The 128,052-nt window shown below is 42.7% G+C and overlaps 6 protein-coding genes and 2 long non-coding RNA genes across 9 annotated transcripts; 5 read left to right on the top strand and 3 right to left on the bottom strand.

The window, feature by feature from the left end:
• Nucleotides 1-506: 506 nt before the first annotated feature.
• Nucleotides 507-17,881, bottom strand: LOC106610156 (uncharacterized). The gene is made up of 6 exons (XM_045723214.2): nt 17,467-17,881; nt 16,951-17,081; nt 16,658-16,822; nt 14,337-14,489; nt 2,390-2,501; nt 507-1,675 (listed from the first exon to the last, which is right to left on the bottom strand). The coding sequence occupies exons 1-6, from the start codon at nt 17,753-17,755 to the stop codon at nt 810-812; spliced, it is 1,716 nt and encodes a 571-aa protein (XP_045579170.2). The 5' UTR covers nt 17,756-17,881; the 3' UTR covers nt 507-809.
• On the top strand, nt 17,557-22,468 carry LOC123744280 (uncharacterized). The gene is made up of 2 exons (XR_006770861.2): nt 17,557-17,838; nt 20,356-22,468. It is a non-coding gene; the product is annotated as an uncharacterized LOC123744280 (long non-coding RNA).
• Nucleotides 22,469-26,255: 3,787 nt separating this feature from the next.
• LOC123744263 (uncharacterized) lies at nt 26,256-39,382 on the top strand. The gene is made up of 6 exons (XM_045723177.2): nt 26,256-26,779; nt 30,646-30,776; nt 30,979-31,152; nt 35,905-36,066; nt 36,357-36,468; nt 36,668-39,382. The coding sequence occupies exons 1-6, from the start codon at nt 26,491-26,493 to the stop codon at nt 37,519-37,521; spliced, it is 1,722 nt and encodes a 573-aa protein (XP_045579133.2). The 5' UTR covers nt 26,256-26,490; the 3' UTR covers nt 37,522-39,382.
• Nucleotides 39,383-42,896: 3,514 nt separating this feature from the next.
• LOC106610073 (uncharacterized) lies at nt 42,897-54,670 on the top strand. Of its 2 annotated transcripts, XM_014209214.3 has the most exons (7): nt 43,034-43,567; nt 43,987-44,117; nt 44,317-44,496; nt 49,319-49,468; nt 49,918-50,029; nt 50,684-50,811; nt 52,234-54,670. In XM_014209214.3, exons 1-7 carry the CDS (start codon nt 43,285-43,287, stop codon nt 53,161-53,163), a joined length of 1,914 nt encoding a protein of 637 aa, XP_014064689.2. In that variant the 5' UTR covers nt 43,034-43,284; the 3' UTR covers nt 53,164-54,670. The 2 variants fall into 2 exon arrangements, with proteins under 2 accessions (XP_014064690.2, XP_014064689.2); XM_014209215.3 differs by lacking the exon at nt 52,234-54,670 and having other exon boundaries at nt 42,897-43,567; nt 50,684-52,020.
• Nucleotides 54,671-54,797: 127 nt separating this feature from the next.
• LOC145850143 (uncharacterized) lies at nt 54,798-62,246 on the top strand. Its single transcript, XM_014209216.3, has 3 exons — nt 54,798-55,516; nt 56,599-56,723; nt 60,655-62,246. Exons 1-3 carry the CDS (start codon nt 55,258-55,260, stop codon nt 61,951-61,953), a joined length of 1,683 nt encoding a protein of 560 aa, XP_014064691.1. The 5' UTR covers nt 54,798-55,257; the 3' UTR covers nt 61,954-62,246.
• Nucleotides 62,247-74,142: 11,896 nt separating this feature from the next.
• LOC106610155 (uncharacterized) lies at nt 74,143-78,744 on the bottom strand. Its single transcript, XR_001329857.3, has 2 exons — nt 78,291-78,744; nt 74,143-78,195 (listed from the first exon to the last, which is right to left on the bottom strand). It is a non-coding gene; the product is annotated as an uncharacterized LOC106610155 (long non-coding RNA).
• Nucleotides 78,745-79,025: 281 nt separating this feature from the next.
• Nucleotides 79,026-106,999, top strand: LOC123744265 (uncharacterized). Its single transcript, XM_082978190.1, has 7 exons — nt 79,026-80,178; nt 82,605-82,735; nt 86,381-86,572; nt 93,450-93,599; nt 93,992-94,103; nt 94,337-94,464; nt 97,254-106,999. The coding sequence occupies exons 1-7, from the start codon at nt 79,896-79,898 to the stop codon at nt 98,193-98,195; spliced, it is 1,938 nt and encodes a 645-aa protein (XP_082834316.1). The 5' UTR covers nt 79,026-79,895; the 3' UTR covers nt 98,196-106,999.
• Nucleotides 107,000-108,980: 1,981 nt separating this feature from the next.
• Nucleotides 108,981-116,125, bottom strand: LOC145881473 (uncharacterized). The gene is made up of 5 exons (XM_082978192.1): nt 115,490-116,125; nt 115,030-115,157; nt 114,759-114,851; nt 110,402-110,513; nt 108,981-110,173 (listed from the first exon to the last, which is right to left on the bottom strand). The coding sequence occupies exons 1-5, from the start codon at nt 115,764-115,766 to the stop codon at nt 109,206-109,208; spliced, it is 1,578 nt and encodes a 525-aa protein (XP_082834318.1). The 5' UTR covers nt 115,767-116,125; the 3' UTR covers nt 108,981-109,205.
• Between the last annotated feature and the right edge of the window lie 11,927 nt (nt 116,126-128,052).

A 128,052-nucleotide genomic window follows, 5' to 3' on the forward strand; every position in this document is an offset into this window, starting at 1 on the left:
TTTATGTTGTAACTTGTTTGTGTTGCAGTGGTTTTGTACATGAGTTGTTGTATTTTGCTACTATCAACACTGAAAGCACCTAGCAATGTATTGGGGATGTGAGACAGGATATGTGTTTTACCTTTCTTCATGCTCCTGTGTAGAACAACTTGTCAGGTGGTGCATTGGAGACTGATGTGTTCCTGTCCTGTCTTTTCATAATACTATTGCAGGTATGGTTCTATTGTCTAAGAATTAAGATTATACATTCTTTGTATTAAGGACTGGTTATTATTTTATACTATACATTATGGCTTTATGTATGAGTGTGATTGTGAGAGTCTGAGAAAACACTGAGAGAGAAAGAACAACTTGTCAGGTGGTGCATTGGAGACTGATGTGTTCCTGTCCTGTCTTTTCATAATACTATTGCAGATCGACATAAAAGCCTAAAAGACAGCCGTGGTGTCGCTCTTCATTTCTTGGTTCTCCTGTGGTGCATAAGAAACCCGCTACATAAACATGACTTAAGGCACTCATTTATAAAACATCAGATAAAACAACATGACAGGTTGTCACTCTTCATCAGTGAAGCATTTTTACAGACACCATCACACCAACCATCACTATATCATCTACTCTGCCTCATCATACTCATTCTTTCCTCAGTTCACATCATCCAGTTCCACACTACATATAAAAACAACATAATTAACTACATTACATGTCACTATACTCTATACATGGGCCGTGTGCATTTTCTGCTGGTGTATCCTGAGGCAGCTCCTCTCTGAGAACCTCTTCCCGCAGTGCATACAGGCAAATGGCCTCTATCCTGTGTGGACCTTCAGGTGCATCTTCAGCTGGTGCTGGCGGGAGAACCTCTTCTCACACTGGGTACAGCTGTAGGGTTTTTCCCCTGTATGGACTCTCTGGTGCCTATTCAGGCTGGACGATTGAGAAAAACTGGCCCGGCACAGATGGCAGCCGAACGGTTTCTCCCCCGTGTGCATCCTCTGGTGGATCTCCACCTGTTTGGGGAAACTGAAGGCTTTCCCACAGAACGAACACTGGAAGCGCTTCTCTTTGGCACTGCCACCTTTACTCATTCCATCTCTACTACTGTCATTTGTCAATGGGCTTGTGTAGCCATTTAATGTTGAGGCACTGGCATTGTCTGAGGTCTGGTTTAACATAAGGAGAGTGTGAGGAGGATGAAGGCCAGGGAGTGTCTGTGTTGTCGCAGGGTCCATGTTCCAGTTGATAGATCCTATAGAAGGCAGGCTGAAGGCAGCACCTGTTAGGGGGGTAACCTGAGGTGCCATCAGTCTCTCTGAATCACAACTATAGGAGCAGGACGGAGCATCGCTAGCCGAGTCTGTGTCTGTTCTCATACGGACACCTCCCCGTCCCTGCAGACCAAATCTACGCCTCATCCTGGTTTCATCCAGTCTCTTGCCATGAAGACAAAGTTCGGTTGTGGTTTTGTGTTCGACTGTCTGTTTCTGGTTGCGGTTAACAGTGTTGTTCCCCAGCCCAGAGTTGAGGTCGCTGTCCCATCCACTGACCTCCACTATCTCGCCTCTGGTCCTGGCCTGGTTAGTGATATCGTCCTGCAGGCCCTTGGTTGCAACAGTCTGGGTCTGGGAATCCAAGATGGCCCCCCAGTCTCCTCTGTTATCCTCCAACCAATCACCTGCAGGAGGTTAGAAAATAGACTTTACAAACAAGGCAGAGAACTCTACATATGGAGTTTTTTGAGTCAATTAAATCATCAAGTTTATACATTGTTTGTTGTAAACATACACTGAGTATACAAAACATTAAGAACACCTGCTCTTTTCATGACAGATTGGCCAAGTGAATCCAGGTGAAAGCTATGATTCCTTATTGATGTCACTTGTTAAATCCACTTCAATCATTGTAACTGAAGGGGAGGAGACAGGTTAATTAAGGATTTTTAAACCTTGAGACAATTGAGACATGACTTGTGTATGTGTGCCATTCAGAGGGTGAATGGGCAAGACAACAAATTCAAGTGCCTTTTGAAGGAGATATGGTAGTAGGTGCCAGGCGCAACGCTACTGTTTTTTTTCCCACTCTCAACAGTTTCCCGTCTGTATCAACAATGGTCCACCACCCAAAGGACATCCAGCCAACTTGACACAACTATGGGAAGCATTGGAGTCAACATGGGCCAGCATCCTTGTGGAACGATTTCGACACCTTGTGGAGTCCATACCCTGACGAATTGTGGCAGTTCTGAGGGCAAAAGTGTGGGGGAGGGGGGGGATGCAACTCATTATTAGGAAGGTGTTCCTAATGTTTGGTATACTCAGTTTTATTGATTTAATTTTATGTAGATGCATCACTATATCTATTATGTTCTGTATATGTATGTCTCTCTTACCTTGCTCCCCCATCTTTAGTCCACTCAGCAGATCAATGCTCTCTGGTTCATCTTCTATTGTCTCCTCTTTGACCAGCAGCAGATCAGGCTTCCCATCCTCCATGTCTACCGACTGTAAGAGATACAGAGTGAGAGGATGTTGGATCAAGAAATCTGATATGAGCACCCTTCTATGGAGCATCTTCTGATTGGGCAATGAGGGATTGCTATGAGTACCATGCAAACATGTTAGGTGATTTGAAATGATGCAAACATGTTAGGTGATTTGCTTACTTGACACTCTTTAAAAGGATAGTTTGGGATTTTGGGAATTAAGCCCTTATCTACTCCCCCAGAGTCAGATTAACTGCTGTATACCATTATTATGTCTCTGCATCCAGTATGCAGGCAGTTACAGATAATTTGGAGAGCCCATGCTAACTAGCTTAGCACAAAGAATGGAGGTATTCGGGTACACCTAGTATGCTAGCTGTACCCAAATACTCCCAGTGTTTACGCTGAGCTAGTTAGCACTGGCTTGAAAAGTTACCTCGAACTTCCTACATACAGTGACGTAAAATGGTTTCCACAACTTCATCGGTCTCTGGGGAATAAGATAAAGAGCTTAATTGCCAAAATCCCAAACAAACCCTTTAATGGTTTAATAATTCAAAGTCATGGTCCCAGACTTAAAGGTCCAATGCACCCGTTTTTATCTCAATATAAAATCATTTCTGGGTAACAATTAACCTGTTGGGGCTACAGGTTAGCAATGAACCCCGAGTCGGGATTGCTAACAAGGCTGGAAATTCAAAACATCAAAAATCTAATAATTTCAATTTCTCAAACAATCAACTATTTTACACAATTTAAAAGATAAACATCTCCTTAATCTAACCACATTGTTCGATTTTCAAAGAGGCTTTACGGCAAAAGCATAAAGTTAGATTATGTTAGGACAGTACATAGCCACAAAAGTACAAACATCCATTTTCAATTCAAGGTCAGGCGTCACCAAAAGCAGAAACCAGCTAGAATTATGCACTAACCTTTGTCAATCTCCATCAGATGACACTCCTAGGACATTATGTTATACAATACATGCATTTTTTGTTCCATCAAGTTCATATTTATATCCAAAAACAGCATTTTACAGTAGCGTGAAATTCAGATTTTTTTCTTCTCTGAAATGCTTCCGGTGAACATAACAAAATTACTATTCGAAAACATTGGTAAATTATAATATTGTCATTCAAAGAATAATATATTATCATCTCGTAATTGCTACCGAATGGCCAGATCTCAAAATAACTTTACTGGGAAATCACATTTTGCAATAAACAGGGTGCTATGCTAAGAACAATAAGCTATGCTATACAGTTAGCATCATCTAATATCGATAATAACATTGTAAATATCCCCTTACCTTTGATTATCTCCATCAGAAGGCACTGCCAGGAATCCCAGGTCCGGAACAAATGTTGTTTCTTTTGACAAAGTTCATAATTTATGTCCAAATAACACCAAGTAGTTAGCGTTCATTATGCTCCCACAAAACGTGGTGGGGGGTTGTAAAATCACGCCGAAAAGCAAAAAAAAACCTAGTAAATAATCTATTTACGTTCGTTCAAACATGTCAAACGTTGTTTAGCATTCATCTTTTGGTCCATGTTTAACGTTAAGTACCTTACTGTGATTGATTTAAATTAAATAGCTTCTTGGCAAAGAGCAATTTTTCAAGCAAGAATTTAGCTAGGACTGTCTGGGCGTGGTCTGATTGGGGAGGGGAAAATGAAAACTAGCTGTTACTGGTAGAGAGCTTTGGAACGCTATTTCTTATTGGTCTATTAAAGGGATACTTTGGTATTTGGGAATTTCCTACTTAGCCAGAGTCAGACGAACTCATGGATACCATTTATATGTCTCTGCGTGCAATTTGAAGGAAGTTGAAGGTAGCATATTGTTAGCTTAGAGCAATTGCTGGAAATCTATGAAATCAGCTCCTCTCAAAAGCAGGAAAATAGACCTTCTGACTTCTCCAAAGCTGGGGTGGTTGGTAATTTATAGTCTTACATAGTAATCAGTATTTATAAATTTGTTAAAATTAATGATAATCGTAAGCAATGAGATTCTATCAACTTCCTGATTTTACGGACTACTTTGGGTTCTGCCTGCGCTCTCTTCCTGTGAGACTTGGTGTCGTTTTGAAAACAAAAACTCCCGGGAGGCAGCCAGCTGTTGTGTACTCTCGTAGCTAAAGTAGCTAACTTGCTTATTGGCAAGTCATCATAACATTAGATAAATAATGTTGGACTTGGAGGTAGAAGAAGAAGACAATTTTTATTCAGAGACATGTTTATTCGAGCCAGAATTTACTGAGGAAGAACATGCGCAGTTGGACGCTGAGCGAGCACAGAGGGAGGCTGAATCAGCGGAGCCGGTAGACCAGGGGTTCCCAAATTGTTTCACTCGGGGTCCCACATTCCAGCTTTGGGGAACATCCCGCATATGCGCCACGTCTATTTCTATGGGCACAAGCACTGTTCATGACAAACTGTTCACACCCTCTTGTTGGTGGAGATAATTGTAACAAAATTAGCTTTAAAACTGCAACATTTTCTTTGCACCTCATGACAAAATGTGTAGAATTGCAGGAAATAAGCTTTAAACCTGCAAAATTCTCTCCACATCTCTATACTTTCCTTTATTTTCTTTGCATATCACATGAATTCATCCCTGAAAAATAAATAAACAATAATGTTACATATATGGGAGGACTGCAACAAAATTTCAAAAACAAGAAACAAATAAATAGGTAATTGGTAATTGATAGTATGAATAATGATACATTTGCAGCAGTTCAGTTTCTCATTGTTTACATGATTTGTATGAATGATATTTTATTGATTGGTATAATGATTTGGTATCAATACACGTTTGGTATAAATTACATAGTATAAACGACATACATTTCCCCCTGTTTTTGTTCACTCTAAGACAGTAGCTTCAAAGCCCAGCATCATCTGATTTACATCTCCAACATTTGCTGACAGTTGTCATTTTTGCTTTGTTCATTTTACACGGAGTTCAGTAAGTTCTGTTGACTATATTATGCTAAACTATGTGTTTTAGAATGTCTTTACATTCTAAAACAGTGTTGACACCTTTTTCCATTACATTATTTTCTATTTTATAATCTTCACCCTATTTTTCCCTTAAGGGAAGGTGTAGTCCCCTTGTTTTTTCATTTAATAATTTGTACACCCTCCATGCCAGGTGGTTTATGGAATGGACATCCTTTATGAAACTTTCCAATTCGTTCAAATTATGTTTAAATGTATTTGTTTTATCTGCCCGGCTTGACTGCCTGTGCTCAACATATGTGGGAACTCCTTCAAGACTGTTGGAAAAGCATTCCTCATGAAGCTGGTTGAGAGAATGCCAAGAGTGTGCAAAGCTGTCATCAAGGCAAAGAGTTGCTACTTTGAAGGTAACTCTGGGTCTTCTATTCATGTGGCGGTCCTCATGAGAGCCAGTTTCATCATAGCGCTGGATGGTTTTTGCGACTGCACTTGAAGAAACTTTCAAAGTTCTTGAAATTTTCAGCATTGACTGACCTTCATGTCTTAAATTAATGATGGACTGTCAATTCGCTTTGCTTATTTGAGCTGTTCTTGCCATAATATGGACTTGGTCTTTTACCAAATAGGGCTATCTTCTGTATACCACCCCTACCTTGCCACAACAAAACTGATTGGCTCAAATGCATTAAGGAAAGATATTCCACAAATTAACTTTTAACAAGGTACACCTGTTAATTGAAATGCATTCCAGGTGACTACCTCATGAAGCTGGTTGAGAGAATGCCAAGAGCGTGCAAAGCTGTCATCAAGGCAAAGGGTGGCTACTTTGAAGAATCTCAAATCTAAAATATATTTTGATTTGTTTAACACTTTTTTGGTTACTACATGATTCCATATGTTTATTTCATAGTTCTGATGTCTTCACTATTATTCTACAATGTAGAAAACAGTACAAAAATAAAGGAAAACCCTGGAATGAGTAGGTGTGTCCAAACTTGTGACTGATAATTTAATTGATCTTCTTAAAGAAGGATTGTGGTAGATTGAGAAGCAGCATGCTTAGTTTGTAATTGATTGTTGGAGCCACTGTAATGTGTATTATTTAAATTCTTGCTCAGAACATTAAAAAAAGGGAGGACCATCTCACAAAGTCTGCTTTCAAGGAATTCAAAATAGCTTCCAAGTTCTTTTCAAGCATGAACTTATTATTTGAATATAAGGAAAATACCAAGATAATTCAGACCTTGGTGCCCAAGCTAAATTGTCGATCATTTATCGGAGTACCTCTGACTTTTTCTGAAGCCAGCAATCGCTGTATATTCATTGACCAAATTGAGTAGCCCGTAATTGACGTTTCAGGATTCCTAACAAACAACATGTCATCTGTGTACATTGCCAGTTGATGCTCATGATTTTCCACCACAATACCTTCAATATCACTTTGTCGTCTAATGGCTTCTGCTAATGTTTCTAACGCTAAAACAAAGAGCAAGGGAGACATTGGACATCCCTACCTTGTGCCCCTCTCCAACATAAAGGAGATATACAATTTGTTATAACTGCTGCTCTAGGACTATTGTATATAATGCAGACCCATCTTATAAACAAAGAATCAAACCCAAATCTTTCCATTGTATAGAAAAAATGTTGAGCTATATCTTTTTCAAATGAAACCAACCTGGTCAGTTGAAATCAAAGAGTGAATAACTTTCCAAAGTCTGTTTGCTAATAGTTTAGAAAGTATCTTGAAATCAACATTCAGTAAAGCGATTGGTCTATAGTTAGAGCATTGAGACAGGTCTTTCCACCCTTTAGGAATGAGCGTGATAACTGCAGTAGTTCTATTCACTGTACCATGATCCCAAAAATGATTATACAGTCTAAGCACTATTGGTGAAAGTATAGTTACAAACCGCTTCTAAAATTCTGAGGTATAACCATCACTTCCTGGTGCCTTTGATTTCGGTAGCTCTAAAATGCTACCCCTCAAAACAACCTTCAAGGCTTCCCAAACAAAAATAAAATCACAGTTAACTTGTCATTAATTTCCATGAAATATTTTTTTGCTCTACAAATAAAAGGTACAAAATCATGTTGACAAAAGTGAAGGGTTAAATCGCCATTTGTACATCTTGCGTGGGCTTAACTAGGGCTGTGGCAGTCACGAAATTTCCTCAGCTGGTGATTGTCAACCAAATAACTGTCGGTCTCACGGTAATTGACAGTTAATTAACAAACATATTTAGCATCTCCTGGCTTCCACACATAGCCTACAAGCCACTGATGCAGACCTTTGGAACATCTACATTTAAAAACGTTGAATAAATCAATTTAATATAGCCTACACCTTCCCAATAAATCCATTATTTATTTTAGACAGGTCTAAAGAAGCACGATATAAAGAAAATGTAGTCTATTTCAGAAGAACAGAATAGCATACTCTGAGTTGTCCTTATGTTAGGTCCTGATCTGGCTATGCCAAATGGCTGTAGGCTACACTAGTTCATTTAGCAGACAATATTTTCTTAGAATTCCGTGGCATTATTTTATAGTATGAAGAATACAACTGAACAAAGATGAATAAAATAGAAAGGATATTTTCTCCAAACGATTTGAGGGAGTGCGCACATGTGGCTATTCTGTGTTGAGAGGTTAACAAAGAAATAGGTATTCCAATATGCTTAATTTAGAGTTATTAATGTAACTTTAGTTGTTATACAAACGTTGGGCTATATGTTTAGATTTTTAATACATTGTAAGGCTGCATGATGCGACAAATGATCATTTGAAAAAAGCTTGGAAGGCATGAGCTCTGCTTAGTTTTTTGTGCAGGCTGTACACACTACATCAGTCACTCATTCACAATTTGATAAGCACTTGATAATGCCTAGAATTTCACGGCGGCATCCCCTTTGTGTGGCCAGTGGCCGTAGTGTGCTTCTCCCTGAGTACTGCGCGCTCCATCACGTGATCAGGCCTTTCTCACAGGCTACAAGAGAAGACAGACTCATTGGGGAAGCATCTGCGCGTGTCCTTATCCAATTCCGAGGTGCATATTGAAGATATGTGACCGACCGGCTGAAATAGGTCTTATGTACCAAAATTTGAAATTGTATTTTTTACTTTGGATAAAAGTAGAGACTCAGTGCTACAAAATGGTATATCATACACTACTGCTGAGGAACAATGGGAAAGTAATTTTGCTTTGAAAGTTGATAAACTTGTAAACTCACTTTTGAGAAAATGGCCTTTGAATGTTTTGGTACTACTATTGGAGAGCCCTTCTTTGTTTACACCCATTCAGCATCGTTCACACGCTCTTAAGCTTTAAGGTTTGATCCGAGCGTTCTGTACTAACTTGCTAGCAACTTCCAGACATCTAAGTGAGAGAGAACAGCTCACTGAAAACTACTCGCCCTAGCAGAGCTGGTTAGGCTTTTATGTTATCCAGAGTGTTGGTGACTGCAACTGTGCTGTCAGATTGTCTGATGTAAATTCAGAGCGTTTCGCATTCAGAGCCCACACTGGACACTCTGGCTGATGAGTAGGGTTGATCTGAACGTTCTGGCCTCACAATGGCAATCAAGCACCCAAGCTAACTGGCTAACATTGGCTAGCTTGCTAGCTACTTCCAGACACATAATGAGAGAACACCCCAATCTGACCATTTTACTCGCCCTAGCAGAGCTGGTTAGGCTGTTTTCATGTTATCCAGAGCGTTGGTGACTAACTGTGCTGCTGGCAACAATTTAATTACGCTTTTTTTGCCGACGTTTCCTGACACCGGCCATATTCATGGGTGTTGAGTGTTCGTAAATTCATCCGTAATTCTGCGCTCTGGCACACTAAGACGATAGTCTTTTGTTAAGACATGTAGCTAGCTAGCTAAACAATGACCCATAATCCCAACTCATGATGTTACTACCCTGCATGAATCTGCAGGTAGCTAACTAACCAGGTTAAATGTTAGCTAAATAACTTTAGGCTATAACTAGTGGCTCTGAGATACGAATTATAACATCATACACATAACGTAAGTTAGCGAGCCAGCCAGCTAATGTTAGCTAGCTAACAGTACACTAACTTGAAATGAAAAGACTATGTCAAAATTAGAAACGTGTCATATCTGAAAATGTAGCTAGCTAGACTATCTTACCCGTGGTCTGAAATCGGAGTAGATAGCCAGAGCGAATTTACCAGTTAATCAAATCAAATCAAAGTTTATTTGTCACGTGCGCCGAATACAACAGGTGTAGACCTTACAGTAAAATGCTTACTTACAGGCTCTAACCAACAGTGCAATTAAAAAAAGGTATTAGGTGAATAATAGGTAAGTAAAGAAATAAAAACAACAGTAAAAGACAGTAAAGAATAACAGTAGCCGTAGGTAGTACATCTATCAACAGTTGCTGCAGTGACATTCTATTGAAATGGATACTTGCATAGTAGAGTATTTTGTTAAGACATGTAGCTAGCTAGCTAAACAATGAACCATAATCCCAACTCATAATCCCAACTCATGAACCTGGCTGGTTAGCTACCTGCATGAATCTGCAGGTAGCTAACCAACCAGGTTCAATGTTAGCTAGCTAACATTAGGCTATAACTATTCAAGCAAATGTGTCTGAGATATGAAGAATAAGATCATACACGTAACGTTAGCTTGCTAACAGTACACTTTAACTTGAAATGAAACCACTTTCTGTCAAAATTAGAAATGTGTAATATCTGAAAATGTAGCTAGCTAGACTATTTTACTCGTATACATCATGATTGGACGCGTTTCCTGTCGGATGCCATGGTTGCCCTTAGTTTGAAGATGTAATCCGGAGACAGGTGTTTTCTCCATCTCCTTCGCTATCATACTCAAATTTCACTGATTTCAAAATTCGGTCTCCAGAAAGTGGAGAGCATACACATAACGTTAGCTAGCAAGCCAGCCATCTGCTGTTAGCTAGCTAACAGTACACTTTAACTTGACATTAGGTTTATGCAGTTTTACTACGGGATATATTTAAAAAAAGCCACGTTAGACATGATTACCTAGACATACTGACCAGCTCAAATAGACATACAGCATGCTGTATGGCAGACCAATCCAAACTCATCTCGTTGCATGTCCAGCCTACTCATTATCTTAGCCAATCATGGCTACCGGGAAGGTTGTTGGCTAAACCAACTAGGCTCTAATTTAACAATTTTATTTGTATTTACAGACGGCATAATTTGTTATTAAGGCACATGAAAGTTCACATGTTAGAGAAGGCATTTCTGCCAAAAAACGCATTTTGATTTAAAAAAAGTTTACATTCAAACGGCTCTCCTGTGAAGTAGTGACTCACAACATACGCCTAGTTTCCTGAAATATTGGAAGAACTGTCCACAATATGAGTAGGCCTAACGAACAACAAAAGCACTAGTCAATCTACTATCCCCCATAGTACAAAAGTTGGCCTATTCTATTCTGTGCGAGAAATAAATATTCCAAACATAGTCTGGGACAGTTGTGGGATTTGATAGGTCTCAAATTAATACAACCACTAGCATCAACAAAAACTTTTTTACACAATGTGGCTGATGCAACAGATCAGAACGTTTAGCTTAAAATGTTGATAAACTATTAGGTTATTTCTTCACATTATAAGTGCTGCAATGTGCACATGGTAGTAGGCTGTAAGCGTGCATGTTCCATTAGCGGAAAAAAACATTAGCAAAAGTGAGCGCAAATGCAATTATGCATGGAATACTGTTATTATAAAGGTGCATTTTTATGGTGAAAATTATCATCCCCAAACTTGAAACTCAGGCGTTGGTTATGTATGCCAGTTAGGCTCTACACCCCTTGTAAAGCGGATTAATGTGCTTAATTTTAAGAAGTTATTTGGCCACTTTTTAGTTGTGATACAAACCTTATTAAAACATATAGGCCTATGGGCTAGGCTACATGAGGTGTGTGACTATAATTCGAAAAAGTTGCTAAAAAATCCATTGTTTCTTATGCTAAGGCTTCATTCACAAGTGATCATATATCATTCACAAGTGATAGGCTAATATTGTCACTCATCAGACTATTCTTAATTTAATCTTGTCTTTACATATACTAAATAATATATCTGTGAAATTTGTGTTGATTTAGAATGGACCATTATCATGCACCTGTATCGAAACAGGGTCAGCGGGGAAAAATACATGTCATCTATGCACTTAAATAGCGAACGGAGGACGCTTTCCCCCGTGGTTTATTTTCATGCCAGCCAGGTAGGCTATACTTCTGTTGTAAATATAAGCAATGTGCTTAATATTAGGAAAGTTGAGAAATAGATATAGTAGGCCTAGCCTATATAAAACTGATCCTCCTATTTTCAGTAGAGGCCCTCACTCTGTTTTCTCACGCAATTGCATAGCCTTTTGAAATGTTGCACAACATGAGCTCATGGGCTCTCATGAAGTGTTTGATTAGATTTTCGATTACATTTGCATTGATTTCAGTGTGATTAGAGGGACAATAGAGTGCTGAGTACCAGGAAGTTAGCAAGTTTGGCAGGCTACTAATGATCATCAGCAGCATCAGAGCTTGGATTACCATGACTAAAAGGTCACATGGAATTTGACTGCCTTCATGACTCGTGACTGCTGGTGTGGCGGTAATACGGTCACCGTAACAGTTCTAGGCTTACCTCTATTTCTACAACCAACTTTACCTGACTGTGATCAGATAATAATGTTATCTATTGTCACTGATTGTAAGTTGGACCGAAAAACTAGTCTAGTCTGGAGTAGACCTTGTGGACTGGAGAGTAAAATGTATACTGTCTACTGGATGGATTATTCGCCAGATGTCTACAAGCCCATTGTTATTGATCATATCTAATAGTAATGTTATAGATTTTGTAGCTGGAAAGTCTTTCTTACTTGATCTGTCCTCCACATTCAATATTTGATTAAAATCCACTTCAATAATACATGGTATTTCAGGGAAATTGTATAGTCGACACTGAATATCAGAAAAAAAGCAAAGGCATATCCTCATTATTTTTATTTATTTTATTTAACCTTTATTTAACTAGACAAGTCAGTTAAAAACAAATTCTTATTTACATTGACGGCCTACCCCGGCCAAATCCTAACCTGGACGACGCTGGGCCAATTGAGTGCCGCCCTATGGGACTCCCAATCACGGCCCGTTGTGATACAGTCCAGGGTCTGTAGTGATGCCTCTAGCGCTGAGATGCAATGTCTTAGACCGCTACGCCACTCAGGAGACCATAAATATTCACAATAAGCACTTCTGCATTGCACAATATAACATGTTGGAAAATAAACCAACCGTTGAGCTCAACATACCGAGACTTTATCTTGTGCTTAATAGTATTCAAAAACTGATTTAGACCAGGATGAGAGAGAACAATGTAATGTGTTGAAATGTGGTGTGTTTTGTTGTTGGTAGAGTGTGGTGTGTTGTAAAGAAATAATAATTTAAAAAAAGAGAGGCTTTTCTCTGAGTAGAAATGCTGATCGAGGATCACAAAACCTTCTTAAGAAGAAATGTTTTCTTATAACCTCTACAGATTTGGTGGGATCCACGCGGGACGTTTGAGCTAACGTAGGCTAATGTGATTAGCATGAGGTTGTAAGTAACAAGAACATTTCCCAGGACATAGACATATCTGATATTGGCAGAAAGCTTAAATTCTTGTTAATCTAACTGCACTGCCCAATTTACGGTAGCTATTACAGTGAAAGAATACCATGCTATTGTTTGAGGAAAGTGCACAGTTATGAACTTGAAAATGTATTAATAAACCAATTAGGCACATTTGGGCAGTCTTGATACAACATTTTGAACAGATATGCAATGGTTCATTGGATCAGACTAAAACTTTGCACATACACTGCTGCCGTCTAGTGGCCAAAACCTAAATTGTGCCTGGGCTGGAATAATACATTATGGCCTTTGTCTTGCATTTCAAAGATGACGGTACAAATAAAATACAAAAAAAGCATGTTTTTTTTCTTTGTATTATCTTTTACCAGATCTAATGTGTTATATTCTGCTACATTAATTTAACATTTCCACAAACTTCAAAGTGTTTACTTTCAAATGGTATCAAGAATATGCATATCCTGGCTTCAGGTCCTGAGCTATAGGCAGTTAGATTTGGGAATGTCATTTTTGGCAAAAATTGAAAAAAAGGGGCGGATCCTTAAGTTAACTGCCATTTTTTCCTTAACTATAGACTAAAGAAGACAGTCAAGCAAAGTTTCTATTCCTCAAAAAGGTTATTGGAAATGTTTTTGCGCTATTTCTTATGTTTCTCCTAAGAAGAAATTAGATTCTTGAAAATAAACTTATTGGAAACGTTATTAATTCCAAGATAGCTAAACCCTTATCTTAAACTCAGGGCAGTGAGAGAAAAAGCTAATGAAAGCAATTGAACATGTTTAATTCACTCACAAACTTCATCGGAAAGTTTCAGTATTGAATATTTAAACCCAAGAGATCACCCATGTTTTGGTGATCTCAGTACAAAATATGCTAACATGTTTGCCACTAAAACGGTTGCCTAGCAACAAACATCTTAAGAGGATTCCTAAGAAGATATTTGAGAAGCTCGTCAGAACATCGTGAATTCTAAGATATTGTTGAGGAATTGCACTTACTATCTTATGAACTTTAATTATTTTTTCTTATTAAGATAGTTCTTAAGTTTTTGCGTAAGTGTTTTGTGAATCTGGGCCTAGGTCCCCACCTGTCTATATATTAATATTCATTTTATGATCTAAAAGGCACAACTGATCTTAGATCAGCACTCCTACTCTAAGAGGTTTTGTGGATAGGGGCCCTTACCTAATACCATTCAGGCAGTAGTTCACAGTGGACTAACCTCAGTGAGACTGTGTGTGGTCCTATGCTGCTCAGCTGGTTCCTCTGTGGGTTCAGGAGGTGGTTTAGTCTGGTTGTCCTCCATGACCATGGTCCCCTCAGGGTTCCCCAGACCCTCCTCCTTCACCAGCAGCACCTCTGGACTCTCCTCCTCCTGGAAGAGACAGGTGATACAGATTACACAGACATACACTCCCTCAGGTACATACACACAGATAATAAACACACTTTCAACATGGAGTGTTTACCCATCCCAACGTTGTTTGAGTCCTATACTGTAGAATGACTTCATTGTTTTTAAACCCATCTTCTTGAACTGCACTGTTGGTTAAGGGCTTATAAGTATGCATTTCACAGTAAAGTCTGCAACTGTTGTATTCGGTACACGTGACAAATAAAGTTTGCTTTGAAATACGTTGAGGGTAAATATGATAAGCTATGATTAGTCATAAGGCATCATCAGACAAACCTGACTAAACTCTTTTGACGTGTATAGTAAGTGTCTGTTAGGTATTGGTTGTCCCTAATTAACACAGCCACACAATAAGAATTGGCTATATCGTAAACATTAATGTAAACCAAAATGTGCTTTTTGGTTTTATTTTAAGATTAGGGTTAGGCATAAGGTATATCAGTGTAGTTAAAATTAGATTTTAAACCTAAACTTAAGAAGATACATTCTAGAAATAGGCAGGGTTTAGTCATAATAATGACTTTGTTAACTGGTGACTAACTTGGCTATGAAGCGCTGTAGTGTGTATGCAGAATAGAGTGAAAAGATGTGATGAAGGGAGTCTCAATGAAAGTCTTAGAATAAAAAGTCCCATTTTCTGTTTATTAAACATAAACAAGTTTTAAATACACCATATGAAAACCACACATACACACAACAAAAATCTGCATGAACTAGATGAACTGCATTCATTTTCTCATTACAAGTGTCTTAGGAAAAACATTAAGTAGTTGAATAAAAGTACTAAAACAGGCATTTGTGAACATTATATAGGCTACACAGTACAAACACAACATCTAACAGACTTTTTAGGCTGAAATATGCCATATATAAACACACAATGTCTGGACACAATATTCTACACTGAAATCTATTACTCTCGTTATCTTTATGCTGACAACAATGAAAATTAATCTGTCTTTAATGAAGAGTTTGATCTAAACGTCAGAAGCTATCGAGTGGAATGGTTACTTTCTATGCTATTGAGTGGAATGGTTTTTCTGCTGGTGTATCCTGAGGTAGCTCCTCTCTGAGAACCTCTTCCTGCAGTGCGTACAGGCGAATGGCCTCTCTTCCGTGTGAACCTTCAGGTGCATCTTCAGCTGGTGCTGGCGGGAAAACCTCTTCTCACAGTGGGGACAACTGAATGGTTTCTCCCCTGTGTGGACCCTCTGGTGCCTCTTCAGGTCACCAGCCTGAGCAAAGCGCATTTGACACTGGGTACAGCTGAAGGGTTTCACCCCTGTGTGGACCCTCTGGTGTCTCTTCAGGTTGCCAGCCTCGGCAAAGCACATGTGACACTGGGTACAGCTGAAGGGTTTCTCTCCTGTGTGGACCCTCTGATGAATCTCCACCTTCTGGGGGCAGCTGAAACCTTTGTTACAGAACATGCAGAGGAACCGTTTCTCTTTACTATTGCCAGATGTGGCCCCCCCTCCCTGAGCCTGGGCTATAGCCCTGTCATTTGAGTTCAATGTCTGATCGAAAAGAACGCTGCCATGTGAATCAAAAAGTGCCTTCGACGTGAATACCGCATCGTGATCCCTGAACGAGTGTAAAGGAGAGTGGGTAACGACATTTCGATTTGTCTCTAAGCTTCCCCTGTAATCAAAGAAATCTCTGTTCTGTGAGTGTCCATCTTCTAAGTGACTATCTGCATTCCATGTGGGAGGAGCGTCACCCTCCACTTTCACAGTCACCTCATCTACGACTCTAACCTCCCCTTTCTTATCTAGGCACCCTTCAGAGTATACACTACTACTGTACCGGTTCCAGTCCCCTCTAGAGAGATCAGTCTGTGTCTCTAAACCCAAGGATATGTTGCCAGGGTCCATCGCTGTAGTGTAAGAACAAGATGGATCATCACCACCAGTGTCTAATGCGTCACCATCACCATCTCCACGGGAATTAACTGTCCCCTGGCTCTGGTGAAATGATGCCAGAAAGTATTCTGAGCCGGGAACAGGAGGACAGCCCAGTCTCTCTGGGTCTGATCTGTGGTCAGATCCTGCATGTAAGAGCCTTTGTGTTACATTTAAAGTCTCGGTGTCTGTCTCTGACTTGAGGACGGCGTTCAGCGTTCCACTGACCTCCGTGATCCTGCGTCGGGTCCTGGCCTTTGGCACAGCGGCGAGTTCCTCACTGGCTACAGAGGGCGACACTCCAGCCGCTGCTTTAGTCTGGTGCCGTGGGTCCTTCTCTCGTTCAATCCTCTCCAGCTTGACCCCAGGACCTATTGCATTTTCATCTGCAGACTGACACAAGAAAATGAGTGGTTATTGTTGTTGGGATGTGAGCAAATGAATAGCTGAGGGAAGCCTTTCTGAAATAAACGGGCCACATTTGATGTACTGTAATTTTTATGTAATACTATGACACTAACCTCTATCACAATAACATGCTGGGTTGAGGTTCCACTCCCCTCATCAACAGTGATTGGTTGGTCATCTCTCAATGTATTGTGTTCCGCTGGTTTCACAGAGCTCCTGTAGCCTCCAGTGAGATGTCCTTCACCTGAGAGTGATTGGGAGAAAAGAGATGGTTAGCTACTGTCAATGCTGAATGCTATATTATATACTATTGACATTTTTGACACTGTCTACAATTGGCAAGGATGTGAGGTAACACTTGTTGATTTACTATGCATTGATCAATGTATTAAGTTCCATGCCTCATATTGTTTTCAATTAGTAAATAATAGGAAATGGCAGTAAATCAAGAATCTGGATAGAATATGATAGTGTCTTTCTGCAAGGGAATTATTGCATACAATTCCAAAACTGACCAAGACTCAATTCTGGTTAACCATATGTGGTTAGCACGTCTAACGTCACACATGCGCAGATGTGATCGGGACGACAGGCCCCGCAGCCTCGGCCTTCTGCAAAATGTAGCCTACCTCTTGCTATTCCTTTGTATCGGTCGAGGATCTTGACACTACTGGGACGACTGGAGAGTGCGCGCTCTCGCGTTGTTCTCTCTGCGCGCTCCCGTGTCACCTTCATTTCAAGTAGCTGTAGTTTCCTCCGCAATGCCCTGCTTTCATTCTGGCTTTGAGTTATTTCCAAACGAAACACTGCATAGTCGTCGTCTACGAGTTTACAGATGTCTGCCACGGCTGCATTCGCTAGCACCTCCATGACGGAGACTATTTGAGTGTGAAAAACCATAGGCCTACAGCTAGCCATTGTTGTTAGCAGCTAGCTAGCGTTACCTTGATAACATCTATTAACCAAGTCCTGTCTCCAACGCGAATTAAACACTGCCCGGGGTAAGTATGTGATGTTGTGCAGTTACATAAGTAATATTTTAAGTTCCAAGGTGATAAATGTCTAAATAACAATAAAAACGCTACCGTGGATATTGTTCTTGGTTACTGTTCACTTCCGTTTACACTTCTTCAGTGGTTTTTAAATGGCGGTTGGCAACCAACTTTAGTGATGCATTACCGCAACCAATTGAACTGGAGTGTGGACCAGAGACTGGGAAGGTCTAAAGCCTCGTTCACATCCCTACCCAATTAAACCATTCTCCCTAAGGAAACGGAATACATTATTAAATACAATATCACCTTAAGGTTTTCTGAATGTGAAAGAGTAAACTCTTCGATCCGTGTACGGATCGTTCAATCAATATCCGAACTTCTAGACCGGAACCCTGGCACCTTGGGTAACCACTAGGAGCAGAGCCCCACGATGTAGAACTGTAAAACATTCACTCCGTGAGATGTACAATGAGAGCAAAATGGAAATTGTGTGTGTGAGAAGAGAAGAGACTTTCATGCACAGGCCGGGTGTATTCGTGAGAGTGCAGAAACCTCTGAGTTTTCCCATTTGATGAATAATTCTTCAGGGAGAAAAAAATCTCGGACTAATTAATTGCATTCGACAATGATTTTCAACTTGTTCAATATCAATGTTTCGAGCTCTCAAGTTTAATTTCCAGCCCAACCCTGCTTATGCACGCTCAAAGTAGTTTAAGCGCGTCTGGTTCTTGATACAAATCTGCTCGCTCTGTGACATATATTGTTGCTGGCGTGCTCCATCTCGATTTCGCACTCATCTGACGCCATAGACAATCAGGATACAGAAACAATTAACACAGAAGCAATTGACATTGTAGCTATAGTATTGCCTGTAATGATTAATGGTTAAAATAAAAGGGATTTACATACAACTTATTATTTTTATATAAAAAATGTTTTGTTGTCTTTTACCCCCTTCTCTCGATCTTGTCTCATCGCTGCAACTCTCCAACGCGCTCGTGAGGCGAAGGTCGAGTCATGCGTCCTCCAAAACATGACCGCTAAACCCGGAAGCCAGCCGCACCAATGTGTCGAAAGAAACACCCTTCACCTGACAACTGAGGTCAGCCTGCAGGCGCCCGGCCCGCCACAAGGAGTAGCTAGAGCACAATGAGCCAAGTAATGCCAAACCCTCCCCTAACCCGGACGACGCCCCCCTACCCTGTAGTGACGCCTCTTGCACTGCCTTTACATGCTGACCACACCGCTCACATGCATGCGTCCATGTTGATTTTGTCCACCCACACCAGACTCGATCAGGACAAGCAGGTTGAAATATCAAAACGAACTCTGAACCAACTGTATGAAATTGGGGACAGGTCGAAAAGCATTAAACATTTATGCCAATTTAGCTAGCTAGCTAGCTTGCTGTTGCTGGCTAATTTGTCCTGGGATATAAACATTGGGTTGTTAATTTACCTGAAATGCACAAGGTCCTCTACTCTGACAATTAATACACAGATAAAAGGGTAAACAGATTTTGTTTCTAGTAATCTCTCCTCCTTCAGGCTTCTTCTTTGGACTTTATATGGCGTTTGGCAACCAACTTTAAGGTGCATTACCTCCACCAACAACCAACTGCACATGCAAAATAAACATTATTTATAGATTGTTTTTCTCATTCCAATGATTTGATGATTGACAGTCACTGTAGTGGACATTTTCCAGAAGGCATTTCTGGCCATAACTGCATTTTGATTAAAAAAAAAACATTAGCTTTCTGAAACGGGTCACATTTTCTAACCTCTTTCTGTAGCTGGTTGGTTGGAGGCTAACAGAGGAGACTGGGCGTCCATCTTGGATTCCCAGACCCAGACGGGTGCAGCCAAGGGCCCAGGGCACAACATCACAGAGCAGGCCAGGACCAGAGGTGACATAGTGGAGGTCACTGGATAAGACAGCATCTTCAAATCTGGGCTGGGGACAACACTTTTCACCACAACCAAAAACTGATAGTCGAACACAAAACAACAACCAAACTTAGACTCCATGACAACATACTGGCTAAGACTAGGGCGAGGCGTAGATTTTGTCGACTTCCTTCTTGGATCGACACATGGACATTTAATTATTATATATATATTTTTTTTAACTCTAATGGATGCACATTGTTAGGTACTTGAATCCCTGTTGTAGAGATTGGCTTGACTGTGGTTAACATTGTATTATCATATTTCTGTGTGTGTAACAGTTTAGCTTCCGTCCCTCTCCTTGCCCAAACCTGGGCTTGAACCAGGGACCCTCTGCACACATCAACAACTGACACCCACGAAGCATCGTTACCCATCGCGCCACAAAAGCCGCAGCCCTTGCAGTGCAAGGGGAACAACTACTTAAGGTCGCAGAGCGAGTGACGTCACCGATTGAAGCGCTATTAGCGCGCACCACCGCTAACTAACTAGCCATTTCACATCGGTTACATGTGTACAGAAAATTGTTTCTTATATAAACCGTTATGCATTTCTGTACAATTTGCATTTACAGTCTGCAGTCCATGAAGACCTGCTCGTATCTGATGTTGTTGGTGGGAGAGACTGGACCTCTGAAGTGGCTGGTCACAAACCCTGTTCCCGGATCTGGACACTGGATCAGGAGCCGTCACTCGTCCTACCTGAGTCGGAACCGGCACTGAGCCGCTAGGGACAGAGACTCCACCACCACACAGATCACCACCAGTGGACAGGTGGACTGAACAACCTCAGTCTTGGTGGTCATCAGAGAGACAGAGGCTCCAGTCAGGGATCCAGTCTGCAGCCCAGACCCTTCTCTTTACAGTCTCAGTGCAGGGATGAAGCAGGGCCTGAGGCTGATAGCGATAGACCCTCCTGTTCCTATGATAAAAACACCACAGTATCCATGATTAACAGAGCAGGTCACCCTGGGCTTCAGCCTTCACAGAGAGTGGTGGGAGACCTCTCTGGTGGTAGTGTATCAGGAAGTCTGTCTTCTCCTTCAGGGTCTCATCTAATGCCTCGTAACTGGGTTCATAGAAGGGCCTGGACCTGGGTCTAGCCTTCCTCAATTACAGTAGCTCATGGTTACCCCACCAATACAGACAGTGCCAGGATGGGCTTTCACCACAAGATGTACAGTGCATTCGTAAAGTATTCAGATTCCCTCCCAATTTCCAACTTTTTATGTTGCATCCTTATTCTAAAATGGATACAATTTAAAATTGTACTTATCAATCTACACACAATACCCCATAATGTCAAAGTGAAAACAGGGTTTTAGACATTTTTACACATTTATAAAAAAACAAACACAAATAGCTTATTTACATAGGTCTGTATCCATTTTCGAATAAGGCTATAATGTAACAAAATGTGGAAAAAGTTAAGGGGTCTGAATACTTTCCGAATGCAGTGTATCTAGCCTATAGCACAGCTCACAATCCCAATAACACCCAAACAAGAGGTCAAGGAGGGAGCTCAAAGACTAATGCTGCGTTCGTAACACCGCATAGGTGCAGTGAAATGTTTTTGTTTTATAGGGTCAGCCATAGTAGAATGGCACCCCCTGGATCAAATTAGGGTTAAGTGCCTTGCTCAAGGGCACAGGCCGATTTTTCACCTTGTCGTCTCTGGTATTCGAGCCGACCTTTCGGGTACTGCCCAACGCTCTAATCGCTAGGCTACCCGCCGCTCTTACTAGTTGTGAAGTCGTTAATACCAGTTGGATACATTCACGTGCTTTGAACTCATTGATAAACACTCATTGGCTAATGGACAACAATCTGCATCAACCATAAACAAAAAGTACAGCTATCATGCTTGGACACAAATTATAGAAACAGGCTTTTGTGAACACCTGTTTTTAGAGAGACCGTAAACCTAGCTGTAGAAAAGGCCCATGGAGTTGGTGGAATAATCCTTTCATTCATTGCCACTTACTCAGCTGGGCCAGGGGCGCTTTAATTAGGTCAGGTGAAAATGTCCGACAGATCTCCACTCCATAAAAGGAGGAAATCGCCATCTCCTGATCGCGCTGCTTTCTCTTCCTTCACTCCTTTCAATCCAGAAGTTCTGTGCGTCCATGAATCCACGTAAATCCACCGAATCTGTTACCTTTCATCTGAACTATCTGTTGCAATCGGGAGAGTGGGCCATCAGTTGTTTAGCGTTACTACCGCGGAGCGCGACTTGGAGCGCACGCTTCAAACATATTGTATAATGTGAATGGTCAATGATCACGGCCCTACGGATCATAATAGGCTAATTATGCAATCGATATGGTTAATATGTAATGAAATTACATGTACACATGAAGACACTTGAAAGGGTGAAATAAGTCATTGTTTGCTGAACTGATCGACTCTGATATCCAACTAATGGCGATTATAGATTGAATAACCGATCACTGTTTATTATTCTTTCATGATTTATGCTAAATAGTTACGAGCCTAAATTACTCACGGATGATTCCTATTGACTTATTAATGAACTGGATTGTTGAATTCCCTAAATTATGTTGATAATGAATGATTGTTATGATTTGATCTTTGTGATTATGAATTTGATTGGATACATGTTATTCCGTTTCCTTTGTTATGCAGCACAGACTACTCAGTAAATATACCACTTTATGGTTAAAGGAATTCCTGCCTCAGTCTCATCCATTCCTCTGTCACCTGACCCGTGACCACCTGTTCACCCTCACTGTCAGTCATCCTACCTGTCCAGCTACCCACAAAGATTCCACTAATCTTTCACTAGCCAAGAACAAAGACAATTTAATATTTACCTTATTGAGGTGATGTAGATGGAATAAAGTCGTTCTATTCTTTTCTACTCTATTCTTGCTAACGCACTGTTCTTTCTAAAGTAGTCTGCACGTTAGAAAGAAGAGTATAAAATAATATAATTACTTTATTCCATCTACATAATTTAAGTAAGGTAAATATTTCAAAAGATACTGATCATAGGAGATTGGAAGTGTATTGTAATAAGCAGTACCATATTTCAAAGAACAGAATGCATACATTTTTCATTTAACCACACCGTTTGAGTTTCAACCAATAAGATCTGTTCTCTACAGTGTAATTGGAAGTAGAGGTGCAACCATGAACAGTAATAATATGGAGTGGCTTGTATTCATGGATGCCAAGGGAAGCTAGGCTTCCTCAAAAAAATTACCAAGAAATAAAGAAAAATACATACAAAACAATTTATTTTGTCTCTGTGTTCCATACATTTCCTTCAATTCGCAAGAGGCTGAATGCATCTCACCAGGATAAAGCATCCAAGCGAACAAAACAGCGCCCCTCTGTATGTGTAGCCCATCTATGCTGTCTAGTCAAAAAGCGCATGACATTGTTGCCACCGTAGCATTGAAAGCAAGAGAAGGGCACCAACAACAAAAAAGTCTCAAGGGAAGTCGGTGTCGATTTGGCTTCAGACCAATCACATCACATTACAAGCCAAACATCATTGACAGAACTTGAATTGTTGCATCCTGTTGTTGTTGTCCTCCAGTGGCTAGCTAAGTAAAATATTTCCTTTCCCTCATTAGCCATGGATGGAGATAGGGATTTGAACTTGTGGTTTTACTTAATTCTCCACACTGGCCAGTGATTATAACGGCGAGTCTGATCTAACCATAAATTTGTACATTGTGCCCCTGGCCTGATGTAGTAACATTAGGCTAATGTTAACTAACTGGCCTGGTGCATCGTTGCGCATGAAAGGAAGTTAGGCTAGCGAGCAAACATTTTAGCCTGGTAGCCTAGGACAACAAAAACTAAAAGTGTGTATGAGAGAGTCATAGAATGTTTATGCAACATGAAAGAGGAGGGTGCATTGGCGTTTCTCTACAAATATGGTGAGTCAATATGTTTTTTTCTACTTACACATAAATCCTTACCATGAACAGTCACATCATATTTAGCTTATGTTGATTGGACTAAATGATTGTTGGTATCTTTTCGTTGTCACTGTTACACCGTCACTGTATTAGACTAAGCACTGGTGATTAGACGATGTTGAAATGGTGCTGGAATAGTGGAATCAGTGCCCGTTTTCTTTGTGACTTGCGATAACTCTACGTGGTTCTAAATCCATAGTTGTTTAGTAGTCCAAAAATTGGCGAAGCAGCGAGTAGAGATGATGAAGCTATGGCAGCGGATGATGCCCAACAGTCTGTGGATGTCAGTCAGTTGAGAGATCCTGAAATACTAATTGTGAAGAAGGTTGATTTTGTTACGTTTATTGAGCAGGTGATTAATTATACAGGACAAAATAACAATAAATCTAAGAAACTGAATCCTTTTTAAAGCGGCTAAAAGGTTCTTGGATCGGCAGTATTTCACAGCTGACACATTGCAGTAAATAATGTCTGAAGATGCTTCCCCCTCTCTGGCCCATGAGTCTGTGTAGGGATCTGAGTACATTGGACTAAGTACATTAACTTTTGTTTAGTTTTTTTGTGGATAAAATAAAAATACAAATCTTGTTAAAGTATCTTCGTTTTTACCCCACCCAGTAGGTGGCGGAAATACACCTTTTTGGATGTAGTCTGCCAATAAAGCCTTGGAAAAGAAGGCAACGGTTGTGACATAAGCAGCACCAGTCTTACTTGCCCAACTTCAGGCATTCAACTTCAGCCAATTGGGTAAGTGAAAAAGGAAGAATTATTATATTATGAATAAATAAGGAGTGGGGGATTGTACAAACCTTCTGGAAGACTTGGCAAAGGAGAATATGGTGGACAAGGGAAACAGAAGAAAAGTGAAATATGTCCTGAGTGAATATGGAATGGAGGATTGCACAGAACTTCTGGAAGAGCTAGAGAACAAATTGAACATGACAAGTGAAGGTGAATCAATTGCGATGGTAGGTGTAGTGATGACAGCCGAGAATGAGTTGAGTGTAAAGGGAAGCGGGGTGGTAAGGCAGGTTGGTGTCGTGTAAAAAGACGGATATGTGATCTAATAGCTGGGAAATGGAATCTGACGGGAGCGTGGATGAGGAACCCGCAATGAGAACTGCCGAGTTCGGGCCTCATTCCAAGGATTTAAAGGATGATTCTGGCCCAGTGGGAGTGAGATTTGTGGAGAGAGTGGACCCTTACAGTTTGGTTGAAGTGTGGAAGACGGTGATAAAGGAAAATGGAACAAAAAGGGCTAATGTTAATGAGTAAAGGTTTTTGGTTGGAGTTAGGTTCACTGACAATGATGCTTTTTTGGGATATCCATTTGAAGTATCAAGGATGGTAAGGGATGCATTGGGAAAGGTGTAGTCGGTCAGAGTGACCAGAAGTGGTTGTTTTGATTTCTTGTGTGTTGAAAGAGCAGAAGGAAAGGCATTAAGGATCGACAAACTATCGCCTTATGAAGTGGAGAGTTTAGATTTTTGTAGCAGAGCACTGTTAAAAGGTGTCATCTCTGGCATGCTTTGGATTTAAACATTTTTTTTATTTAACTAGGCAATTCAGTTAAGAACAAATTCTTATTTACAATGACCGCCTACCACAGAACAGTGGGTTATCTGCCTTGTTCCGGGGCAGAACGACAGATTTGTACCTTGTCAGCTCAGGGATTCGATCCAGCAACCTTTCGGTAACTGGCCCAGCACTCTAACCACTAGGCTACCTGCCGCCCCGAAATGTGGAGGCTTCGTGGTTTACGAGGAGTAGTTGGAGCACACCGTGTACTGGATGGGGGGGAAAAGAAGAAAGCCTGTCAGTATTATTGATGTTTGACGAAAAGTATCTCCCTTCACATGTGAAGATGGGATATGTTATATCTGTGGTGAGAGCTTGTGTATCCAAGCTGCTGTTTTGCCAGAATTGCAAAAGGTATGGACATGTATCAAGTGTGTGCCGAAGGAATGTTGTTGAAGAATCTGAGGGTGGATGATGTTGTAATTGTGATGGCAACCACGTTCCCAATTCCCCGGAGTGCCCGGTTAGGGTAAAGGAGTATGAAGTGGCAAGGGTCAGGGCTATACAGCAGGTCATCTACACGGTGGCACGTGAAGTAGCTGAATGAGAGAGCGGAGCTGAAGGCATGGCGGGGGATGCTCCGGAGACTGGAGACTGGGTGTTGTTCAACAGTTGAGGGAAACTGATATGCTGATTGTGAAGGTGGATTTTAGGGTGTTTATCGCATATATGATTAATTATAGTGCATAAACAAACAGAGTCAAAGAAACTGGAGCTGAAATGTTTTGGGGTTTCCGGGACTTCACTGCCGAAACATTGCAAAAAATACTGTCCGAAGATGCTCTTCCTTCTCAGGCCCCAGATCGCGAATAAAGGAGTAGATTGAGTTTATTCTTGTTTATTTTTATTTTGTTAATTACGTGGGCTGATATACATCCAAAACAGTAGGTGGCGGCATAGACCTATAGCATTTGTTTTCAGACCACCATAATATCAAAGAAGACAGTAGGCGGCTGCAATACACAAATAGGTGTTGTCGGCCATAAAACTTTAAAGAAGAACGGAAGTGAACAGAAGCAAGCGTTTTTATTGATGTTATTTAAACGTTTATTAACACTCTGGAACTAAAACTGTGACGCTTTTAACTGCACAGCATCACATAATTACCCCAGGCAGTTTTTAATTCACGTTGATCACGGGGCTTTGTATAGATGCTAGCTGGCTGCTGGTTAGCTAAAAATGGCTAACGTTAACTGTATGGTTTTTCACACTCAAATAGCCTCCATCATGGAGGTGCTAGCGAATGCAGCCGTGGCAGAGATCTGTAAAGTCGTAGACGACGACTATGCAGTGTTTCGTTTGGAAATAACTCAAAGCCAGAAAGAAAACAGGGGATTGCGGAGGAAACTACAGCTACTGGAACTGAAGGTGGCACGGGAGCGCGCAGAGAGAATAATGCGAGAGCGCGCCCTCGCCAGTCGTCCCAGTAGTGTCAAGATCCTCGACCGATGCAAAGGAATGACAAGAGGTACTTTTAGCAGAAAGCGGAGCCTGCCGTGGTTCATATATAGCCTAGCCCAACCGGCCTTTTACATTGTTTGTCATCTTACGTCCGACTTTAATGTATTCAGCGAGCAATACACTTGTCCCCTATGGACCGGCTGGTACATAACGTCCTCCATTCAGGCTACAAAGGCTTCAGTTTCCTCCTAAACTTGATTTAATGGCTCGTCAGTGGGGAAAACACGGACAAAATGTGCGTACTGTACTAATAAAAAAATCACCACCATTTTCGGACTACTTTCGGATGTTGCACACCAAGTGAGTCTGTCTATTCCTGGCAACATCCGGAAGTAGCATTAGCCACCCTAGAATGGTAGTGATAAAATATATTATTCAGACAGTTCTGCCGCCCTAGGCGAGACAAATCTGCCCCTCCCCCAATAGGTTTGGCCTTGGGCCATCTTTTTCTCAGCTAAAAGTCGGAGGAACAGAACATAATAGCAGTCCAATTAATAGGCCTATGCTACAAGTTAAACAATCAACACATGTGGTTAGTAGGCTATATAATCAGTTCAATGTCAATAACAGCCAAATATGTTGAATCTGATTACATTGATAAAATCACCAATGCCCTGGACGTTCTGCCACCCTAGGTGAGACAAAAATAATTACGTCTTAGACATCTGTATGAATCTAAACATGGCACTCTCAAAAATTACCTTTCCACCCAGACAGAGGTTCTACTGATGCAGAAAACTGTACGCTTCGACTGCTGGCTACTCGTCTATGGTATAACCCAACAACAGAAGTGTTTCCCTAAAAGCTGCCTGGGTTTAAACGAACATATTTTTTCAGAAAGAGAAAAGCTCAATTAATAGGGACAAAATGGCAAAGTCAATTTTTTAAAAAATCTCCTCGAATATTATAGGCTGCAGTTTAGCTTCAGATTGTCATAGAGGAATCAATATATCCACATATGCGTCAGTCCTTCGCAGGCACGCTCGATATAATTTGGATACGTTTTGTATTTATTTAAAAATATAAAGCAAACAATAGATACCCTTTTGTTAAAGAAAAGGGCAAAAGGGATATGTGATGCCCTCACTCAATTCGATCTCTGGTTTTAGTCAAACACACCAAGCCCTTCCCAGACAGAGGTATTTAATCAGTGCATGCGACAGTATTGGAGTATTTGGCTATACCGACATCTATGGATAGGATAATTGTGTCTGTCAAACAGGAAGGCTTACCACTTATTTTTTGGAAGATGAAGAAATCGGCTCCAATTATGTCATTCTATGTTTATGCCCATAACATTTTTTGGAGGTCCCTTACCAGGCAGGGTTGTGGGTTCGATTCCCACGGGGGACCAGTACGGAAGAAATTTTTTTTATGAAATGTATGCATTCACTACTGTAAGTCGCTCTGGATAAGAGCGTCTGCTCAATGACTAAAATGTAAAATGTAAATGTAAAAATGTCACTTTAAACCCTGCATCTGAGAGTTGCAATGTTGCTATCACTATGCAACCTACTACCTATAGTAGGAAACTGAGTTTCTTATTAATAATATCCCACCTGTTATAACACATGGCACGGCACCATAAGTGTTACAATAAAAATAACAATTTTATAACATATTTTAATATTCCTGTAGAACTTGGAAACAAGTGCTTTCATAAATGCATGTCATGGCGGGCCTCGTTTCGCTGGAGCAGTGTAAAATAAGCTTTGTCAATGACCAAATCGAATTTTTATTGTCCAACCTCAGTTTCAGCATTTAATTTATTTCGTCTCGGCCTAGAGTGGCCTCTTTCCTCTGCTGTTATGCTGCATTGCAGTCCGCTATGTTTTCTCTCGGTAGCTGTCCATGGGCCTCAAATCATCTGAGTTTGCCTGGACACCAACCTCCAGCTCCTTCCACCTCTAGACACTATCTAGGTGGTCATGCGAGTTCTCATGCGAGCTGAGGAGGTGTCACTGATTCTTCCAGGCCCCGATTCCATCCCTGACCAGCGCAGATTTGCACTCGTGTGCATAAAGTTTGCAGCAAAAACAGAAGGCTGCATCATTTTGCTTGGAATAGACAAGCCATGGTCTCTCCACTCTCTCCCCGTTCGCCATCCTCCTATAGTAGTGGGCCACCGAAAACTTTCGTTGCCCTTAATTTCTTGGGAAATTCCCCTCCTCCTGATGTGGCCCAGCCTGTACTAACATATCCCGTAAAGATCCATTCATTTATTTTGGCCACTCACTGGGATCTTTATTTTTTTTTTGTCTGGAAGTCGGATTTATCAGCAGCACCACCACTGTCATCCGGGACGGGTAGCGACGAATCTGAATCCGGGTCCAAGATAGTAGGGTCTTCGCCGGCATTGTTTGGAGGTGTGGCTGGGCCTGGTGCGACCACCTGTTCTTGTCCAGCCAGAGAGCTGTCATCATTGGTGGAAGTGCATGGCTCGGACTCCTCCGGTTTGCCCTCTTCGCTGCAAGAATCAGCAAACGGGGCTCGTCGTTCTCGACGAATGAATGGCCTGTCCTCATAGGCGTGTCATTCTTCACACCGGCTGATGGACATTGCTGCACGCTTATCAATTTAACCAGCTAATTTCTGTGGTTTAGAGATTGTGCCTCTCTTCTCATTGTTTTTGTTTTTTAAATATTCGCTTCCTGATAGTTTCTCTTAGACATGGTAGCAAATTGTTTCAAACCTCTATAGATTACTTTTAGCTAAAATGATATCCACTAGTAGTAGCTAGCTAACGTTAACAGGCTAGGTTAGGCTACTGCCTTAATCACTAATCGTCTTCGTTACACACAAACATAAAAAATACCGATGCCTTTGCAGCCTGAATGGAGGCTGCTTTATGTACGAGTCGGTCCACCCGGGACAGGAGTGTATTACAGGCTGGCATTGCTGAACGATTAGCGCTATGCATTATGTGGGTTGAACGCTATAATACAATTAATAAAATACCCACGATGGCAGTGACTGCCTTTACTGCTTATCACTTATTAACCATTTATTCACATTACTTAAAACATTTTATTAATTTGATGACTTTATTATTTCATTCCAAGTCATCATCTAACCTCTATAGAGCTGCTGCCTATGCTGTATGACAAAATCACAATTTTAGTAGTTCTTCAAAGTAAATAAGTCATACTTTGACTGCTGAATAGCAACTATCAATTACTTAGATCATGTATTACATTTACATTTACGTCATTTAGCAGACGCTCTTATCCAGAGCGACTTACAAATTGGGTATTTTCAGGCTCGCGAAGCAACTGCTTTCTAGCCCTCTCGATTGCGCGTTCTCGCTTCTCTCAAAGGTTTTTCATGGTCAATTCGTCACCTGAAGTGGCAGTACAGCATTTACCGCGATGCAGCGTCTGCAGAAATCAGGGCTTTCATACCTCTTGCGCTTAGCGGAGCAGAAGGAAGTTGTCAAGGAAGTGAGTGTGTGTTTATACAGGACATACCGCCCGCACCTTCTGTCAACCAAACATGTCAATACAGAGCTATATGTCCGAAGGCGCCGCAATTGCGTCAGAACTTCCAACATATTACAGATCAAGCATAAATTGTCTTTCGGTCTCCACGCCTGCTCCGCAGATGTTGGTCAATTAGTTGTTTAGTAACCGAAAAAAACCGGACATTTTGGTTAATCACTCAGCACTACTGGCTGGGCTGACGGTGTCTACACCTACAGGTAATACACATCAGGAAGAATGTGTGCAACATGTGACATTTTTTCTTTCTTTCTGGCATTCTACGAGAACTCCCTGTGTTCTGCAACCAAATTGCACCCTGCGCCCTCATGAGGCAATACCCTTGAGCAGACAGTAGCTAACCTAACAATCTCTTTTCCCCCAATCACTTTCTCAGGTGAAGGACATCCCACTGGAGGCCACAGGAGCTTTGTGAAGTCAGCGGGACACAATACATGGAGAGATGACCAACCAATCACTGTTGATGAGGGGAGTGGAACCTCAACCCAGCAAGTTATCATGATAGAGGTTAGTGTAATAGTGTTGCATTAAATGTGTTACTTTGTAAATAAAACGTGGCCCATTTATTTCAGAAAGGCTCCTCTCAGCTATTCACTTTACATGTACATCCTTATTTATCTGCCATAGGGGAGCTTGTGAGGCTTCCCTATGACATTGTTATACGATTCAACTCATTTACCGGTAATAACCTCCACTCTTCTTGTGTCAGTCTGTAGATACAGAGGCTGCAGCTCCTGGGGTCAAAATGGAGAGGTCTAAAGGAGAGGAGAACCCACGGCACAGTGATGACATTGAGACTGGACTGGCTGGAGTGCCCCCTGTAGCCACGAAGGACCCCACAACCGCCTCAGCGCAGCCCAGAACCCGACACAGCATCACGGAGGTCAGTGGACTGCTGAACACCGTCCTCAAGACAGAGACAGATACCAACACTTTAACTGTAACACGCAGGCTGTTACACACAGGATCTGACCACAGATCAGACCCAGAGAGGCTGGGGCCACTGGGCTGTCCTCCTGCTTCTAGCTCAGAATGTTTACCGATATTTCGCCAGAGGACAGTTCATTCCTGTAGGGATGGTGACGTGTTAGACACCGGTGGTGATGATCCGTCTTGTTCTTACGCTACAGAGATGGACCCTGGCAACATATCCTTGGGTTTAGAGACACAGACTGATCTGTCTAGAGAGGATTGGAACCAGTACAGTAGTAGTGTATACTCTGAAGGGTGTCAAGACAAGAAAGGGGAGGTTATAGTGGTAGATGAGGTGACTGTGAAAGTGGAGGGCGACGCTCCTCCCACATGGAATGCAGATAGTCACCTAGGAGACGGACACTCACAGGGCAGAGATTTCTTAGATTACAGGAAAAGCTTAGAGACAAATCCAAATGGCATTACCCACTCCCCTTTACACGCGCTCGGGGATAGTGACCCAGTGTCCACGTCGATAGGGCCTTCCAATTCACACAGCCACGTCCTTTTTGATCAGGTATTGAATTCAAATGACAGGGTTAGAGCCCAGGCTCAGGGAGGGGGAGCCACATCAGGCAATAGTAAAGAGAAACGGTTCCTCTGCATGTTCTGTAACAAAGGCTTCAGCTGCCTCCAGAAGGTGGAGATCCACAAGAGGATCCACACAGGGGAGAAACCCTTTAGTTGTACCCAGTGTCATATGCGCTTCACCCAGGCTGGCCACCTGAAGAGACACCAGATGGTCCACACAGGAGAAAAACCCTACAGCTGTACCCAGTGTCACATGCGTTTCGCCCAGGCTGGTGACCTGAAGAGGCACCAGAGGGGCCACACAGGGGAGAAACCCTACAGCTGCCCCCTGTGTGAGAAGAGGTTCTCAGAGAGGACCTACCTCAGGATACACCGGCAGAAAAAACATTCCACTCAATAGAAACATAGAAAATAACCATTCCACTTGATAGCTTCTGACTTGAGATCAAACCCTTCACTAAAGACAATGATGCATTTTTATTTTTGTCAGTAGAAAAGACCCACAGATGCATTTGGAATAACGAGATTCATAGATTTCAGTGTTGAATATTCATGGATAGAATAATGCATCCAGACATTGTGTGATATTTAAAGACATAAATAAGCCTAAAATGTCTGTTACATGTTGTGTTTGTACTATGTAGGCCAGGGCTGGGCAATTGGCATAAATTTCTCCACCAAATGTCAAAATGTGTAGAATTGCAGTAGACTTGCTTTAAAACTGCAACATTATCTCTACGCCCAATGGCAAAATGTGTATAATTGCAGGAATTTGAAACAAAAGTTTCTCTCTGCTGTCAAGAGGGGGGCCACTAAAATGTTTTGCTCGCGGGGGGTGTCACAGACCTGTGAGCCACTGCGGGCCCTCATGAGGTCAGATTTTTTTCTGGACCCCACTCCCGTCAACGTTGCCCATCTCTGTCTCCACCTAATGAGTATTTTGCCAAACATTTCTGAAAGTACATGCACTTTTCATGTGTCCCAACAAATCTCACAAGTATCAGACACAGCAAGCTCCCAGCTACTATCTAATCAACGCTGCATTAACATTATCCCACCCCTGGTTAGTCACTATTGGCTTAAAAAGCCAAACTTAACACAATATCTGCCAATTAATTTTCAGCAATATTGCTCGTCTGTATGGTGCAGGCATTTGTCTATCACTCTGTGTAGCCAGTTGATGTGATAACTGCCTTTTGAGTTTCCCCAAAACCTTCTCAATTAAATGTTGTGTTTGTATCTATTATTTGCAAACTTTGCCATGAAATGAGCAGCAGCAGTACAGAACCATTCTAGATGGCACATTCCTCACTTGCTAGACGCACAATTAAAGGGCCAGATGCGCAATTAAAGGGGATTTTTTTTTTTTTGTGTTCTTCCAGACCGACCAAAAAAAGTGTTCTGATGTGATTTAAGCATTTGATTTCATTGATTCTCTATGAGCAATTGTAATTTTAAGAGTGAAAAAGCAGGACAAAATATAACATTACATAATTTGGGGGGGAAAAAATCTCAGATTTTATAGGGCCCCCCCTTAGTTGTTTATTAACCATGAATTTACCAGGTATATTGACAGAACACAACTTTCTCTCATACACTAAGGCCCCAGGGAAGAGTTGCAGGGGAGCGAAGAACTTGCCAATTTGAAAGCTAGAAGAAAAAAAATTGTAACTTGGAACATGTTTTATTTTTTTTAAAGTAGCTCTTATGCTAGAAATGGTTGGAGACCCCTGCTGTATGATGTTCTCAAATGCATGTTTCATAACTTCCATTCAAGTACTTATTTTTTTAACCCCCAACGACACTTTTAATGACAAAATGAATGCAGTTTATCAAGTTCATGCAGGTTTTTTTTGAGACGTACAGTTGAAGTCTTAAAGTTTACATACACCTTAGCCAAATACATTTAAACTCAGTTTTTCACAATTCCTGACATTTAATCCAAGTAAAAATTCCCTGTCTTAGGTCAGTTAGGATCACCACTTTATTAAAATAATGTGAAATGTCAGAATAATAGGAGTGACTTATTTCAGCTTTTATTTCTTTCATCACATTCCCAGTGGGTCAGAAGTTTACATACTAAATGAGTGTATTTGGTACCATTGCCTTTAAATTGTTTAACTTGGGTCAAATGTTTTGGGTAGCCTTCCACAAGCTTCCCACAATAACTTGGGTGAATTTTGGCCCATTCCTCCTGACAGACCTGGTGTAACTGAGTCAGGTTTGTAGGCCTTGCTCGCACAAGCTTTTTCAGTTCTGCCCACAAATTTTCTATAGGATTGAGGTCAGGGCTTTGTGATGGCCACTCCAATACCTTGACATTGTTTTCCTTAAGCCATTTTGCCACAACTTTGGAAGTATGCTTGGGGTCATTGTCGCTTTGGAAGACCCATTTGCGACCAAGCTTTAACTTCCTGACTGATGTCTTGAGATGTTGCTTCAATATAGCCACATCATTTTTCTTCCTCGTCATGCCATCTATTTGTGAAGTGCACGAGTCCCTCCTGCAGCAAAGCACTCCCACAACATGATGCTGCCACCCCCTTTCTTCACGGTTGGGATGGTGTTCTTCGGCTTGCAAGCATCCCCCCTTTTCCTCCAAATGTAACGATGGTCATTATGGCCAAACAGTTCTATTTTTGTTTCATCAGACCAGAGGACATTTCTGCAAAATATGATCTTTGTCCCCATGTGCAGTTGCAAACCGTAGTCTGGCATTTTTATGGCTGTTTTGGAGCAGTGGCTTCTTCCTTGCTGAGTGGCCTTTCAGGTTATGTCGATATAGGCCTTGTTTTACTGTGGAAAAAGATACTTGCGTACCTGTTTCCTCCAGCATCTTCACAAGGTCCTTTGCTGTTGTTCTGGGATTGATTTGCACTTTTCACACCAAAGTATGTTCATCTCTAGGAGACAGAACGCATCTCCTTCCTGAGAGGTATGAGGGCTGCGTGGTCCCATGGTGTTTATACTTGCGTACTACTGTTTGTGCCGATGAATGTGGTACCTTAAGGCGTTTGGAAATTGCTCCCAAGGATGAACCAGACTTGTGGAGGTCTACAATTTTATTTCTGAGGTCATGGCTGATTTATTTTGATTTTCCCATGATGTCAAGCAAAGAGGCACTGAGTTTGAAGGTAGGCCTTGAAATACATCCACAGGTACACCTCCAATTGACTCAAATTATGTCAATTAGCCTATCAGAAGCTTCTAAAGCCATGACATAATTTTCTGGAATTTGCCAAGCTGTTTAAAGGCACAGTCAACTTAGTGTATGTAAACTTCTGACCCACTGGAATTGTGATACAGTGAAATAATCGGTCTGTAAACAATTGTTGGAAAAATAACTTCTGTCATGCACAAAGTAGATGTCCTAACCGACTTGCCAAAAACTATAGTTTGTTAACAATACATTTGTGGAGTGGTTGAAAAACGAGTTTTAATGACTCCAACTTAAGTGTATGTAAACTTCCAACTTCAACTGTATGTGTGGTTTTCATATGGAGTATTTAAAACTTGTTTCTGTTTAATAAACACAAAATGGTACTTTTCATTCTAACACTTTCATTGAGATTCTCTTTAATATACATCACATCTGATCTCACCCTATTCTGCATACACCCGACAGTGCTTTATAACCAATATACACTTACTAAATATACCCACACACTAACAAACACCTACAGTACACGTCAAAATAGTTTAGTCAGGTTGGTCTGACTTTTGATTTATCATAGCTAACTTATTTTTACCCACATATTTATGTCCACCATGATGGGTTTAACAACAAGGAAGTCATTCTGTAAATACAGTATAGGATTCAAACGTAGTGGGGATGGATAAACACTCCATGTTGAAAGTGTGTTTATTATCTGTGTGTACGTACCTGAGGGAGTGTTTATTTTACCTTTATTTAACTAGGCAAGTCAGTTAAGAACAAATTCTTATTTTCAATGACGGCCTAGGAACAGTGGGTTAACTGCCTTGTTCATGGGCAGAACGACAGATGTGTACCTTGTCAGCTCGGGGATTCAATCTTGCAACCTTCCGCTTACTAATCCAACACTCTAACCACTAGGCTACCTGCCGTCCCAAGTGTATGTCTGTGTAATCTGTATCATCCTGTCTCTTCCAGGATGAGGGTTCAGAGGTGCTGCTGGTGAAGGAGGAGGGGTGTGAGGAGAGTCTGGGGAACCCTGAGGGGACCATGGTCATGGAGGACAACCAGACTACACCTCCTCCTGAACCCACAGAGGAACCAGCTGAGCAGCACAGGACCACACACAGTCTCACTGAGGTGAGCCCACTGTGAACTACTGTCTGAATGATATTAGGTCAGGGCCTGTATCCACATAGCTTCTCAGAGTAGGAGTGCTGATCTAAGATCAGTTTAGCCTTTTAGATCATAATGAATAACAGCACTCTTACTCTGAGACTCTTTGTAGGTACGGGTTCAGGTCTTGATAAAGTTCGTCGTAAGTGTGGGACCATGCCTTTGAATTATCGAACCATTAAAGAGTGTCAAGAAATCAAATCAACTAACATGTTTGCCTAGTACTCATAGCAATCCCTCAACATATCTCTTAGTCAGTAGACATGGAGGATGGGAATCTTGATCTGCTGCTGGTCAAAGAGGAGACAATTGAGGACGAACCAGAGAGCATTGACCTGCTGAGTGGACTAAAGATGGGGGAGCAAGGTAAGGGAGAAATACATATAGCCTACATAAAGTAATATATCATCAATGGGAATAGTGATGCGCCTGGAAATAGTTTTTCTCTTCATTCATAAAATGAAATCAGTAGAACACATATTATAATGTACAAACTTGACCAAGTTATTGACAACAGCAAAAAAGCCATGTTTGTAAAGTCTGTTTTTCTAAACTCTTCCTGCAGGTGGTTGGATGGAGGCTAACAGAGGAGACTGGGTGGCCAGCTTGGATTCCCAGACCCCAACAGGTGCAACCAAGGGCCCAAGGGACATCACCACTGAGCAGGTCAGGACCAGAGGCGACATAGTGGAAGTCAGTGGATGGGACAGCGTCCTCAACTCTGGGCTGGGGTACAACACTGTTAACCACAACCAGAAACAGACAGTCGAACACAAAACAACAACCAAACTTAGTCTCCATGACAGCAGACTGGCTGAAACCAGGGCGAGGTGTAGATTTGGTCCGCGGGGACGGGGAGGTGTCTGTCTGAGAACAGACTCGGCTAGTGATGCTCCGTCCTGCTCCTATAGTTGTGATTCAGAGAGACTGATGGAGCCTCAGGTTAACCCCCTAACAGGTGCTGCCTTCAGCCTGCCTTCTATAGGATCTATCAACTGGAACATGGACCCTGCAACAACACAGACACTCCCTGGCCTTCGTCCTCCTCACACTCTCCTGTTAAACCAGACCTCAGACAATGCCAGTGCTTCAACACTAAATGGCTACACAAGCCCATTGACAAATGACAGTAGTAGTAACGCTATAATCAGATCCGGTGGCAAAGAGAAGCGTTTCCAGTGTTCGTTCTGTGGGAAAGCCTTCAGTTTCCCCAAACAAGTGGAGATCCACCAGAGGATGCACACAGGGGAGAAGCCATTCGGCTGCCACCTGTGCCAAGCCAGTTTCTCAGACTCGTCCAACCTGAAGAGGCACCAGAGGGTCCACACAGGGGAGAAACCATTCGGCTGCCACCTGTGCCGGGCTAGTTTCTCCCACTCCTCCAGCCTGAAGAGGCACCAGAGAGTCCACACAGGGTAGAAATCCTACAGCTACACCAGTGTGAGAAGAGGTTCTCCCACCAGCTGAACATGCACCTGGAGGTCCACAAGGGGAAGAGGTTCTCAGAGAGGAGGTACCTCAGAATATGCATAGTGATATGTAGTACATTTTATATTTACATTTTAGTAATTTAGCACACTAGTTAGTTTGAAGGTAAAGTGTTACCATAGTTAGCAAACTTATTCTACAGTCGTGGCCAAAAGTTTTGAGAATGACACAAATATTAATTTTCAAAGTCTGCTGCCTCAGTTTGTATGATGGCAATTTGCATATGCTCCAGAATGTTATGAAGAGTGATCAGATGAATTGCAATTAATTGCAAAGTCCCTCTTTGCCATGCAAATGAACTGAATCCCCCAAAAACATTTCCACTGCATTTCAGCCCTGCCACAAAAGGACCAGCTGACATCATGTCAGTGATTCTCTCGTTAACACAGGTGTGAGTGTTGACGAGGACAAGGCTGGAAATCACTCTGTCATGCTGATTGAGTTCGAATAACAGACTGGAAGCTTCAAAAGGAGGGTGGTGCTTGGAATCATTGTTCTTCTTCTGTCAACCATGGTTACCTGGAAGGAAACACGTGCCGTCATCATTGCTTTGCACAAAAATGGCTTCACAGGCAAGGATATTGCTGCCAGCAAGATTGCACCTAAATCAACCATTTATCGCATCATCAAGAACTTCAAGGAGAGCAGTTCAATTGTTGCGAAGAATGCTTCAGGGCGCCCAAGAAAGTCCAGCAAGCGCCAGGACCGTCTCCTATTGTTGATTCAGCTGCGGGGTTGCGGCACCACCAGTACAGAGCTTGCTCAGGAATGGCAGCAGGCAGGTATGAGTGCATCTGCACGCACAGTGAGGCGAAGACTTTTGGAGGATGGCCTGGTGTCAAGAAGGGCAGCAAAGACGCCACTTCTCTCCAGGAAAAACATCAGGGACAGACAAAAGGTACAGGGATTGGACTGCTGAGGACTGGGTTAAAGTCATTTTCTCTGATGAATCCCCTTTCCGATTGTTTGGGGCATCTGGAAAAAAGCTTGTCCGGAGAAGACAAGGTGAGCGCTACCATCAGTCCTGTGTCATGCCAACAGTAAAGCATCCTGAGACCATTCATGTGTGGGGTTGCTTCTCAGCCAAGGGAGTGGGCTCACTCACAATTTTGCCTAAGAGCACAGCCATGAATAAAGAATGGTACCAACACATCCTCCGAGAGCAACTTCTCCCAACCATCCAGGAACAGTTTGGTGACGAACAATGCCTTTTCCAGCATGATGGAGCACCTTGCCATAAGGCAAAAGTGAAAACTAAGTGGCTCGGGGAACAAAACATCGATATTTTGGGTCCATGGCCAGGAAACTCCCCAGACCTTAATCCCATTGAGAACTTGTGGTCAATCCTCAAGAGGTGGGTGGACAAACAAAACCCCACAAATTATGACAAACTCCAAGCATTGATTATGCAAGAATGGGCTGCCATCAGTCAGGATGTGCCCCAGAAGTTAATTGACAGCATGCCAGGGCGGATTGCAGAGGTCTTGAAAAAGAAGGGTCAACGCTGCAAATATTGACTCTTTGCATCAACTTCATGTAATTGTCAATAAAAGCCTTTGACACTTATGAAATGCTTGTAATTATACTTCAGTATTCCATAGTAACATCTGACAAAAATATCTAAAGACACTGAAGCAGCAAATTTTGTGGAAATTAATATTTGTGTCATTCTCAAAAGTTTTGGCCACGACTGTACTTATCAAATGTATCGTTTTGTGCAATAAAAGTACTAAACTTCAAGTTGTGAGTGTATGACGATATTGTTGAAATGAAATACAAAAGTAACTCTGTGCTGACTGACTTAATTATTTCTGAAGCAGCTGGTCACAAACCTTGGCCCCATATCAAGGGCCTCATTTGTAATTGTTGGGTACATTTCACACAAAATATCTGTGTCGCATTTCTGAAAAGACAGCGCACGTACAAAAAGAGATTTATGAACATATGCATGTTTCCCGTTATAAATCAGACCCGTCTTGAAACTGAGCGCACGTGAACAAGCATAAAAACTCTGCCTGAAAAACGGCCATCATTGACCTTTTATGGTGACAATAATGCCCTTATTTGCTGTATACTTTAAGTATTGGAATTGGGCCAAGGCTGTTTATAAAGGAAATAGCAATGGCGAACTTGATCAAATGTCTCTGGAGGTGTTGGCAAAATATTTTAAACATTTACAGTGACATTTGCTGTATTTAAAGTTTCTGAAAGAGAAAAACTTGCAAATTGTTGTGGACCTGTAAACAGATATTTTGAATTAAATAAGTTTGCATTTACTTCTTCCCAACCCTAAATATGCTGCACTGCCCGCAAATAATTCTAAAACCTTGTCTAATATCTACTTAAAAGCAAAAGATCAGCTTTCTGTTAATCTTTTAAATTCTACTGTACATTATAAACCGCGCTCCCTTTCGGATGCGTAAAATACTTATAATTGCCTCTCTAATTGGCCCAATTTCATACTAAGGAGAGACCCTTCAAGTGTAAGCTGTGTTACAAGAGCTTCTCCTTCCTGACTAGCCTGATCAGACACAGGAGTGTCCACAACGTGGAGAAATCGTAGCAGCGTAGCTTAAGATGTACACAATCTGGGGAACCATTCTTTAGCTGACATATTATAGTTATGTGACGTGTCGGTGAAAGGAGTGATAACTGGAATGGCGTTAAGTGTTGAGGGTCAACTGAAGTTGAAGATTCCCTGGGTCTGTGGCGCCCACCGTTTGGTGTGATGCAGACCCGGTGGAGAGCATTGTGAAACAGAAGACACTGTCTGTACTACTGAGTTTTGATGTAGAGTCTTTACCAGATAAAGACAATGTATTAGTTATCCCGTGAGAGCTTTTGTCCCGAACCCATTACGGTGTTTTAGGTGTCAAGCTTAAGGTCATGTGGCAGCAGTGTAAAGGAGGGAGATTCCTAGATGCGTTTTTTTTGGTGTTCATGCCCATGTTTGTCAACTGTAACGCTGGAATGGAACTGAAATCACAGAGGATTGATGTGGTGGCAACTGCAGAGAAGTACTTGGGTGTACAAGGTTTTACTGCAGAAGAGTTACAAGGTGTTTTCAACGATAGTGTCTTGTCCTCCCAGGCTACAGGATCAGATAGGGCCAAAGTGGTGGAATAATGATGAGTTTTTAATGGGTGTCGGGTTAGTTTGTAGGGCAATTTTTTTTCACAAAATGTCATGAATTCATACTAAAGAATAGTAGGCGGATACATAGCCAATACAGTAGGTGGCAGCATGTACCTATAACTTTTGTTTGCGGACCGCCATAATACCAAATAAGAAGAGTATAAATCCCTTCTCTTCAGTCCCCACCAGGGTGTGAATGCTGTCTAGCGTAGTTTGTTTCATTGACATTTGAAAAGTGTTCTGTTTCCATCAAGCCTGTCATGACTTCTTTTTTTATCCAACATGTACTTTACTCGCATAAAAATGTTAGATGGAAACCTGGTTAGTCATCAAAAATGAATCATGACTCTCGAGTCAGTAAAAAGAGTTGTTCAAGAAGAACGAATAATTCACCGTATTAGAGATGGAGGAAGAAAGATGGTGGAAACCCATGTATTGTTTGAAACTGTGGGGGAAGAGCGCATGGAGAGTGATAATGAGTGTGTTACAGTGGAGAAAAAGAAAGGAAACGAAAAGTAAAGTTGAGGTGGAAAATTGGAACCTCCCAAGACTCATTTTTAGTCGGTGAGGGTTTTGGACCAATGGAACCTGGAAGATCCTTTTGAAGTCTCGATAAATGTCATGGAAGCGTTGGGTGAAGTAGCGTCAGTGAGGGTCACAAGAAGTGGACTTATTTAGATGTTTTGTGTGTCCACGGAGCAGAAGCAGCACGATTTGGACCTCAAGAAGATATGAGTGGAATGTTTTGTGTATGTATCTTCAAAGCAGAGGGCCTATCAATGGGGTTATCTCTGGGGTGGCGCATAAAGTACGTGCAGATGTAGTACCTGAGGAAGTAGGAGGAGTGGTTGGTGCACTTTGACTGACCTGTATGGTAGATGGAGTGAAGAAATTAATTTCATCCACACTTTTGTTCTTTGATGAAGTCTCTCCCTTATGTAAAGGTGAACTATATGAGAGACCCTGTAAAAGCCTAAATGCACAAACCCCGTCAGTGCCATGAATGCAGAAGGGAAGAGTATCGAATGCCAGCAGAGTTTGGACGCTGCAATTGTGGCGAACATGGCCTGAATTCCAGGATTGCCCTGTTAGAGTGAAGGAGACCGGTGGCAAGAGTAAGGTCTGTCCAGTGTGTGTCCTACCTGGAGGCGGTGAGAAGAGTGGAAGGAGCAATAGTAGTAGTGCCTACACCAGTGAATGTTCCCCGACAAGCGAGGGATCCTGATAGAGCCTACACCAGTGAATGTTCCCCGACAACCGAGGGATCCTGATAGAGCCTACACCAGTGAATGTTCCCCGACAACCGAGGTATCCTGATAGATTGCATGTTAAAAAGGTGGACTTTGTAGCATTTATTGCAATGATCTTATACTGCACAGCACAAATCCTGTCAAACAGTGCTTGACTTGGACAGAAATATGTGCCTAAACTCATTTTGGGTGCCGGTATTGTTTATATTTAGGTGCATGAGTTCCACAATACTTATGAACTAATATTATATAAGAAGTGCAGGAGCTCTTGCAGTAGAGAAACTGAGTCGCCAGTGCTCAGCTACGGAAAGAATATGGATATACTGACAAGATACATGTCTCTCCGCCCTAACAGTGGGAGTCGTTGTTCAAAGTGGCATGTCGGGTTGTCAAGCTCCCATCTATCCTTTTTGTGTTTGTGGATAAATCATTATTGTAATACTTTTTTGAATATTCGATGAGGGTTGTTGACGCCAACCGCCTGTATTATATAGAGAGAGATGCTATGCTATTAGCCTCATGCCATGAATATGCAAAGAAATCTTGAGACAACTCTGAAATAAAGTGCTTTTTCTCAAAGTTGCCAGGATGTCACGTGTCCTACTTATATCAGTACACTTAACGTAAGCATTACACAAATTATATTTGATGAAATTAACCTAATGTAGCAAATAAGCCAATTTACATTTTTTGTTGACCAAATTCGACACCCTCATTGACCTCCATACAAAAACTTCTTGCTTGGTGGGTGAAACGAAAACGCCACCTGCTGGAGGGAGACAGATTTTCTTCCGAGTTGGGCCTCTCGTCCTCTTTGGCTCCGGTGAGCTCCTGCAAGTCGAGCACTGCTGTCAAAGGATGGTCCCTCCTCAGAGGCCCCTGAGCCTGTGTATATCTGTTTGGCGATGTGACTGGAATTGGAATGTTTTTTTTTGTGGATGATGACGTTTTTTCCCCCCCTTTCCTACAATGGATTTATTTTATAGTTGTATAGTTTGCCACCCGTACAGTAAGAAGCGGCATGCACCGCTAACGATTGTTTGCGGACAGCCATAATACCATAGAAGAAGAACGAACCGTTCGCGAACTGCGCGTCACTGTGAGCGGAAGTTAACAGTGACCAAGAACAATTTCCACGTTATCGTTTTTATTGTTATTTAGACGCTTATTAACACACTGGAACTCAAACTATGAATAATTTAACTACACAACATCACATACTTACCTCAGATATTCTTTAATTCGTGTTGGAGACAGGACTTGGTTGATAGTTATCTAATAGGTAACGCTATCTAGCTGTTAGCTAACAATGGCTAACTGTATGGTTTTTCACACTCAAATAGCCTCCATTATGGAGGTGCTAGCGAATGCAGCAGTGACAGAGATCTGTAAAGTCGTAGACGACGACTATGCAATGCTTCGTTTGGAAATAACACAAAGCCAGAAAGAAAACAGGGGATTGCGGAGGAAACTACAGCTATTGGAACTGAAGGTGGCACGGGACCGCGCAGATAGGACAATTAGAGAGCGCGTCCTCGCCAGTCGTCCCAGTAGTGTCAAGATACTTGACCGATACAGAGGAATTGCAAGAGGTACATTTTGTAGAGAGCAAGGCTGCGGGGCTCCCCTCTGCCCATATGTTAAGATGTGTTACCCAGAATTGGGTCTTGGTCGGTTTTTGGATAGTATGCCATACTTCCCCTAATTACTTATCTATCTTGTAAAAGCATTTATTTTACCAGGCAGGTCAATTAAGAACAAATTCTTTCACAGAGACACTCATTTTCTAACCAGATCCTTGATTTACTGACTTTCCTATTTTCATACTCAATTAAAATAATGTGAGGCATGGAAAATAATCAATCAATCAATAAATAGTATATCAAGAATTGATGAGTAGTCTTACCTTCCATCCTTGCCAATTGTAGACAGTGTCAATAGTGGACAATATAGCCTTGCGCATTGACAGTAACTCACTTAACCACCACTTTCCCCCCAATCTCTCTCTCAGGTGAAGGACATCTCACTGGAGGCCACAGGAGCTTTGTGAAGCCAGCAGGACATAATACATGGAGAGATGACCAACCAATCACTGTTGATGAGGGGAGTGGAACCTCACCACAGCACGTTATCGTGATAGAGGTTAGTGTCATAACGTAACAATAAAAATTACAGTAGATCAAATGTGGCCCGTTTTATTTTAGAAAGGATTCCCTCAGCTATTAATTTGCTTACATGTACATTTTCATTTATCTGCCACAGGGGAGCTTGTGAGACTTCCCTACGACATTGTTATCCAATTAATCTCATGTACCAGTAACTTCCTCTCTTCTTGTGTCAGTCTGGAGATGCAGAGGCTGCAGGTCCTGGGGTCAAGCAGGAAAGGACTGAAGGAAAGGACCCAAGACACAGCAGAGACATCCAGACTGGAGCAGCGGCTGGAGTGGCGCCCCCTGTAGCCATGGAGGACCTCCCCACCGCCGTTGCCCCACAGGCCAGGCCCCAACGCAGCATCACGGAGGTCAGTGGAACGCTGAATGCCATCCTCAAGTCAGAGAGACACAGAGACTTTAACTGTAACACACAGGCTCTTACACACAGGATCTGACCACAGATCAGAACCAGAAAGACTGGGTCTGTTGCCACTGGGCTGCCTTACTGCTAGAGGTCTTCACAGGTCCCAAAAATTAGACCTGTTCCAAAATGGAACTGGGGCTTTATCACCCTGCCCCCATATGCAAAAATACATTAAAAAAAATATGTAGACCCGTTTTCAACGGACCTGAGAACAACTAGACCCGTTACGTATAGACTTGGTCAAATCCAGACCCCTTTTGTTTTAAGCTACTTTATTAACGGGAGCTGATAAAGCAGGGGAGGAGGGACGAGAGAGGTGCCACTCTAGCAGGCGGGGGAGGGGCTGTACTGTGAGCGAGTGACAAGTGGAGGAGGGAGGAAGAGATGAGACAGCAACCAACCAATCCGACTCGCGCTATAGTAGACTAATAGCTGCCATAACCAGGTTATTTATCATTAAATATGATTATGTAGTATCTGTCATGACTGCATCAAACTGGAAGAAGCTAGGTAGCGAGCTAGGCTAATTGAGGCGGCAGTGCGTGCTTTTTCATCCTACAGGTACAAATAACAACAACTCCAGAATATTAAGTAGCAGCCTACCTGTTGGCTCTTGGTCGTAGCCTATCCTTGTCCTTTAACATTTAGTTCCGTTATTTTAATTCCATCTTCCATTGATTAGATATCTCCTAACTTTTGTCACACGTAGCGAGGCCCTACGACTGTAGCCTACATCCGCCTTGATGACTTATGATTGGCCAACAATAACCAGCTACACGCTCCACTCTCATGAAAAGCAAGAGCAGCATCATAAATGATCAGATTTTTCTCTCTCTACTGCAGCAGTCGCGTTCAGATTTGTATGGCCCATTCTGGATAAGTCAGTTAAAATTACATATACCCAAGACACGTGACAATCATATCAGGTCAGACCCATGACATTATTTAGAATTCTGGATCCGAACCTGCTTGGGTCCTGGGTAAAGGTGGATACGTGAAGACCTCTACCTACTGCTCACTGCTCAAGAGTATTTACCGGTATTTCACCAGAGCCAGAGGGCAGTTCATGGTGACGCATTAGATACTGGCGGTCAGGGCTTAAAATGAACACCTGCCAAATGCGGGTAGATTTTGGCATTGGTGGGTAAGATGTCTATTTCACCAGCCACGTTGGCGGGTGGTCAGGGCTCCACAGTGCGAGCTTTTCACTCGCATTTGTGAATATAAATAGTCAAGTATGATCACATTTATAGTAAAATAAATTCTGCAGTAGTTTTCAAAGTATTTCCGACACGTTGTTTCAAAGCTGGTAAATGAATCGCACAAAGTCAAAGAACTACGAATGCTATATAGCCTATTGCATCTCGCGCTGCAACACTGCCTGGCTGGAGGCTGTGCGCATGTGAAGAGCTGAGTGAAATATTCATTTTTAAGAAGTGCTGTGCACTTGCATAAAAGTTGGTTTAATTTACTAGAAACGAAAGTCTACTGAAGTGAGACTTTGTCCTTGTGTTTCTTGGCTATTTACATTGTTTTGTTCACAAGCTAGGTTGTTTTTCTATGTTTGAGTTTCAACTGCTAGAAAAGAGAAGACAACGCTTCTACTAGTCAGACTCAATCTCAAAGGCGCTACCACGGTAACCTCCCACCCTTAAAGGGGAAGGTAAAAATGTTTGTCTCATCTGATATTTTGGTTAAAAGACTCAGGTCACATAAAATGTTATTATTCAATGTACAATATTACGTACTTCTTACTAGTAACACACAACATTTTAGAAACATTACAAAGCATCAGTTTTTTTGTTGTGTTTTGTTGGTGTAACTTTAGTGGCTAAAAAATCTGGGTGGCTGGTGGACCAACATGTTTATTCCCTGCTGGAGGTGATGATCTGTCTTGTTCTTACTCTACAGAGATGGACCCTGGCAGCATATCCTTGGGTTTAGAGAGACAGACTGATCTGTCTAGAGAGGACTGCAACCAGTACAGTAGTAGTGTGTACTCTGAAGGGTGCCTAGATAAGAAAGGTTGTAGTTGTAGATGGTGACTGTGAAAGTGGAGGACGACGTTCCTCCCACATTGAATGCTGATAGTCACCTAGGAGATCGACACTCACAGGGCAGAGATTTCTTAGATTACAGGGGAAGCTTAGGGGAAGACAAATCTAAATGTCCCGACCCACTCCCCTTTATGCTCGTCCAGGAATCGTGACCCAGTTTCCACGTCGATGGCACCTTCCGATTCACACGGCTGCGTCCTTTTCGATCAGTTATGGAACTCAAAGGGCCAAGGCGCGAGGAGGGGGAGAAACAGCAAAGAGAAGTGGTTCCTCTGCATGTTCTGTAACAAAGGCTTCAGCTGCCCCCAGAAATCCACCAGAGGGTCCACACAGGGGAGAAATCCTTCAGCTGTACCCATTGTCACATGCACTTTGTCCGGTTTGGTGGCCTGAAGAGGCACCGTAGGGTCCACACGGGAGAAAGCCTGTTCGCCTTTACACACTGCGGGAAGAGTTTCTCAGAGAAGAGCTACTTCGGGATACACCAGCAACAAAAAACATTCCACTCTACAGTGGCTTGCGAAAGTATTCACCCACCTTGGCATTTTTCCTATTTTGGTGTCTTACAACCTGGAATTAAATGTCATTTTTGGGGGGTTTGTATCATAAGATTTACACAACATGCCTACCACTTTGAAGAAATAAGACAAAAAAACGGAACTTCAGCGTGCATAACTTTTCACCCCCCCAAAGTCAACTTTGTAGAGCCACCTTTTGCAGCAATTACAGCTGCAAGTCTCTTGGGGTATGTCTCTATAAGCTTGGCACATCTAGCCACTGGGACTTTTGCCACTGGGACTTTTGTTCCTTCAAGTTGGATGGGTTCCGCTGGTGTACAGCAATCTTTATGTCATACCACAGATTCTCAATTGGATTGAGGTCTGGGCTTTGACTAGGCCATTCCAAGACATTTAAATGTTTTCCCTTAAACCACTCGAGTGTTGCTTTAACAGTATGCTTAGGGTGATTCTCCTGCTGGAAGGTGAACCTCGGTCCCAGTCTCAAATCTCTGGAAGACTGAAACAGGTTTCCCTCAAGAATTTCCCTGTATTTAGTGCCGTCCATCATTCCTTCAATTCTGACCAGTTTCCCAGTCCCTGTTGATGGAAAAACAGCCCCACAGCATGATGATGGGGATTGGGTTCTCCGGGTGATGAGAGGTGTTGGGTTTGCGCCAGACATAGGGTTTTCCTTGATGGCCAAAAAGCTACATTTAAGTCTCATCTGACCAGAGTACCTTCTATGTTTTGGGAGTCTCCCAGATGCCTTTAGGCGAACACCAAACGTGTTTGCTTATTTTTTTCTTTAAGCAATGGGTTTTTTTCTGGCCACTCTCCCGTTAATCCCAGCTCTGTGGAATGTACGGCTTAAAGTGGTCCTATGGACAGATACTCCGATCTCCGCTGTGGAGCTTTGCAGCTCCTTCAGGGTTATCTTTGGTCTCTTTGTTGCCTCCCTGATTAATGCCCTCATTGCCTGGTCTGTGAGTTTTGGTGGGCGGCCCTCTCTTAGCAGGTTTGTTGTGGTTCCATATTCTTTCCATTTTTGAATAATGGATTTAACGGTACTCAGTGGGATGTCCAAAGTTTCAGATATTTTTTTAAAACCCAACCCTGATCTGTACGTCTCCACAACTTTGTCCCTGACCTGTTTGGAGAGCTCCTTGGTCTTCATGGTGCCGCTTGCTTGGTGGTACCCCTTGCTTAGTGGTGTTGCAGACTCTGGGGCCTTTCAGAATAGGTGTGTATATATACTGAGATCATGTGACACTTAGATTGCACACAGGTGGACTATATTTAACTAATTATGTGACTTCTGAAGGTAATTGGTTGCACCAGATCTTGTTTAGGGGCTTTGTAGCAAAGGGGGTGAATACATATGCACACACCACTTTTCCATGAATTTTTTTTAAACAAGTTTTTTTTCTTCACTTTTTGGACTATTTTGTGTATGTCCATTACATGATATCCAAATAAAAATCAATTTCAATTGCAGGTTGTAATGCAACAAAATAGGAAAAACGCCAAGGGGGATGAATACTTTGCAAGGCACTGTATAACATAGAAAGTAACCATTCCACTCGATAGCTTCTGACGTATCGATCAAATCCTGCATTAAAGACAAAGATCTTTTCAGCAGAAACGATCCACAAGGGCAACAGATTTCAGTGTTGAGTATTCCTGGGTAGAATATTGCTATTGAATATTGAATATTGGTAGATATAAGCCTAAAAAGTCTGTTACATATTATGTTTGTACTATGTAGGCTATATGATATTCACAAATGCCTATTTCATTACTTCCATTCAACTACTAAATTTTTTCCCCAAGACACTTTTAATGGGAAAAATGTATCAAGTTCATGGAGATTTTTATTTGAGACGTGTATGTGTGGTTTTCATATGGTGTATTTAAAACTTGTTTGTTTCATAAATACATGGGATTTTTCATTCGAAGACTTTAATTGAGACTCCCTTTTAGTATACATCACATCTTATCTCACCCTGACTTTTGACTTGTTTTTACCCACATCATATTCATGTCCACCATGATGGGTTTAACAACAATGACGTCATTCTATAACTACAGTATAGGACTCATGTAGTGGGGATGGGTAAAGACTCCATGTTGAAAGTGTGTTAATTATCTGTGTGTGTACGTACCTGAGGGAGTGTATGTCTGTGTAATCTGTATCGTCTGTGTTTTCAAGGAGGAAGAGGGTCCAGAGGTGCTGCTGGTGAAGGAGGAGGGGTGTGAAGAGGGTCTGGGGAACCCTGAGGAGGAAAACCAGACTACACCTCCTCCTGAACCCACAGAGGAACCAGCTGAGCAGCACAGGACCACACACAGTCTCACTGAGGTGAGCACACTGTGAACTACTGTCTGAATGGTATTAGGTCAGGGTCTGTATCCACAAAGCCTCTCAGAGAAGGAGTGCTGATTTAGGATCAGTTTTTCCTTTTAGATCATGTGAAAAAGACTATGTAGACAGGTAAGGACCTGGTCCTCGATCAGCACTTTTACTCTGGGACCCTTTGTAAATACGGCCCAGGTCTTGATACATTTTGTCTTAAGAGTGGGACCATGCCCTTGAATTATCAAACCCTTAAAGAGTGTCAAGTAATCAAATCAACTGACACGTTTGCCTAGTATCAAATCAACTAACACGTCTGCATAGAATCACATCAACTAACAAGTTTGCATAGTACTCATAGCAATCCCTCATTGCCCAATCAGAAGATGCTCCATAGCAGGGTTCTCATATCAGATTTCTTGATCCAACATCCTCTCACTCTGTATCTCTTACAGTCAGTAGACATGGAGGATGGGAAGCCTGATCTGCTGCTGGTCAAAGAGGAGACGATAGAAGACGAACCAGAGAGCATTGATCTGCTGAGTGGAGTAAAGATGGGGGAGCAAGGTAAGGGAGAAATACATACAGCCTACATACAGTAATAGATCTTCAATGGGAATAGTAATACATATAGCCTACATACAGTAATAGATCTTCAATGGGAATAGTAATACATATAGCCTACATACAGTAATAGATCTTCAATGGGAATAGTAATACATATAGCCTACATACAGTAATAGATCTTCAATGGGAATAGTAATACATATAGCCTACATACAGTAATAGATCTTCAATGGGAATAGTAATACATATAGCCTACATACAGTAATAGATCTTCAATGGGAATAGTAATACATATAGCCTACATACAGTAATAGATCTTCAATGTGAATAGTAATACATATAGCCTACATACAGTAATAGATCTTCAATGTGAATAGTAATACATATAGCCTACATACAGTAATAGATCTTCAATGGGAATAGTAATACATATAGCCTACAAACAAACAGTAATTGACCTTCAATGGGAATAGCGATGCACCTGGCTATTATTATTTATTTATTTTCTTAATTCATAAAACTAAATCAATACAATTTATGTTTACATACGAAATACACAATGTATGAACTTGACCAGGTAATTGACTCCAAAAAACTCCATATGTAGAGTTCTCTGCCATGTATTAATGTCTATTTTGTAACCTCTTCCTGCAGGTGGTTGGCTGGAGGCTAATAGAGGAGACTGGGAAGCCATCTTGGGTTCCCAGACCGAGACGGGTGCAGCCAAGGGCCCAGGGGACAACGTCATTGAGCAGGGCAGGACCAAAGGCGACATAGTGGAGGTCAGTGGATGGGACAGCATCTTCAACTCTGGGCTGGGGAACAACACTGTTTACTACAACCAGAAACAGACAGTCGAACACAAACCAACAACCGAACTTAGTCTCCATGACAACAGATTTGCTGAGAACAGGGCGAGGCGTAGATTTGGTCTGCGGGGACAGACAGATTTCCAAATGCGGCGGAAAAGAACAGACACAGACTCGGCTAGTGATGCTCCGTCCTGCTCCTATAGTTGTGATTCAGAGAGACTGATGGAGCCTCAGGTTAACCCCCTAACAGATGCTGCCTTCAGCCTGCCTTCTATAGGATCTATCAACTGGAACATGGACCCTGTGACAACACAGACACTCCCTGGCCTTCATCCTCCTCACACTCTCCTAATGTTAAACCAGACCTCAGACAATGCCAGTGTCTCAACACTAAATGGCTACACAAGCCCATTGACAAATGACAGTAGTAGTAACTCTATCATCAGATCTGATGGCAAAGAGAAGCGCTTCCCGTGTTCATTCTGTGGGAAAGCCTTCAGTTTCCCCAAACAGGTGGAGATCCACCAGAGGATGCACACAGGGGAGAAACCATTCAGCTGTACCCAGTGTGATATGCGCTTCGCCCAGGCTGGTCACCTGAAGAGACACCAGAGGGTCCATACAGGGGAGAAACCCTATAGCTGTCTCCAGTGTGAGCAGAGGTTCTCCCACCAGCACCAGCTGAAGAGGCATCTGAAGGTCCACACGGGCGAGAGGCCGTTCACCTGTACTCACTGTGGGAAGAGGTTTTCAGAGAAGAGCTACCTCAGGATACACCAACAGAAAATGCACACAACCAGTGTATCGTGACATGTAATGTTGTACTAGTTAGTTTGTAGTTAATTCTATTGGGTTTGGATGTATCGTATGATGAGGCAGAGTGGATGATATGGTGATGGTGTCTTTAAAAATGCTTCACTGATGAGTGACAAACTTTGTCCCTATAGGATGATACTGGTGATACATGTTTACTTGACATAAAGTAGTGAAGCTTTGTGTGATGTTGAACCTTTCCAAAGTATTCTACAATACATTTTTTTCAAAATGAGTAAACCAGATTTACAGAAAAAGTAAAGAGGAAATATATTCTACTGGTCATGTATCGTTTTGTGCAATAAAAGTACTGTACTTCAAAGTTGAGTGTTTGACCACTTTGTTGAAGTTAAATACAAAACTGACTTGGTTATTTTTGTATCATTACAGGGACTGAGTTTCCCTTCTCATTCAAACCAAAATGTTATACTTAGTTCTTGAGTCAACACATATGGACCTTTTTTATAATACATTTGTATCAGTGTTACAGATGGGCTTGACTGTGGAGAACATTTTATAATGTCATGTTTTGGTGTGTACAGCAGAGTTGATTATAAAAACTTCTATTTGTGTTTACAGTCTGCAGTCCATGAGGACCTGCTGATATCCAGTGTTGATGGCGGGAGAGACTGGACCTCTGAAGCAGCTGGTCACAAACCCTGGCCCCAGATCAGAACCCTGGATCAGGAGCCGTCGCTCTTCCTTCCCGAATCACAACCAGGAACGAACCACGAGGGACAGAGACACCACCACACAGAACACAACCAGTGGACAGGTGGACTGAACAACCTCAGTCCTGGTGGACATCAGACAGACAGAGGCTCTAGTCAGGGATCCAGTCTGCAGCCCAGACCCTTCTTTTCACAGTATCAGTGCAGGGATGGAGCTGATAGAGAGAGACCATCCTGTTCCTATGATACAAACACCACAGTATCCATGATGAACAGAGCAGGTCACCCTGGGCTTCAGTCTTCACAGACAGTGGTGGGTGAACCCCCTGGGGGTGTTCTAACAGGAAGTCTGTCTTCTTCTTCAGGGTCTCGTCAAATGCCTTGCGACTGGGTTCATGGAAGGCCTGTGCCTGGACCTGAGTCTAGCCTTCCTCAGCTACTTCAGGGTTACCCCATCAATACAGACAGGTTCAGGATGGGCGTGCACAAGACGTACCTAGCCTATAACACAGCACACAATGCCAACAACACCCAAACAATGTCTAGATTTCAAGGAAGGAGCTCAAAGACTAACCACCTGAGGGTGGTGGCTCCTGCTTCTGCCACCTGTGGTGTCATTGGGTCACAACGTGGGAGGCCGAGTGTTAAGACGGACGCAGACAAGCCATACGCCTGCCCCACGTGTGGGAAGCGCTTTACTGAGGCAAACTATGTGAAGAAGCACCAGACAGTTCACACCAAGGAGAGGCCCTTCAAGTGCAAAGTATGTTACAGGAGCTTCTCCTTCCTGAGTAGCCTTATCAGACATAGGAGTGTCCACAATGGGGAGAAATCATAGCAGTGTGGCTTGAGATTTACACAAAGGACATCTCGGAACCATTCTGTAGCTGACATACAATGTATTCAGAAAGAATGCAGTCCCCTTGACTTTTTCCACATTTTGTTACGTTACAACATTCTAAAATGGATTAAATACATTTTCCCCTCAATCTACACACAATACCCCATAATGGCAAAGCAAAAACTGTTTTTTTTTTACATTTTTGCTAATGTATTAAAAATAAAAAAAACAGTACAATTTTACATAAGTATTTTGACCCTTTACTATGAGACTCAAGTTCAGCTCAGGTGCATCCTGTTTCCATTGATCATGCTTGAGATGTTTCTACAACTTGATTGGAGTCCACCTGTAGTAAATTCAACTGATTGGACATGATTTTGAAAGGCACACACCTGTCTATATAAGGTCCTACAGTTGACAGTGCATGTCAGAGCAAAAACCAAGCCATGAGGTCGAAGGAATTGTCCGTAGAGCTCCGAGACAGGGTTGTGTCGAGGCACATATCTGGGGAAGGGTACCAAAATATTTCTGCAGCATTGAAGGTCCCCGAAGACACAGTGGCCTCCATTATTCTTAAATGGGAGAAGTTTGGAATCAACAAGACTAACTAGGGCCGGCCACCTGGCCAAACTGAGCAATCGGGGGAGAAGGGCCTCGGTCAGGGAGGTGACCAAAAAACCCAATGGTCACTCTGACAGAGCTCCAGAGTTCATCTGTGGAGATGGGACAACCTTCCAGAAGGACAACCATCTCTATAACATTCCACTAATCAGGCCTTTATGGTAGAGTGGCCAGACAGAAGCCACTCCTCAGTAAAAGGCACATGACAGCCCGCTTGGAGTTTGCCAAAGGGCACTTAACTCAGACCACGATTCTCTTGTATGATGAAACCAAGATTTAACTCTTTGGCCTGAATGCCAAGAGTCACGTCTGGAGGAAACCTGGCACCAACCCTACGGTGAAGTATGGTGGTGGCAGCATCATGCTGTGGGGATGTTATTCAGCAGCAGGGACTGGGAGACTAGTCAGGATCGAGGGAAAGATGAACGGAGCAGAGTACAGAGAGATCCTTGATGAAAACCTGCTCCAGAGCGCTCAGGACCTCAGACTGGGGCGAAGGTTCTCCTTCCAACAGGACAACAACCCTAAGCACACAGCCAAGACAACGCAAGAGTGGCTTTTTGGACAAGTCTTTGCATATCCTTGAGTGGCCCAGCCAGAGTCCGGACTTGAAACCGATCTAATATCTTTGGAGAGACCGGAAAATAGCTGTGCAGCGACGCTCCCCATCCAACCTGACAGAGCTTGAGCGGATCTGCAGAAAATAAATGGGGGAAACTCCCCAAATACAGGTGTGCCAAGCTTGGCGTGTCATACCCAAGAAGACTTGTGGCTGTAATCGCTGCCAAAGGGGCTTCAACAAAGTACTGAGTAAATGGTCTGAATACTTATGTAAATGTGATATTTCAGTATTTGTTATAAATGTGCAAACATTTCTACATTATGGGGTATGTTGTGTAGATTGAGGGGGGAAACAATTTAATAAATTTAAGAATAAAGCTGTAATATAACAAAATGTGGAAAAATGCAAAGGGCTGAATACTTTCCAAATGCACTGTAGTTATGTTAAGTGTCTTGGGCTAAGAGGGTAATTAACCACATACCCCTCATTAATCCTTTGTTAATTTACCATTTGAAACAGGCTTGTTGTGTAAATAACAATTTTTAGAGACATTTAACCTAGGCTAGAACAAGGACAATTGAATATTTAACTTATTGAGGTGATGTAGATGGAATAAATGTATTCATTGTAATTTTCTCCTCTCGGCTTGAAAGACACTTATCATAGGAGATTTGATGTGTAACGTAATAAGCAGTACCGTAATTCACAGAACAGCGCGCATCGCTATTTCATTTAACCGCACCCTTTCAGCTATGACGCCAAACAAACGTGTGACCAATAGTGACCAATAACAATTTCCACGTTAAGGTTGTAATTTAGACGTTTAATAACACACTGGACCATTGTTAATTTAACTGCACAGCATCACATACTTACCCCAGGTTGGGTTTAATTCGCGTTAGCTAACAATGGCTAACTGTATGGTTTTTCACACTCAAATAGCCTCCATCATGGAGGTACTAGCGAATGCAGCCGTGGCAGAGATCTGTAAACTCGTAGACGACGACTATGCTGTGTTTCGTTTGGAAATAACACAAAGCCAGAAAGAAAACAGGACATTGCGGAGGAAACTACAGCTACTGGAACTGAAGGTATCACGGGAGCGCGTCCTCGCCAGTCGTCCCAGTAGTGTCAAGATCTTCGACCGATACAGAGGAATGGCAAGAGGTACATTTTGCTTAGCCGAGGCTGCGGGGCCTGTCGCCCTGTTCCCCTCTGCTCGTGTTCAAATGTGTTGACCAGATTAGGAACTAGGTCCGTTTTTGGATAGTATGCAATACTTCCCTGAAAGCCACAATTTTTGTGTTTTACCTGGCAGGTCAATTTAAGTCAAGTATTATTGCACAACGACATAATTGCCTTGTCCAAATACCTATATTTGCGTTGTAAATTGTAGGTATTTTAGGTATGTGAATTTTCTAAAATTGAGTACGCTTTGAATGCTAGTATGTTATAGTCATGTCGGCTTTTCATCTAGTAGAAGTCAATGCTCACTTTCGAGTAAGACTCACTTGTGTTTGACAACAGCTGATGAGTTTGACAACAAGGATAAGTGAACGAATGGCGGGAAACATCGCAATTAGATGACGTATTATCCGAGTTCAAAACGATTCAGAACAAGTAAATCTCAGACTTCTCTGTATTCAAGACAACTGGGAACTCGGAAATTGACTGGAAATTGCAAGTCGTAAATTCGGGCATCTTTCTAGAGCTCCGACTTCCCTACTTGAAGATCACTGATGTCATTATTTGACCTCGGTTATTTCCGAGTTCCCAGTCTTGAAAGCGCAATGAGCCTCACTGTCACCTCTCCGGGATGCTCGTCCCTCAACGGGGTGCAGGCAGAATCGACACACTATCTAATGTTAGACAATGGATTAGCCTAGTGTGTTGGCATTTGTTGCTTACTGTATTATTTTTTTACTAACCAGTACGTTCTAAATAGTATGTAATACAATTATTACACAGTATGCAGTTTAAGTAAGTAGTAGGCAAGCCAGATTTCGGACACGGCCAGTATCATGTTCTAACCAGATTCTTTATTTACTTAATTTCCTATTTTCATATTCAATTAAAATAATGTGATGCATAGAACAATCAATCAATCAATAAATAGTATATCAAGAAGTTATGAGAAGTGTTACCTTGCATCCTTGCCAATTGTAAACAGTGTCAATAGTGTACAATATTGCGTTGAGCATTGACAGTACCTAGTTTAACCACCACTTTTCCCCCAATCACTCTCTCAGGACATCTCACTGGAGGCCACAGGAGCTCTGTGAAGCCAGCGGGACCAAATACATGGGGAGATGATCAACCAATCACTGTTAATGAGGGTAGTGGAACCTCAACCCAGCATGTTATTTTGATAGAGGTTAGTATCATAGTGTTACATCAAAAATTATAGTACATCAAATGTGGCCCGAATTTGCACCTCATCTCAGGAAAAGACGTGTCAGACTGACGGAAACATCCAAAGTCACACATTCGGATTTGGCACTTCAAGCCCAAATACATCATACTTTGACTAAAATTATGACTTATTGACTTACATCGTTGTGCAACATCATGGGTAAGCTCTGGCCGTCGTCTTTCAGCTTGAAAAAGCGGATTTCTACTGGTGCCCGATTCACAAAGTCAAATCCAAATTATATTTGGGCTTACGAGCCCTTCCCAGCGATGAAGAGTAAAAAAAAAATATATATATATATATATATATATATATATATATATATATATATATATATATATACTAAAATTATAATAATAACAAAAAATATAGGAACATGAGGAACAAAATACACAAGAATGGAGCTATATACAGGGAGTACCAGTTCCAGATCAGTGTATTAGATATGCATGTGAAGGCAGAGTAAATTGACTAGCCATCAGGATAGATAATAGTAAGAGTAAAATAAAGAACAGAGTAACAGCTGCATATGTTGAGTGTGAAATTTTTTGTGTTGTCGGTGTGCGTGTGTGTAACAGTATAGCTTCTGTCCCTCTCCTCGCCCCAACCTGGGCTTGAACCAGGGACCCTCTGCACACATCAACAACTGACACCCACAAAGCATCGTTACCCATCACTCCACAAAAGCCGCGGCCCTTGCAGAGCAAGGGGAACAACTACTTCAGGTCTCAGAGCGAGTGACGTCACCGATTGAAACGCTATTAGCCCGCACCACCGCTAACTAACTAGCCATTTCACATCGGATATATATATATGAGTTCACAAAACATTAAGAACACCTGCTCTTTCCATAACAGACTATGTGAATCCAGGTGAAAGCCATGATACCTGAACAAGTGACATCAGTAAGGGATCAGAAAGGTATTGGGAAGTTCAGAAAATCAGGCAATTTTGTTTGATCTTCTGTGTAGAAAAGAACATCATCTTTGATGATCTTTCTTCCCCAGTCTGATTTAGTGACTGGTCTAGTCCACTCTGTGCTATTGAGGCTTGTGGGCATTGTAGAGGGAGACGCACATGTGTTCCCGAGTCGTATCTTTCGGTGATGGGGGTCATAATATTTTGTAGCTTAAACCGTTCAAACGATAGAGCAACATTTCATTTGTAGTACGAAAACAGAAACCACTCTGTTTATTACAACTGCATCTAGCGGCTACCGGAGGTTACTGACATAACCCGGGTTCTATGAACCAAGCGTATTTTATTTCATAGTTTCTCTCGCGACCCCATTTTCAGTTCACAACCCCTAGTTTGGGAAATGTTGGCCTAGTCAGTGCAGATAATCCGGGTAACCAATTAATTAACTATTTAGCAGTGGCTATTTCATTTCTCCAGTTTCTCTGGACTAAAACCCAACTATGTTAAGTGTACTGTGTTACGGATTGAGTCTCTAAATGATACAAACATTAAATTGACATGTGGTCTCCTAATTAGATGGGCGAATGGTGATGTCGATGTGCTTGGTGTACATATCCCAGAAAAGTTGACCTATTAACTTTGATCGAAAACTTATCAAAATAGATTGAATCTTGAAACCATTTTACAGGAAGATTACCCTGATTAATTCTCTAGTGATATCGCAGTTTACATATTTATTCATGGCTTTATAGACTCCAGGAGAATCCTTTTTCAAATAATGTGAGTGAAAAAAATATTTTTTCTTTATTTGGAAATGCAAACCAGATAAACGAGTATATTTATATAACGAACATGAGTTTGGAGGGTTAAAACTATTAAATATGAAGGCACTAATCCTCTCTTAAAGCCTCCATTGTTTCAACATTTGATCTAAATCCAAACTGGTTTTCTAGCAAGGTACTAAGAGAGGCCCAACATATGTTTAAGAGTGAGCTCTTTGCCTTTTTGTAGATTAAAACCTTACATATTCGATGGATTGACAATAGATCCCTGTAAAGTAACCTCCTTTTTAAATGAGTTGGCTACAATTAAAATGGCACCCTCCTGAAAAGGCAGATCTAATATTACAGCAAATAATATAGCTAAACTCCAATGTATTGATAGAGATAATAAACTATTTTCTTGGTTAAAATTTTACAAAGGGTATATTATTTATGAAGGACATTGTAAACAAGAACGGTAAGATTGTCACTCAAGCAATTAACAACAGTGTATGGAGGTGTTTGCACAATACAAAATTAAAACCAATTCATTGCTCTGCCACAAAATTAGAAGAGGCAGTTACTTAAAGAGTTAGTCTGTCTGACACCTATTAAAAATCAGAAATTACTTCAAATGATTAGTGTAAATCGAAAAATGTTTCACTTAAAGTCAAAAGGTTTGACCACGATACTGTATAAAATTCAGGTCAGTTGGGAACAGGTTTTTGATGTCCCAACACCTTGGCATCGGGTCTATGAAGTGACATGTAATACAACAATTGAAACGTCAATTTAAGCTATTATATAAAATACCTACTACAAAAATTGTTAAATATGGGGCATTGAATAGTCAGCCTTGTGCAGACTCTGCCACGAGGAAACGGAATCAATACAACATTTTATGGTACTGTTCATCAGTGATTCGCTTTTGGAGTCAGGTCCAGGAATGGTCGTTGTGCCATAATTTCAGGGTTCAGATGGACCTGCAAACTGTTGTTTCGGCATCTGAAAAAACACGATCAGTCAATGGGGAAATATCATTATACTGTTGGGTAAGGTATTTATTTTTAGGGAATTATCAGTAGAAATGTGACCAATAGGGAGGTTCAGGACCCTTGTAAGACAACATAGTAAAATGGAGGGATGTATTGCAAAAGGAAATAGAAATGCATTATGCTGGGAAAGATGGGTTCATCTGTGGATAGCGGAGGGTTGGGGTTAAGATCAGAATGAATGGTGGATTGGCCGCTGTGGGTGAAACTTTAGCACTTGAGGAAATTAGGAATGTATGTATAATTATTTAACTACAGGTATCGTAGATGTGCTCGAAATAGCTGTAAGTAGAAGTATTGTTCTCCATTAGTTTACTCTAATTAGGGTAAGGTAGGGTGTAAAAAAGTATAAAAACTAAAAAAAACACAAAGATTTTCATGTATTTGATGCCATTCCATTCGCTCCATTCCAGACGCTCCATTCCAGCCATTATTATGAGCTGTCCTCCTCTCAGCAGCCTCCTGTGACAGAAACAAAGATATTTATGGCTTTATCAAATTAGGATCTTACCAGGAAGCCAATAAATAGCGTGAGTTGTAGTTTGGGTAAGCCAATGTCCATGTAGTACAGAGGCACAGCCAACAGCACCTGGAACAGACCCAGTTGTTGTTGTCCGTTAGAACGACTACATTTTCTGGCGCCTCATGTCGGCATCGGTTTGGACATGAGGCTGTAGCCAACATCCATGTCACCTACACTTTTTAAATGTAGGCTTTTTCAGTATGTACATGGAAAATATTAATATTATTCTGATGTTGGCCTCTGATCCAATTCCGATCTGAGTAATTGTTTAATGTAATTTTTGTGTGATTTATTTTTTACTTGTCGATCAGGACAACTCCTCTATATTGTTCTTGTCCGACGACTTCTTTTTTTACTTGTCTCGGACAAATGGACAAGTGTTAATGTCAAGGCCTGCAGATTCATGACTGTCATGCTTGCGCCATTACTACGAAGGAAACTGCTTGTTACCGCAAATATTTTTCATTGTGCTCTTACATTTTTAATCTTAGGCTCACACGTGCTCCTTGTAAAAAAGGTCCGTGTAGAGCCCTGCTGATGGGCCCCGGTTTTGAGGGTCACCGTGGCGGAGGTGTTGTTGCCTACCCTCACCACTTGGGGCTGGCCCTTTTACCGATAATAAACTCCTCTCTTCTTGTCAGTCTGCAGAGGCTGCAGGTCCTGGAGGATTGTCTCTGGTCAAGCAGGAGAGGACTGAAGGAGAGGACCCAACACACAGCAGAGACATCCAGACTGGAGCAGAGGCTGGAGTGGTGCCCCCTGTGGCCGTGGAGGACCTCGCCACCACGCCCCAGCACAGGACCCGACCCAGCATCACGGAGGTCAGTGGAACGCTGAGCGCCGTCCTCAAGTCAGAGACCGAGACTTTAACTGTAACACACAGGCTCTTACACACAGGATCTGACCACGGATCAGACCCAGAGAGGCTGTTGTTGGGGAGACTGGGCTGTTCTCCTGCTCCTGACTCAAAGTATTTACTTTATGGAAAGCCAAGCCCGAGGACGGTTCATTCCCATCAGGACTCAGGTGGCGCGTCAGAGACTGGTAATGATCTATCTCGTTGTTACACTACAGCGATGGACCCTGGCATCATGTCCTTGGTATTAGAGACACAGACTGATCTGTCTAGAGCGGACTGTAACCAGTACAGTAGTAGTGTATACTCTGAAGGGGGCATAGATAAGAAAAGTGAGGTTATACTGATAGATGAGGTGACTGTGAAAATGGAAGGCGACGCTCCTCTGACATGTAATGCAGACGAGACTCATTTACGGGAAAGATACTCGCAGAGCAACACCAGTGACTTCTTAGACTGCAGGGATAGGTTAGAGACAAATCTAAATGTCACGACCCACTCCCCTTTACACGCGGTCAGGGATCGCGACCCAGTGTCCCCGTCGATGGCACCTTACAATTCACTTGGCAGCATCTTTTTCGATCAGGTATTTAACTCAGACGAAAGGGCTAGAGACGAGGGTCGGGGAGGGGGAGCAACGTCAGGCAATAGTAAAGAGAAGCGGTTCCTCTGCATGTTCTGTAACAAAGGCTTCAGCTGCCTCCGGAAGGTGGAGATCCACCAGAGGGTCCACACAGGGGAGAATCCCTTCAGCTGTACCCAGTGTGAGAAGAGGTTCTCCCGCCAGGACCACTTGAAGAGGCACCAGAGGGTCCACACAGGGGAGAAACCGTTCAGCTGCCCCCAGTGTGAGAAGAGGTTCTCCCAGGCTGGTGACCTGAAGAGGCACCAGAGGGTCCATACTGGGGAGAAACCCTTCAGCTGTACCCAGTGTCACATGTGCTTTGCCCTGGCTGGCAACCTGAAGATGCACCTGAAGGTCCACAAGGGAGAGAGGCCGTTCACCAGTGTGCATTGTGGGAAGAGGTTCTCAGAGAGGAGCTACCTCAGGACACACCAGCAGAAAAAACATTCCGCTGTATAATATAGAAAGTAACCATTCTGCTCGATAGCTTCTGAAGTTTAGATCAAACCCTGCGTTAAAGTCAAAGATACATTTTTATTGTCAGCTGAAAAGATCCACAGATGCATTTGGAATAACGAGAGTAACAGATTTTAGTGTTGAATATTGCATCCAGACATTGTGTGATATACAGTGCCTTCAGAAAGTGTTCACTTCCCTTGACTTACTCCACATTTTGTTGTTACAGCCTTAATTTCAAATTGATGAAATTGAGATTGTCTTTTTACAAATTAATAAAAAATGATAAGCTGGAATGTCTGAAGTATTCAACCCCTTTGTTATGGCAAGCCAAAATAATGTGCTTAACAAGTCACAACAAGAGTGAGTCTATGCAACTATGTGCAATAAGTGTTTAACATGATTTTTGAATGACTGCTCATCTCTGTACCTCACACATACAAATTTATCTGTAAAGAACCCTCAGGTGAGCAGTGAATTTCAAACACCAAGGAGGTTTTCCAATGGTAGATCGGTAAACATAAAAGAACAGACATTGAATATCCCTTTGAGCATGGTGAAGTTCATACACTTTGGATGGTGTATGAATACACCCAGTCACTAAAAAGATACCGGTGTCCTTCCTAACTCTGTTGCCGGAGAGGAAGGAAACCATTCAGGGATTTCACCATGAGGCCAGTGGTGTCTTTGTTTTAAAACAGAGTTCAATGGCTGTGCTGGAAGAACTAAGGATGGATCAACCTTGTAGTTACTCCACAATACTCACCTAATTGACAGAGTGAAAGAGAAAGAAGCCTGTACAGAATACAAATATTTCCCGAAACATGCATCCTGTTTGCAATAAGGCACTAAAGTAAAATTGTAAAAAATGTGGCAAAGAAATTAACTTTCTTGATTACAAAGTGTTATGTTTGGGGCAAACATCAATGAGTACAACTTTTTATATTTTCAAACATGGTGGTGGCTGCATCATGTTAGGTGTTAGCTTGCCACGTGAAAAGACTAGGGAGTTTTTCGGGATAAAAAGAAATAGAATAGAGCTAAGCACAGGCAAAATCCTAGAGGAAAACCTGGTTCAGTCTGCTTTCCAACAGACAGAGACATTCACCTTTCAGCAGGACAAAAACTTTAAAAAAAAACATTTTTATTTATATATATATATATATACACACACAGTGGGGGAAAAAAGTATTTGATCCCCTGCTGATTTTGTACGTTTGCCCACTTACAAAGAAATGATCAGTCTATAATTTTAATGGTAGTAATGTAAATGTTATAAATTGATTTGCATTTTAACGAGGGAAATAAGTATTTGTTTGTTTTAGTATACACTGCTCAAAAAAATAAAGGGAACACTTAAATAACACAATGTAACTCCAAGTCAATCACACTTCTGTGAAATCAAACTGTCCACTTAGGAACCAACACTGATTGACAATAAATTTCACATGCTGTTGTGCAAATGGAATAGACAACAGGTGGAAATTATAGGCAATTAGCAAGACACCCCCAATAAAGGAGTGGTTCTGCAGGTGGTGACCACAGACCACTTCTCAGTTCCTATGCTTCCTGGCTGATGTTTTGGTCACTTTTGAATGCTGGCGGTGCTTTCACACTAGTGGTAGCATGAGACGGAGTCTACAACCCACACAAGTGCCTCAGGTAGTGCAGCTCATCCAGGATGGCACATCAATGCGAGCTGTGGCAAGAAGGTTTGCTGTGTCTGTCAGCGTAGTGTCCAGAGCATGGAAGCGCTACCAGGAGACAGGCCAGTACATCAGGAGACGTGGAGGAGGCCGTAGGAGGGCAACAACCCAGCAGCAGGACCGCTACCTCCGCCTTTGTGCAAGGAGGAGCACTGCCAGAGCCCTGCAAAATGACCTCCAGCAGGCCACAAATGTGCGTGTCTGCTCAAACGGTCAGAAACAGACTCCATGAGGGCAGTATGAGGGCCCGACGTCCACAGGTGGGGGGTTGTGCTTCCAGCCCAACACCGTGCAGGACGTTTGGCATTTGCCAGAGAACACCAAGATTGGCAAATTCGCCACTGGCGCCCTGTGCTCTTCACAGATGAAATCAGGTTCACACTGAGCACGTGACAGACGTGACAGAGTCTGGAGATGCCGTGGAGAACGTTCTGCTGCCTGCAACATCCTCCAGCATGACCGGTTTGGCGGTGGGTCAGTAATGGTGTGGGGTGGCATTTCTTTGGGGGGCCACACAGCCCTCCATGTGCTCGCCAGAGGTAGCCTGACTGCCATTAGGTACCGAGATGAGATCCTCAGACCCCTTGTGAGACCATATGCTGGTGCGGTTGGCCCTGGGTTCCTCCTAATGCAAGACAATGCTAGACCTCATGTGGCTGGAGTGTGTCAGCAGTTCCTGCAAGAGGAAGGCATTGATGCTATGGACTGGCCCGCCCGTTCCCCAGACCTGAATCCAATTGAGCACATCTGGGACATCATGTCTCGCTCCATCCACCAACGCCACGTTGCACCACAGACTGTCCAGGAGTTGGCGGATGCTTTAGTCCAGGTCTGGGAGGAGATCCCTCAGGAGACCATCCGCCACCTCATCAGGAGCATGCCCAGGCATTGTAGGGAGGTCATACAGGCACGTGGAGGCCACACACACTACTGAGCCTCATTTTGACTTGTTTTAAGGACATTACATCAAAGTTGGATCAGCCTGTAGTGTGGTTTTCCACTTTAATTTTGAGTGTGACTCCAAATCCAGACCTCCATGGGTTGATAAATTGGATTTCCATTGATTATTTTTGTGTGGTTTTGTCAGCACATTCAACTATGTAAAGAAAAAAGTATTTATTAATAAGATTATTTCATTCATTCAGATCTAGGATGTTATTTTAGTGTTCCCTTTATTTTTTGAGCAGTATATTTTGTTCAGTGTATGCTATTTGGTGTATTTTAAAACGTATTTGTTTCATAAACGTGACTTGACTTGCTCTTAGAATGCACAACTTGTACTTGACCTGTTCTACTTTGTGATTTGCGACTTGAATAATAGTGACTTGGTCCCACCTCTGGTGTATACTCTGAAGGGTGCCTAAATAAGAAAGGGGAGGGTCTGATCCAGGGTTTCCGTTTGACGCCGGACGACGTGACCAGCAAGATTTTAATTTACCGGACATCCATATGTATTGGGTGCGCAACACATTAGGGCGTACACCCATGGACCTCAATCACATTGGGATGATTTTAATTAATCTCAACAGAATATACATTTGCCTGTAAAGTTGTAATAAAATAAACTAGAATGATGTTCTTATACCAACATGACAGGTTTATTGAAAAGCAAAACATTGCCCGTTGTGTCTTCATCCCTGCTATAAATCATAAGTGAATATCATTTAAAAAATACAAAAACATTTAAAGAACAAGTTGCCTAGACAGTAATAAAACTTGAAAATATAATATTTGTATAAACATTCAATTAATAAACAAAACAACTAATTTAATTTAGCCGAGGCATGAACATTTTCATTAGGCCTGATAAATAACAAAACATTTCTACTGGATGATGTTAATAAATTGTTTATTTTAACTATGGTGGGGTTGTGACTCCTATCGTGTGATATGTGGCTTATTGATAACAACTCTGTTTCCTACTATAGGCAATTGGGTGCCTACCGAGCCTGACGAACACAATCATTTGCTTCCAGCCTAATTTTAACGTGTGTTTACGGAGGATCTTGACCTGCTGAAAGTGAGCCGCTGCTGTTGGGAAGTCAAAACTGTCCAACTCCTTGGAGCAGCTAGGTGCACATCAGCCTCTTTGTCCTCAAGAAGGCGCGATCTTGAAGCCATCATTACTCTGTTTTGGAGAAAGTATCCCTTCTCGGGGATACTGAAATCGCTTTATCTTGGCCACACTGAAATCGAGGATAATCAACACAATCTAAACACATTTTACCGAGTCGGGGCACACTTAGCTGAAGTCCCTTATGAGGACCTCGCGTCTTTTGGGGGAGGAAAAATAGAAACACACACACCCCAGCAGCTTGAAGATTTATTAGCCCATTAAGTATATTTTGCTTTGATGAATAAAAATGATTATTTTCCAATCAATCTTTTTTTCATCCGGGAAATTTGGCCGGCAACAACAACAAAATCGTCTAAATTCTGTTATCCGCATTTACCGGATAACAGAAACCCTGGTCGTAGATGAAGTGACTGAAATTGGAGGGCGATGTTCCTCCCCCATGGACTGCAGATAATCATTTAGGAGACAGATACTCACAGGGCAGATTTCATAGATTAAAGGGAAAGCTTAGAGACAAATACAAATGTAGAGTCACACTCACCATTACACATGTTTAGTGAACATGACCCAGTGTTGATGGGGCCTTCCGATTCACACAGCCATCACCTTTTCATTAAGTATTGAACTCAAACGACAGGACTAGAGCCCAGGCTCGGGGAGGGGGAGCAACATCAGGCAAAAAACTGTAAAGAGATGCAGTTCCTCGGCATGTTCTGTAACAAAGGCTTCTGCTGCACCCAGAAGGTGGAGATCTACCAAAAGGGGAAAAATCCTTCAGCTGTACCCAGTGTCACATGCATTTCGCTGAGAATGGCGCCAGAGGGGATGGCAATTGTGCTATTTTGTGTTTTTTCGCATTGTTTGTTACTTATTTTGTTTCTGCCACTGTCTCTTATGACCAAAAAGAGCTTCTGGATATCAGAACAGCGAGTATTTACCTCGAACTGGACAGGAAAACAAATATTTAATGAGCTGGATGTGAAGGATTTACTGCTGCTTCTGGACCAGGCCCAAATCCCAGTCATTCACATGAAAATAATTTTATGGCGAGTGTGTAACCCACCTCTACCATCCGTCCTATTGGCCAACGTGCAATCATTGGAGAATAAACAGGATGAGCTCTGTTCAGGACTATCCTACCAACGGGACATTAACTGTAATATCTTATGTTTCACCAAGTCGTGGCTGAACGACGACAGGGATAATTTGCAGTTGGCTGGGCTTTCCGTCTGTCGGCAAGACAGAACAGTTAACAGAACAGGTAAAATGAGGGATGGTGGATTGTGTCTATTTGTCAATTTATTTTACCTTTATTTAACTAGGCAAGTCAGTTGAACAAATTCTTATTTACAATTACGGCCTACCCCGGTCAAACCTGGACGACGCTGGGCCAATTGTGCGACGCCCTATGGGACCCCCAATCACAGCCGGATGTGATGCAGCCTGGATTCGAACCAGGGACTACAGTTTTTTTATTTTTCACCTTTATTTAACCAGGTAGGCCAGTTGACAACAAGTTCTCATTTACAACTGCGACTTGGCCAAGATAAAGCAAAGCAGTGCGACATAAACAACAACACAGAGTTACACATGGAATAAACAAACATACAGTCAATAACACAATAGAAAAGTCTATATAGTGTGTGCAAATGAGGTAAGATTAGGGAGGTAAGGCAATAAATAGGCCATAGTGGCAAAATAATTACAATTTAGCAATTAAACACTGGAGTGATAGATGTGCAGAAGATGAATGTGCAAGTAGAGATACTGGGGTGCAAAGGAGCAATAAAAATAACAATATGGGGATGAGGTAGTTGGGTGGGCTGTTTACAGATGGGCTATGTACAGGTGCAATGACCTGTAAGCTGCTCTGACAGCTGATGCTTAAAGTTAGTGAGGGAGATAAGAGTCTCCAGCTTCAGTGATTTTTGCAATTCGTTTTAGTCATTGTCAGCAGAGAACTGGAAATAAAGGCAGCCAAAGGAGGAATTGGCTTTGGGGGTGAGGGCCAGCCAAGGAGAGCATACAGGTCGCAGTGATGGGTAGTATATGGGGCTTTGGTGACAAAACGGATGGCACTGTGATAGACTGCATCCAATTTGCTGAGTAGAGTGTTGGAGGCTATTTTGTAAATGACATCACCAAAGTCAAGGATCGGTAGGTAGTATAGTCAGTTTTACGAGGGTATGTTTGGCAGCATGAGTGAAGGATGCTTTGTTGCGAAATAGGAAGCCGATTCTAGATTTAATTTTGGATTGGAGATGCTTAACGTGAGTCTGGAAGGAGAGTTTACAGTCTAACCTGACACCTAGGTATTTGTAGTTGTCCACATATTTTAAGTCAGAACCGTCCAGAGTAGTGATGCTAGACGGGCGGGCAGGTATGGGCAGCGATCGGTTGAAGAGCATGCATTTAGTTTTACTTGCATTTAAGAGAAGTTGGAGGCCACGGAAGGAGAGTTGTATGGCATTGAAGCTTGTCTGTAGGTTAGTTAACACAGTGTCCAAAGAAGGGCCAGAAGTATACAGAATGGTGTCGTCTGCGTAGAGGTGGATCAGAGAATCACCAGCAGCAAGAGCAACATCATTGATGTATACAGAGAAAAGAGTCAGCCCGAGAATTGAACCCTGTGGCACCCCCATAGAGACTGCCAGAGGTCCAGACAACAGACCCTCCAATTTGACACACTGAACTCTGTCTGAGATGTAGTTGCACATGACGCCTCTTGCACTGAGATGCAGTGCCTTAGACCACTGCGCTACTCAGGAACCCAATTACAGCTGGTGTGTGAAATCTAATATTAAAGAAGTCTTGAGGTTTTGCTCGCCTGAGGTAAAGTACCTCATGATAAGCTGTAAACCACACTATTTACCAAGAGTTTATATTTTTCGTAGCTGTCCATTTACCACCACAAACTGATGCTGGCACTAAGACCGCACTCAACGAGCTGAATAAGGCCATAAGGTAACAAGAAAATGCTCATCCAGAGGAGGCTCTCCTAGTGGCCGGGGACTTGAATGCAGGCAAACTGAAATCCGTTTTACCTCATTTCTACCAGCATGTCACATGTGCAACCAGAGGAAAACAAACTCTAGACCACCTTTACTCCACACACAGAGACACGTACAAAGCTCTCTCTTGCCCTCCATTTGGAAAATTTGACCATAATTCTATCCTCCTGGTTCCTGCTTACAAGAAAAAAACTAAAGCAGGAAGTACCAGTGACTCGCTCAATACGGAAGTGGTCAGATGATGCAGATGCTAGGCTACAGGACTGTTTTGCTAGCACAGACTGGAAAATGTTCCGGGATTCATCCGATGGCATTGAGGAGTATACCACCTCAGTCACCGGCTTCATCAATAAGTGCATCGATGACCTTGTCTCCACAGTGACCGTACAAACAGTGCATTTGGAAAGTATTCAGACCCCTTCTCTTTTTCCACATTTTGTTACGTTACAGCCTTATTCTAAAATTGATTTAAAAAATATATTCTCATCAATCTACACCCAATTCCCCATAATGACTAAGCGAAAACAGGTTTTTAGAAATGTTTGCTAATTTATTACAAATAAAAAAACATATACCTTATTTACGTAAGTATTCAGTTCCCCCCAATATCCAGAAACTTCACACAGCCATTGAAGAGTGGGACAACATTCCACAGGCCACAATCAACAGCCTGATCAACTCTATGCGAAGGAGATGTCGCGCTGCATGAGGCAAACGGTGGTCACATAAGATACTGACTGGTTCTCATCCACGCCCTTACATAAAACATTTTTTTTTATCTGCGACCAGCATATCTGTATTCCCAGTCATGTATACGGTGCCTTCGGAAAGTATTCAGACCCCCTTCCCTTTTCACACATTTTGTTACATTACAGAATTATTCTAAAATGGATTAAATAAAAAGTCGATTCTACACACAATGCCCCATAATGACAAAGTGAAAACAGGTTTTGTATAATTTTTTGCAAATTAATAAAAAATAAAAACATACCTTGTTTATATAAGTATTCAGACCCTTTGCTATGAGACTCGAAATTGAGCTCAAGAGCATCCTGTTTCCATTGATCATGCTTGAGATGTTTCTACAACTTGATTGGAGTCCACCCGTGGTAAATTCAATTGATTGGACATGATTTGGAAAGGCACACACCTGTCTATAAAAGGTCCCACAGTTGACAGTGCATGTCAGAGCAAAAACCAAGCCATGAGGTTCGAAGGAATTGTCCATAGAGCACCGAGACAGAATTGTGTCGGCACAGATCTAGGGAAGGGTACCAAAACATTTCTGCAGCATTGAATGTCCCAAGAACACAGTGGCCTCCATCATTCTTAAATGGAAGAAGTTTGGAACCACCAAGACTCTTCCTAGAGCTGGCCACCTGGCCAAACTAAGCAATCGGGGGAGAAGGGCCTTGGTCAGGGAGGTGACCAAGAACCAGATGGTCACACTAACAGAGCTCCGGAGTTCCTCTGTGGAGATGGGATAAACTTCTAGAAGGACAACCATCTCTGCAGCACTCCACTAATCAGGACTTTATGGTAGAGCGGCCAGACGGAAGCCCCTCCTCTGTAAAAGGCACATGACAGCCCGCTTGGAGGTTGCCAAAAGGCACCTAGAGGACTCTCTGGCCTGATGAAACCAAGATTGAACTCTTTGGCCTGAATGCCAAGCGTCACCTCTGGACGGAATCTGACACCATCTTTACGGTGAATCATGTTGGTAGCAGCATCATGCTGTGGGGATGTTTTTCAGCTGCAGGGACTGGGAGACTAGTCAGGATCGAGGCAAAGATGAACAGAGCAAAGTACAGAGAGAGATCCTTGATGAAAACCTGCTCCAGAGCGCTCAGGACCTCAGACTGTGAAGGTTCACCTTCCAACAGAACAACCCTAAGCACAGTCAAGACAACGCAGGAGTGGCTTCGGGACAAGTCTCTAAATGTCCTTGAGTGGCCCAGCCAGAGCCCGGATTTGAACCCGATCAAACATCTCTGGCGAGACCTGAAAATAGCTGTGCAGCGATGCTGCTCATCCAACTTGACAAAGCTTGAGAGGATCTGCAGAGAAGAATGGGAGAAACTCCCCAAATACAGGTGTGCCAAGCTTGTAGCGTCATACCCAAGAAGAGTCAAGGCTGTAATCGCTGCCAAAGGTGCTTAAACAAAGTACTGAGTAAAGGGTTTTGAATACTTATGTAAATTTGTCATTGTGGGTTATTGTGTATAGATTGAGGGAAAATATATATTTTTAATAATTTTTAGAATAAGGCTGTAATGTAACAGTTTATTTAGTAAATCTTTTCGTAAATCTTATTTTTCTAAACTACATTGTTGGTTAAGTGCTTGTAAGTAAGCATTTCATTTCACACGTTTTGTATTCGGCGCATGTGACAAATACAGTTTGATTCGAGGCTGGCATCCTGAAGAGTAATTAAAGGGTCCACATGGGCGAATTCCTACAGCTGCCCCCAGAGTGAGAAGAGGTTCTCGCACCAGCTGAAGGTGCACATGGGAGAAAGGGTTCTCAGCTAGGAGATACATTAGGATACACCAGCAGAAAAAGCACACGGCCCATGCACACAGTGTACAAAACATTGGGAACACATGCTCATTCCATGAGACTTACCAAGTGAAAGCTATCATCCCTTATTGATGTCACTTGTTAAATCCACTCCAATCAGTGTAGATGACAGGGAGGAGAAAGGTTAAAGAAGGATTTTTAAGCCTTGAGACTACAGAGCCCCAGTGGAAGTGTCATAATACCCATAAAACATAGCAGTCAAACAGGGAAATGATTCCAAATCGTTTTCCCACCATTTTTCCCATAGGGGATTTTTTAAGGGTTGTGTTTCGTGTAGGCTTACCCTGGCATGACATTTGATAACCATGTAAATCTCTCTCAGACAAGGTAACTTTTGGGGTGGCAGGTAGCCTAGTGATTAGAGTGTTGGGCCGGTAACCGAAAGGTTGCAAGATCGAATCCCTGAGTTGACAAGGTAAAAATCTGTCATTCTGCCCCTGAACAAGGCAGTTAACCCACTGTTCGTAGGCCGTCATTGTAAATAAAAATTTGTTCTTAACTGACTTGCCTAGTTAAATAAATAAAAAAACGTTTATCAACATATTTCGGCTCTATTTACTGATTCGAAAATGCTAATTAGCATCAAAGTAGACATCATACAAAACTACAAATCCCTGCAAGCTCCTGCACGTCATCTCTAGCTGACACCATTGCTAACAGGTATTGTGTCAATTTAAAACTTGTTCAACAGTTCACAGAATTGTCAATTTAAAGAAATGTAGATCATTTATTAATTTCCACATTTAGCTAACATTAGATGGTAAGAATCTCTGGATTAACTTTTGCAAAATGCATCATACAAGGATGATTTCTGTATTTTGAAAATACCAAAACATTTTATAATTTGATTGCTGACAAGCAACATATTTTGGGACTATGTCAACAATGGACCAAATGAAACAAATACCAAAATATTGTTTTTGGGTGGAGTTTTCCTTTAAGGTTAAAGGGATACTTCGGGATTTTAGCTATGAGGCGCTTTATCTACTTCCCCAGCATCAGATGAACTTGTGGATACCATTTCTATATCTCTGTTCAGTATGATGGAAGCTAGAGGTAGTTTCGCGAGCCAATGCAAATTAGGATTAGCGCAACGACTGGAACTCTATGGGTATCTGTATCTGCTAGCATGCTAGTAGATACCCATAAACTTCCAGTCGTTGCGCTAATGCTAATCTTTAGTGAATATTTATCATACTTTGATAAGATCGTCCATTGACTATGGGTGCTTTGTATATGGTTCAGCGGCTATTACATTGCTGTTGCGCTTTGATGCAAGCGAGGGCACACAGTATGTGCGATGGTGCGTTTTAAAACTACACTCAAGTAGATTCTTGAGAAATGCCACTATCCCTTAGACGAGTTAAGATAGCCTGTAGATACTATGCTGGCAGTATTGGAAGACTGCTGGGAATATGAACAATGTCAAAAGAGGGAGCCCCAGAGATTGGGAAAAGGGTTGATGAACATAGACTCGGGGACCTTTGTTATTGGGCCATTTGTGGCAATTTGAAATGTGCCACCGTTGTTTTATACAAGACTATATGTTGATCTTGACATGATTGAAGAAAATAAAGTAATTTATCTGTATATTCAACGGAAATGGTTGTGATAATTGTTAGATTGCAATGGATAGAGGTGCAACCAATGTTAGGACTCTGCATCAGTTGTGTAGTTTAAGATCTGAAAAGTCAGAACGAGAGGATTCATGGGTAGAAGTAATGACGCTGTTGTTGGGGTTACAAAGAGAAAAAAATGGTATTGAAATTCAGTTTTGTTGGATTCCATACAGAAGTTTTATTTATTTTTTATTTTACTAGGCAAGTCAGTTAAGATCAAATTCTTATTTTCAATGACGGCCTAGGAACAGTGGGTTAACTGCCTTGTTCAGGGGCAGAACGACAAATTTGTACCTTGTCAGCTCGGGGATTCGATCTTGCAACCTTGCAACGCTCTAACCACTAGGCTACCTGCCGCCCCGTTACTTAAATGATATAGTAGATATAATGGCAAAAAAGCAGTGAAACATATTGTGGATATACAGGTGCAGTTAATTAGAGGAGAAATGTAAATATTGATTAGGGAAAATGGGTTATATTGCTGGCAGAGGCAAGGGGATGAAAAGTCTTAAGGGGAGACATTTTTACAAAGAAATCTGTACGGAGACAGTGTTGTAATGGGAACAGAAGGGAGGAAGTTATGATGTATAGGATGAGATTGGGGCATACAGGATTTAATTCCTCTTTGAAATTGATAGGGTAAGATGGTACTGGAATGTGTGTATGGTAGACGAAACGGTTTAACATGTATTATTATTTTGTGTAATGTATGATGTAGAAAGGGAGAGTTTATTTGATTAGGGTGGGATTGGTGGGGGGTTTGGGAGCAGTGAGGTTTGTAGGGATTTATTTTATTAGAAATCCAGATCTGTTTTCGAATACCCATACTAAAATACTGTGTACTATTAGTTCATTTTAGTTAGAATACTGTAAACAAACTAGTTGAGCGTACTAGAGCTTCACCTGTCCACCGGAAGTTGATGCTGTTGCTATGCAACCTTTTGCTAGCTTGTTAGTCATTTGTTATGCTATGTAAACTTTTTATGATTTCGGTTGTTTGTAAATTCAGTGCCAGAGTGCGGTCTGGGCGTTCGTAAATCCAGAGTGTTGTCAGATTGTCCGTTCATAAATTAGGAGCGTTCAGAGCGCACACCGGACGCTCTGGCCGAGGAGTAGGGTTGGTCTGAGCATTCAACCGCGTTCAAGCACCCAAGCTAACAATGGTGTTTGAATGTTAAATGACGAGACAGAGGCATTGATGCGAGTAACCAGTCTGTTCAGTATATTGCAATACATCCGGGTATCTCAAGCACACCGGTAAAACACTGGAGTTGCAGTAATTAACATTTACCAACAGATGGCATCACTGTGCCATCTTACACCCATAACATCTTCCCTTTTATAAAATAAGACAGGAGCTGTCAATTCACTAACAAAACAAACCTAGTAGTAATTTCCAACATGAACAGTTTTTTATTTTTTCAGTTAACAACTTAACACATTTTGATACTCTTCACTTTTATCTCTGTCTGTTAACAATCCCTAATGGGAAACCTACAGATTAAGTATTTTTGGTGGCTGGGACAGACGCCCGCAACGTGAAAAGACAGGGGACTTGTCTGCGTGGACTGCGGTTCCCGCACAGGCGTGTCACCTGACTGTCTAAGGGGAGTATTGATGGGCGAGGGAGCGGCCGACCTGTGATCCCCCGGCTCTTCGCCCAGTGCCTCAGGCCCCATGTGACTTGCTGGGGTTCCGTCTTTTGTCATGATGGTCTTTATGACCATCAGGATTCTGAGTAGGTACTGGCTCAGCAATCTGAAGGTCAACCCTGTTACGACGGTAGAGTGATCCATTCACGTCGACCAAGTAGGAGCGTGGTGCCACTTTTTGTACACAGGATCCGAGTCTCCAGAGGCCTGTCCGGTCCCCTGGTAGTGGCTTCATTCGCACCGTTTCACCCACCCTGAGCTCAGGTAAGTCTTTTGCTGATTTGTCGTAGATTAACTTGGAGACCCGTCTTCTGTGACGTAGCTTCACCAGCACGTCTGTCACCACACATGGCTCCAGGAGAGTGCTTGCTACTGGTAGAGCTGCTTTTAAACGCCGTGCCATGAGGCGCTGGGCCGGGCTGCAATCCATGCCTTCTGTCAGGGTATTGCGCCACTGCAGGATTGCTTTCCAGGCATCTTTGCCCTCTCGCAGAGCTTTTTTGCAGAGGTTCTTTGCGGTTTTGACTGCCGACTCAGCCTTCCCATTAGTTTTTGGGTGTCGTGGTGATGAAGTGGCGTGCTCAAATTCCCATTCTGCAGCAAATTTTCGGAACTCAAATCCGGAGAATTGGCGTCCATTATCTGAAATTACCCTATCTGGCTGGCCATAGCGGGCAAACTGAGCCTTGCAGCCTTTGATCGTTGTCTCTGCTGAGAGGTCGGGGAGGAGGTCAATCTCCCAGAAGTCTGAGTAATGATCGACTACCAGCAGAAAGTCTTTGCCACTGTGCTGGAAGAGATCTAGACTTAATGTCTACCAGGGGCGCATTGGTAGCTCGTGGGACATCATCGTCTCTCTCTGTTGCTCAATGGTATATTCATTGCAGATTGTGCATTTACTGACAGTCTTTGATTTCACTCTGCATTCCTGGCCAATACAGTGTGTCACATGCTTGTCTGTAACAGGCCTCACCTCCTATGTGACTTGAGTGCACGCGCGCCAACATCTCAGGGCGCAGAGAGCGGGGAATAACGACTCTCTGACCCTTGAATATTACTCCGTTTTGAACACTGAGCTCCTCTTTGACTGGCCAATAATCTCTGATGGCTAAAGCAGTTTCTTCCTTGCAGTCGGGCCATCCCATCAGAATCACAGACCTCAATGACTGGAGTTGCTCGTTCCTGTCTGTGTGCTGTCTGATTTGTATAAGGCGCTGGTCCGTAACATTGAGGTAGTCAGCCTGGTTGATGTGTTCAACATCCACTTGCTCTGTTTGTAAGCTGCACACTGTGTGTTGTTGCATGGAGCGTGTGTGAGTGCCTGATGCAGTAGCCCTGCTGAGCGTGTCACTCACATACATCTCTGGCCCTGGCTTATACACCACCTTGAGGTTGTAGTTTTGTAGGGCCAGTAGCATGCTCTGCAGTCGTTTCGGGGCATTCAGGAGAGGCTTGCTGAATATAGCAATAAGGGGCTTGTGATCTGCCTCTGCGGTAATTGTCGCACCCATACATGTAGTGGTGGAAGAGTTGGCATGCAAACACAATGCTGAGGCACTCCTTCTCTATCTGGGCATAGTTCTGCTCTGTTGGAGTGAGTGCCCTAGAGGCGAATGCCACAGGCTGGCCCTACTGCATGAGGCAACAGCCCAGTCCATACTGGCTTGAGTCACTCTGAATCGTGACAGGTTTTGACACATCGTAGTATTGCAGTATAGGTGTCTGGGTGACCAGTTGTTTTATTTCTCTCACCGCTGCGTCATGTTTTGGGAGCCAATGCTAGATGGTGTCCTTGTCCATGAGCCTCCTTAGTGGCTCACACACTTCAGAGAGCCACGGTAGGAACTTGACCAGGTAGGTGACGAATCCGACGATGCGCTACACTGCCTTCACGTCAGATGGGTGGGGCATTTTCAAGACAGCCTTTACTTTTTCTGGATCCGCCTTCAATCCGGTGGAGGACAAGATGTGCCCATGAAAGCTAACCTCTGGCACTTTAAACTGAAGCTTTTTTATGCTTAGCCTTAGCTTGACCTGTCTGCATCTGACCATCAGGGCCAGCAGCTTGGCGCCATGGTCACATTCTGCCTCCTCATCACTGTCTCCACAGCCCACTACGAGGATGTCATCTGCTATGGGTTCCACGCCACTGAGTCCCATCAACAGCTCGTGCTGTTTCCGCTGATACACCTCTGGAGCCACCAAAGGGGAGCTTCAACCACCTCTTCCTGCCCCAGGGTATCCAAAAGGTGGTCATGTAGCTGCTGGGCTCGTCGAGCTTGCACTGCAGGAAGGCATCTCTGGCGTCCACGACCGTGAAGACTCTGGGCTTGGGGAGCTTGTAAAGAACATCCTCCAACGTGGGCATAATGTAATGTGAACGTCTCAGAGCCTGGTTGAGGTGTTTAGGATCAATGCATATCCGTAGCTTGTCTGGTTTCTTGACGACAACCATATTACTTATCCAGTCTGTAGGCTCGGTGACGGATATGATGTGGCCATCTGCTTCGTATTTGTCAAGCTGAGCCTTCGTAGCTGCTTTCATGGCCACTGGTACATTGCGGGGTGCACACTGGATAGGCTGGATTGCTGCGTCCAACTCAAAGTGGACTTCGCCGGGAACTGACTCGACCGGTGTGTTTAAGACATCATGATACTTGCTTAGGAGTGTCTCCTTGCTTAGGGGCCCAGCCTGGACTTTGTCTATAATGTTAAGATCAGCTGGGATGGTGAAGTTAATAAGCCCAAGGCGCTCGCATGTAGAACCTGACAGTAATGGCTGTTGACTAGCCTCAACTATTTCAAACTCAAGAGTGTGTTTCTGGCCACATAAAACACACTGTCACTAACAGGCCTAAAGAGGTCATGAACTGGCCTGAATACAGTTTCAGTTTGGTGCTACTCTGTGTGAGTTTGTCTCTGGGCGCGAGCCTCCTTTTATCTTTAAGGCTCATAACGTTACATGTGGCCCCTGAATCTAGCTGGCATTGCTGTGGTTTATTATTAAGTAGCAGAGTGACAAACCACTTTTGTCCTTTTGCCCTTACTGCCACTATACACTTGCTAGCATATACATCCTCTGTGCTGTTGTTCCCTTCATCTGTGTTTGTTTCAATGGAGTGCACTTTACCCTCCTTTCTTTCTTTTCATGCAGACCCTTGCGAAGTGATTAGCTGTACCACAGGATTTGCATATTTTTCCATAGGCTGGCAGTGTTCTTTTCCCCGTCCATGAGAAATGCCACTATCGGCATGTATTGGGGTTGTCTACTGCAGAGTTGGCTGTAGTATTAGCATTAGCTGTGGCAAAGGGGAATTTCTTTACTGGCTGCCTGAATGTAGCATTGACATTGTCCATATTTTGCCATTCTAACTCCATGGACCTTATCCATATATCAGTAAGCTCTGCTGCACGGCATGTCTCCACTGCCAAGACCAGTGTCAGGTCACGTTCTCTCAGCAAACGTCTGCTGGTGCCCTCATCAGTTATGCCAAGCACCATCTTATCTCTGATCAGTTCATCCCTTAAAGCACCATAGTCACATGTAACTGCCTTTTCCCTTAGCCTAGTGACAAAGCTGTCAATGGACTCCCCGTCCTCCTGTTTGCAACAACCGAAAACATAACACTCGTAAATAACATTCTTTGCTGGCTTAAAGTAATGTTCAAGAGCATCAAGAATAGCTGTAGCGTTACCTTGCTGAACTGCTGTTAGGTTCAGGTTGTGTTTGTATACGTGTTGGCATTCAGTTCCCATTATAGTCCTCAAAATGGCAGCCACTACCTCATCGTCCTTTTCCCGAAAGTCCTGTTGCTAGTGCATAGTCCTCCCATTCACCTCTAAACGTATCCCAGTTTGTGCTCCAATCACCGCTGAACTTCATAACGGCGGGAGGGAGAATGTTCGCTGCCATGTCTAACCGGTGCTAACAACACTGAAGCTAACTAGCAACTCACTCTAGCTAAGGACAATTCCGGCGAAGTTTTACTCAAATAAGCATTTTTGGGGGGGTAAACCAGAACAGGTGACTCTAATTTGCGGAAAGCATGGTTAGTTATCCGACTCTGACACCATGTTTGAATGTTAAATGACGAGACAGAGGCATTGATGCGAGTAACCAGTCTGTTCAGTATATTGCAATACATCCGGGTATCCCAAGCACACCGGTAAAACACTGGAGTTGCAGTAATTAACATTTACCAACAGATGGCATCACTGTGTCACCCATAACAGATGGCTTGCTAGAGAACACTTTTTTGGAGGAGGGGGGGCTAGCTAGATAACACCTCACTCTGACCATTTTACTCGCCCTAGCAGAGCTGGTTAGGCCATTTCCATGTTATCTAGGGCGTTGGTGACTAACTGTGCTGCTGGCAACAATTTAATGACCTTTTTTGCAGACGTTTACTGACACCGACCATATTCAACCAGTGTTATGCAGCCATTCGTAAATTCATCAGTTATTCTGCGCGAGAATGCTCTGAAATCGGAGTAGTAGTTAATAACACTGCCTGGCAAGTTCGACGTATTAGTAGCCAACTAAAGTTGGGTAGATAGCTAACATACCGGTACCTACTGCTCTAATGCTATGCGGTTTGTAAGGATAGTGTAGCTAACAAATTGTCAGCCAACATAACGTGAAACGTAAGTTATTTTAAAAGTCATTACATTGCTCAACATTTTTTACAATTTGTCATAATTAGTTAAAACAATGCATTTGTATTCGCCTTCGTCAAACTTCGGCTGCATATTTCCCGCCATTCTCTTCAAATCTGAAAACGTGAAGCCACGCTCATTTTCAGAAGAACTGCATTATGGGTCCTAAAAGCACGGAAAGTGTCCACTGCATGTAATTTGGCGAATTTAGTACGACTTTCGGGAACTTTTGACATACTAACTATATCCATACTATGACCAATAAGCATACTATATACTCAATTCAAGTCACAAATAGTGCGGTTAGTAGCTGAGTATTCGAACACAGCTCAGGTTTAGTGAAGAGGTGTCACACTCCAGTACAGTAGGTGGCGGTGTATGCACCTTTCAGTTGGTTGCGATCCGAAAATACAAATGTAAATAAGTAGTAAACGGAAGTGAATAGTGATCAAGAACAATTTTCACGTTAGCGTTTTTGTTTTGTTATTTAGACATTTATTAACACCCTGGAACTCAATGCGATTCATTTTGACTGCAAAACATCACATGCTTAACTCGGGTAGTCTTTAATTCACGTTGGAGACAGGACTTGGTTGATAGATGTTATCTAGGTAACGCTAGCTAGCTGCTAACGTTAGTTAACAATGGCAAACGGTATGGTTTTTCACACTCAAATAGCCTCGATTATGGAGGTGCTAGCGAATGCAGCCGTGGCAGAGATCTGTAAAGTCGTAGACGACGACTATGCAGTGTTTCGTTTGGAAATGTCTCAAAGCCAAAAAGAAAACAGGGGATTGCGAAGGAAACTACAGCTTCTGGAACTGAAGGTGGCACGGGAGCGCGCAGAGAGGACAATACGAGAGCGCGTCCTCGCCAGTCGTCCCAGTAGTGTCAAGATCCTCGATCGATACAGAGGAACGGCAAGAGGTACAATTTGTAGAACGCCCCGTTACCCTCTGGATATGTGTTCTGATGTGTTACCCAGAATTGGGTCTTGGTCAGTTTTTGGATAATATACAATACTTACCCTGATTATTAAGCTATCTTGCAATATTTTATTTATGTTTACCTTCATTTGACCAAGCAGGTCAATTAAGAAAAATATATTATTGCACAGAGACACGCTAGCCATTTTTCCCGAATACCCATACTTGCGTTGTAAATAATAGGGTGTTAGGGGTCAAAATGAAACTGTTTCTGGTGTTATACTTTCTATTCCATGTTATAGAGAAGCTTCTCAGGATCACAACACCTTATTTCATGAGGATAGGACTTATTATTGCTAAAATACCTTATTTTCCAAGTGATTTTCCAAGGTCAAAGGTTGCGGACTGGTCAAGGTTAATCCCTAGTCCAGGGGTTTCAATTAAGCCCTAAACAACCAGGTGTGGGGAATTCCATACTAATTAGTGACCTTAATTAATCAATTAATTATAAGGGAGTAGTGGAAAAACCTGCAGACACTCTGCACTCCATGGAACACCTGTGCCCTAGTCAATGACACCAAATCACCTGTCTGGATTCTTAATTTCAACACATTTTGTCTAATGATGCAACTCAATAGTATGAAGGTGTTCTTAATGTTTTGTAAACACGGTGTATATTATTATAATTTTTTTAAGTTTAAGGGATGGATCAGCCTTAATATATATATATATATCCACATTCATATGCACACTTTTTTTTAGAATATACCTTTATTATTTCCTGCAAACCCTACCACCCCTCCCCCAATTGGAGTAAACTAATAAACAATAGCACTTAGGCTTCTACCTTCAGTTTATACATATTATACACATTTTATACATATTATACACCCCATCGTGGGCATCTCGCTCTCTCATCAAATATCAGTATGTAGGTGCATTAATATGGTACATTGTGCAGCAAGGGTGACTTATATGGTCATAAGTGTACAGTAACAGTGCAAACATGATGAGCAGTAGCAGCATTGGTAACAGGTTATATACATAGTGTACAGTGCTGTATGCATTAGTATTTAAGAATGTTTACACTACGGAGTAAGATGCCACACACACATACACCAGGGGTAATAAGAGTACATATAATTGGGATTACATAATCCTGAACAAAAATCAGGTTAACTTTACCAGTTAGTAAGAGTTAGTTTATATAGCACAGTTATGTTCTATTCAGTAGCCTAACTGATTAGGTCTAACTGATTAGGCCTAGAGTGTCAAATAATATGCCCTAAGCTGTGCCGTGCCACCTACACACACACACACACCACACACAGCCCACACAGACACAAACTTCCTCACCAACACACACACACACATTTCTCACTAAGTCTGAACTGTAACGCAGAAGGTTGCCCTACAAGTCTAAAAACACAGCTTACTTTTAAGGTTGTGCTACACCTGAGATGGGTTACATTGTAATGTTATGTTTGGTCTTGATGAGTTACTCTAGTGATGGGAGGGTAAACTGCACCGTTTCCAGCAAATAATTAGCCTAGGCTCAGACAGAGTGAGCTTCTGCTAGCCACCTGCACAGCAAGATGGATGGAACACATTTTAAATTCACAGGTATTTAGCTTTTATTGATTGTAGTGCCTGTAGCCACTGAATTCTGGTAGTTTACACTTGAAAAAATAAAAATTAAACATCAATCACAAAATTCCCGGCTTGCACAATACAGACTCGGCAGAGCAGAGACCAACAGATGCATATCTGTATTCAGTCATGTGAAATCCGTAGATTAGGGCCTAATGATTTTATTTCAATTTACTGATTTCCTTATATGAACTGTAATTCAGTAAAATCTTAGAAATTGTTGCAGTTTGCGTTTTTCTATTTTTGTTTAGTATAGACCTCTCGCATAGCGTCCATTGTTTGTCTCGTCACATAACATCCTATAAATAGTAGGCATTTTAGTAGGCAAAAATAGCTGATAATCAAATATGGGATGTGCTACCAAAATGAATGAATGGCAGAGAACAGCGCAATTGCGCATTAGATGAAGCATTGACAATATGGATGAACCTGGTAAATCTGTATTTGTTGTTTATGGCATTCATTTTTACTGAACAGTACTTTCTAAATAGTATGATTAGTATACAGTATGCAGTTTAAGTAAGAAGTCGGGAAGCCAGATTTGGGGATGGCCAGTATCAAATTCTAACCAGATTCTTGATTTACTGATATTCCTATTGTCATACTAAATAAAAAGAATGTGATGCATGGAACATAATAAATAGTATACCAAGAAGTTATGAGAAGTGTTCTCTTGCATCCTTGCCAATTGTAGACGGTGTCAATAGTGTACAATATAGAGTTGAGCATTGACAGTAGCTAACCTAACCACCTCTTTTCCCCCAATCACATTCTCAGGTGAAGGACATCTCACTGGAGGCCACAGGAGCTTTGTGAAGCCAGCAGGACACAATACATGGAGAGATGATCAACCAATCACTGTTGATGAGGGGAGTGGAACCTCAACCCAGCATGTTATCGTGATAGAGGTTAGTTTAATAGTGTAACATTTAGAAATTACAGTACATCAAATGTGGCCTGTTTATTTCAAAGGGTCCACTCAGCTATTAAAATCAAAAAAACATTTTATTTATCACATGCGCCGAATACAACGGGTGTAGACTTTACCATGAAAATAGTAACACGAGAGTATAATATGCAAGAATGGAGCTATATACAGGGAGTACCAATACCAGATCAGTGTGCAGGTACAAGATATTTGAGGTGTAGTATGTACATGAAGGCAGGGTAAAGAGACACGGCATCAGGAGAGATAATGATAATAAGAGAACAGAGTAGCAGCAGCATATGATAAGTGTAAAATGTTGTCGTTAACTTGGTTCTTGTGTGTGAGTGTCAGTTTTAGTTTGAGTGTGTGTATTTACAGTGGGGTCTGAAATGATTGACACCCTTGATAAAGATGAGCAATAATGACTCTATAAAAAAAAAAAAAAAACGTTTTTTTTTTCAAATACTGAGCTGTATTGTCTGCAACATTTTTTGTGGGGGAAATTATATTATTTTATACTAATACAATTGCTCAGAGAATCCTGGTAGCATCCACATAAATCTAGAAGTGTTTATAAACATATTATATTCTTATTTACAATGAATGTGACTCCAAAATGACAATACATTATTTACCATTCATTTCTATTGGGCACAAAATAATCTGAAACACAACCAAAACTAACTGCAAATGCCTCCAGCAAGTATGTAGGGTCACAAGCTTCATGTAGTAATTGTTTGCTAGGAATATGGGACTAAATGCTAAACTTGTGACTACTTTATTTCTAAGAATCTTTAGGGGTGTTGATTTTAACCCCTACCTTTTTAAGAAAAAAATATGACTTGTTAAACAATCTCTTTCTCCAAGCAATTTTATTAGTATAATATAATTTCAGTTTTTTTTGTAGCATACAATAGAGCTCACTATTTGAATTATTTATTTATTTATTGCTCATTTTTATCAAGGTTTCCAATAATTTCGGTCTCCACTGTATAGTCTCGTGAGTGTACATAGTCAGTGCATGATAGTCCGGTAACCAATTAATTAACTATTTAGCACTCTTATGGCTATTTAGCAGTCTTGTGGCTTGGGGGTAGAAGCTACGGTATCGCTGAGCCTGTTGGTTCAAGAGCCGATGCTCTGGTACCGTTTACAGACTATGGCTCGGGTGGCTGGTGTCTTTGGCAATATTTCGGGCCGCCTTCTGACACAGCCTGATATAGAGGTTCTGGATGGAAAGGAGCACGGCCCAGGTGATGTACTGGGCTGTCCGCACCACCCTCTGTAGCGCTTTCCGGTCATGCCAAATCTTCTAAGTCTCCTGAGGGGGAAGACGCGCTGTCGTGGACCATGTTAAGTCGTTAGTGATGTGGACGCCATGGAATTTGAAGGTCTTGACCCGCTCCACTATGGCCCGTCGATGTGGGTGGGGGGGCGTGATCTACCCTCTTTCTCTTGTAGTTTATTATCAGTTCCTTGCTTTTGCTGACGTTGAGGGAGAGGTTGTTGTCCTAGCACCACACCGCTAAGTCTCTAACCTCCCTGTAGGTTATTCTCATCGCCGTCAGTGATCAGGCCTACCACCGTTGTGTCATCAGCAAACTTGATGATGGTGTCGGAGTCGTGAACAGGGAGTACAGGAAGGGACTAAGCACACACCCCTGAGGGGCCCCCGTGTTGAGGGTCAGCGTGGCAGAGGTGTTGTTGCCTACCCTCATCACATGGGGCTGGCCCGTCAGGAAGGCCAGGGTCCAGTTGCAGAGGAAGGTGTTCAGTTCCAGGTAGAGGTCATCACGGATCCACCTGTACCTGAACACCCGAGCGGGTCGAGATCCAGAATTCTAAATAATGTCACTGGTCTGGGTTGGGTCTGAAATTGTCACGGGTCTCGGGTATGTCTAATTTTACCTGACTTGTCCGGAAGGATCCAAACGTGACTGCTGTGGTAGAGAGAGAAAGAAATGTATGCATCTGCTCTTTGCTTTTCACGATGGTGGCGCATGTAACTTGTTGGTCAAACATAAGTCATCAAAGCGGCAATAGGTTACAGTCATAGTCTCTGTGTGGGGCAAAAGTTTGGAGTTATCTAATCAATAAAAGATGGAATTAAAAGTTGAAGGACAAGGATAGGCTACAATGACCAAGAGCCAACAGGTAGGCTGTAATTTATATTCTGAATGGAGTTGTTTTTGTTTGTAACTGTAGGATGGGAAAGTGCATGCAACCTAGCTAGCTAGGCTGCAACTAGCTTCTCCCGGTTTGATGCAGTCAAGACAGGTAGCCACTATGAAATCCTATTGGATGATAAATAACCTAGCTATGGCAGCTATTAGTTTGGAACGGGTCTTTATATTAAAAAATAATCTATGCATATCAAGTCTGGATGGAAAAGCCCCAGGTCCAATTCGGAAAGGGACCAACTTTTTAGACCCATGATGATCTCTAGTCCCAGGGTCCCCAGCTTGGGGATTATCTTGGAGGGGACTATGTTGTTGAACGCTGAGCTGTAGTCTATGAACCACTTTCTCACATAGTTATTTCCCATCTTGTTCAGGTGAGAGACATCAGTGTGAAGTGCAATTGAGATTGCGTCATCTGTGGATCTGTTGGGGTAGTATGTGAATTGCACAGAAAAAAAAAAAAATCTATGAAATTGTATGAAATGTATGCATTCACTACTGTAAGTCGCTCTGGATAAGAGCGTCTGCTAAATGACTAAAATGTAAAATGTAAAAAAATGAATTGGAGTGGGTCCAGGTGGTCTGGGATGATGGTGTTTATGTGTGTCATGGCCAGCCTTTTAAAGCACTTCATAATTACAGATGTGAGTGCTACAGGGCTGTAGTCATTTAGGCAGGTAACCTTAGAGTTCTTGGGAACAGAGACAATGGTGGTCAGCTTGAAACATGTTGGGATTACAGACTGGGAATGAAAATGTCTGAAGACACTTGTAAACTGGTCTGCGCATGCTTTGAGAACACACCCTGGTATTCCGTCTGGCCCGGAGGCCTTGCAACTTTTGACCTGTTTTAAAAGTTTTGCTCACATCAGCAACAAAGAGCGAGATCAATCAGTCATCTGGAACAACTGGGGCTTTCACACAAGACTCAGTGTTGTATTCCTCGACGCGAGCATGAAAGGTATTTAGCTCTTTTGGAAGTTCTGCATCACTGGGTGTTTCACAGCTGGGTTTCCCTTTGTAATCCGTAATCATTTGCGAGCCCTGCCACACACGACGAGCACCGGAGACGGTGTAATAGGATTCCACCTTCCTCCTATATTGTCCTTTTGCATGTTTAATGCCTCATCCAAGCTCGTAGCGGGCTTTCTTGTATGTGTCCTTGTCCCATCCATGTAAGCAGTAGCTCTAGCCTTTTATCCCAGCGCAGATATTGTATGTAATCAATGTTTTTTTGGTTTGGATACGTTCGTATGGCCACTGTGGAGACGACTCCTGAATGCTATCAGATGAATCCCTGAACATATCCCACATATAGATATCCCATATCCCAATTTGCTTACATGTACATCCTAATTTATCAGCCATAGGGGAGCTTGTAAGACTTCTCTACAACATTGTTATACAATTTAACTGATGTAGCAATAATAACCTCTCTTGTGTCAGTCTGCAGATGCAGAGCCTGCAGGTCCTGAAGGATCGTCTCTGGTCAAGAAGGAGAGGACTGAAGCAGAGAACCCATGGCACAGTGGAGACATCCAGACTGGAGCAGTGGCTACAGTGGCACCTCCTGTAGCCACGGAGGACCTCACGACTGCCTCCTCGCCCAAGCCCATGACCGGATGCAGCATCACGGAGGTCAGTGGAGCGCCGAACGCCGTCCTCAAGTCAGAGACAGACACCGAGACTTTAACTGTAACACAGAGGCTCTTACACACAGGATCTGACCACAGATCAGACCCAGACAGACTGGGGCTGGGGAAACTGGGCTGTCCTGCTCCTGGCTCAGAGTATTTACCGGTATTTCACCAGAGCCAGAGGATGGTTTATTCCCGTGGGGATGGTGACGCGTTACACTCTGGCGGTGATGATCCGTCTTGTTCTTACTCTACAGAGATGGACCCTGGCAACATATCCTTGGGTTTAGAGACACAGACTGATCTGTCTAGAGGGTACTGGAACGGGTACAATAGTAGTGTATACTCTGAAGGGTGCCTAGATAAGAAAGGGGAGGTTACAGTGGTAGATGAGGTGTCTGTGAAAGTGGAGGGTGACGCTCCTCTGACATGGAATGTAGAAGGACACTCGCAAGGCAGAGATTTCTTAGATTACAGGGGAATCTTAGAGACAAATCAAAATGTCGCCACCAACTCCCCTTTACACGCTTTCAGGGACCGCGACCCAGTGTCCACATCAATGGCACCTTCCGATTCACATGGCTGTGTCCTTTTTGATCAGGTATTGAACTCAGAGGACCAAAGGGCCAAGGTGTGGGGAGGGGGACCAACTTCAGGCAATAGTCAAGATAAACGGTTCTTCTGCATGTTCTGCAACAAAGGCTTCAGCTGCCCCCAGAAGGTGGAGATCCACCAGAGGGTCCACACAGGGGTGAAACCCTTCAGCTGCCCCCAGTGTGAGAAGAGGTTTTCCCAGTCTGGTGACCTGAAGAGACACCAGAGGGTCCACACAGGGGAGAAACCATTCAGCTGCCCCCAGTGTGAGAAGAGGTTCTCTCTGGCTGGCAACCTGAAGATGCACCTGAAGGTCCATAAGGGAGAGAGACCGTTTGCCTGTACACACTGCGGGAAGAGGTTCTCAGAGAGGAGCTACCTCAGGCTACACCAGCAGAAAAAACATTCTACTCTATAACATAGAAAATAACCATTCCACTCGATAGCTTCTGACATTTAGATCAAGCCCTGCATAAAGACAAAGATCTTTTTTTTTTTTTTTAAGATCCACAGATGCATTTGGAATAACGAGACTAACAGATTTCAGTGTTTACTATTCCTGGGTAGAATATTGCATACAGACGTTGTGTGATGTATAAGGCATACACTAAGTGTACAAAACATTAGGAACAGCTTCAATTCGTCTTTCCCATTGACCCTCAATGGCACACATACACAATCCATGTCTTGAGGCTTGAAAATTATTCTTTGACCTGTCTCCTCCCCTTCATCTACACTGATTGATGTGTATTTAAGTAAGGAGTCATAGCTTTCACCTGGTCAGTTTGTCAAGGAAAGAATGAGTATTCCTAATGTTTTGTACATAGTATATAAGCTTAAAAAGACTGTTATATATTGTGTTTGTACTCTGCTATATGATGTTCAGAAATGCCTATTTCATTACTACCATTCAACTACTATTTTTCCCCCAGATACTATTAATGAGAAAATGAATGGAGTGTATCAAGTTCATGCAGAGTTTTAGCTGAGACATTACATTTAAGTAATTTAGCAGATGCTCTTATCCAGAGCGACTTACAATTAGTTAATTAATCTTAAAATGGCTGGGTGAGAACCACATATCAAAGTCGTAGTAAATCAGAGCTCGACATTTAGGGGGAAATGCACCCACAGATTTCGCCTCGCTCTTTGGCTTACTCCCCAAGAAATGCTGGCGGCCATGACAGAAGCTGAATGTAAGTTGGCTTGGGGGTGTATTTTTATGTGGGTGTTTCTTGGGTGTGTCCTTGACCTTTTCATTGTCATTCCCAGCCAATACTGATACTCTGCCTATCTGCATTTTGTCTGGTGGTAATGGGGCTGCCTTGGCAAACATGTTAGTGGTCATACCTTCCTGTGTGGTGTCCCGTATACAACAGGAGTTCCCTGATCCTGGTGCAGAATACACAGGGTTTCTCCCTCCACATATTGACTGATAGTATTCAATTCAATAATAAAAGACAATACAAGTAAAAGTTGTCTAGTAACATTTTTATGCCGAGTGCCAGGTTTCTCTCCATTCAGAGACGTCAGAATCAAGCCTGTCTGTTAGTCTGGACTCCATCACATCGTCTTGCAAGTCTCCATGTGCTGCCTTCATAGATGTTTCTGTGAACACATACATAGTCACTGTTCTATTACCAATGGTAGTTAGGATAGGTGATATCTGACACACAGGTAGGTACTATGTTGAAGTTTGAACAGGTCAGACTAAACCTACCTAATTCTTGTCTACCCATCGACAATCGTTGTTGAGCAAACGAGGTGAGGCTGGAGGTGAGGTCTTTGCCAGCGTAGATCAGCTCCTGGACCCTCATCAAAATACTGGTCGGTCACACACAAACCACAGGAGGTTGGTGGCACCTTAATTGGAGAGGACGTGTTCATGGTAACAGCTGGAGCGGAATCAATGGAATTGTATCAAATGCATCAAACACATGGTTTCCATGCGTTTGATGCGATTCCATTCGCGCCGTTCCAGCCATTATTATGAGTCATCCTCCACTCAGCAGCCTCCACTGATACAAACACACGCAGAGCACTGATTACAATATCAATGGAGGTTATGATTAGCACGGTGGAACCAACCTGACCGCTGTGTTCACCTTTCTATTTCACTAAAGATATCATGATATGTGAAGTGAAATAGAATGGTAAACGCAGCGATCAGGCTGGTTCCACCAGGCTAGGTTTATGATGGTGAATTGGGGGAAAAAATCTCAGCTGTTTTGACCTTTTTGACCAACCTGATTCAAGTGTCCTCCCTGTTCCGTTTTTATAGGAATGCTCACAGCGAGGGATGCTGAGGGCCCCCTTGCTGGTCTTCTCTATGTTGGATGTTCGGCTGCAAACGGGACATTTCTCAAACAACTGCAGCAGGCAATCCTTATAAACAGTTGACTTCCTCATGTTATGAGGTGGTGTTGACCGGGAAGGCCTGTGACAGGGTGATACGATAGACAGCCAAGGGGTTAATTGCATTTTGTTAAAAAGAAAAATTATCTACTACTTGTATCTGCTTGGCTGGGTAATTAACCAACTAGTTTATCAAACCGGGTATTTTTGTTATACAACTTTTTACATAACACACGTTACCATTGTTGATGAAGCCGTCTGTGTCACAAGGGTAGGAACTTGGGTCAAGCTAATTCTAGGTCGTTACCACAGCCACAAAGTCAGAAACCCAGCCTATTGCTACAATTTATCTTATTAAAATGTCATTTTAAACCTAACCTTTACCACAATGCTAAACTTTTGCCTAACCATAATCTTAAATTAAGACCAAAAGGTGAAAAGATGTAACATTTTAAATACATTTTTAAGATGAGGTTCTAAACTCCGTTTTAGACGAGACTGACTTTATGACCAAAATGATCCTACTTACACTGTAGTCAATTTTGACACAAGAATAAATGTTTCTGACACATATCAATACCACATCGGCTGTTTTCAAATGGATTAGTTGCTTTTTAGGGGCAGTTGCTCTTTAACGCTTGTCCTCGTCTGGGAAAAGTAAAATAAATAGTAAAAAAATACTGAGACAAGTAGAATATAGATTTAAGATGTCCAAATGGACAAGTAAAAAAAGAATCAAACAACTACTCCGATCAGAGCTGAATGTCTTGAGCAAATAAGTATTTAACTCATTTGTTATGGCAAGCCTAAATAAGTTCATGAGTACATAATAAAGTCACATAATAAATTGCATGGATTACTCTGTGTACAATGATAGTGTTTAACACCTCATCTCTGTACCCCACAGATAGAATTATCATCAAGGTCCCTCAGTTGAGCAGTGAATTTCAAACACCGACTCAACCACAAAGACAAGGGATGTTTACCAATACCTCGCAAAGAAGGGCACCTATTGGTAGATGGGTAAAAAAAAAAGCAGACATTGAATATCCCTTTGAGCATGGTGAAGTTATTAATTACACTTTGGATGGTGTACACCCAGTTACTACAAAGATCCAGGCGTCGTTCTTAAAACCTGTTACGGCTGGGGGTTCCGCTAGCGGAACGTTTCCGCAACATCCGGTGAAATGGCAGAGCGCGAAATACAAAAAATATTTATTAGAAATATTTAACTTTCATACAATCACAAGTGCAATACACCAAATTAAAGCTTAACTGCTTGTTAATCCAGCCACCGTGTCAGATTTCAAACAGGCTTTACGGCGAAAGCAAACCATGCGATTATCTGAGGACAGCACCCCATCAAACAAACACATGACAATCGTATTTCAACCCACCAGACGCGACACAAAACTCAGAAATAACGATATAATTCATGCCTTACCTTTGAAGAGCTTCTTCTGTTGGCACTCCAATATGTCCCATAAACATCACAAATGGTTCTTTTGTTCGATTAATTCCGTCGTTATATCTCCAAAATGTCAATTTATTTGGCGCGTTTGATTCAGAAAAACACCGGTTCCAACTCGCCCACCATGACTACCATTTCTCTAATAAGTTACCTGTAATCTTGGTCCAAACCTTTCAAACAACTTTCCTAATCCAACTTTAGGTATTTTAAAACGTAAATAATCAATAAAATGTAAGACAGAATACTCTGTGTTCAACTGCGGCTAAAATTAAAGTGGAGCAAGCTTCAGGTCGCACGTCCCAAACAAGAGTACACTAGTCTGGACCCTCGTTCTGAATAGCCGTACTTCTTCATTTCTCTAAAGAAAAACATCAACCAATTTCTAAAGACTGTTGACATCTAGTGGAAGCAATACGAACTGCAACCAAGTGCCACAGAAATCTAGGTTCCCATAGAAAACACAGTGAACTCAAAAACAAAAAATTCCTGGATGGTTTGTCCTCGGGGTTTCGCCTGCCAAATAAGTTCTGTTATACTCAGACATTATTTTACCAGTTTTAGAAACTTTAGAGTGTTTTCTATCAAAATCTACCAATTATATGCATATCCTAGCCTCTGGGCCTGAGTAGCAGGCAGTTTACTTTGGGCACGCTTTTCATCCGGATGTGAAAATACTGCCCCCTATCCCAAACTCAGTTGCCGGAGAGGAAGGAAAACACTCAGGGATTTCACCATCAGGCCAATTACAGAGTTTAATGGCTGTGATCGATGGAAAACTGAGGATGGATCAACAACATTGTTGTTACTCCACAATACTAACCTAATTGACAGAGTGAAAAGGAAGCCTGTACAGAATAAAAATATTTCAAATCATGCATCCTGTTTGCAACAACGCACTAAAGTAATCCTGCAACAAACAAAAAAAGTCATTTTTGTCCTGAATACAAAGTGTTATATTTGAGGAAAATCAACACATTACTGAGTACCACTCTCCATATTTTCAAGCATAGTGGTGGCTGCATCATGTTACCGGTATGCTTGTAATTGTTAAGGACTGGGGAGTTTCGGGATAAAAATAAATGGAATGGAGCTAACCACAAGCACTATCCTAGAGGAAAACCTGGTTCAGTCTGCTTTCCACCAGCCACTGGGAGAAGAATTCACCTTTCAGCAGGGCAATAAGCTAAAACACAATGCCAAATCTACAATATAGGGCAAGACCTGAAAATGGTTGTCTTGCAGTGATCAACAACCAATTTGACGGAGCTTGAAGAATTTTGAAAAGAATAATGGACAAATGTTGCAAAATCCAGATGTGGAAAGCTCTTAGAGACTTACCCAGAAAGACTCAGCTGTAATCGCTGCCAAATGTGATCCTAACATGTATTGACTCAGGGGTGTGAATACCTATGTAAATGAGATTTCATTTTCAATAAATTTGCAAAAATGTCTAAAAACATGTTTTCACTTTCTTTCGCACTCATTATGGGGTATGATGTGTAGATGTGCGAGACAAAATGTATTTAATCAGTTTTTGGGCTGTAACACAACAATGTGGAATAAGTCAAGAGGTATCAATACTTTCTGAAGGCACTGTATCGCTTGATCTGTTTGACATACACCCAGCAGTCATACGAGACAGAACTTCCCAAGAAGTCACCAAGCGCTCGCTCTCTCGCTCAAGACTGATTGGCGAGGTCGTGTGGAGAGCTCTGATTGGTCGTGTGGAGGGCTCTGTCTTTTTTCTTTCACTTATTTCTTATTTATATTTTAACGGTGGAGGGCTAAAACATTGTGGATCAGTGCCAGGGAATTCATTTAAGATATTCTTTGAAGAGGAAGGGATTTAGACGTTTTCGAAAGATGAGCATGGACTCTTCTGTCCTAGCTTCAGGGGGAAGCTGATTCCACCAATAGGGTGCCAGGACAGAGAAGAGTTCATTAAAAATCCTACAATGTGATTTTCTGGATTTTTTTTCCTCATTTTGTCTGTCATAGTTGAAGTGTACCTATGATGAAAATTTCAGGCCTCTCTCATCTTTTTAAGTGGGAGAACTTGCACAATTGGTTGGCTGACTAAATACTTTTTTGCCCCACTGTATATCACATCTGATCTCACCCTATTCTGTATACACACAACAGCGCTTTATAACCATTATACACTTACTAAATATACCTACACATACTCACACACTAACAAACACCTAATGTACACGTCAAAATAGTTTAGCCAGGTTTGTCTGACTTTTGACTTATCATAGTTGATTTATTTTTACCCACAACATATTTATGTCCACCATGATGGATTTAACAACAATGAAGTCATTATGTAACTACAGTATAGGACTCATGTAGTGGGGATGGGTAAACACTCCATGTTGAAAGTGTGTTTATTATCTGTGTGTGTACGTACCTGAGGGAGTGTATGTCTGTAATCTGTATCGTCTGTGTTTTCAAGGAGGAAGAGGGTCCAGAGGTGCTGCTGGTGAAGGAGGAGGGGTGTGAAGAGGGTCTGGGGAACACTGAGGAGAAAAACCAGACTACACCTCCTCCTGAACCCACAGAGGAACCAGCTGAGCAGCACAGGACCACACACAGTCTCACTGAGGTGAGCTCACTGTGAACTACTGTCTGAATGGTATTAGGTCAGGGTCTATATCCACAAAGCCTCTCAGAGAAGGAGTGCTGATCTAGGATCAGTTTAAACCCTTTAGAAAGTAATGAGTAAGATTATATACAGGTGGGGACCTGATCCTTGATAGGCACTCTTACTATGAGGTGCTTCATTTTGTCTTAAGTGTGGGACCATGCCTTTGAATGACCAAACCATTAAGTGTCAAGTAATCAAGTTATTAGCACATTTGCATAGTATCAAATCAACTAACAAGTTTGCATAGTATTCATAGCAATCCCTCATTGCCCAATCAGAAGATGCTCCATAGCAAGGTGTTCATATCAGATGTCTTGATCCAACATCCTCTCACTCTGTATCTCTTACAGTCAGTAGACATGGAGGATGGGAAGCCTGATCTGCTGCTGGTCAAAGAGGAGACAGTAGAAGATGAACCAGAGAGCATTGATCTGCTGAGTGGACTAAAGATGGGGGAGCAAGGTAAGGGAGAAATGCATATAGCCTACATACAGCAATAGATCTTCAATGTGAATAGTGATGCACCTGGCTATTATTTTGTCTTCATTCATAAAATGAAATCAATACAACTTATGTTTACGCACAAAAACACACATTATAATGTATGAACTTGACCAGGTAATTGACAAAAAAAACTCAATTTATGTAGAGTTATTTTCCATCTTTTTAGTCTATTTTCTAACCTCTTTCTGTAGATGGTTGGCCTGAGGCTAACAGAGGAGCCTGGGCAGTCATCTTGAATTCCCAGACCCAGACGGGTGCAGCCAAGGGCCCGGGGGATAACATCACTGAGCAGGGCAGAACCAGAGGTGACATAGTGGAGGTCAGTGGATGGGACAGCGTCCTCAACTCTGGGCTAGTGAACAGCACTGTTAACCACAACCAGAAACAGACAGTCGAACACAAAACCCCAACCGAATTTAGTCTCCATGACAACAGATTGGCTGAGACCAGAGCGAGGCATAGATTTGGCCTGCGGGGACAAGGAGGTATTGGTATGCGACGGGAGAGAACAGACACAGACTCAGCTAGCTATGTTCCGTCCTGCTCCTATAGTTGTGATTCAGAGAGACTGATGGCGCCTCAGGTTAACCCCCTAACAGGTGCTGCCTTCAGCCTGCCTTCTATAGGATCTATCAACTGGAACATGAACGCTGTGACAACACAGACACTCCCTGGTTAAGCTGTCAACTATGCCAGGCCAGTTTTTCACACTCGTCCAACCTGAAGAGGCACCTGGAAGTCCACACAGGAGAAACCCTTAGGCTGCCCCAGTGTGAGGAATGGTTTTCCCATCAGCACGACCAGCTGAAAATGCACCTGAAGGTCCACACGAGAGAGAGGCCGTTCGCTTGTAGGTACTGCACGTTTTCAGAGGAGCTCTATATATGCAAAAGTATGTGGACACCCATTCAAATGAATGGATCAGGCTATTTCAGCCACACCCATTATGACAGGTGTATAAAATCGAGCACACGGCCATGCAACCTCCATAGACAAACATTGGCAGTAGAATGGCCTTACGTAAGAGCTCAGTGACTTTCAACGTGGCACTGTCATAAGATGCCACCTTTCCAAAATGTAAATTCATCAAATGTCTGCCTTGCTAGAGTTGCCCCGGTAAACTGTAAGTGCTGTTATTGTGAAGTGGAAGCATCTAGGCTCAGCAGCAAAGTAGTACTAGTAGGCCACACAAGTTCACAGAACGGGGCCACCGAGTGCTGAAGCGCATAAAAATCATCTGTCCTCAGTTGCAACACTCACTACCGAGTTCCAAACTGCCTTTGGAAGCAACGTCAGCACAAGAACTGTTCCATCGGGGGCTTCATGAAATGGGTTTCCATGGCCGAGCAGCCGCACACAAGTCTAAGATCACCATGCACAATGCCAAGCGTCTGCTGGAGTCGTGTAAAGCTCGCCGCCATTGGACTCTGGAGCAGTGGAAACGCGTTCTCTGGAGTGATGAATCACACTTTACCATCTGGCAGTCCAATGGTCGAATCTGGGTTTGGTGGATGCCAAGCGAACGCTACCTGCCCCAACGCATAGTGGCAACTGTAAAATTTGGTGGAGGAGGAAAAATGGTCGGAGGCTGTTTTTCATGGTTCGGGCTAGGCCCCTTAGTTCCAGTGAAGGGAAATCTTAATGCTACAGCATACATTGATGACATTCTAGACTTTGTAGGGGCCCTTTCCTGTTCCAGCAGGACAATGCCCCTGTGCACAAAGCGAGGTCCATACAGAAATGGTTTGTCGATCGGTACGGAAGAACTTGACTGGCCTGCACAGAGCCATGACCTCAACCCCAGCAAACACCTTTGGGATGAATTGGAACGCCGACTGCGAGCCAGGCCTAATCGCCCAACATCAGTGCCTGACCTCACTTATGGTCTTGTGACTGAATGGAAACAAGTCCCCGCAGCAATACTCTAACATCTAGTGGAAAGTCTTCCCAGAAGAGTGGAGGCTGTTATAGCAGCAAAGGGGGGACCAACTCCATATTAATGCCCATGATTTCGGAATGAGATGTACCTCTGGATACACCAGCAAAAAAATGCACACGGCCCATGTATAGAGTATAGTGACATGTAATGTAGGTGAATTGAGGAAAGAATGAGTATGATGAAGCAGAGTAGATGATGTAGTGATGGTTGGTGTGATGCTGTCTAAAAATTCTACACTATTGAAAAGTGACAACCCTGACCTATTGTTTGATGCTGGTGTTTTATAATGAGGAAATTATAGTGCCTTAATTTGTGTTTACTTGACATGAAGATGTGTGTAATGTTGAACCTTTTCCATAGTATTCTAAAATACATTTTTATCAAAGTGAGGGTACCAGATTTACAGAAAAAGTCAAGCGTTACCATAGTGAGAAAAGTTATTATTTTTGTCACGTATCGTTTTGTGCAATGAAAGTACTGTACTTCAAAGTTGAGTGTACTGTATGACCATTTTGTTGAAAATAAATACAAAATTGACTCTGTGCTGACTGACTTGGTTATTTTGGTATTATTGCAGGGACTGAGTTTCCCTTCTCTCAGTCGAACCAAAACGTTAAACTGAATTATTGAATCAACGCATATAGACAGTGTCACGCCCTGACCATAGAGAGACTTTTTATTCTCTATTTTGGTTAGGTTGGGGTGTGACTAGGGGGGGTGTTTCTATCTAGTCATTCTGTTTCTATGTTGGCCTGGTATGGTTCCCAATCAAAGGCAGCTGTTTATCGTTGTCTCTGATTGGGGATCATATTTAGGCAGCCATTTCCCCACTATGTTTTGTGGGATCTTGTTTTTGTGTAGTTGCCTGTGAGCACTCCAGACGTCATGTTTTAGTCATTCTTTATTGTGTTTTTTGTGTGAGTTTCATTGATTAAACATGTGGAACTCTACGTACGCTGCGCCTTGGTCCAGTTCTTACGACGAGCGTGACAGACAATTTTTATAATAAACTCCAATGGCTTCATACTGTTAGGTACTTGCATCAGTGTCAGAGACGGATTTGACTGTGGTTAACGTTGGATAATTATCATGTCATGTTTCTGTGTGTACAGCAAAGAGTTTCTTTAATAAACATTGTATATGCACTTCTGTACAATTTGTGTTTACAGTCTGCAGTCCATGAAGACCTGAGGATATCTGGTGTTGCTGGCAGGAGAGACTGGGCCTCTGAGGTGGCTGGTCACAAGCCCTGGCTCCTGATCAGGACCCTGAATCAGGAGCCGTCGCTCTTCCTTCCCGAGTCGGAACGGGGACCGAATCGCGAGGTACAGAGACTCCACCAATACACAGAACACAATCAGTGGACAGGTGGACTGAACAACCTCAGTCCAGGTGGTCATCAGAGAGACAGAGGCTCCAGTCAGGGATCCAGTCTGCAGCCCAGACCCTTCTCTCCACAGTCTCAGTGCAGGGATGAAGCAGGGCCTGGAGCTGATAGAGATAGACCCTCCTGTTCCTATGATACAAACACCACAGTATCCATGATGAACAGAGCAGGTCACCCTGGGCTTCAGCCTTCAGAGAGAGTAGTGGGAGACCCCCCTGGTGGTAGTCTAGCAGCAAGTCTGTCTTCTCCTTTAGGGTCTTGTCTAATGCCTGGTGACTGGGTTAATAGAAGTCCTGGACCTGGATCTAGCCTTCCTCAATTACCTCATGGTTACCCCACCAATACAGACAGGGTCAGGATGGGCGTTCACCACAAGAGGTACCTAACCTATAACACAACACACAATCCCAACAACACCCAACCAATGGCTAGAGGTCAAGGAGGGAGCTCAAAGACTAACCACATGAGGGTGGTGGCTCCTGCTTCTACCTCCTCTGGTGTCATTGGATCACAACGTGGGAGGCCGAGCGTTAGCACGGACGAAGAAAAGCCATACACCTGCCCCACTTGTGGGAAACGCTTTGCTAAGGCGACCTATGTGAAGAAGCACCAGACCATTCACATCAAGGAGAAGCCCTTCAAGTGTAAGCTATGTTACAAGAGCTTCTCATTCCTGAGTTACCTTATCAGACATAGGAGTGTCCACAACAGGGAGAAATCATAGCAGTGTGTCTTGAGATGTACACAGGCGATATCTGGAAACAATTATTTAGCTGAAATATTATATTTCACATGTGAAATGTCCTGGAGTTTTGGGGGGATTACCAAGTCCCTCAGTTGAGCATCTGGGTAAACTCACATTCTCACATGTTACAGACATGTTGTTTGGTGTGCTGGCATAGCCAAAACACTGTCATGTTACTGAAGAGTAACACTATATTCCCCCTCTGAATTTGGTTTTGCCTATGTTCTATTCATAATAATATGTCCCTCTTTTTTTTATTTTTACAACTGTTATAATACCCCCCACACACACACGCACAATCAGGTTGTACCTGTTCCTTTATTTACTAAAAATAGGTGATCAAAATACACCCTCTTTTTATAACAGCTTTATAACAAGCCAAGTCTGCTGAGATGACATAACCCCAAGGTCATGCTTTCATCGAGGAAGAGGTCCAAAAACAACCTCTACTGTGGCACTTTCCCCTATAGCCCTCCCATGGCACTGGGTAGTAGGTTGGACTTCTCCCTAATCAGATATTTGTCATCCTCCCCTCTATCAACGTTCATCTCCCATGTCTTTTATGTGCATTATTGTTATGCATCTTCCATGGTTGTCGCAAACATTGCCACTCAATAATTGACTTCCTCAGCCACACAAATCATTGCCTGACGAATCAAACTGAATTGTTCCGCTGTTCTATCGTTCGCTACATATTCAGTCTGAGACTGCCATCATTGAAGTCGTTTGTGGTGACGTCAAAATGAGGAGTGTTTCATAAAACAAAGTCATCAGCGATTGGATCATTTCTAACCAGTCAGTATCAAAGACAATGATGAATTTTCAAAACGCAGCTTTACCCAATGTGTGTTCTGGCTCAGGCCCAACCCATCAGTTTCTGGGGCTAATCAGAACAGATAGAATGTGTTTGCGTTTTAGGAATTGTCAGGGAGGTACTCAGATCCAGACTCAATGCGGAGCGTTTGGCATAGCGTTTGGGTAGCCAGGCAAAACAAGTCACACTCAAAGTTAGCTGTATTTATACTGACGTACGTCACCGTGTCAAATGGCCTGAAGGCTTAAGGTCGTGTGATGCCTGGGGTAGAATATTAAACATGAACGAATGTGCACCTGTACTTGAGATTGCAGAGTGACTGGATGGCTCTTCAAACTGCTTAGGAGGGTAATTAACCACATGCCCCTCATTAACCCTTTGTTAACTTGTCCTTTGAAATGGGTTTGCGTAAACTGTTTTCAGAGACAGTAATCCGAAGCTAGAACAAGGACAGTTGAATAGTTACCTTACTGAGGTGATGTAGATGTAATAAAATGTTTGTTCAACTATGTTCTTGCTAACACACTGTTCTTTCTAAACAATTCTGCTCTGAGTTTGAAAGATACTGTAGTTATCATGAAGAGGATTTTTTCATTAATAATTAGGAGCCCAATTAGCCGACACCAATGGCGAAAGCTAGTCTTACCGGCGTCCAACACAATGAAAAAGACATTAGACAAAAGACAATTTACATACATTAACGTGTGTGTGTGTGTGCATTAATCAGTTACACACGTCAATACATCCACACAACAAGTTGGTGACATGGGGGAGAGGCGTTGTGTCGTGAGGTGTTGATTTATATGTTTTTTGATAACCAGGTTTGCTGTTCACTTGCGCTGTATGAAATTGAATGTTCCATGCAATCCCGTCTCTGTATAATACTGTACGTTTCCTTAAATTTGTTCTGGACCTGGGGACTGAAAATAACCATGGTGGTATGTCTGGTGTGGTAAGTTTGCATGTGTCAGTGCGGTGTGTAAGTTCACTATGCAGACAATTTGGAATTTTGTTACACATTCATGTTTGTTATAAAAAACAAGAAGTGATGCAGTCATTCCTCAACTCTTAGACAAGAGAGACAGGTAAGAGTATTGATATTAGCCCTCCGATTACAATGAAGAGCAAAAAGTGCCACTGTTCTGGGCCAGCTGCAGCTTAAACCTGTTGGGGCTAGGGGGCAGTATTTGCACGGCCGGATAAAAAACGTACCCGATTTAATCTGGTTACTACTCCTGCCCAGTAACTAGAATATGCATATAATTAGTAGATTTGGATAGAAAGCACTCTAAAGTTTCTAAAACTCTTTGAATGGTGTCTGTGAGTATAACAGAACTCATATGGCAGGCAAAAACCTGAGAAGATTCCATGCAGGAAGTGGAAATCTGATTTGTGGAATCACCAACACTTTGCCTATGAAACACACCGTGAGTTAGGATTCATTTAGCACTTCCTAAGGCTTCCACTAGATGTCAACAGTCTTTACAAAGTGGTTTGAGTCTTCTCCGGTAAAAACTGACCGAAAGAGAGGCTTGGAAACTTGGTCATAGGGGGAGGGCCATTACTACTATGACGCGGGCGCCCATGGGTACCCTTTCATTCCGAAACGTTTAGTAAGACAATGCAATCGTCCGCCTTGAATATTATTGAAGCTCTGATTGAAAAAGGCCCTAAAGATTTATGTTATACAACGTTTGACATGTTTGAACGAACGTAAATATATATTTTTTGCACATTCGTGACGACAAGTCCCGTGCGCCTCGTACATTATGAGTAGCCTTCGGAACGCGCTAACAAGAAGGAGCTATTGGGACATAAATTATAAACTTTTTCTAACAAAACTACATTTGTTGTGGACCTGGGATTCCTGGAAGTGCCTTCTGATGAAGATAATCAAAGGTAAGGGAATATTTAGTATATAGTATATTTAGTATACAAATAGTATATTTGATTTTAGATGGTTCCAAGATGGCGCTAACCTGTATCGCCTAGCCTATTTTTCTGAGCATAGCACCTCGTTTATTGCAAAGTGTGATTTCCCAGTAAAGTTATTTTTAAATCTGGCAATGCGGTTGCATTCATGAGATGTTAATCTATAATTCTTTGAATGACAATATTACATTTTAACAATGTTTTCGAATAGTAATTTTGTAAATTGTAGCGCTGATCCACCGGAAGCATTTGAGGGAAAATATTTTCTGAACGTCACGCGCCGATGTAAAATGCTGTTGTTATATATAAATATGAACTTTATCGAACAAAAAATGCATGTATTGTGTAACATGATGTCCTAGGAGTGTCATCTGATGAAGATTGTCAAAGGTTAGTGCTGCATTTAGCTATGTTTTGGATATTTGTGATGCATGCTAGTTGCTTTGAAAATGGCAGTGTGATTATTTTGGGCTGGGTACTCTCCTAACATAATCTAATGTTTTGCTTTTGCTGTAAAGCCTTTTTGAAATCGGACAACGTGGTTCGATTCAGGAGAGGTGTATCTATAAAATGGTGTAAAATAGTCATATGTTTGAGAAATTGAAGTTATAGCATTTATGAGGTATTTGTATTTTGCGCGCCGCGATTCCACTGGCTGTTGACTAGGGTGGGACGCAAGCGTCCCAGGTTCCCAGACAGGTTAACTAGGTCCTTCTTTGCAGCACTTGACCATATAACTGGACAATAATCAAGATCAGATAAAACTAGAGCCTGCAGGACTTGACCATACTTTTATTTTTTTTAACCTTTATTTAACTGGGCAAGTCAGTTAAGAACAAATTCTTATTTACAATGACGGCCTACCAAAAGGCAAAAGACCTACTGCGGGGACAAGCTGGGATTAAAAATAAATTCAATAAAAATATAGGACAAAACACACATCACGACAAGAGAGACAACACAACACTACCTAAGACGACAACATAGCATGGCAGCAACACATGACAACACAGCATGGAGCAAGACAACATGACAACAACATGGTAGCAACACAACATGGCAGCAGCACAACACGGTAGCAGCACAAAACATGGTAGAAACATTATTGGGCACAGACAACAGCACAAAGGGCAAGAAGGTAGAGACAACAATACATCACGCAAATTGAGTCTTTGAATGAAGAACGACTGGACAATAATCAGGATAAAATGAAACTAGAGCCTGCAGGACTTGTTTTGTGGAGCGTGGTGTCAAAAAAGCAAAGCATCTCTTTATCACAGACAGACCACTCTCCATCTTTACAACCATTGAATCTATATTTTTGGACCATGACAGTTTACAATCTAAGGTAACACCAAGTACACTGAACAACAATATAAACGCAACATGCAACAATTAAAAAGATTTTACTGAGTTACAGTTCATGTAAGGTTATCAGTCCCAAAAAATTATATAAAAGTGGATTTAACATGACTGGGAATACAGATATGCATCTGTTGGTCACAGATGCCTTTAAAAAAAAAGTAAGGGCGTGGATCAGAAAACCAGTCAGTATCTGGTGTGACCACCATTTTCCTCATACAGCACAACATCTCCTTCGCATAGAGTTGATCAGGCTGTTGATTGTGGCCTGTGGAATGTTGTCCCATTCCTCTTCAATAGTTGTGCGAAATTTCTGGATATTGGCGGGAACTGGAACACTCTGTCGTACACGTCGATCCAGAGCATCCCAAACATGCTCAATGGGTGACATGTAGAGTGAGTATGCAGGCCATGGAAAAACTGGGACATTTTCAGCTTCCAGGAATTGTGTACAGATCCTTGCGACATGGGGCTGTGCATTATCATGCTGAAACATGAGGTGATGGCGGCAGATGAATGGCACGACAATGGGCCTCAGGATCTCGTTACAGTATCCCTGTGCATTCAAATTGACATCGATAAATGCAATTGTGTTTGTTGTCCGTAACTTATGCCTGCCCATAGCATAACCCCACCGCCACCACGGGGCACTCAGTTCACAACGTTGACATCAGCAAACCGCTCGCCCACACGATGCCATACACACTGCCTGAAATCTGCCTGGTACAGTTGAAACTGGGATTAATCCGGGAAGAGCACACTTCTCCAGCGTGCCAGTGGCCATCGAAGGTGAGCATTTGCCCACTGAAGTCGGTTACTATGCCGAACTGCAGTAAGATCAAGACCCTGGTGAGGACGATGAGCACGCAGATGAGCTTCCCTGAGACGGTTTCTGACAGTTTTTGCAAACCCACAGTTTCATCAGCTGTCCAGGTGGCTGGTTTTAGACAATCCCACAGGTGAAGAAGCCAGATGGGGAGGTGCTGGGCTGGCGTGGTTACACATGGTCTGTGTTTTTAAGGCCGGTTAGACATACTGCCAAATTTTCAAAAACGACATTGAACATTCAATTCTCTGGCAACAGCTCCAGTGGACATTCCTGCAGTCAGCCAGCTAATTGCACGCTCCTTCAAAACTTGAGACATTTGTGGCATTGTGTTCTGTGACAAAACTGCACATTGACAAGTGTGGCCTTTTATTGTCCCAAGCACAAGGTGCACCTGTGTAATAATCAAGCTGTTTAATCAGCTTCTTGATATGCTACACCTGTCAGGTGGATGGATTATCTTGGCAAAGGAGAAATTCTCACTGACAGGGATGTAAACAAATTTTGGCACAACATTTGAGAGAAATAAGCTTTTTGCCTTACTCAAGAAAGCAAAAAAGAGACCATGTTTGTATGCGGCTTTATTAACTCAATTATTTATTTATTTTACATTGTTTGCAAACTGATATGTGACATGTATTAATGCCAAAATAACATGCAAAACAGGCACAAAAAAGAGCCCCGACTGTTTTTGCTAAACAGGTGGGGCTCTGCCCTGTTTGCTTTCCGGCTTTGAGAAATTTCCAAACGAAACAGTGCATAATCGTCGTCTACGAGTTTATAGATCTCTGTCATGGCTGCATTCGCTAGCACCTCCATGATTGAGGCTATTTGAGTGTGTAAAATCATACAGTTAGCCATTGTTAGCTAACGTTAGCAGACCACTGAGAAGCTAGAAAGAATAAGCATGACCTAGCAAGAATAATGCAGCATTCAGGTGCTAGTTGGAACTTGGAAACGCTGACATTTCCGGCTTGCTAACTCATTGTAGAAAGATTATCTACACCCAACTCTCTTATCCCTTGCAGGTATCTAACAGCATGTTACAATACAATGCAAAACAGCAACAAATTATATATTTAGGCAGTTGAATTTGATAAATGTACTGCATTTCAGCTTCATTTCAGCAGAGCATGTGGTCATGAAAGAGAGTTTAGTTCACATTCCTCTGTTGTAGACAACAGATCCCACGGGATTTCCCCCAATTAGAAAAAAGAGATACATAGACAGTCAACGGACTGAACTGGGCTGTGAGTGTGTGTGTGAAGGGCGAACTGATGGGGCTGGAACTACGCGGTATACCAATGATAGCCTACGCTGCTATTATCACAAACAAAGAAAAGGACCGTGTCACACTTACGCAGGTGAAAGATCTTTTAAACCAACAAAAATAATTCTACAAGGAGCTGTTACAACTGAAGGAAAATAGCTTCAAAAGCTTTGTCCAGATACTGGTAGATTCAAGAATGGACAATCTCACCAGAGAGGTCCACGACCTGAAAAACAGTCTGCATTTCTCCTAGGGAGAGCTTGATGAGTTGAAAAAAAGACGGCAGCAACATAACTAACTCTGAGTCCAAGAGAAAAGACAACAACACTGTCTGTGAATCGATGTTGATAATGACAGGGAAATGGTAGTACCTAGAAGGACAATCAAGGCAAAATGACATCGCTGTGGATGGAATCCCATAGTCTCCACATGAGACCTGGACGGAGTCCGAGGAGAGAGTGAGGAAAATGATTGATGGAAAGTTGCAGATGGATCAAGAAAGATTGAGGTCAAGCGAGCCCACACGACTGGAAAATATATCACCAGTAGTGATAAAGTTCCGAGGAACAAGGACAAGGTGGCTGTTCTGGAGAGAGCCAAGAACTTGAGAGGAACCAACATCTTCCTAAACAAGGACTATTCTGAAGCTGTGCGCAAAAGGCGAAAATAACTGATCCCAAAAATGAAGGCTGCCAGGGAGCATGGGGACATTGCTTACATCCAATAAAAAAGGTAAAATAGGGAATGCTTATATTTGTCCTGTTTTACTGCATGTACAAGTGGGTAACCTGTACGAGTGTGAGGTGTGAATTGGAAACTCTGGTCAATACATTTTTTATCCCAATGCCCTTGTGTAGGGTGCTGTCTTTCGGATGGGACATTTAAACGGGTGTCCTGACTCTGTGGTCACTAAAGAGCCCAAGTGTCGTGTCTCTGACTTCTTTAATGTGATGACAAGCTACTTTATCAAATCGATTACCTAACGTTTGATTGATTACGTGATTTAATTAAACCATGCAACAATTAACTCATTAATAACCTGGGGCACCACAGAAGAGTTAGTTTATATAGAGCTTCTATCTCCCGAATCCACTCTTAAAGATCTGAAGATCTTTTATATCAATAGCTGTCAATCAGAATTTAATTATTCTTTATCTAATATCAGCCTCATCTGAACGTCGTAAAATTCTTGGTTATCTGCACAAACCCAGCCTTTACTATGAATCATCCATACCCAAATTGGCTCAATTATTTATTTACTAATTAAACAATTACAGAATATACAATACATAATAACATTATACAGTAAACATCGTCCCTAGTGGACGAAACAAAAGCAGTTTGGTTATAACACTATCGATTCAGAGAGGACAAAGGGGGGGGGCAAGGAATACAAAGGGACATGGGTCTCTATCGGACATAGGACTTAGCACTTTAACATTCGCTCGTTCGATAAAGGAATGTAATCAGTATTTACGATTGAACTGGTATTGTGAGGCTCTGGTTTGCCCAGTCGAGGTCGCCATTGTCCTTTGTAGATTCTGCCGGGTCGTCGTGGGGTGAGAAGTTGTGGTTTTCTGCGTCGGTCAATGTTTTTACTAGATTTGCTACCTTTCCAGCTGCAGTCTGTTAGGCTGTAATCTAGGACTCCCTTCTTCTTGAGTGATCAATAGTTCAGAGTTCATACCATTTCACGTGCTCTCACATTTTCTGGCCTGTAGGGTTGAATTAGAATTAGCCCTTTTTAAACATGAGGACAAGTCCTCACATTATTTGGAACTGAGGTGACTTTTCTTCACGGGGGCTTTTATTCTAGAGTGGAAAAGGGGTTGGTTCATCATTTCCAACCAATGTCTATTCACTTGGGCGGGGCCACTGACTGGGCACACGTTACCATAAAACAAACACTTTTCATTTTAGAAGACTAAATCACACTTATCTTTTCAAAAGTATTCTTATACATTGTCAAACATTTTATCCAACATTCAGATGCAAGCCTCATAACTGAGGAACCTGTATAAACAGAGTTAGGGTAATGTGGCTGTATTGTCTTTAATGAGGTCCCAAACATGAAACAAAATGGACTGGGTCGTAGCTGGCTTCTCCACCGACCGTTTCCACATTCTCCAAATTAGGAACAATGTTTAATTATCCAATTCGGGGAGGTAGGAGTATTTGGCAGGAGAGTTCCTTTGCGCTACTGTGACCCTCTCCCATACTGCATGGTCAGAGAGACAAGAGTCTCTGCAAGGAATTTATGACTTGATTGTAAAGTCATTGTAAATGCCTGTTTTTAATCTTTGCTTTTCTGTAATAAAGGCTTTACACTTTTTTGTTTGATAGAACAGCCTCTGGTATTATTTATAATTGAGTGTTTACACTGTACCAAATTGTAAAAAATTATAACTCCTTTTTCTTGATCTCCTTGTTATTATTACTATTATAATTATAAGTCATGTCATTATCATTAGTAGGCTTAGTATAGCAGCCTTGTATAACCACCATCGAGCTGTAGGCCTGTTTAGTCAATACCATAACTTACTTAGGACTACATTTCAATACTTCTATAGGCTACTGTATCAGTCAATCAATCATTCATTTGTTCATCTCATCACACAGCATACGAGTTATTCATGATTTGAAATGCATTCAAGCATTTTAATTTTAAAATATACCGAGCCTGGAATAATTAGCTTAAACAATAAATAAACCGTTCCATTTCGGAAATTGCATTCACAAATAAATTCTGTTTTTAGTCTTTGCTGTAATTACAGCTTGAAAAAAAACCCGTTATAACAGACTCTCTGGTACACTTATACTTTATTACACATAATATGCATGCAGTGCTGGCTTCTTACCTCCGTTTTCTTGATCTCCAGTATTTTCCACAACTAGTCACATTTATTCCACTTTCCCTTTACCTCCTGAGCAACCTGTAAATATTCCCCCCTTTTCAGTTTATTTGTCATGTCCTCTGCATCCATTTTGGTGTTATGGTGTTCAGAGTTTTGTTATAACCAATTTATTGATGTGATTATGATATGCTATGGGCATGGCCTGCCCACTCATTAGGCAGGATTAGGGGGCCGCCTATGGCGGCAGATTGATGAGGGCGGCATTTTCTGAGCTAAACAGACCAAGACGCACCTCCAACACAAACACATAAAACCTCACATAATTCTGCCACAAAACAATGGCATATGGGCTTTTTAAGTGAGCGGTGATGCCGCCCTTTGATAAGCAGTACCCACTTTGTCAAAGGCAGGGGCGTAAAATATTTTGCTTGTTCATTCCCAGCGCGCCTCTCCAGGGTGCTGTTGGAAAGATGCATCTCTGCAGCGCTCAACCAACATTCAGTCAAAAAAAGTGATCTAACATAAATCATGCAGCAGATCTAGGATCTGGTAGAAAGAGTGTGTGGCCTTTTCTGTAGTCTACAGGTTGGAGATAAAATGTATGACAATGGTAATGAGACGGACACTTTTTACATAATGCAGGTTTCTCCGATCAAATGGCCTAACCTAAATGGCGCTCAATTAAAATAAAAGAACTTGCGGTCATGTTAACAAAAGATATATAACCTAAAAACAGGACAGGTCAAAGTAAAATGGACATTATGGAATGGACTATCACAACTGTTGTCCTGGAGTTTAACACCATTGTCATGATCAGTATAAGTAAACATGAATTAAGGCATTATCATTTCCTCATAAAAACACCAGCATCAAAGCAACAGGACAAGGTTGTCCCGCTCATCAATGAAGCATTTTAGTATACCCGAACCATGACCATATCATCTAACGTAATTTCCAGACTATTAAGCGCACCTGAATTATTTTGAACATAAATAAGCCGCACATGTCTATAAGCCGCAGGTGCCTACCGGTACATTGAAACAAATGAACTTTACACAGGCTTTAACGAAACACAGCTTGTAACAAAAAAATAAAAAATTAGCAGTAAGCTTTAGTTGTCTTTTTGCACTGAGTCAATTCCTCACGCTGCTGTTTCCAACGTCTTATCATCGACTCATTAAGACCAAGCTCTATTTCCTTTTCCAACAGCCAGATCAATCGCCTTCAACTTGAAAGCTGCATCATATGCATTTCTCCGTGTCTTTGCCATGATGGTGACAAAATGACTACCGTAATCAGAATGATGGAAAGTTTGAGAGCGCTCGATTTAATCTAAACAGTGAACAAAAAAGTTGTTTGACCTTAACCCGTTCGGCAATTTCATTGGTCTAATGAAAGCTTCATGCCGCCAAAAAACTGAGCACGTCACAGAATGTGTTTTTCTTTTAGAAAAAAAAATTGAAAGAGGGAAAAATCCATATATTAGCCGCGTCATTGTTTAAGCCGCGAGGTTCAAAGCCTGGGAAAAAAGTTGCGGAATTTACGGTACTCCAGGGGTAGGCAACTAGATTCAGCTGCGGGCTGAATCTTTCTCGAAGCGAATGGTCAGGGGGATGGAAAATAATTATAATTTGTACACTGCAAAATGACCACAACTAAGCCCAAAGAGATTGTATTGAAAAATAACAAGAATTTCATACCTTGATTACATTGACATACTTTTATTTTTTTATTTGTGGGAATGCTTTCAGCTGAATTCCTGGTCTTTTTTTTTATTACCAAAAACAAATCCCCCAAATCCTGTTGCTAACCCCTGATCTTCTATGTCTCATTATATCATTATTTCTTCAGTTCACCTCATCCACTTCCCAACTATATCCAAAACCAACAGAATTAGTACTAAGTAGTAGTACTACTACATTACATGTCACTATACATGGGCCGTGTGCATTTTCTGTTGGTGTACCCTGAGGTAGCTCCTCTCTGAGAACCTCTTCCCGCAGTGTGTACAGGTGAATGGCCTCTCTCCCGTGTGGACTTTCAGGTGCATCTTCATATGGTGCTGGCGGGAGAACCTCTTCTCACACTGGGGGCAGCTGTAGGGTTTCTCCCCAGTGTGGACCCTCTGGTGCCTCTTCAGGTTGGACGAGTCTGAAAAACTGGCCCGGCACAGGTGGCAGCCGAAAGGTTTCTCCCCTGTGTGCATCCTCTGGTGGATCTCCACCTGTTTGGGCAAACGGAAGGCTTTCCCACAAAATGAACACGGAAAGCGTTTCTCTTTGGCGCTGCCACCTTTACTGATTTCGTCTCTACTACTGTCATTTGTCAATGGGCTTGTGCAACCATTTAGTGTTGATGAACTGGCATTGTCTGAGGTCTGGTTTAACATAAGGAGAGTGTGAGGAGGATGAAGGCCAGGAAGTGTCTGTGTTGTCTCAGGATCCATGTTCCAGTTGATAGATCCTATAGAAGGCAGGCTGAAGGCAGCACCTGTTAGGGGGTTAACCTGAAGCGCCACCTGTCTCTCTGAATCACAACTATAGGAGCAGGACGGAGCATCGCTAGCCGAGTCTGTGTCTGTTTTCTCCTGCTGCATACTGACATCTCCCCGTCCCCGCGGACCAAATCTACGACTCGCCCTGGTTTCAGCCAGTCTGCTGTCATGGAGACTAAGTTTGGTTGTTGTTTTGTGTTCGACTGTCTGTTTCTGGTTGTGGTTAACAGCGTTGTTCCCCAGCCCAGAGTTGAAGACGCTGTCCCATCCACTGACCTCCACTATTTCGCCTCTAGTCCTGGCCTGCTCAGGGATGTTCTCCCCCGAGCCATTGACTGCACTTGTCTGGGTCTGGGAATCCACGATGGCCGCCCAGTCTCCTCTGTTAGCCTCCAGCCAACCACCTCAGGAAAAGGTTAGAAAATAGGTCTTAAAAACATGGCAGAGAAAACTGCATAGGGAGTTTGACTCAATTACTTGGTCAAGTTCATACATTGTGTTTTTGTATGTAAACATAGGGTTTATTGATTTCATTTTATGAATGAAGAAAATAAATAAATAATAGCCAGGTGCATCGCTATTCCTATTGAAGAACTATTACTGTATGTAGGCTGTATGTATTGCTCCCTTACCTTGCTCCCCCATCTTTAGTCCACTCAGCAGATCAATGCTCTCTGGTTCGTCTTCTATCGTCTCCTCTTTGACCAGCAGCAGATCAGGCTTCCCATCCTCCATGTCTACTGACTGTAAGAGATACAGAGTGAGAGGATGTTGGATCAAGAAATCTGATATGAGAACCCTGCTATGGAGCATCTTCTGATTGGGCAATGAGGGATTGCTATGAGTACTATGCAAACATGTTAGTTGATTTGATACTATGCAGACGTGCTAGTTGATTTGATCACTTGACACTCTTTATTGGTTTGCTAATTCAAAAGGCATGGCCCCACTATTAAGACAACATTAATCAAGATTAGGGCTTGTATCCACAAAGCGTCTTACACTAGAAAATTGGTTGTAAGTGCTGAGAATAGAGACATTTTATTCCTACTCTTATGGGTGAAAATAAAAGCTATGCATGAAGCCTCTTCTAGTCGACAGATATTTAGGAACCCTCATGAATTGTCCTAACCAGTTAAGAGTTATCAGCAGGTGTCTTGATTATAAGAAAAGGCAGAGAGTCAGTGGCTCCTGCACCACATGCAATTGTTTTGGAGTTGATCGAATATTTTGATATTTCTATATGATCAACCCATAAATAATCTACTCTGAACAAAAACATGAACGCAACAATTTCAATACATTTACTGAGTTACAGTTCATATAAAGAAATCAGTCAATTGAAATAAATGTATTAGGCCCTAATCTATGGATTTCACATGACTGGGAATACAGATATGCCTCGGTTGGTCACAGATACCTTAAAAAAAAGGTAGGGCCGTGGATCAGAAAACCAGTCAGTATCTAGTGTGACCACCAGTTGCCTCATGCAGCACGACACATCTCCTTCGCATAGAGATGATCAGACTGTTGAGTGTGGCCTGTGGAATGTTGTTCCACTCCTCTTCAATGGCTGTGCAAAGTTGCTGGATATTGACGGGAACTGGAACACGCTGTCGTATACTTCCATCCAGAGCATCCCAAACATGCTCAATGGGTGGGTGACATGTCTGGTGAGTATGCAAGCCATGAAAAAAACTCGGACATTTTCAGCTTCCAGGAATTGTGTACAGATTCATGTGACATGGGGCCCTGCATTATCATGCTGAAACATCAGGTGATGGTGGCGGATAAACAGCACGACAATAAGCCTCAGGATCTCTTCACGGTATCTCTGTGCATTCAAATTGCCTTCAACAAAATGTAATTGTTAATTATCTATAGCTTATGCCTGCCCATACCATAACACCACCACGGGGCACTCTGATCACAACGTTGACGTCAGCAAACAGCTTGCACACATGACGCCATACACATGGTCTGTGATTGTGGCACCGGTTGGACGTACTGCCAAAATCTCTAAAACTACGTTTGAGGCGGCTTACGGTAGAGAAATTAACATTCAGTTCTCTGGCAGACCTTCCTGCAGTCAGCATGCCAATTGCACACACTCTGTGGCATTGTGTTGTTTGACAATGCTGCACATTTTAGAGAAGGGCCTTTTATTGTCCCCAGCACAAGGTGCAGCTCTGTAATGATCATGCTGTTTAATCAGCTTCTTGATATGCCATACCTGTCAGGTGGATGGATTATCTTGGCAAAAGAGAAATGCTCACTAACAGGGCTGTAAACTATTTTGTGCACAACATTTGAGAGAAAAAAAAAATGTTGTGCATATGGAACATTTCTGGGATCTTTTATTTCAGCTTATGAAACATGGGACACAATTTACATGCTGTGTTTATATTTTTGTTCAGTATAGATCAACATGCAACAAACAGTAGGCTATCTTTTGCGCTTTTGACAATGATTTTACATGAGGCCTAAGTCACATGATATGCCTAAATACTTATAACCACTAGGCTAATAAATAACATTTTTCTTTTGATTATTCAATTAACATACATCATGTTATTTCAAGTTATGAGTTGGGCAATTGATTTATAAGCAATTGACAGCATCTAGGGCCTATGCGTTTGGTGATTAATGACCTTTCAAACGTTTTATGCAACATTATCGGCAGGTGAGTTGATGCCTAGTCTACTGTGCCAAAGGTAATTTAGAGAGTTGTTGAACAGGAGTGACGAGTGTGTTGATATAACAGAAATCCAAATTCTACTTTTACCAACCATAACCATACTGTAGGATTCAGTACAATATGCCTATCACATTATAAAAAAATCTCAGAATTTGTTTAAAAAAAAAAATAGATTATGGATGCCAACATTAGGAAAGAATTAAGAGAAGGCAAAGTTTTCGTGTCAGGTGAAAGTTATAAAACGTTTTAACCACTGCAACACTTGACGGACAGTTACATTCACCGTTGTAGTCTGAAGCGTTCAAAGCTGGCGATGCCTCATTGCGATAGTTTATACCCCATCATTTGCAACAATGTTAATGGGCGTCATCACCATCTTTCCTTTGCAGTAACTCAAACTGTTCAGATTACCAGCAGAGAAACATTTATGAGTGGATTTTACTCCTGGCTCAGAGTTTGTCTGGACACTGTCAAGAACATCATCCTAAAACATACTCTGAGCTGGGAGTTTTTTGTTGTTGTCTGAAAACAGGTTTTAAAATGATTCCTACGACCTTTTCTGAGATGGTTTGTGGATATGGGCTCTGTGCAAGCTTCACACAACCACGGTGAATGTGACTGTACATCACATGTTGCAATGGTAAAACGTTTGATCTCATTTTTGTCTGATAAAACCTATTTGCCTACTCTTACTTCTTGGCAAATATGTTGGCATGCATAACCTGATGGTTGAAGCAGAATTTTTATAATTACACCGTTATATCAACACACTCGTCACTCCTGTTTAACAACTCGCTTTGGCACAGTTGGCATGAAATCACTTGCCGAAAGTGTTGCATAAAACGTTTGAAAGATGTATAATTTTCCTCGAACACAATCAAATTGAACATAGGCCCTAGATGCCTTCAATTTCACAACTTAAAAGGCATTCCCCATTTCGCTATATTTTTTAACAACATGATATTGCGCTCCAAAGGGATATCTTAAAATAACATGATGTAGGTTACTTAAATAATAAAAATAAAAATATGTGATTCTTTATTAGCCTATGTGGTTATAATAATTTAGGCATATCATGTGAAATAGGGCTCATGTGAAATCATTTTAAAATCAAATGTATTGTTGCATGTAGGTCTAGATTATTTATGTATGTATCAATATTAACATTCTTTCAACAACTCCAAAGCAATTGCATGTGTCGCAGGAACCACTGACTGCATTTTTCTATTATCAATGCACCTGCTGGTAACTCTTAACTGGTTAGGACAGCTCAAGGTGTCATTAATACACTACAGCGCCTTTGGAAAGTATTCAGACCCCTTGACTTATTCCACATTTTGTTACAGCCTTATTCTAATATGGATTACATTAAAAAAACTATTCCTCAGCTATCTACACACAATACCCCATCATAACAAAGTGAAACTATGTTGTTCTAAGAACCTCTTCCCACAGTGTGTACAGGCGAACGGCCTCTTCCCCGTGTGGACCTTCAGATCGTGCTGGTGGGAGAACCTCTTCTCACACTGGGGGCCGCTGTAGGATTTCTCCACAGTGTGGACCCTCTGGTGCCTCTTCAGGTTGCCAGCCTGGGCTAAGTGCATGTGACACTGGGTACAGCTGAAGGATTTCTCCCGTGTGGAACTACTGGTGGAACCACCTTCTGGAGGCAGCTGAATCCTTTGTTACAGAACATGCAGAGGAAGCGTTTATCTTTACTACTGTCTGATGTGGCTTCCTCTCCCGGAACCTGGGCTCTAGCCCTGTCGTTTGAGTTCAATACCTGATCGAAAAGGCCATGTGAAGCTAAGCTTTCCATGTACTCTAAGAAGTCTCTGTCCTGTCAGTGTCCATCTCCTAGGCGCCTATCTGCATTCCATGTGGAAGGAATGTCGCCCACTACTTTCTCAGTCACTTTATCTACCAGACCCTCCCCTTTCTTATCTTGGCACCCTTCAGAGTATACACTACTAAAGTACTAGTTCCAGTCCCCTCTAGACAGATCAGTCTGTCTTTAAACCCAAGGATATGTTGCCAAGTCCATCTCTTTAGTGTAAGAACAAGACATATCATCAACACCAGTGTATAACGCATCACCATCTACACAGGAATTAACAGCCCTTTGGCTCTGGTGAAATAAAGGTAGATACTCTGAGCCAGGAGCAGGAGGACAGCCCAGTCTCCCCAGCCCCTCTGGGTCTGATCCGTGGACAGATCCGGTGCGCAAGAGAGAGCCTGTGTGTTACAGTTAAAGTCTCTGACATTAGGATGGCATTCGGCGTGCCACTGACCTCCGTGATGTTATGTCGTGGGTCCTCTTCTTCAGTCCTCTCCTGCTTGACCAGGGACGATCCTCTAGGACTTGCAGCCTCTGCATCTGCATCCTGACACAAGAGGGGAGGTTATTAGCAGTACATGAGTAGAATTGGATAACAATGTCGTAGGGAAGTCTCACAAGCTCCGCTATGGCAAATAAATGAGGATGTACATGTAAGCAAGTGAATAGCTGAGGGGAGTCTTTCTGAAATGAACTGGTCACATTTGATGTACTGTTACACAAACCTCTATCACGATAACGTGCTGGTTTGAGGTTCCACTCTCATCAACAGTGATTGGTTGGTCATCGCTCCATGTATTGTGTCCCGCTGGCTTCACAGAGCTCCTGTGGCCTCCAGTGAGATGTCCTTCACCTGAGAGAGTGATTGGGGGGAAAGACATGGTTAGGTTAGGTATTGTCAATGCTGAACGCTATATTGTACAATATTGAGTTTTGAGACTGTCTAGAATTGGCCAGGATGTAAGGTTACACTTTGCATAACTTCTTGATATACTATTTCTAGATTGATTGATTTATGTTCCATTCATCATATTGTTTTCAATTAGTAAATGCAGTAAATCAAGAATATGGTTAGAACATGAGTGTCTTTGTGCAAGATAGCTAAGTAATCAGGGGAATTATTGCATCGTATCCAAAAACTGACCAAGACCCAATTATGGTTAACACATCTTGTCACACATGTACCTCTTTCCATTCCTCTGTATCGGTCGAGGATCTTGACACTACTGGGACGTCTGGAGAGTGCGCGCTCTCGCGTTGTCCTCTCTGCGCGCTCCCGTGACACCTTTAGCTCCAGTAGTTGTAGTTTCCTCCGCAATGCCCTGTTTTCTTTCTGGCTTTGAGTTATTTCCAAACGAAACACTGCATAGTCGTCGTCTACGAGTTTACAGACTTCTGCCACGGCTGCATTCGCTAGCACCTCCATAATGGAGGCTATTTCAGTGTGAAAAACCATGGCCATTGTTTGCTAACGTTAGATGTTATCCATGTAACTAACGCCAGGCTTTATCAACCAAGTCCTGTCTCCAACGCGAATGAAAGACTACCTGACGTAAGTATGTGATGCTGAGCAGTTAAATTAGTAATATTTTGAATCCCATCGTGTAAATGGCCTAATAAAAACGCTAACGAGAAAATGGTTCTTGGTCATGTTTACGTCCGTACTTATCTAGGGTTTAAATGGCGGTTAGCAACCAAAAAGTTGCATTACCGCCACCAATTGGACTGGAGTGTGAGTCCATTAAACGTTATACAAAAAAATGGGGAAAAGGAAAGAAAACGTCCCAACCCACTAACCCCCACAGCGGAGACCAATATTTCTATACTATATACTAACCCAAGATAGACCAGAGCCTGTCGTTTCCGATGGGGGCAAATGAATCATAGTGGTCAGAACACGCAAGGAGGTAGGCAGAGCCAAGTACAAGCTAGTGAGATCCTATTGGTGCGTTCTAGCATTTATTTGCCTATTTCCGTTAGGGGACGCCTAGTCTGTGAAGTGCGCTCGTGCAATAACTCCATTCTAAACAACGATTTTTGGGGGTAAACTTTGGCAAAGAGTAAAGTCTACAAAACACAATCCACTCTGTTACAGATTCTAGTTCTGGAAACAGAAAACTCTATGGAGATCAAATTTGTAATAGCTGAGAAAATGTGCTGGAAAATCCATATTGCTCCATCTTCTCCACTTCTGGCCACTGGGCTTCCTTTCATCACCATATTTGGAAGTGAGTGGAAATGCCAACCGGATGCTTCACATTAATACATCTGGTGAAAATCTGGCTCATTGTTCTATCTGTGGTGGCGGTGTTTTTATATCCCTAAAACCTAGCGGTCAAACAGGGAAATGGTTCCAATCGTTTTTCAACCATTCATTTTTCCCATTGGGGATTTTAGAAACATTTATAATAAGGGCTGTGTTTCATGTAACATTACCCTGGTGTGATGTTTTGATAACCATGTAAATCTCTCTCGAACAAGGTGAATGTGATCAATATTCAGCTCTATTTACTCTGATTTAAAACGCTAATTAGCATCAAAGTAGACATCATGCAAGACTACAAATCCCTGCACGTCATACCCTGAGTCGATACAGAGCGATACATGAGCAGCAGCAGCTGAAAAATGAGCTCCTACAAATATTGAAATTTACATGGTTTTTAGAGTGAAGTACATCGGAAAAAAGCAAAAGAAAACTGCAAGACTGAATAGGAGAAAAAACAAGCAACAAACAAAGAAGATAGGCTTTTGAAAAATTACTATTTTTCATAAAATTGTAGTTATCTTAGCTAGCTGAATTGTTTACCAGTTGCTAAGTAGTTGCTAGGGACTCTTTTGGAAGAAGCTAGCTAGCTAACGAAGAACAACAAAGAATATCTAGTTAACAGAAGAAAAGAAAGAGAAAATCAGGACAGAAGAAAAAGGATATCAAAGTGAAACAGTTCTCTAAAGACACAGGAGACAATAATACAAGAAACAACACTTCTGTAGCTTGTCAACTATGTGTCTGTCTATCCCTGTTCTCTCCTCTCTGCACAGGCCATACAAACGCTTCACACTGCGTGGCCGCTGCCACTCCAACCTGGTGGTCCCAGCGCGCACGACCCACGTGGAGTTCCAGGTCTCCGGCAGCCTCTGGAACTGCCGGTCTGCAGCCAACAAGGCTGAGTTCATCTCAGCCTATGCTACCCTCCAGTCCCTAGACTTCCTGGCGCTGACGGAAACATGGATTACCACAGATAACACTGCTACTCCTACTGCTCTCTCTTCGTCTGCCCACGTGTTCTCGCATACCCCTAGAGCATCGAGCCAGCGGGGTGGTGGCACTGGAATCCTCATCTCTCCCAAGTGGACATTCTCTCTTTCTCCCCTGACCCATCTGTCTATCTCCTCATTTGAATTCCATGCTGTCACAGTTACCAGCCCTTTCAAGCTTAACATCCTTATCATTTATCGCCCTCCAGGTTCCCTTGGAGAGTTCATCAATGAGCTTGACGCCTTGATAAGTTCCTTTCCTGAGGATGGCTCACCTCTCACAGTTCTGGGTGACTTTAACCTCCCCACGTCTACCTTTGACTCATTCCTCTCTGCCTCCTTCTTTCCACTCCTCTCCTCTTTTGACCTCACCCTCTCACCTTCCCCCCCTACTCACAAGGCAGGCAATACGCTTGACCTCATCTTTACTAGATGCTGTTCTTCCACTAATCTCATTGCAACTCCCTTCCAAATCTCTGACCACTACCTTGTATCCTTTTCCCTCTTGCTCTCATCCAACACTTCTCACTCTGCCCCTACTCGGATGGTATTGCGCCGTCCCAACCTTCGCTCTCTCTCTCCCGCTACTCTCTCCTCTTCCATCCTATCATCTCTTCCCTCTGCTCAAACCTTCTCCAACCTATCTCCTGATTCTGCCTCCTCAACCCTCCTCTCCTCCCTTTCTGCATCCTTTGATTTTCTCTGTCCCCTATCCTCCAGGCCGGCTCGGTCCTCCCCTCCTGCTCCGTGGCTCGACGACTCACTACGAGCTCACAGAACAGGGCTCCGGGCAGCCGAGCGGAAATGGAGGAAAACTCGCCTCCCTGCGGACCTGGCATCCTTTCACTCACTCCTCTCTACATTCTCCTCTTCTGTCTCTGCTGCTAAAGCCACTTTCTACCACTCTAAATTCCAAGCATCTGCCTCTAACCCTAGGAAGCTCTTTGCTACCTTCTCCTCCCTCCTGAATCCTCCTCCCCCTCCCCCCCCCCTCCTCCCTCTCTGCGGATGACTTCGTCAACCATTTTGAAAAGAAGGTTGACGATATCCGATCCTCGTTTGCTAAGTCAAACGACACCGCTGGTCCTGCTCACACTGCCCTACCCTGTGCTTTGACCTCTTTCTCCCCTCTCTCTCCAGATGAAATCTCGCGTCTTGTGACGGCCGGCCGCCCAACAACCTGCCCACTTGACCTTATCCCCTCCTCTCTTCTCCAGACCATTTCCGGAGACCTTCTCCCCTTCCTCACCTCGCTCATCAACTCATCCTTGACCGCTGGCTACGTCCCTTCCGTCTTCAAGAGAGCGAGAGTTGCACCCCTTCTGAAAAAACCTACACTCGATCCCTCCGATGTCAACAACTACAGACCAGTATCCCTTCTTTCTTTTCTCTCCAAAACTCTTGAACGTGCCGTCCTTGGCCAGCTCTCCTGCTATCTCTCCCAGAATGACCTTCTTGATCCTAATCAGTCAGGTTTCAAGACTGGGCATTCAACTGAGACTGCTCTTCTCTGTGTCACGGAGGCTCTCCGCACTGCTAAAGCTAACTCTCTCTCCTCTGCTCTCATACTTCTAGACCTATCTGCTGCCTTTGATACTGTGAACCATCAGATCCTCCTCTCCACCCTCTCCGAGTTGGGCATCTCCGGCGCGGCCCACGCTTGGATTGCGTCCTACCTGACAGGTCGCTCCTACCAGGTGGCGTGGCGAGAATCTGTCTCCGCACCATGCGCTCTCACCACTGGTGTCCCCCAGGGCTCTGTTCTAGGCCCTCTCCTATTCTCGCTATACACCAAGTCACTTGGCTCTGTCATATCCTCACATGGTCTCTCCTATCATTGCTATGCAGACGACACACAATTAATCTTCTCCTTTCCCCCTTCTGATAACCAGGCGGCGAATCGCATCTCTGCATGTCTGTCAGACATATCAGTGTGGATGACGGATCACCAGCTCAAGCTGAACCTCGGCAAGACGGAGCTGCTCTTCCTCCCGGGGAAGGACTGCCCGTTCCATGATCTCGCCATCACGGTTGACAACTCCCTTGTGTCCTCCTCCCAGAGTGCTAAGAACCTTGGCGTGATCCTGGACAACACCCTGTCGTTCTCCACTAACATCAAGGCGGTGACCCGATCCTGTAGGTTCATGCTCTACAACATTCGCAGAGTACGACCCTGCCTCACACAGGAAGAGGCGCAGGTCCTAATCCAGGCACTTGTCATCTCCCGTCTGGATTACTGCAACTCGCTGTTGGCTGGGCTCCCTGCCTGTGCCATTAAACCCCTACAACTCATCCAGAACGCCGCAGCCCGTCTGGTGTTCAACCTTCCCAAGTTCTCTCACGTCACCCCGCTCCTCCGCTCTCTCCACTGGCTTCCAGTTGAAGCTCGCATCCGCTACAAGACCATGGTGATTGCCTACGGAGCTGTGAAGGGAACGGCACCTCCATACCTTCAGGCTCTGATCAGGCCCTACACCCAAACAAGGGCACTGCGTTCATCCACCACTGGCCTGCTGGCCCCCCTACCTCTGAGGAAGCACAGTTCCCGCTCAGCCCAGTCAAAACTGTTCGCTGCTCTGGCACCCCAATGGTGGAACAAGCTCCCTCACGACGCCAGGACAGCGGAGTCAATCACCACCTTCCGGAGACACCTGAAACCCCACCTCTTTAAGGAATACCTAGGATAGGATAAAGTAATCCTTCTAAACCCCCCCCCCCCCCCCTAAAATATTTAGATGCACTATTGTAAAGTGGTTGTTCCACTGGATATCATAAGGTGAATGCACCATTTTGTAAGTCGCTCTGGATAAGAGCGTCTGCTAAATGACTTAAATGTAAATGTAAATGTAAATATATCTAGCTGGCACCTTTGCTAACAGGTAAATTAAGACATTTAGCCAATTTATTCAATACTACATTTAGCTATCATTAGATAGTTAATCCAGAGATTCTTACCTTTGCCTCGATTTTGCAGTCTCGTCCAGATCATCATGACATTTGTAGTTCTTTATGCCACATTAGCAGCCAATTAGCATTTCATTTGTTGGGGGTAAATACAGGCTAATATATTGATAAAAGTCACCTTTGTCCGAGAGAGATTTACAGTGCCTTCGGAAAGTATTCAGATCCCTTGACTTTTTCCACATTTTGTTATGTTACAGCCTTATTCTAAAATGGATTATTATTTTTTCCCCCTCAATCTACACACAATACCCCATAACGACAAAGCAAAAAAACATTTTTTTAAATTTTTGCTAATTTATTAAATATAAAAACTGAAATATCACATTTACATAAGTATTCAGACCCTTTACTCAGTACTTTGTTGAAGCACCTTTGGCAGTGATTACAGCCTTGAGTCTTCGTGGGTATGATGCTACAAGCTTGGCACACCTGTATTTGGGGAGTTTCTCCCATTCTTCTCTGCAGATCCTCTCAGGTTGGCTGAGGAGCCTTGCTGCAAAGCTATTTTCAGGTTTCTCCCGAGATGTTCGATGGTGTTCAAGTCCGGCCTCTGGCTGGGCCACTCAATGACATTCAGAGACTTGTCCGGAAGCCACTCCGGCGTTGCCTTGGCTGTGTGCTTAGGGTCGTTGTCCTGTTGGAAGGTGAACCTTCGCCCCAGTCTGAGGTCCTGAGTGCTCTGGAGCAGGTTTTCATCAACGTTCTCTCTGTACTTTGCTCTGTTCATCTTTCCCTCGATCCTGACTGGTCTCTCCCAGTCCCTGCTGATGAAAAACATCCCCACAGTATGATGATGTCACACATGCTTCACCGTAGGGTTGGTGCCAGGTTTCCTCCAGACGTGACGCTTGTCGTTCAGGCCAAATAGTTAAATCTTGGTTTCATCAGACCAGTGAATCTTGTTTCTCATGGTCTGAGAGTCCTTTAGGTGCCTTTTGGCAAACTCCAAGCGGGCTGTCATGTGCCTTTTACTGAGGAGTGGTTTCCGTCTGGCCACTCTACCATAAAGGGTTGATTAGTAGAGTGGTGCAAAGATGGTTGTCCTTCTGGAAGGTTCTCCCATCTCCACAGAGGAACTCTAGAGCTTTGTCAGAGTGACCATCGGATTCTTGGTCACCTCCCTGACCAAGGCCTCTCTCCCCCGATTGCTCAGTTTGTCCAGGCAGCCAACTCTAGGAAGAGTCTTGGTGGCTCCAAACTTCTTCCATTTAAGAATGATCAGGGCCACTGTGTATTTGGGGACCTTTAATGCTGCAGAAATGTTTTGGTACCCTTCCCCAGATCTGTGCCTCAACACAATCCTGTCTCGGAGCTCTACGGACAACTCCTTCGACCTAATGGCTTGGTTTTTGCTCTAGAATGCACTGTCAACTGTGGGACCTTATATAGACAGGCCTGTGCCTTTCCAAATTCTGTCCAATCAATTGAATTTACCAGTTATCAATACGTAATGCCAGGTTAAGCCTACACGAAACACAGCCCTTAATTATTATAACAAAAATGTACCCCCTTTTTCTCCCCAATTTCGTGATAACAATCTTGTCTCATTGCTGCAACTCCCCAACGGGCTCGGGAGAGGTGAAGGTCGAGTCATGACACGCCAAAACATGACATGCCAAGCCGTGCTTCTTAACACCGCTTGCTTAACCCAGAAGCCAGCTGCAGCAATGTGTTGGAGGAAACACTGTTTAACTGATGACCGAAGTCAGCCTGCAGGCGCCCGGACCGCCACAAGGAGTCACTAGAGTGCCCGGCCAAACCCTTCCCTAACCCGGGCGACGCTGGGCCAATTGTGCACTGTCCTATTGGACTCCTGAGCACAGCCTGGGATCGAACACAGGTTTTTTGTACACATGACAGGAGTTTACACGTTTTTGTTCCAGCCTTTCACTAATACCTAATTCAACTAATTCTGGTCTAAATTGTAGACCTTGAATAGTTGAACATGGTGTTTGTGCTGGGCAGAAAATAAAACTGTAAATACCAACCATATACAGCGACGCTGGGCCAATTGTGCACTGTCCTATTGGACTCCTGAGCACAGCCTGGGATCGAACACAGGTTTTTTGTACACATGACAGGAGTTTACACGTTTTTGTTCCAGCCTTTCACTAATACCTAATTCAACTAATTCTGGTCTAAATTGTAGACCTTGAATAGTTGAACATGGTGTTTGTGCTGGGCAGAAAATAAAACTGTAAATACCAACCATATACAGTGCATTCAGAAAGTATTCAGACCCCTTTTTCCACATGTTGTTACGTTACAGCCTTATTCTAAAATTGATTAAATGTTTTTTTTAGAAATCTATGGCAAGAACTGAAAATTATCAACAACAAATTTGATAGAGCTTAAAGAATTTTGAAAATAATATTGAGCAAATGTTGCACAATCCAGGTGTGGAAAGCTCTTAGAGACTTACCCAGAAAAACTCACAGCTGTAATCGCTGCCAACAGTGCTTATACAAAGTATTGACTTAGGGGGTGAATACTTGAGATATTTCTGTATTTAATTTTCAATAAATGCACACAAGTTTAAAAAAAAACATGTTTTCACTTTGTCATTATGGGGTATTGTGTGTAGATGGGTGAAAAAACAAATATATTTAACCCCTTTTGAATTCAGGCTGTAACACAACAAAATGTGGAATAAGTAAAGGGGCATGAATAATACTTTCTGAGGGCACTGTACCTCTCGTGGTGAACGCCAATCCTGACCCTGTCTGTATTCGTGGGGTAACCATTAGTTAACTTTTTTGTTGACAAGATAAAGTTAGGGATGACATGCAAACAACAAATGCTGAGCCTTCATACTCCTGCTTAACGGACCAAATAATGAAAGACAAGCACTGTAGTTTTGAGTTCAGCAAAGTGGGTGTGGAAGAGGTGAGTGTTAGTATCTATAAATAAAGACAAGTTGGATGGGAAATTGCTGAGGTTGGTAGTGGAATACATTGCGACTCCTGTTTGCCACATCTTCAATTTAAGCCTAGAAGACGGTGTGTGCCCTCAGGCCTGGAGGAAGGTTTAGGTCATTCTGCTGCCCAGAAATAGCAAAGCACCCTTTAATGGATTAAACAGCCGACCAATCATCCTTTTACCAATGCTTACCAAGCGTTTAGATAAAAAAATAAAAAAAATACAAAGTTATTTTACAGAAAACAAATTAACAACAGACTTTCAGCATGCTTATAAGGAAGGGCACTCAAAATGCTCGGCACTGATGATTGGCTGAAAGAAATTGATAGTATGAAGATTGTGGGAGCGGTTTTGTTAGACTTCAGTGCAGCTTTTGATATCATTGATCATAACATATTTCTTACGGCACAACAGGGACTGTGAAGACAAAAAATAAATCAAAATGGCTGTGGATTGTAATTTAAACTGTATTGTGTTATGTAAATGGTTGGCCTTGCAGGAGCCGGAACGGTTTATAGGGCAGGAGCCATCTCCTGTTTCTGGAGTGTGAGGCAGAAACAGGAGATTGCGGTGTACAAAACATAAGGAACGATTGCTCTTTCCATGACATAGACTATCCAGGTGAAGCTATGATCCCTTATTGAAGTCACCTGTTAAATACACTTCAATCAGTGTAGATGAGGGGAGGAGACAGGTTAAATAAGTATTTTTAAGCCTTGAGACATGGATTGTGTATGTGTGCCGTTCAGAGGGTGAATGGGCAAGACAAAAGATTTAAGTACCTTTGAACGGGGTATGGTAGTAGGTGCCAGGCACACCGGTTTGTGTCAAGAACTGCAATCAGGGGCCAGAGGTCCAGTCTCTACCGCCATCAACACCACAGGTCCTACTGGATTGCTGACTGTAAACACACATTGTACATTAGAGCATATTAAGGTTTACAGTATACAGTTGAGGTCAGACGTTTACATACACCTTAGCCATTTAAACTCAGTTTTTCACAATTCCTGACATTTAATCCCAAGTAAAAGTTCCCTTTCTTAGGTCAGTTAGGATCACCACTTTATTTTAAGAATGCGAAATGTCAGAATAATAGTAGAGAATGATTTATTTCAGCTTTTTTTTTCTATCGTCACATTCCCAGTGGGTCAGAAGTTTACATACACTCAATTAGTATTTGGTAGCATTGCCTTTAAATGGTTTAACTTGGGTCAAACGTTATGTGTAGCCTTCCACAAGCTTCCCACAACAATTTGAGTGAATTTTGTCCCATTCCTCCTGACAAAGCTGGTGTAACTGAGTCAGGTTTGTAGGCCTCCTTGCTTGCACATGCTTTTTCAGTTCTGCCCACAAATGTTCTATGGGATTGAGGTCAGGGCTTTGTGATGGCCACTCTAATACCTTGGCTTTGTTGTCCTTAAGCCATTTTGCCACAACTTTGGAAGTATGCTTGGGGTCATTGTCCATTTGGAAGACCCATTGGCGACCAAGCTTTAACTTCCTGACCGATGTCTTGAGAAAGTGGTGATCTTAACTGATCTAAAACAGGGAATTTTTACTAGGATTAAATGTCAGGAATTGTGAAAAACTGAGTTTAATTGTATTTGGCTAAGGTGTATGTAAACTTCTGACTTAAACTGTACCTCCATTTCTCTAGTAGTAGTATAACTGTAGGTAGAGATATAAAAATGACTATGTATAGAGTAGCAGCAGCGTGGGGGGGGGGGGGGGGGGGGGGGCACTGCAAATAGTCTGGGTAGCCATTTGATTAGACGTTCAGGAGTCTTTTGGCTTGGGGGGTAGAAGCTGTTTAGAAGCCTCTTGGACCTAGTCTTGGTGCTCCGGTACCACTTGCTGTGCGGTAGCGGAGAGAACAGTCTATGACTAGGGTGGCTGGAGTCTTTGACAACTTTTAGGGCCTTCCTCTGACACCGCCTGGTATAGAGGTCCTGGATGGCAGGAAGCTTGGCCCAGGTGATGTACTGGGCCGTACGCACTTCCCTCTGTAGTACCTTGCGGTCAGAGGCCGAGCAGTTGCCATACCAGGCAGTGATGCATCCCGCCAGGATGCTCTCGATGGTGCAGCTGTAGAACCTTTTGAGGATCTGAGAACCCAGGCCAAATCTTTTCAGTCACCTGAGGGGGAAGAGGTTTTGGTGTGCTTGGACCATGTTAGTTTGTTGGTGATGTGGATGCCAAGGAACTTGAAGCTCTCAACCTGCTCCACTACAGCCCCGTCGATGAGAAAGTTGGCGTGCTCGGTCCAACTTTTCCTGTAGTCCACAATCATCTCCTTTGTCTTGATCATGTTGAGGGAGAGGTTGTTGTCCTTGCACCACACGATCAGGTCTCTGACCTCCTCCCTATAGGTGGTCTCATCGTTGTCGGTGATCAGGTGACACTGTTGTGTCATCGGCAAACTTAATGATGGTGTTGGAGTCGTGCCTGGCCGTGCAGTCATGAGTTAACAGGGAGTACAGGAGGGGACTGAGCACACACCCCTTGTTGTTACCTACCCTTACCACCTGGGGGCGGCCCATCGGGAAGTCCAGGATCCAGTTGCAGAGGGGGGTGTTTAGTCCCAGGTTCCTTAGCTTAGTGATGAGCTTTGAGGGCACTATGGTGTTGAACGCTGAGCTGTAGTCAAAGATTAGCATTCTCACATAAACTCAGCAAAAAAAGAAACGTCCTCTCATTGTCAACTGCGTTTATTTTCAGCAAACTTAACATGTGTAAATATTTGTATGAACATAAGAAGATTCAACAACTGAGACATAAACTGAACAAGTTCCACAGGCATGTGACTAATGTGTCCCTGAACAAAGGGGGGGGGGGGGGGGTCAAAATCAAAAGTAACAGTCAGTATCTGGTGTGGCCACCAGCAGCATTAAGTACTGCAGTGCATCTCCTCCTCATGGACTGCACCAGATTTGCCAGTTCTTGCTGTGAGATGTTACCCCACTCTTCCACCAAGGCACCTGCAAGTTCCCAGAAATTTCTGGGGGGAAATGGCCCTAGCCCTCACCCTCCAATCCAACAGGTCCCAGACGTGCTCAATGGGATTGAGATCCGGGCTCTTCGCTGGCCATGGCAGGACACTGACATTCCTGTCTTGCAGGATATCATGCACAGAACAAGCAGTATGGCTGGTGGCATTGTCATGCTGGAGGGTCATATCAGGATGAACCTGCAGGAAGGGTACCACATGAGGGAGGAGGACGTCTTCCCTGTAACACACAGCGTTGAGATTGCCTGAAATGACTGATTGCCTGCAACAAGCTCAGTCCGATGATGCTGTGACACACCGCCCCAGACCATGACAGACCCTCCACCTCCAAATCGATCCCGCTCCAGAGTACAGGCCTCGGCGTAATGCTCATTCCTTCGACGATAAACACGAATCCGACCATCACCCCTGGTGAGACAAAACCGCGACTCGTCAGTGAAGAGCACTTTTTGCCAGGCCTGTCTGGTCCAGCGACGGTGGGTTTGTGCCCATAGGCGACGTTGTTGCCGGTGATGTCTGGAGAGGTCCTGCCTTACAACAGGCCTACAAGCCCTCAGTCCAGCCTCTCTCAGCCTATTGCGGACAGTCTGAGCACTGATGGAGGGATTGTGCGTTCCTGGTGTAACTCGGGCAGTTGTTGTTGCCATCCTGTACCTGTCCTGCAGGTGTGATGTTTGGATGTACCAATCCTGTGCAGGTGTTGTTACATGTGGTCTGCCACTGTGAGGACAATCAGCTGTCCGTCCTGTCTCCCTGTAGTGCTGTCTTAGGCGTCTACAGTACGGACATTTATTGCCCTGGCCACATTACGGACATTTACTGCCCTGGCCACATCTACAGTCTTGATGCCTCCTTGCAGCATGCCTAAGGCACGTTCACGCAGATGAGCAGGGACCCTGAGCATCTTTCTTTTGGTGTTTTTCAGAGTCAGTAGAAAGACCTCTTTAGTGTCCTAAGTTTTCATAACTGTGACCTTAATTGCCTACCGTCTGTAAGCTGTTAGTGTCTTAACGACCGTTCCACAGGTGCATGTTCATTAATTGTTTATGGTTCATTGAACAAATATGGGAAACAGTGTTTAAACCCTTTACATTGAAGATCTGTTAAATTATTTGGATTTTTACGAATTATCTTTGAAAGACAGGGTCCTGAAATAGGGACTTTTCTTTTTTTGCTGAGTTTAGGTGTTCCATTTGTCCAGGTGTGAAAGGGCAGTGTGGAGTGCAATAGAGATTGCATCATCTGTGGATCTGTTAGGGCGGTATGCAAATTGAAGTGGGTTTAGGGTTTCTGGGATAATGGTGTTGATGTGAGCCATGATCAGCCTTTCAAAGCATTTCATGGTTACAGACGTGAGTGCTACGGGTCAGTAGTCATTTAGGGAGGTTACCTTAGTTTTCTTGGGCAAAGGGATTATGGTGTTTTTCTTGAAACATGTAGGTATTACAGACTCAGATAGGGAGAGGTTGAAAAGGTCAGTGAAGACACTTGACAGTTGGTCAGCGCATGCTCGGAGTACACGTCCTGGTAATCCGTCTGGCCTTGTGAATGTTGACCTGTTCAATGGTCTTACTCACATCGGCTGCGGAGAGCGGGATCACAT

Source organism: Salmo salar, chromosome 08, assembly GCF_965601325.2.
Source record: "Salmo salar chromosome 08, fSalSal1, whole genome shotgun sequence".
Lineage (NCBI taxonomy): Eukaryota > Metazoa > Chordata > Actinopteri > Salmoniformes > Salmonidae > Salmo > Salmo salar.

Coding starts and splice junctions, on each gene's coding strand:
- LOC106610156 (XM_045723214.2), bottom strand. CDS start 17,755: ATGGCTAGCTGTAGGCCTATGGTTTTTCACACTCAAATAGTCTCCGTC. Junction 14,490..16,657: donor CCCGACGCAGGATCACGGAG/GTCAGTGGAACG, acceptor TGTCTCTTCCAG/GAGGAGGAGAGTCCAGAGGT. Junction 2,502..14,336: donor CCACACACAGTCTCACTGAG/GTTAGTCCACTG, acceptor TATCTCTTACAG/TCGGTAGACATGGAGGATGG.
- LOC123744263 (XM_045723177.2), top strand. CDS start 26,491: ATGGCTAACGTTAACTGTATGGTTTTTCACACTCAAATAGCCTCCATC. Junction 36,067..36,356: donor CCACACACAGTCTCACTGAG/GTGAGCCCACTG, acceptor CATATCTCTTAG/TCAGTAGACATGGAGGATGG. Junction 36,469..36,667: donor ACTAAAGATGGGGGAGCAAG/GTAAGGGAGAAA, acceptor CTCTTCCTGCAG/GTGGTTGGATGGAGGCTAAC.
- LOC106610073 (XM_014209214.3), top strand. CDS start 43,285: ATGGCTAACTGTATGGTTTTTCACACTCAAATAGCCTCCATTATGGAG. Junction 44,497..49,318: donor CCCAACGCAGCATCACGGAG/GTCAGTGGAACG, acceptor TGTGTTTTCAAG/GAGGAAGAGGGTCCAGAGGT. Junction 49,469..49,917: donor CCACACACAGTCTCACTGAG/GTGAGCACACTG, acceptor TATCTCTTACAG/TCAGTAGACATGGAGGATGG.
- LOC145850143 (XM_014209216.3), top strand. CDS start 55,258: ATGGCTAACTGTATGGTTTTTCACACTCAAATAGCCTCCATCATGGAG. Junction 55,517..56,598: donor ATACAGAGGAATGGCAAGAG/GTACATTTTGCT, acceptor TCACTCTCTCAG/GACATCTCACTGGAGGCCAC. Junction 56,724..60,654: donor AGCATGTTATTTTGATAGAG/GTTAGTATCATA, acceptor TCTTCTTGTCAG/TCTGCAGAGGCTGCAGGTCC.
- LOC123744265 (XM_082978190.1), top strand. CDS start 79,896: ATGGCAAACGGTATGGTTTTTCACACTCAAATAGCCTCGATTATGGAG. Junction 86,573..93,449: donor CCGGATGCAGCATCACGGAG/GTCAGTGGAGCG, acceptor TGTGTTTTCAAG/GAGGAAGAGGGTCCAGAGGT. Junction 93,600..93,991: donor CCACACACAGTCTCACTGAG/GTGAGCTCACTG, acceptor TATCTCTTACAG/TCAGTAGACATGGAGGATGG.
- LOC145881473 (XM_082978192.1), bottom strand. CDS start 115,766: ATGGCCATGGTTTTTCACACTGAAATAGCCTCCATTATGGAGGTGCTA. Junction 114,852..115,029: donor AGCACGTTATCGTGATAGAG/GTTTGTGTAACA, acceptor CTCTTGTGTCAG/GATGCAGATGCAGAGGCTGC. Junction 110,514..114,758: donor CACGACATAACATCACGGAG/GTCAGTGGCACG, acceptor TATCTCTTACAG/TCAGTAGACATGGAGGATGG.